This window comes from Heteronotia binoei, chromosome 3, assembly GCF_032191835.1.
Source record: "Heteronotia binoei isolate CCM8104 ecotype False Entrance Well chromosome 3, APGP_CSIRO_Hbin_v1, whole genome shotgun sequence".
In the NCBI taxonomy this organism is placed as follows: domain Eukaryota; kingdom Metazoa; phylum Chordata; class Lepidosauria; order Squamata; family Gekkonidae; genus Heteronotia; species Heteronotia binoei.
The window spans coordinates 141,059,668-141,184,509 of NC_083225.1; the positions used below are offsets into that span (position 1 = coordinate 141,059,668).

Sequence of the window (124,842 nt, forward strand, 5' to 3'; positions counted from 1 at the left end):
GTTCCTCAAATTTGCGAAAGGCAGTCAATTCCAGGAGGCACTACAAGGAAATCACAGAAGGGGGGCAGGAAATGGCATGCTGTGAGGGGCTGGGGGTGCAAGGGAGCAGGGAGCAAACCTCATCTTCTCAACAACAAGTAGGAAAAATATACAGATCTCCATGGTATGTTAGGTACCAATTAAAGGAGAAAAATGTGTAAAACAATTATATAAAAATTGTACCAGAATTTCATATCACATATGTTATGTACAGGTGGTAGTTCAACAGGTAAAGTCCAGATCTGATTCTGAGCCCAGCTACTTTCTTTAGAGACTCTTCACCCTATTCAGGACAGTTGCTTTGCTGACATTGTTGCTGCTGATGGATTTGGACTTTACTTGTTGAACTACCTACCAGTATTCAACAACAGTCAGAGTCAGAGTTGTACAACAATGCAGACTTTATTGAACAGCAGCAGAGGAACATCCAGTATGGCCTCTATCCCTTTGCAAGGTGCTTTAGGAAGTCATGGAGAGACAGGAAAATCCTCTCTCACAGCACACCTGTGAATGACACAGGGATTAATTGGCATTTCTGGCACTGGGATTCATGGGTTTACTACCTCTGAATGTGGAAATTCCCTTTAGTCATCATGGCTAATAACCACTGATAGATCTATCCTCCATGAATCTGTCTAATACCCTTTTAAAGCCATCTATGCCTGTGGCTATCCCAATATTCTCTGGTAGTGAATTCTACATTTTAGTCATTTTCTGTATAAATAAGTATTTCCTTTTGTCCTTCCTGAATCTACTACCCATCAGTTTAATTAAATGTCCTCACTTTATTATTATTATTATTATTATTATTATTATTATTATTATTATTATTATTATTATTATTATTATTACTTGTTTATTTATATTCTGCCCATTCCCCCATTTGGGGGCTCAGAGGGGAGTATATCAAATAGAAATAAAATCACAATAAAATCATAATAAAACCAATTACAACATTCAGTAAAGTACAACAAGATGATTCAGCAAGATGATATGACAGCAAGGTGGTATAACACAAAAATAGTACCACAATACAGTAGTGCAGTAGAGCAGTAGGGCAGTAGGGGGGAGGCCAACCGATTGAATAAATAAATGCCTGCTGCCTCATCCAAAAACCAGAAAGAACAGCTCCATTTTTCAGGCCCTATGAAAGGCCAGCAAGGAAGGTAGGGCCCGGATCTCCATAAGATGCTGATTCCACCAGGTTGAGGCCAGGAGTGAAAAAGTTCTGGCTCTGGTAGAGGCAAGGTGGACATCTCTTGGGCTGGGGACTATCAGAAGATCTTGGGAGGCCGAGCAAAGCAACCTCTGGGGCATATATGGGACGAGATGGTCCCGTAGGTATGTTGGTCCCAGGCTGTGCAAGGCTTTGAAAGTAAAAACTAACACCTTGAAACAGATCTGGTACTCTATAGGCAGCCAGTGCAGGCCACGGAGCGCTGGCTGTATGCTCACCCGTACAGGTGATGCAGTCAGCAGGTGAGCTGCCACATTCTGTTCCCGCTGCAGTTTCCAGATCAGTTTCAGGGGCAAGCCAGGGTAGAGTGAGTTACAGTAGTCCAGCCTGGAAGTAACCATTGCATGGGTCATTATAGCCAGGTCTTGGGGGGATAGATATGGTGCTAGCTGCCTGATCTGCTTTGATGGAAAAAGGCAGACCCAGCAGCCGCTGTGACCTGGGCCTCCATGGAGAGGAAAGCATCCAGATTCATCCCCAGACTCTTTACCTGTTGGACCGGTACCAGAACGGCACTGCCAGGGCTGGGAGCTGGATGCATGAACCCCTCTTCTCGACTCAGGTACAGGACCTACGTCTTCGTTGGATTTAACTTCAGACGACTCTGCTGCAACCATCCAGCCATGGCTCCTAATGCCTTGGACAGCTGTTCCGGGGCAGAAGATGGTCTGCTGTCCGTCAACAGATAGAGCTGAGTGTCATCAGCCTACTGGTGACAGCCCAGTCCAAAACCGCGGGCAATCTGGGCAAGGGGGCGCATATAGATGTTGTAATGTACTGAGAACCGAGACGGTTTGAAGGCAACATAGTTTATTCAGTAGCACATTACAAGAGAGAGAACACGCGGGCCGGGTCCTGCTTATATACATTACCCGGGACAGCCCCCTCATTCGACCAGGCCAATCCTGGTCGGTCAAAATTCCCACCACAGGTCTGGATGGGCGGGGCGAATGGCGAGCTCCATCCAGGGACCCAGGGGGTTGCCTTCAGTAGCGATCGCCAAGCGGCCAGGTAACTTATGTTCAATACATAACACTCCTCCCCCCTAGCTCAGGACATAGTTCCGCAAGTGTGCGGGGGTCGTGCGCTCCCGGGTAGACCGCCTTGGGACAGCTGGTGGAGTCGGAGCGGTCACCGGAGCTGCCAGGGCCACGGTCACTGCTGCTGATGGGGCGACTGTTTCCCCTCGTGGGAGAGTCGTCGGTCTGGGGTTGTCTGTCCCTTGCAACTCGTCTGGTGTCCCTGATTCCTGGGAGTCGCCCTCGCTACAGTTGGGCCCTACCTCCCGATTGGGTGGAGCGGTCGGCAATGTTGGGGTAGATCTCTGTGGGGCTGCGGCTGTGAGCTCCCCTTCTCTCTGTATTGCAGCCGGTTCTTCCGGCAGTGTGTGACGATGTAGTTGGTCAATATGCCTCCGCAATACACTGCCTCCCACTGTGGACACATCGTAATGGTGGACCCTGTTATTCGCAGCACCCGGCCCTCTACCCACTTGGGGCCGCACCCATAGTTCCTAGCGTATACTGGATCCCCTGGGAAAAATCCTCTGGTGGCTTCTCTGATTTCCCGGGAATTGCGGATGTCGGTGGCCCGGTCGGGGTGCAGCCTATCTAATCTAGTGATAAGCTTCCGTCCCATTAAAAGCTCGGCTGGGCTGACCCCCGTGACTGGGTTGGGAGTTATCCTATTATCGAATAGGAAAGCAGCTAGGTGGTGGTCCCAGTCCCCCTGCACAATGCGGCTCAGTGCTTCCTTCGTGGTGCGCACCATCCGCTCAGCTTGGCCGTTAGCGGCCGGATGGAAGGGGGCAGACCTGATATGTTGTATCAGGTATCTCTGCATGAACTCCTGGAATTCCCGAGAGGTGAAGGCGGTTCCGTTGTCCGAGACTATAGTGTCCGGAATGCCATGTGTGCTCAGGGCCCTTCGCAACACCCGGAAGGCCGCCGCCGTCGAGGTTGAAGTGACCGGGATGACTTCTAGCCACCTGGTGTATGCGTCCACCAAGATGAAGAATATTTGGCCCTGGAAGGGCCCTGCAAAGTCTATGTGAAGTCTCGACCACGGCTTCATGTGTGCTTCCCAGTGTTGCGCAGGGGCGCTGGGCGGTTTGGGTTGGGACTCCTGGCAAGTTTTGCACCTCTGGACCCACCCCTCTATTTCCTCGTCCATCCCCGGCCACCATACATAGCTGCGGGCTAAGGCCTTCATTCGTACAATTCCTGGATGTGTTTCATGAAGAGCCCCCACCACCCTGCTCCCCCATAACAGACATCCCTTGTGGGCTGATAGTTCTTCCTTCCTTCACCCTGTTTTCCCTCTGGCCAGCCTCTCACCACCCAGTCGAGGACCTGCGCAAGTACTTTGTCTCACCCCGTGGCTTTCGCTACCTCTGCTGCGTGTAGGGGTCTCTCCGGTAGCGTTTCGATGAGCATCACATGGTAAGCTGGAGCCGGGTCGGGGTCTGTGGAGGGCAGCAGTAGGCGACTGAGAGCGTCTGCGTGTCCCATCGCCTTGCCCGGCCGGTGGACCAGGGCATATGTGTAGGAATTGAGGAACTGGTTCCACCGCAAAACACGTTGGGAAAGGATCTGGGGCGTTTGGTGGTCCGGGGCTAGGAGGCCCAGGAGTGGTTTGTGGTCAGTGGCTATGGTGAAACGTCTCCTGTACAGGTAATCATTAAACTTATGCACCCCTGCCACGATTGCTAAGGCCTCCTTGTCTATTTGGGCATAATTCCACTCCGCTGGGGTCAGGGTCCTCGAGTAGTAGGCTACCGGGACCTCCCTCCCGTCTGGAAGTTGGTGACCCAGGACCGCGCCCACCCTGTATGGTGACACATCACATGCTAAGATCACCGGTAGGCTCTCATCAAAATGATGGAGCACATTGTTGGATACGAAATTTAATAACCCCAAGAAACTCTGTAGCTCCGCCTTGCTCTTGGGGGTGGGGGCTTCCACTATGGCCCTGGTTTTGTCTGGCATTGGGTGGATCCCCACAGCATCCACCACGAACCCCAAAAACTCCACCCTCGGTACCCCAAGGGAACATTTTTCCCGCTTGACTTTCAGACCGGCCTCTTGGAAACAGCAGAGGACTTCTCGCAGCCGGCTGCTGAATTCCTCCGCATCTGGTGCGGCGATCAAAACGTCGTCGAAAAACGGTTGCACCCCAGGAATCCCTTTGAGGAGAGAATCCATCAGGCTCTGAAACACCCCCGGGGCCAAGCTCACCCCGAACTGCAACCACCGCACCTTAAACGCCCCCCTGTGGGTTACTATGGTTTGCGCTTCTGCCGTGGCAGCGTCCACCGGCAGCTGCTGGTACGCCTGGGCCAAGTCAAGTTTCCCAAAGATTTTGGACCCCCCCTAGCGCTGCCAGAACGTGGCTGATTACTGGAACGAGGTAGGGGTTGTCCTGTAGCGCCTTGTTAATGGTGCACTTGTAATCGGCACATATGCGCACCTCCCCGCTCGGCTTCACCGGGGTTACTATTGGGGTCTCCCATGTGGCGTAGGCCACGGGCTTCAGCACTCCCTGGGCTGTGAGGCAGTCCAGCTCTGCTTCGATTTTCGGTTTCAGAGCGAATGGAACCCGCCTGGCCTTCAGCCTTATGGGTCGCACGTGGGGATCCAGGGGTAAGGAAATGGGAGGGCCCTTGTAGCACCCCAGGGCCCCGTCAAACACCTCTGGGAACTCCCGGCACACATTTTTGAATCCCCGCGTCCCCAGCTGTTGCACCCCCACGATCTTTATTCCCAGCGGCTGGAACCAGGCCAGGCCCAACAAGGTGGTGAGCTGCCTCTTTTTAACCACCAATATGTCGAGTTTATCCCTAAACCCGTTGTACTCCACCCCCACCGTTGCCCAGCCCAGGATTTCGACGGGATTTTTTTTGAAAGTCCCGAAGCATGAAGCATGCCGGTCACAGTCTGGGCAGGCCATGTGGGCACAGTTCCCTTAAGGATTCCTCCGAAATTATGGAGTTGGAGGAACCCGAGTCCAGTTCCATCAGGCAGGGTTTGCCCTCGATCCTGACCGAAACCTTGACCTTTTGGGGGTATCGTTGGGCAAGTTCATTACCTGCACGGAGGTTGAGGCAATCGAGTGTTCCTAGGTCGATTCCTGGTGGGTGGACTGGCAGCGGCGGTTGCCCTTGGCCCAGCAGGCCCTCGTGATGTGACCCATCTTGCCGCAGCTTCTGCAGACCACGTTGCGGTAGGGGCAGTCCCGTCACTCGTGTTGGTCACTGCAGCTGGCGCACTTGGTGGCGGCTGGTCGGTCGGTCGCTTGGGGTCGCTGGGACGCACGTGGGCCCGCTCCCGTCTGGCAGCGCAGCTGGAGTGCCTCTTCCTCATCTGGTTGGCTGGGGCCCGTCTCTTCCTGGTGGACGACTTCAGACCTCGACTTGGGGAAGGTCTTCATAGTCCGCTCAAACGCAACGGCCCCGTTGAATGCGCTCTGGAGGGTGAGCTCTTCTCTCGTGAAGAGCTTCTGCTGCAGTCTTTCGTCCCTCAGGCCCCAGGCAAAACGGTCTTTCAGGGTCTCTTCCAGCTTTTTGTAGCTGCATTTGCCCGCGATTTGGCGGAGAGTGGCCAGGTAGTTCGCTGCCGATTCTCCCACCCCCTGATCTCTCTTGTGGAAGAGGAACCAGCAGGCTACGAGTGAGGGTTGGGGCAAGAAGTGCCCGGTGAGGAGTCTGATTATCTCCTCATACGTCTTCTCCGTGATTCTCACGGGGGCCGAGAGACCCTTGGCGATCTCGAACGTAGCCTCTCCGCAGACGCTCAGGAGGATGTCTCGCTTCAGACTGTCCTCCGTGATCCTGTTCACTCGCAGGTAGCGAACTGCTCCGTGTAGGTCTCCCACCTCTCTGGGGTAGCGGGGTTAAATTCTTCGAGTTGGCCCGTGGTTCCGCTCTGGTTAGCCATGGTGGCTGCGGTGGCCATGTCGGTCTACAACCGATTGCCTTCGATGTCTCCGTCCGGATCCGCGAAGCCCCTCAGGACTGGGCTTGCTAGGATCCCATCCTCGTCGCCACTGTAATGTACTGAGAACCGAGATGGTTTGAAGGCAACATAGTTTATTCAGTAGCACATTACAAGAGAGAGAACACGCGGGCCGGGTCCCGCTTATATACATTACCCGGGACAGCCTCCTCATTCGACCAGGCCAATCCTGGTCGGTCAAACTTCCCACCACAGGTCTGGATGGGCGGGGCGAATGGCAAGCTCCATCCAGGGACCCAGGGGGTCACCTTCAGTAGCGATCGCCACGCGGCCAGGTAACTTATGTTCAATACATAACAGATGTTAAATAATATAGGCGAGAGAATAGCTCCCTGTGGCACTCCACATATATGTGGATACCACAGAGAGGCCTGCTCGCCAAGCATCACCCTTTGTCCTCATCCCTGGAGGAAGGAGGAAAACCATTGCAAGGCTACCCCTCACACCTCAGGGAGTGGTAAAAAAAGTTATCTTTGTCAACAGTCTTCACCTCAGTCTTATAAACCACTATGTGCCTTCTTAGATGGCTCTTTTCTAAACTAAAAAGTCCCAGACTCTTCAGCCTTTCCTGATAGGAAAGGTACTCCAACCTCCTAATCCAGGGCCTGATCCACATATTTTTTGAGTGGGGGCAAGAGTAAAAAAAATGTGCCCCCACTCAAAAAAATGGTGTGGGAGGGGCAGCACCAACACTGGAGTGCTGCCTTTAACCCAGGGGAGGGGGAAACTTGGGGCTGCTTTTCCACCTCTCTGCCTTGCAGAGAGGGGGTGAAAGCAGCTGATCTGCCTCCCTCGCCACTTAAAAGGGAGGGGAGGCAGATCGAGGCATGGGGCTGTTTTCACCAACTCTCTGCCTTGCAGAGAGGGGGTGAAAGCAGCTGATCTGCCTCCCTTCCCATTTAAATGGGAGGGAAGGCAGATCAAGACACCCGGCTGTTTTTACCTGTCCTACCTCCGAGTAAAACAAATTAATATTTCCATTTCAGTATGTTATCTCCTATACAAGAACACACCTTACTCCTTATTTAGGTATGGATTGTCTATGCATTTCAGTTATCTTTCTTGTCTTATTTTTAAATTCCTTTGATATATACAGGTGTGCTTATTAATATGCATGCTAGCCATGGCCAATAATAATAGTGATTGGCTAGTCATGGCCAATAATAATATTTAATATGTTAACCCTTCCCCTAGCAAACTTAAAAACTAGCTATGAAATTTTCCACTAGTTATCCCCTTTATTGCTTTCTTATTGGTAATCAATTTCTCCTCAAAACTCTCTTTCTATATATACATTGAAATCAATTTTCAACCATAACATCCCTAGTTCCAGATCATTTATGAAAAAATTAAATAGTACTGGCTTGAATACCTATTCATGTGGGATCCCACTGCTTCCTTCCCTTCTATTGTGAGAACTGTCTGTTTATTTATAATCTTTGCTTTTTGGTATCTGAAGAAGTGAGCAGTGATTCATGAAAGCATCTACACATGCTAAGTCTCCCAGTTTTTGCTTATACCCAGACAGAACTGAACTTTGCTGGTCTTTGAGTGCCACTGGACTGAAACTCAGTTCTCACATCTGTTTGTTAACTCTTATATTTGTCTGCTAATTTACTGCTATTCACAGATTTTACCAACAACTTTAATCCAATCTCAGCTATAATCAGCCGTTTACTTATGCAACTTGACGCTAACTAGCCCTTCCTTACAACTACCCCCTCATATGTAATTAATTAATTAATTAATGTATGACATTGTGTGTGGTGTAGCCAGGAAATCCAAAGACTGTCTGGTAGCCTTAAGTTCTCTTTTTATCACTGCTGAACTAGACTTTTTTTTACACTGAGAAAGCTCTGAGAACTGTGACTGACACAAGGTCACCCAGCTGGTTTCATGTAGATGAGTGCAGAATTGAACCTGGTTCTCCAAATTAGAGTCCACCACTCTTAACCACTACATATTTGTAATGGTTAAGGACATCTTGTTTCACTGAATCTGAAGAAGTGTGCATGCACACAAAAGTGAATACCTTGAATAAAACATTGTTGGTCCAAAAGGTGTCACTGGACTCATGTTAGCCTAACTGGCCTTTAATTTTCTGGTTACCTATGGACAACTTTTTAAAAATCAGTGTAACATTTGTTACTCTTCAATATTCTGATACTGAATTTAGTGAATTTAGTGATAAGTTAAATATACGGTTTAGTAGATCAACAATTTCACATTTGAATTCCCTGAGAACTTTCAGGTGTATGCTCTCAGAACCTGGAAACTTAACCATTTTTAATTTCACCAAGAGCTTTAGAACTTCATCTCTCATCACCTCATTTGGAATCAGTTCTTCAGACTCCCTTTTCCCTTCCTCCCATCTTGTGAGGGTTTCCCCCTCCCCCCCCCCCCATCTTCTGTGCATGGAGAAGGTGTCACTGGATTGGGGAGGGAATTTGTGAATTTCCTGCAATGTGCAGGGTGTTGGACTAGATGACCCTGGGGATCTCTTCCAACACTATAATTCTATTCCTGAATATAGTTGCTGTGACACAGGTATGTGCCCTACACTTTCCACAGTGAACACAGAAGCAAAAATTTTATTGAACTTCTCTGCCATCGCCCCATCTTCCTTTAGCTATCCTTTTATTCCTTTGTCATCTAAAGGTTCAGCTGCTTCTCTGTCTGGTTTCCTGCTCTGCCTGGTTTCCTGCTCATGTAATTATTAATTTACACTTATTTTGCCAGAGTCTGTGGTTCCTTGTGTTCAGTTCATTGGGGCAGATCTTCCACTTTTTGAAATAATTGTTTTAGCTTTATATAGTTTCCTTGACTTGTATTGTTAACCATGCAAGCATTTTTTTAGACTCCATAGTACTTTTCCTAACCAAGGCAATGCATTCTATTTGGGCTTATATTAGGGTATTTTAAATAGCTTCCAAGCATCCTCTAGGGATCTGATTCTGCTGTGTTCCCCTCATTTTTGTAAAGTTCCTTCTTTTGACATGAATGCTGAACTTGTGGTCACCATTCTTAACTGGTGTAACAACATCTACATCTCTTACCAGGTATTGAACCTTGTTGTAACCAATTGTTCCAACACGCAGTCATTTATGATGTCTAGGAATCACATCTACAGCATGACTCAAGCACATGTTTACCCATGGATGAGAGCTAGAGTCCTTGAAAACTTCATAGCTGTTGAGGATTTAAAAAAAAAAAACACTATAGTGCTAGAAATGTTTATCATTGAAAACAATAGAAATGAATAAATAATAGTAAAAATTAACTAAAAGAAAATAAATGCAATGAATAAAGAAAAAATAACTCAATGTAAATATAATTGAAATTTTGGTGCACACCCACATCTAGTATGATTACAGAGCAAAATTAGATTTAAAAGTCGGGAGCTTGAGTGAAAGGGAGCAGAAGGTATAGCAGGGGAGGCAGATGTTCAGCATAGTGAATGTGGTGGATGCGGACTCTCTCATTAGATACAAGTTTTGTTTAGGAGACAGCCATTTACTCTAAGCAGAGGAACATCTAACCAGAGTGTTCAAAATAAATCTGACATTGGATAATGGAAGAAAAAGAAGATTTTAAGGCAGCACTAAGCTTTTCTTGGAGGAGCTGCAGCTTTGATTTATTTTCTCCTCACTAATGAGGTACAGAAATTAATCCCTTCAACCCAATGATAAAATGTTTCTGCTGAACAAAAGTTTTTTTAAAAACTATCACTTAGAAATGAAGTCACTTTCTTTGCTCTTGTAGAACTCTGTTTTATTAAAAGCCTTTCAACTTAATTTAACATAGTAAAATCAAGACAATAGACTCAGATCAAAAGATGGTCGGCTTTGATCAGGAGCTTCTAATAAAATTTGCTGAAACAACTGTAGCACTTTCCCGAGTACAAAGGCTTTGCCATTTTTATCATTTTCTCACAACAACACTGTGAGGTAGCTTAGAATAAAAGGCAAGAGTTCATGCACTTCATGACAAACTTCATGACAAACACCTGTAACCGTGGCTCAGCTGCCCTTCTTTTGAAGAAGACAGGCTATTTTCAAATCCAGAGAGGGGTGCACACAGCAAAGTACTTGTCCTTCCCCACCATTTCTCCCTCCAGGTCACACTCACACAGGCACCTCAGCAAGTTTCCTAAACAGTATTGTGAAGGTATGTTGATCATAAATATGTCTTTGAAAACCTGTAGAAGGGCATCCACCAGAGGAGGCAACATGAAACAGATCACTGAACACACTGGGAGTCACTTCTGAGTAAACAAGTTGCTGCGCTATTAGACTGAGTTTACATAATCATTTGTTACAGGGAAATCTTATCATAAAGTAACACATTCTTGAAATTTTGTCAGGCATGTTTGCTTTCATAAATGTGCCCCTTCCCTACAATATGGATTTTAAGAAATAAGAAACACTTTTCATACATGGTTTGCCAAACCAGGATTTTTTCCCCATGAAATAATTTTCAGCTTCCATTGTGATGAATAAGTTAATTTTTCAGCTTCCATTGTGATTAAGAACAATTTTTAGTGCATTTAGTTCATTTTTATCCCACTCTTCCTCTGAAGAGCTCAGGCATGGCGTGTGGTTCTCACATCTTCCATTCTATACTTACAACAACTTTATGTGGTAGGTTAGGCTGAAAGAAGATGATTGGCCCAAGGTTATCCACTCAGCATCATGGTAGAGCAACCTTTTGAATCCCAAACGTAGTTTGACACTTAAACCTTTGGCCCACCAGTTTTGCTTTATCACAGTGAAATCAGGATAGTGAGGCACAAGCAATCCTTTCTCTTTATCTAGGACTTCTGCCACTCAGTAATGAGGTGCTGGCATCTAAAGGTATTTACCTCTTCTACACAACCCTAAGTCCTCTGGGGATAAAAGAACCTGAACTAAAATATCTCCCTCCCTCCAATCCTGAGGGCCTAACAACAGAAGATAGTGAGAGATTTGTGATTGTCCCAACAATTTCAAAAGCAAATAGTATTGTCAAACAATTCCAATTTGTCACATGGAGGTCAATGGTTTTAACCCTTCTACGCCCACATTTTTGCTAATCAAAGCTAACTCCAACAGCTGTCCCACATGCTATTAACTGGGGTGGTGAAGGGACAGAGCAAGAGGCAATTATATCTGTCTTCATTTCCTTTTCTTTCAAGGGCTGTGGTCTCCAAGGGTTTCAATTATTAAAATGTAGCTTAAAATCCTTAGGGTTGAATTATACATGATCCTACAGCAAGTGGTGCTAAGAATGTAGGTAATTTCTCCTCTGTGTCATTTCCCTGGTCCAAGCCATACCCCTCTTCATGCTGCTTTAAGTCCCTATGTGGAAAAAAGACAGGCACAGCATAGGTACCTGTCCTTTTATCCAACTGTGGCTTTGGGTATTGTGTAGCTGGAGGGAAGAATTTGGGATCTTTCGGATAACATAAGAGTTCTTCCTCTGTTTCCTGGCACCATGGACTTGATCCCAGGCATCTGCTTTTTGTGGCTAAATTACATGTTGTGAAAGCAATGTCACCCCAGAGTCGAAAATGATTGGTGCTTGCACAGGGGACTACCTTTACCTTTTGTACATGTTACAGGACAATCTGGTCCCAAATCCCCAGCATCATGTTTTGGCCCATTAAGAATATCCCAGTATTAGTCTGTGTATTCCATATAAGTTTTCTCCTATAGCCAACAGTGGCTGCTTAAGTAAGGACACTAGGAAGTTTGTTTGTTTTTTGGTGCAAAGCCCAATTGCAAGTAGTAATTGGCCCTGTGCAAGAGAAATAGACCCCATTTATTTCAGAGCAGGTTGGATCTCCTCAGCTAGGTTGTGTCCAGAGAAAGTCCTCCAGCTGTCCTCCAGGAAGAATGCCAGCTGTAGTGTAGTGGTTAAGATAGCAGACTCTAATCTGGAGAACCGGGTTTGATTCCCCATTCCTCCTCCACATGCAGCCTGCTGGGTGACCTTGGGTCAGTCACAGCTCTCTCAGAGCTTCCCACCTACCTCACAGGGTGTGGGGAGAGGAAGAGAAGGTGATTATTAGCCTCTCCAAGCCTCCTTCAGGTAGTGAAGGGCAGGGTATAAAACCAACTCTTCTTTCGTAATCCAGGACTACTGAAGATGTTTCAAGCAGCTCTGTGAATGCTGAACAGCTGTTAAAGAGAACAGTGAGTCTCAGATTCTGAAACTTCAGTACAAGTCAAGTTGACGTAAGCAATGGACTTCAAGCTCTGACCAGAGGGGCATCCCTTACTGTACAGTATGGGTCTGTTGTCAGCTGCCTGTTTAGTTGTGTTGGGTCATCTGCTGCTGGAAATGAGTCCCAGACTGCTGTAACATTTCCATGTAAGACTGAATCTGGTCCCTGTAAAAATAAGTGCTTCATGAAAACTCTGTTGAAATACCACATCAAAACATTTTTTTTTGGGGGGGGGGGGTTCCCCCTGACATTGGGAATGACTAAAATGACATCTATTTTGCATAATTATGTTTCTGCAGGTCATGCGAGTTACCAATGAGCTTTATATTTACTATATATTTTGAGGAATTCCACCTTTCTTGCCTGTGGCTGGCCTGGTGCAGAACTGGCAAGCCTTGTTGGCAAATTCACTTTTGTCTAAGCATTTATTGGGCATTTCCTATTCCAAAGCCTCTACTGAAGACAGCACCATAGAATGGTTTTAGAATGTTTTAATTGTAATAGTATTTTATTGGTTTTTAAACTGTAAATGTAGATATCTGAATTGACTGTTAGCCACCCTGAGTCCACTTGCGGAGAGGGCAGGATAGAAATTTAATGGAAATAAATAATAAATAAAAGCACTTCCTCTGTCTTCATGACCGTAATAGCAGCTCTTGGAAGCCTTCTTAGCCATCTCCCAGGCCTCCTGCAACCACAGCACCAGCATTCAATGGCGATTTTTTTAGACAGTCATGCTAACTGTAATTATACACGCTTAAATGCACCCCATATTCCTGCTCTAATGATGAACATTCCTCTACCTGACACACAGAAGCAAACAAAGAAAACAGCCAGAGTGTCTCACAAAGTCACTGTTGCACAAGCATGATGCCCACATTGAGAAGGCCTTGTCCCTTGTCACTAAGGCTATATAACAAGAAACCAAAGCTTATATCAGACAGAAAATTCAAAGTCAATGGAGATATCAAGACAAATGCCCCATCACTGCCTTCGATTCAATTCTGAGTAGTTATGCAGTGTAAACTCCTTTAAACAGTACCATTGGGTTGTCATTCTGAATAGAGATGGGCATGAACCAGCTAACACACTAATGTTTGTGATTAATTTTGGCCAGTTTGTGATTTGTGAACTGAAGTACATGGCAGGTATACCAGCACAAACTTTCTACAAACTTTCAAGCAGTCCATGGTGGTTTGTGAATCGATACAGTTCCAGACAGACAATAAGTTCCCTGTGGCTTGTGTAATGTGTAGCTTAAAAGTTTAAACATGCACCTCACGTTTTTCCCAAAAGCACTTTCCTGGGGGCATCTTCTTTGAGGGGCCATAGCTTGGACTCCCTAAATTCAATCCACACATAACTTGGAGAGCATGTAGAAGAGCATCAGGGTGAAGTCCCTGTTTATTTTATTTATTTACTTTCCATTTATATCCTGCCCATTCCAAATGGACTCAGGTGTCTCTAACTTGCACAGGGTCTGTTCTGTATACTCCTGAACGTCTTGAACCTGCGTCTGTCATTTCCCTAGAAAACACTTTCCTGGGAGTACCTCCTTTGGGGGGGGGGGGCATAACTTTAACCCCATAAACCCAATCCTCCCCAGATATGGGGAGTAGGTAGATGAGAGTCAGCTGGAGATTCCCTGTGAGTTTGGTGTCTATAGCACATTGGGGAGATATTCTATTGAGCAAGTTCATTGGGCAGCTAAAAGTTTGTGACGGTTTGTGGTTCATGAACTGGGCACACCACAAACCACATTTTCCCAGTTCGTGCCCATCCCTAATGATTACTACAACATTCTGCACTTGAATGGAATCATGGAATGCACAGGTCCAGTCTGAACCTTTATATAAGCCCACTTGTAAAACCCTAATGCGGTTAGTACATGATGTGTCCCTTCTAATGCCATAACTTCTGAAATGTCTTTGAATTGGCTGTTTTTACATAAGTTACCTTGCTGTCTCTGGATAATACGCAAATGATCCCAAGTCCATGTAATACTGCGCAGTTGTCCTCAGGGCAGTCCAGGTTTCACTAGCCTGATTAGAACAGAAGATGCAGCTTCTATTATTTTATTATTCTGGTATATTTTTAATCCTTTCATGGCCAACTCAAGGGCTTTTGCCTGCCTAGGCCTGTCAGCCTGCCACACACCCATGCTTCCTGGCCAAATGGAGAGCACAACTGTCATCCCTGCATGATGATGCAACTTCTGGCACAACCCAGAAGCAATGGTGTCATGCTGAGGGCAATGTTCTAGCACTTGGCCAGCAGGGGTGTCAACATGCGGCCCAGGGGGTGAATCAGGTCCCCCCCAGAGGGTTCCTATCAGGCCCCTGAGCAACTGGCTGTCATCTGCTTCCTTCTCCCTATCTCTTGCTTCCTTCTACATAACAGCTTGCTTTGCAAGGCTTGCTCAATTGCACAGGAGCTACAGAGCAAAACCTCTATTTTCTCCATTGGGTGAGGCTCCTCCCTTGGAGAAGAAGAGGGGACAGCAAGTCTTGTTTTACCAGTCTCTCTCAATTGCACAACAGAGCTACTGAGCCAAACCTCTCTTCCTTCCCCCTCCTCGTCCCCGAAGGAAGGAAGGAAGGAAGGAAGGAAGGAAGGAAGGAAGGAAGGAAGGAAGGAAGGAAGGAAGGAAGGAAGGGCTTCCTTTGCTCAGTTCCCTGAATCCCATGGGAGAGATACAAAGAAAGCACCTTTAATTACCAACAAGTGCTAATGTTTTAAGCATGTTTTAAGGAGTTTGTTTTTTTAAAAAAAATTGTCTGTGTCCTTTATAAAGGTTATATCTTTGCACCTAATTTTAAATGGCCTGGCCCAACCTGACATGGCCTGGCCCAACAAAGTCTCATTTATATCAGATCCAGCCCTCATAACGAATTAGTTTGACACCCCTGCTCTATTGAGTTCCAGGTAGCAGTGGAAGTCCTATCATCATGTGGGGACAATGATCATACCACCCCTCAATAAGTTCCCACCTCTTTCCGTCTCCCAACACTCGTCAGGTTATGCCTGGCAACACTGACTACCTGCTATGGTTGCCAGGTCTGGTTAGGCTATACCTGGAGATTTGGAGGGTGGAGCCTGGGGAGGGGAGAGACCACTCACTGTACATTGCCAGAGTTCACTCTTCAAAGCAGGTATTTTATCCAAGGGAACTGATCTTTATCATCTGGAGATCAATCAAAATACTGGGAGATCTGCTAGCCCCACCTGGTGGTGGCAACTCTATTGCATGCTATTCCCTTTGTTTTTGTAGGTTTGTTTACATTATAAAGTTGTTCATTTCTTTGGTCCAATGATTAGATTTTTTTAAAGTATATATTTTAAATGAATTGGTTTTAGCTACCTCAAGTGGGACTGGAATATTTAATTAATTACTTAAGAGATGAAAATATCTAATCCAAGAATTCCCTCACACTTCCTCTGACATCTTAGGTGTTCGAGGCCAAGTAACAATGTGCTTTTTGCCTGTTTTGGGTCCATCATAAATGCTCTGGTTCCAAGCAGTGTCATCCAGTGATGAGTGAGCTGAATTTAGACTTAGGAAAATTAGGAATAAGGCCCACTAAAAAAAAAAAAAGATAGTCCCCTGTGCAAGCAGTAGTCATTTCCGACTCTGGAGTGACATCACATCACGACGTTTTCACGGCAGACTTTTGGGGGGGGGGTTTGCCATTGCCTTCCCAAGTCATCTACACTTTCCCCCAGCAAGCTAGGTATTCATTTTACTGACCTCAGAAGGATGGAAGGCTGAGTCAACCTTGAGCCAGCTACCTGAACCCAGCTTCCACTGGGATCGAACTCAGGTCGTGAGCAGAGAGTTTGACTGCAGTACTGCAGCTTTACCACTCTGTGCCATGGGGTTTCTTGCTATTCATCTTATCCCATTCTATGACCTTCAGCATATCTCAGTCTTGCTTTCCCACAAGCAAAATAGGCACAAGAGTGACTTCTCTATAGGGAAATTGTTAATATGAGCGGGTTTTTTAGAAATCTTGCAAATTAAAGATCTATATGAGTAATAAATCATCATGTAAACAAAGAATCAATACCATCATTACTTGAGCTTGCAGTTTTACAAATGGAATTATCCTGAAAAGAAAGGAAACTGGGAATATCTTTACAAATTTACTTAATCTGTTTACTTAATGAGTTTACTTAATCTACTGTTATGAAAGGTTTTGTTCTGCAATGCAAAATATAGGTCATGAAATTAAATTGCTAATTATTATTATTTACTAGCTTAGCCATAGTCTTTTATTTATGTGAAGTACTTTAAAATTTGGATTTCATTAATCTTCACAACATCCTTGTGTGCTGATTGGAAAATTACAACTGAGAGGCATCAGATTGCCCAAGATTCTCCAATGACTCCATGACAGAGCAAACATTTAAATGCCCATTCCAGAGAAACTACTGCCTTCTCAACCAATCTGGCTCTCTTGGAGCCTGACTATCCAGTCTTAGAAGAAGGTGGATACCTGTTCAGCCACAGTGAAGTGCCAGGCATTCTGGCTGCTACTTGGGTCCCAATAGCTCTGAGAATAGGGTGTTTGTCTCTTAAGTCGTAAAAACTGATTGGCTTCTTCTTCGGAGGCAAATGGTGCTCCCCAAACTCCTGAAACTGCAAAAGTGCCACAATCACAGTCATGGTTTAGCAGAACATGCGTGTTTTAACATATTAAGCAAGCTGGTCTTCCCATCTTCACAAAAGCTTATACCCAGAATCAGGGCTTTTTTTGTAGCAGGAACTCCTTTGCATATTAGGCCACACACCCTTGATGTAACCAATCCTCCAAGAGCTTACAGGGCTCTTGGTACAGGGCCTACTGTAAGCTCCAGGACGATTGGCTATCAAGGGTGTGTGCCCTAATATGCAAAGGAGTTCCTGCTACAAAAAAAGCCCTGCCCAGAATTAAACTTTGTAGTCTTAAAGGTGCCACTGGACTCATACACCAATTTCCCACTAGCCTTATGCCGGTCTCACACTCCTCTTCTCCGTGGGGCTTCCGTTGGATTTCATACTATCTGCCCCAGGGCTGCAGCTAGCCTTGCTTTTTTCACATGGCAAACAGAAACTGGTTTTTAGAGGATCTTGTTTGCTGCGTGAAATAGGCGGAGTGAGTTGCAATCTTGGGGCAGCTTGTGTGAAATCCAATGGAAGCCCCGTTGAAAAGAGGAGAGTGAGAGCGAGGTAAGGCTAATGGGAAATAGGTCAAACTTTATTCTCTTGTTTCTGGTCAACACAGCTACCCACCTGAATCTATCTTTTGAAAACTTAAGGAGTATTTTTTATATAAAGTACTATATGAAGATGCCTTTTAAATATTTAGTTCAAAGGCAGATACCACACAAAGGACAAATCACTGAGTCTAAATAACTTTGATTGTTATATATATTTCTCTGCAGCACTGAATAAACAAAAGCAAAGAGTGCCTTCTGGTTAGGGTTACTAACTTCTGAACTCCAGCTGCTCCTTCAATATCAGTTTGATCTGCAGCAGTTATCAGGTGATGTTGTTTAGCTCTGTGCCATGAAAAGCTTCTGCATATTAAACTTCTATTGAAGAAACAGGATTTTTTTTCCACTCCAGGCTTGCTAACAGCTTTACTTCTGATACCAGAATGTGCAGACTAATGTGCTCCTCCTAAACTTTTCCACTGCCTCACATAAGAATAAGCAAAAGGTGAGAAAAATGACTACTGCTTTGTGGGATTTGTTCCATAGGTTCCTAAATATCCTTCACTCTAAGAAATTTCCTGTAAGCTATGGAAATGTCATTTCCATCTTTAAATATCCATCCTGGAAACCTCAAAAACAGCAGATGTCTTGACTGTGCTACTTTATCAGTAGATGAAATCTGATTGTTTTTCTATATATTTAAAAAATCCCTCCCCCCACCCAAAGAAAAGTAGTGTTTGGGGGAAGTGTTCTTGCCCATCATTGTCCCTGACATGCTAGTTTTCTCCATGCAGAAATTTTGCGTGTGTTAGGGCTACCAGGTCCTAACAGGGATTCTCCTGCTTTGGGGGCTTTGGTCCCCTCATCAGCCAGGTGGCTGGTGGACGAAACCCCACCCTCAAATAGGAACATCGTCATGTGACATCCCTGATGGGTGCCATCAAAGGGCCAGGGATGTTCTGCAGCAACACTCTGGTTTTGGGGTGAACACTATGGTTTTGAAGGCAAAAACACATAAAGTTTTGCCCAAAAACCAGAGCATCACATGTGATGTAACAGATGCGGTAACATCACTTCTGCCTATTCTGGTACGCCCCCCAAATCCCACCCCCCCCCCAAAAAAAAATGGCAAGGGGACCTGGCAACCCTAGTGTGTGTACAGAAGCATTATGTTATGAGTTTTCACCTCCAATTTGAAGACCAATTAGGCCATATCTGTTTATTTACATGTACAATAGAAGTTGGGATCTCTATTTTGGGCAGAAAACAGCACACAAACTAAAGGAACTAAGTTTCTCCCTCAATATGCTCCATCATTTGAAACATTTTTTCTCTCCTCCTGGTCCTGATACCAAGAAGACAGTCTGTAAGAAAGAGTCATTAAATCATGAAGCACGGTGAGTTACATGAGGGAAGGGCACAGACACTTGTTTGTGAGAGAAAAGGAACTCTCTTTCCCGCCAAGCGTTACACAAACTGGCAGTCCTATGAATAAATACATGAATGTGCTTCTCCTTCCACCACAAGTAGTTTGGGGAGGCATGGAATACATTGATACAGCACATGCACAATTCCCCTACCAAACCTGATGTCAGAGACCTGGGACTAAAACTCACATTTATTCCCTTGCCTAAAGCTGTATTTTTGACATCGTTTCATAGAGCTAGCCTTTCTAGAAAATAAAATCAAGTCAAAACTACTACAAACTCAGACCATTCCACCATTGCTGTTTTCCAGCAAATCCACACAATCAAGATTGTGCCAAAAGCAAGTTTCCCAGAGGGGGCAGAAAAACACTTTGAGAGAAACTTGCTGTAACTGACTGTGTTTCCATTAGGTAAAATCTTACCCCATATAAGTACTGTATTATCCATTGACAGAGTGAGATATGAAGTACAGCTGTGCAAAGCTCAGCAGTTTGTTCATTCTTACCCAGAAATGTAATTTCAGTAAAAGGTAATACCTTGCACATCATGTTTGACGCCACACAGAATCTCAACTGTGTCCAAGTTCTTCCTCTTATTTATTTGAGCCCATAAGTAAATGCACTTACAAGACATAAACTGGTATCACTTAAATTCTTTAATCACTTCGTTTTGTTCCATTCAAACTTTTTTACATATTGTGTTTATTTGTTAATAAGGATTGACTGGTCAAATATCTATTTGCCCTCTAAAAGCTTACCTGTGAGCAACACTGCACACGTGGCCACTTGAAGCGCTGGAGCAGACATGATGTATTCTCTGGGAGATCTTGTTTCATAATGAAGCATGATAAAAGGTGCCTGTTTTGTACTTGAAACCCCTTTGCTCTATCAATCATTTACTGCATACCTCTGTGCAGGCAGAGGGCAGGGTACAGTGTTGCATCTCAATGCCTCGTCATAACTCTCTGCATGCCCCTTGGACTTTTTAAATGCCAGTTTTAATACGCTCCAAACATGTTTTCCCCTCTTGAATGGATTTTTAACCTACTGAACTTCGATTACCCAAAGGTGCTTCCCTTTTCAGCATGATGTGATAATATCTCCTTGGACCCACAGTCTGGGGCTCGGGAGAACGGAATAAGGAAACAAGGCTGATGAGATTCCTAGCCACCTCTTTATACCACACACACAGGCCACAAATCATGGTTAATCAAGCTCCTGGAGAACTTTTGTCAATGGTGTTTTTGCAAGACAAAAGGAAGCTTCATATAATCTCAGGATGCTCTATTAAAAACCAAACAATGTTTATATTCATTTTATGTTGCCATTCTATATGACAAGCAAATTAAGCCTTTGAAAATTAACCTCACATGTTAACTTTCTTATCATTTGTTTTTTTGTTTTTTATGTCCACAAGAGCACAAACACGTTAAAAGAACTAGTATACCGTAATGGTTTGAGTGGTGGACTAGTATCTGGGGCATCCAGGTTCAAATCCCTACTTTGTCATATAAGCTTGCTGAGTTACCTTGGGCCAGTCATTCTCTAAGTACAACCTAGAGTTGCCAGGTCTGTGTCAGAAAATACCTGGAGACTTTGAGGGTGGATCCAGGAGAGGGCAGGGTTTGGGGCGGGGAGGGGCCTCAGCATGGTACAATGCCATAGAGTCCACCCTTCAAAGCAGCCATTTTCTCCAGGGGAGCTGATCTTTGCCAGCTGGAGATCAGTTGTAAAAGAGGGAGATCTCCAGGCCCCACCTGGAGGCTGGCAACTCTAGTACACAGGGTTGATGTGAGGGTAAAAATGGAGGAGATGAGAATGATGTAAGCCACTTTGTGCCTCTAGTGCCTTTTCCCTCTAGGGGAAAAGATAGTGCATGCATGAAATAAATGAAAAATAATATTGTATAGTATAATGTTCTTTTGGCACACTGAAGGCTAATTTTAAAGGAATTTATTTTAAGTTTCATTTCTTACATCTATCTTTTCAATTGAATCTCTGTATATCTTTAATAGATCTACTATATTGCTTTTCTCTTTACGCTTTAATTGCAAGTATGCTGCATTTCTCCACACGTTAACTCTTTCCTGTGCAGTCTTGTGCAGAGTTAGACATAGGTGGACTTAGACCATTAGGCTGAGTAACTCTGCCTAAGATTCAGAGTGTTGGACTCATATCTGGAGTCCCAGGTTTGAATTCCTACACACTTCGTGGAAGCTTGTCAGGTAACCTTGGATGAAGGGCTGGAGGAAATGGAGGAAAGGAGAGTGATGTGAGCCACTTTGAACATAAGAACATAAGAGAAGCCATATTGGATTAAGCCAATAGTCCATCCAGTCCAACACTCTGTGTCACACAATGGCCAAAAAAACCAAGTGCCATCAGGAGGTCCATCAGTGGGCTAGGACACTAGAAGCCCTCCCACTGTGCCCTCCCAAGCATCAAGAATACAGAGCATTATTGCCACTTTGGGTCTCCACTGGCGAGAAAGGAAGGGTACAAATAAATCAATTAAATAGGTAGGATTCATCCAATACAGAGCCTGTGTGATGCAGTATTCAGAGCGTCAAAATAGGGTTGGTGGGGGGGAGAGTAGGGTTAAAATCCTCACGCAGCCATGAAACTCACTGGCTAACTTCAAGTTTGCCACTCTCTCTCTTTGCTTAACCTACATCATGGGATTATTCTGAGGATCAGATGAAGTTGGGGAGACTGAGGCAAGTATTCCACCCTAAACTTCCTAGGGGAAAGGCGCAATGGAACAGAATGAGCTTAATCTCATTAATTTGGATAAGCATATCTTTGTCTTCCAAATGTTTTAGGGTCAAAGGTCATTCTTTATTTGCAGGTCCAGCCTTATCATGAACTAACATGAAGTAGGTGATGTGGTGTGTGTGTTTTCTTGCCTTTCTTATCAAGATCTGTCTTTTATCAGGCTCTGCCTTGTTTCTAATAGGGTCAGGGAGGCATCTTTAAGATGTGTTACTTCAGGTGTAAAAATATATGAGCTTACATGCCAGATACAGTATTCTTTCACCTCCTATCCCCCATTCTAGGCAGCATCAAGTTGAGAATAAATACATGTTCATTCACTGAAAAAAAATTTTTTTTGCTTATATTTTTCTTACATTCCTATTTGGATAGAAACATCATTACAATGTCACTCTTTAATGGGGGGAAAATGTTAACAGGATAGTCATTATCTTCTGCTTCATGAGACTGACATTTGAGAACAGCGAGACACAACTATTGTCATTTTGGGAAGCATTTATCATACAGATGGTGTGTGAATTAAGCCCACCATCTTCAGTTTTATTGCTTTTTAGAACTTCTTTTTTCAGATATGGTTCAGCTTTGAAATTCAGTACTACTAAAAGTTACATTTGTCTGACCTAAATAGCCCAGCTAGCCTGATCTTGTCAAATCTTGGAAGCTAAGCAGGTTTGGTCTTGGCTAATATTTGGATGGGAGACCTACAAGGAATATCAGAGCCAGAAAATGGCAAACCAACTCTGAACATCTTTTGCCTTGAAAACCCTACAGGGTTGCCGTGAGTCAGCTGTGACTTGATGGCACTTTCCACCATCACCAAAAGTTATATATATTTACTGTCTTTCCAGCTCCACTGATAAGGCTTTAAAAGATGTGCTTCTGAGAACATTTTAAATAAATTAGGATCCTTCATTCGCTTATGAAACCCTCCAGTATCACCACACATTACTGGCCATCACCAATATAATGTATTGTTAGATCAAATAGCACCTACCATTGTTGTATGATATTGTTTTATATGTTTTTTATCTATGATGTACTTTATATTTCTATGTTATGGCTTATTAATACTGGTTTTTATGACCTTCCAACTTGAGCAGCCCTGAGCCTGCTTCAGCAGGGAGGGCGGGATATTAGTAAAATAAACAAACAAACTGCCCAACAAAGTCAAACAATTTTTTACACAACTGTGTGCAATTTTTCAAGTTCTCCAGAATCCTTCATCAAATGAACCAGGACCTTGTGAGCTTCTGAAGCTACTGAAGCGGAAAACAGAACAAAGATTTACTCCAGTGGTAGAGGCACTCTTCAGGCCAACAAAGTTTTATTCAAGGTGTAAGCTTTGTTGTGCATGCACGCTTCTTCCCGACTCAAACTTTGTTCTGCTGCCATCTCTGGATTTATGTCTACAGGTGTAGTTTTAAAATGGAATCTATCTTTATGGAAGGTGAAAACAGATGCAGTACTAAAGCAGGCTGGAATCGAAATCGAAACTGTTGCTCTCCACTTAAAATATACTTGACATTTTCATCCAGGGAAAGCAAAGTTAAACATATGGGTTTTAATTATTTTTAAATGTTCATAAATTTGCAGTGAAGAAGTATAATAATAATAAGAATATTTCATTTGTATCTCGCCCTCCCCAGCAGTCTCAGGCGACTCACAGCATAAAAACTTCAACAATCGCAATACATAGAATAGATCATTAATACATATTATAAATCATACATTAAAATGATATCATATATTACAAATTACACATTAAAACCATTTAAATTGGTTCGGATCTAAAATCTTGATGTTACACATTTTACAGTTTTTCTGTGGCGAGGGCATTCTTCTACAGTATAAAATCCCCCTGAGTTGGAGTTCAACAGGGAAGGGGGGCTGACCTTGAAAATCAAATTTTGCATTTCCAATCCATTATGGCTGAACATTAGACCTATTATTATTACTACCACTACATTCAGAGTCTCTCTTGTCACAACTAATTACAGTCGACGTGTAGGAATAGACACCCAGGACAGTTCCCAGGCAAATTGAAAGCCCAGAACTTCTTGTTTGTTATAATAATAAGGGGGCGGGGGATCGCGCTAGAAAGCAATACTCCTCCCGGCTGCAACAGCATCGCAAATTCTCCACGCTAGAGGGCGCGCATCGCCCACTCACCCTTTTGGATTCAGTAACCTTGCTGAGGTCACCGCCCTTCACGTGCTCGTAGTGTAATTGGGCACGACAGGGCGCCTTTTGGCTATTTGGGCGTGGTGCGCTTTAGGCGGCGGTGATGTCGGGCGCGTCCTCTTATCGGGTTCTCTGCAGGGCGCAGCTGAAGCTCGAGTATCTGCATGCAAACTCGTGAGTGGAAGAGGAGAGCCCTGCGAGCTTTTTTGTGCAGGGCATCTGCCTTAGGTGCTGGCTGCAACCACGCCCGTTGCGGGACAGCTGCCGGCGGCGAGGGAGGGAGGCCTCTGTTCCTCTTGGCCGGAAAATAACCCGGAGACGCGGGCAGAAAAGACAGAATTTTTATGTCAGAGCCGGGGTGGGGGGAGTATAGTGCAGAATAAAGTTTTTACAAGGACATCGTCGGTGGAGTTTGGGTCGAGTAAGCACGATAAAACAAAACATGCACGCACACACTTGCATTTAAAAGGAAAGAATACTTTGAGGGCCTCGTGCACGTCTAATTTTCGTAAACCTTATTTGACATTTGATGCATCTGGGAAAACGGAGACGGTGAGATGCCCCGCGAATGCCTTTCTGCAAGCGTGACTATCCCAAAATAACTACGATAGTTAAATTAGTTGCTTTGACGCATGGTATATTAGAACTCCTATATACTTGGATAAAATGACATTTTCTTAACAATTATTTAAGAGGAGTCTGGTTAGGCTATATAAAAGTTAAATCATTCCAGTTGTCTTTAGCCTTAAACTAGATTTCCTTAATATTTCTCTGAAGGCTCACACATTTACACTTAAATTATTTTATGAGTATTTATTTTCCTTATTATTTTACTTAGTGAGTATTGCAGGCTGTTATCCCTTTTGTCAAATGCTAGCAGCTCTGTGGGTTGTAGGGAAGAAGAATCTGTGGATCAGATTTTATGCTAGAACTCTTAAAGAGACACTCATCAATCAGAATTGAACATGGGGAAGTCACATAAGCACATAAACTGCCTTAGCCGTGCTCACAAGCATCTGTGGAGTCTGTGTTCCACTTGTATTTTTTTGTTTATGTGTGTATGGGATAATTTACATATACATTCAGTGCATGTACAGCCAAATGCATGATTTAATACCCCACATTCACCCAGGTACTCTCTTGACATGGTTAAAAGAGATGCCAGTGGGAACTGACTTTTCAAACACTTCCAGTGGGTGAGGTCTCTTGGTTGGGGTAGTTCTGGAGTGCAAAATTAATGTCTACAGAAGCAAGCCCTTCAGAAGAAAATTGGATAATTTCCTTTTTAAAGCTTGAAACTAAGAACACTCCAGCATATTAATTCCAGAGGGGTAGTTGTGTTAGTTTGCAGCAGCAAAAACAGCAGAGTTTTATGGTACCTTAAAGACGTATTAGCATATAATTTAATAGATTAGAACACATCTGCTGCCATCTGTCAAAATGGACTCTTGTCTACAAAAGTTTCATTTCACAATAAATCTGCTGCAAGACTCCTTGTTAAATCAGATTACAGCAGAATGCTAGAGGTGTTTGTGGGGAAAGGAAGATGTCACCTATTCTGGATGGGGTTGTGCTCTCCTTAAAGGAACAGGTCCATAGTCTGGGAGGTGCTCTGGGACCTGGTCCTGCTGCTGAATGGCAGCTGTGGCCAAGAGTGTCTTTTACCATCTTTGACTGATTAGCTAACTGCAACCTTTCCTGGGCATAAAAGAACTGGCCACTGTGGTACATGCCTGGGTTACAGCTAGGTTAGATGACTGCAGTGTCATCTATGTTGGTTTGCCTTTGAAGAAAATACGCTTTTAATGTACTGCAGATCATACTGAAGTACTCAATTTATTGCAGTTTCAGGATTCTGTTTCTCTTCTTTTTTTGTCATGATTCCTTGTAGCACGACACATGACTTTCTGTTTGGAGCAGTTGCTGAACTTATAGACAACTCCCGGTAAATATTTTTTTCCCTTTCAACAGCTAAATTTTATGTTTGTAACAATATATGTAGCAAGAGGGTATTGCATGACTAGATAACTCTGAAAATCAAGTGGGGGGGAGCTTCTCTGTTCTACACTGTATACATAACTAAGCTGTTTGCGTTTTCTAAGGCAAAAATTCTGCGTTGCTTCTGAGTTTTTCAAAGCAAAAGTCACATAATACCTTTTGTTAGGACCAACCAAAATGTCAGAAAAGACACATCACAAAACTCTATGCAAGCTTTTGGATCCTCTAGAATTTTTCATCCAGGCTTATAGGTTGAGTACAAAAAGATACAAAATGATGGTTGTGGGGAAATGTCATCTCTGGGCTTATGTCTACAGGTGTAGCTTTAAAATGGAGTGCAGGTTATGGTGCAGACAAGCAGTGTAGACCTAAATTACACCTGATTAAGCTTGTTGACTTCTATAGATTTAGAAGGGCACAGCTCTGCTTAGGATTGCTCTGAAACTGGATTAGTAGGTTCAGAAGTGGTTTTCAAGTAACACCCTTCGCTTATTTACACCTGTTTTCCCATGTTCTCTGCAGCCACACAACAACTCTGGGATTTTTTTTTTTAAAGAAGAAAATGGCAACGATCCCAAATGGGCTTGAAATAGCACTATGGGGGGAGGAATTTCTCCTCACCTGAAAATTGCATGGGAGGGGGGAGTTATTTCATCAATTTTGCTGCTCCAGCACAGTTCAGCTGTTAACACCAAAAACTCTTTTCCTGCAGTCAACAACTTCAGCCTGAGCAGTGGACTGAGAAGCAGTACAGTGACTCCACATTCCAAGTGAAGCCAAGGAGGATGGGGGTGGGATGTGTCCAACTTGACATCATTGCTTTCTTCCCAAACCACTGAGGGTTATTTGCCTCCCCTAGAAGTAACTGGCAGGAAAGGTGTTTCTCACACCATAGATTGTTAATCATGCTATCAGGAAATAAGTGATCATCCCTCCCAGAAGCAGGCCAGTGCATCATTCAAGCAACCCAACCAGTGTCTTGGGATGCCATATTGGCAGGAGAGCCATAAGGGATGAGGGAGCAGGCATGGCTTTCATCTACCATTTGTCTCATCTTGTTGTACAGCTCTTTGGAGCCAAGGCTGCATGAGTGGGGAGAGAAAGTGCACACTCCTTCACTTGCGTTTCTGCTGCCCGTATCCAGGAGCACTTGTGCTTCTAGGGAAAAGACACCTCCTCCCATGCTGGGCTCTTGCCACTTGAGATGGTAAAACTGAGCAGATAACTTGTCTTCCCCTGATCCTGCCTCCCAATACTAGTATTCAATGGATTACTGCCTCTGAATGTGGAAATTTCCGCTAATCACCACAGCTAGTAGTCACCAGTGGAACTCTCCTTCTTGAATATGTCTAACCCCCTTTTAAAGTTATCCATTATCCTGTGGCAGTGAAGTCTACAGTTTAGTTACCACTTGAGTAAAGTATTTCCTTTTGTCTGTCCTGAACCCATTGCCTATCAGTTCTATTCCATGTTTTCTAATATTATGGAAGAGGGAGAAGAGGCTGTATTTATTTACTTACTCTACCCCATTCTTAATCATATAAACTTTTATCATGTTCTCTTTCAGCTGTATTTTGTCAGGATGAAGTTCCATATTGACCAGTCTTTCCTCATAAGAAAGGTGTTTCAACGTTTTTATCATCTAGGTTGCACTAATCCATATTTTATCTAGCCCTTCATTATCTTTTTAAAGATACAGTGACCAGAACTGTACTCACCATTCCAAGTGAGGCCACACCCTGGCATTGCAGTATTTGTGGCTTTATTCTCAATCCCTTTACTAATAATCCACAGCACTGAGAGAACCCTACTCAGGGCACATTAAGCAGTATTTAGTTCATATCACTGCTGTAGTGGCAAATGCTGGCCTATGTTGGGCATATAAGGCAATGATGTAGGCAAAGCAAGTCAAATGTCTTCTATTTCTACCTAACACAGATTCTTCTCAGTAACTGTTTTGGTTTTAAATGTATCTATTTGTAATAGTAACTTTTCACATTTTAAAAAATATTTTAACAATATTTTCAGAGACGCTGGTGCCACCCGTCTTGACATCTTTACTGGTAAGTTCCATCTGAATTTTGTTTATAGGGACCTGCTAGTCAGATCTCAGAAGCTAAGCAGGGTCAACCCTGACTAGTATTTGGTTGTGAGACCTTCAAGGAATTACAAGGGTCATGACATGGAGGCAGGCAATGACAAACCGCCTCTGAATACCTCTTGCCTTGAAAATTCTACATAATCACCATGTCAGCTGTGACTTTATGGCACTTTCCACCACCACCACCAATTTGGCTTACATTCTGTTTGGCAGTAGTGATCAGGAAGCTGTTCACTTCTGTTTGCAGGAACAGGAGTCAGGTGACAGTCAGCTTCTGTCCTCCTGCTTAAACATTTTTTATTCTGCAAAGTTTTGGGGGGGGGGGGCGGGGAGGAAGCTATTCCCAGCTGATTATGGGGAATTATCTGGAAGTTAAGAATCATCAGATCTTCCACCCAAGAAATTTAGCTGTATCGCAGCCACAGTTGCCTCTAAACTGTGCAAGGGAGTGCTGGCGCACTCAGGGATTTCTGCTTTCAGCCCTCAGGGCATTTTTCCTTCATTGGAGGATGAGGCTCATAGAATTGGACCTCCTGGTCCAATATTTTTGAAGCTGGGGGAGGTTTTTGAGGAGAGGCACCAGCAGCTATGCAGCAAATTTGGTGCCTGTACCTCAAAAAACAGCCCCCCCGCACAACTGCATGTCAGTTCTCCATTATAGCCTATGGGGCCCATTGGCTATAATGGTCCCCATAGGCTACAGTGGAGCTGGGAAAAACCAAAAATGTTTACACACCCCCGTTATGCTTTTCAGTATGAGTTTTCAGCTGCCTTGAGTCACAGGGAAAAGTGGGATATAAATATTTGAATAAATAAATAGTTTGGTCAGGTCGATAATGTTTAAGCAACTTCTTATTCGTTAAGTTATACAGGTTTCTGACAGTGATTATTCCTCTTCTACCTGACCTGTAATGCTAGTTGTCATATTTTTTTTTGGGGGGGGGGGGAATTGTGGTAGTCGACACTGTAAGTTTGGCAGCGTGGGAAGATGTTTGAAAGCCTGGCTGATTCCCCTTTTCTCAATTTCTAGCTTGGGCTGCATAAAAGAAAGAAATCACCCCTAGCAGTTACCCGATAGTGTATCATTGCAGTCTCAGTCTAAGCCACTATTTCTGATATACAGAGTCAGGGTCAAAGATGGAGACTGTAACTGGGCCAAGCCAGGGCTAAAAATATACCAGGCAACATCTTCTGCAGAGAGAGATGACTGAGTAAAAGTCACTATATTGAATGGCACTCCACATATCATGAGACTAGTGGCACAAGTAATTTTGTAGATTTGCATTCTCTAAAGAAGAACTTAGCTATGGATGTGGCACACAAATCTTCTAATGCCCATTAATTTCACCAGTTAATTGATAATATTTTACATAATCAGCTGTGAGTTCAAAAATACAGGTATGCCATAAAGGAGGGGGGGGATCAATTTCCTTATGTGCCTAAGATTACATTTCCTATAGCAATTACGCTGCCTAGGACCTAGACCATACTTGTAAATCTTAGGTACGCTTAATAGGGGAGTAAGAGAGTTCTCCTAAGTAGATCTACTCAGAAGTATGTCACATTTTAACATTTATTTTTTATTTAATAATAGGGACTGTAGAGAAATACCTTGCCTCCTGGAGAGCTGGCAAGCAGGCTTTAAAAATTGCTTTCTCTGAGCTAGGAACAAGCAAAACAGGGGGAAGGAAATTAGCCCATGGCATTCCAGAAGCATCTGGGCTACCTCTTAAGAAATGCTAATAGATCTGGCAGAAGAGACAGTGTGATGAACCAGCTCCAGATACAGTCTCCAGAGGACTTCTGGAGATTTCCAAGCATGCCTTCCAGGAGGGTTCCCAAGATGCACTTATATGCCCCCAGGATGGACCAGATCAAAAGTGGGTGGAGACAGTGGTGTAAAATGGGTTGAGATGCAGGTTTAATAGAAGTACTTGCATAGAGGAGGAACTCTGTCTTAATGCTGGTCCTTGGAAGAGACCAGACTATTGAATTCTGATCTACAGGCCAGCAGCCATCTTTAACCAGCAGCTTGGCCTGCTGACTGCAGGGAGCCTGAGATAATGGGACATCTTTAGAATATTGTGCAACTTTCTAAAGTTTGTGAGTCCCTACCCTGGCTGTGTCAACTAGTTTTTAGAACCAGGGAAAGAGGATGCGTTTCTAACCAATGTTTCTTTGTTCTTCTGGTTGCTGATCTGATGCTGCGCTAAAAGTATGCTTGTAATCTTTTTTCTTTTTTTAAATGAGTATTTCACTCTTTCATGCTGGTAGTGTTCTCTGGACCACAGTTTCCCCAACCGCCATAAACCATGCTATTTTAAAAGGAGAATCCCAACCGTCATAAACCATGCTATTTTAAAAGGAGAGTTCCAGGAGGGAGAAGGCAAGCAGTTGGCAACTGGCTATTCCCCCAGGGGCACCCAAAGCTGTAAAAGTGACCCTGTGGTGACCCAGTGCAAGGCAACAGGAGACAAAGAGGCACAAGGCCTCAGACTGGGAAGGGTCCTTGGGCTTGCAGCATTAAATTAACTTGAGGATGTTCTGAGTAAACATTCTTAAGAGCAATCTGTTAAAACTTGTCCTGTTAGAGATCTTAAATTAATCTAGCAAACTCAGTACTAATAACATATCTCAGGTGGGGGAAAACATGTCTATCTTCAAAATGTTTTTTAAAAGAAGTAAAAATACTTTGGAGTTCTGACTACAGTACTGAAACAGCCAAGGAGAACAGACTCATGAGGTATACACTGCTAGACTGTGTTACTTCAGACCACGAGTTATGTTTGAAAGCTTTGCCATTATATTTAAAAGTCTTCTTTCCATGCAGAAGACTAGAACTTCAGGGTCTTTTGTCTAAAAACTCCAGGGATCGGTGTTTTCCCTGAATTGATAATTGAATTTTATACATGCAAGGCTTTTTCTGTGTATGGAAGCATCCAAACATGAACACCGCACGACCTCAGTTTGCAGTGGTACAACCCAGCAATAGTTGAATTGTGTTTCTGCTCATTGTTTGTAAAGTCTCATTGAAGCAAAAGTATTCTGACTATAATGTATGACCTTAAATGATTTTCTTTCTTTTGCAGTGAATAAGGAGAACCTCCAAGGAGGATTTATGTTATGCTTTTTGGATGATGGATGTGGCATGACACTTCGTAAGTTAGTACTTGTATTCATTTTCAGCACTTGCCCAATGGCAAATTCCTAAGGGATGCAGCCCTGCAATAAAACCTTGTGTCATTTCTGGTCCATTGGCTGTTTGGCCTGGTAAACTACACTTAAGAATCAGTATTTTGCCTACTGTCATAGATACCACTGCTAGACAGAAATTCTCTTGTGCTTATTTTCTTGAATGGGGCAGGAACTGCATTTGAACAGCTCAAGAGCAGTTTGGCAGCCTACGGCCAATCTCCCTTTGGCCTACTTTTGCACTCAGTGTTAAATTGTAAACAGTAACTATAAAAAAAACTATTGATATCTCATGGGTAGGAGATTAAATCTGGACCAGGTGGACCTGAGTTCAAAGCCCTGCTGTCCATGGACAGGTCTTTTGCTGGCCATTGCCTCTGAGCTTCTTGGAGAATACCAATGTGGTTAAAAACAAAAAACCTTTTCCCTAAACCTTTTGCATCTATTGCTCTGATACAATGGTGATGATCAGTAAGATCATGGGTTGATATGCTGGAGTTGGATAGGCAGCATCTTGAGTGGTAAGAGTGGTGGACTAGGAGACATTGGTTTGGTCTGCTATGGAAGCTTGCTAAGTAAAAATCCTATATAGCATGCGATCAGTCAAGTCTGAGGCCCTTTTCACATTACCATTCTAAACTGGATGCTATTCATTGTTGGCCCAAATTCAAGTAAAGTGATACGATGGAGGTTTCATACTGCAGTTTTCCTTCCATTAGTGAGCTGTCTCTGAAGCACTAGGGTAATTTCAAATAGTGCCACCTTTTTTTGCTGAAAAAGAAAGCACAAGGCTCACGACATTTTGGTGACTTTGTGTACGGCTTCCTCTTTGGTTTAACCTTTTTTTGCTGGACTTTTTTTTTTGTAATCGTTATAAGGTGAGTGCTATATTAATTGAAGATTGGGGCACCTTCTTTGTAGGCTCATAGAAATGGGGCCCCAGATCCAATTGTTTTAAAACTTGGGGGGTGTTTTGAGGAGAGGCGCCAGCAATTATGCTGCAAATTTGGTGCCTCTGCCTCAAAAAACAGTTCCCCCAGAGTAGTCCCCATAGGGTATAACGGAGCTACGAAAAATCGGGTTTCCTATTTCCCGAATCCGAATGCCATACCAGTATTGGGATTCAGGAATATCGGGAAATACCAATATTTTTCAGGGAGTTTTTTACACCTCTATTTATATCTACTGAAACTCGCTGCCATGTAGGCAGTCTAATTGGTTAAGCACAACAGGTTCTTTTTTTGTCTTGTGGCTTCCTTTGCCTAGAGTGAACTTTTCCCACCCTTTCAGGGTGAAGTACAAACAGCTTAGTAAGATGGGATCACAGCTTCTTCTTATAGGTGCCAAGACTATAACAGGGCATCTGTGTCTAACAGCTTAGGATAACCCAAGCTGAAAATAAACTGTTCCCAGAATGAGCATATCAGGTGTTCTTAGAATCCCCACTGTGCAAAATTAGTTCTTTGAAGCATGGCATGGCAAACTTTTACTGAGAAAGGAGCAGGTGACTTTGTACTTGCTGCAGCTATCAGCAGGTGGGTCCAGTTGTTTTGTAAAACACCACTGAAAAGCAGCTGCAAATGTTGGGGGGGGGGCTGATATCTTTAGCAGTGAAAGACACAGGATGAGGAGTTGGTGGCTAGGGGTGTGCATTCTGTTCGGCCGAACCAAATGGACCCCCGACTCACCCCTGATTCGGAAGTATACGGCGCCGTATATGTCCGAATCCATTTTCAGCTCATTAAACGGAAGTATACGGAAGTCAATGGAAAAGGTGGGAAAGGAGCTTCTGCAGCCTCAGGGGAGCTGCTTGCCTCCTTTCCCGCCTTTGGAAGCCTTTTCCCGGCTCTCCCATAGCCTCCCTGGGATCAGGGAGGGAGGGAGAGGGGGAGAGGAGCCCCAGCAACCAGTCCAAAGCATGCATTTGCAAAATGCATTGCAAATGCATGCTGTGCAGGGCTGTTGTGTAGCTGATGGCTGGGCTAATTCCCCAGCCATCAGCAACATTGTTGTTCTTTTGTTTACTTGGGTATCCAAGTAAACAGTGTTCTCTGGCCAATCACAGAGCAGTGCTATTTTTTTAAACTGCTCTGTGTAGGGCCAGAGAACCTTTTTAAGGAGTCTGCCTGGCTGGACTCCATTCCATTGCTGCTGTGTTGGTGTGAGAGAGAGATTGTGCTGTGCTGGCCCTTGGCCTCAGCTGCTGCTGCTCTCTCCCAGCCTTGCCTGACTTGCCTGAATTAGAGAAGACGTCTAAGGTAAGACAGTCTTGGGGTTCTTGTTTTTATTTTAGTTAGTAAAAGGACTTTTTAAGACTCAGTCCCTTTACTATTCCAGATTTGGGTGGGTGAGTACTAGGTAGCTTATTTGGGGTTAGGGTTAGGGGGTTCTGCTGGGGGTGGGGGCCTGGGGTGGGGGCGGGTTGCCAATTTGCCCATATCTTACTTTAGTGAGAGGACTTTTAAAAGTGCAGTGTCCTTTTACTTTTCCTGATTTGGGTGGCTTGGATTTCTTGGGGTTAGGGTGAAGGGTTTTTGGGGGGGTGGAGGAGTTGGTAAAGTTCCTGTATTGTTAAAAGTTAAGTTTTTTACAGTTTTAAAAGGATTCTGTGTTTAATTTGTTGCTGTTGTGTTGTGCTGCTGTTGTTCCTTTTCTCTTCTGGTTCTGGTTCTTGGGGGGGGGCGGTGTTTGGCCTAATTTTCATTGTTTAAAAGGTCACTTTTTAACAGTTGAGTTTGTTGGCCTTTTTTTCCTGTTGTCCCTTTTCCTTGTTCTAGTTTTGGAGCGGCGGGGGGGGGGGGTGTTGTTGACTGATTTGACCTGAGGTTTCTTATTGTTGAAAAGGCCACTTTTTTAACAGTTGAGTTTGTTGGCCTTCTGTTTGGCTCTATTCTCTGTTGCTGCAAGTTTTGCATCCTCCTGTCCTGTTGTCCTTTTCCTGGTTCTGGTTTTTTTTTGGGGGGGGGGGTGTTAAAAGTTAAGTTTCTTTCTGTCACATTTTGGTTTTTTTAAATTACCTCTGGTTGGTGTGAGAGGGTTGGTGTGTGGGGTTTTTATAGAGTTGTTTTTGGAGTCTGAGACTGCTTTCTGTTTGCCTAGGGCCACTAAATAGGCTGCCCACTAATAAGGATGTTTTTAGGGATTGTGTTTTTTTGAAATTTAAAAAAAAATCCAGTTTAGGGCTTTATCTTCTTTCAAAATTCAACTAGGCCAGATAGGGCGATTTAAAAAGCTTTTCGGTTTCTCATAAAAGGCAGCATGACTACTAGGCCACATCAGGCTCCCTTTTAAAGAGACTAGGGTTGCAGTGCATCTTGCTTTCAGCCACTGAAAATTGGTGCATCCTTAGATTTTCATAGGGTAAACCACAGCTTCTCTCAAGTCATAGGGGACACCTGATTTCTAGTTTGCAAGAAAATCCGGTTTGTCCCAGGATCTAGTTAGGAGAAATTTCACTAGGAGGATATAATGAGGATTGCCTTCATCTCAAGGTAGCCTTTTAAAAACTGTAGCCAGGTAGAGGCAGGATCACCTAGTCTCCTAAACTTTACTAGATCCCTATTACCCCAACCCAGAGCTTCCGGGATTTGGAGAATGCTGAGCTGACCTGCCTCTCTAAGGGGGGGCAGACGAGCTTTAGTTCGGGGTAGTAAAGGGCAAATTTTTGCCTTCTGCCTACTTTTCTCAGCGTGAGATTAGTCCAAGATATGCACAGGAAACTTTGAGGTGATTTACCTTGGCTAAAAGGGAGTCCTGGGGGGGGGGGCTCCTTTGAGGGATCCCCAGAGAAGAGTTGCATATTTATCATCTGCAGAAGCTTACAGAGTCATTTATTTGACATAAGCTTGACAAGATCCTAATCTTCTTTGAGACTGCTAAACATCTGATGCTGTACAAGACCAGCGTTGATCTGGTTAACCTTAGAAAAAGGTACTGATTGCTATCTACCATTCCGGGACTATTTTAAAGCAAATAAAATAATATTAAAAGGTGGGAAAGAGAAAGTTTGAAAGCTTGGAAGAAGAAGAGGAAAAGGGGTGAATTTTGGACTTTGTTAAATTAAGGACAGTGTTAAAAATTGGAAAGGAATTTATTGTTTTGTCTACCTGCGGTCATGGAGTGAAAGCACCATCGTCAGAGATCTGCAGTTTCTAGTCAACACAGGAAATACGTCAAGTATCGTGAGACTTTGTTACCAGTGAGAACGTGACTTGGGACAAGCAAAGTAGGAAGTAACTATTGAAAAAGTGGACCTACTCTAGGATTGTATTACCATAGAAAAACATCAGCAGCCATTACTGGGAGGCTAAATTTAAAAAAAATTAATATCTGAGCCTGGGAAGGTCGGAGGACGGCGAAATTAAGCTCATTTGAAAGGGCAAGTTCTAATCTATCAAACCTGATACTTGAAATTTAATTTGGTGATTTCAAATTTTTCACTGTTTCTTTAATGTCAGAGTCAAAGGTAACCCGTGCAAGGGCTGCCTCATTGGAGAAGATGCAAGATCAGTTGGAAGCAATGGAAGCTAGGATGATGAAAGGGGTGGAAAAGATGATAAATGCTTGCAAAAAAAAACTTTAAAAAGATATTGAGGACTTTAAAAAAGAAATGGAAGAGCTTAGAAATGAAACGGTGGTGTCAAAAAAAAGTGCAGGAGGTAGAAGGGAAAGTTAAACCCAGGATTCCACCTTATTAAAAACGCAAGAAAAAATAACAATCCATGACTGTAAATTGATGGAGACACAAATACGTCTGAGAGGAGTACTTGAAAAAGAAGGGACAGACTTAAAAGAACATGTAATAAAAATAATTACTGATTTCTTGGAGGAAGATCCTGAAGGGACTAGAAATATGTATGATTATATGTATAGAGTGAATTCATCATATGCCAAGAAAAATAACTTACCAAGAGATGTGGTTATAAGATATATGACAAAAAAAATGGTGGGGAAAATCTTGAATAAAAATTTTGAAAAGACATTGATAGTGGGAGGAAGCAGAGTAAGAATAATGAAAGAATTGCCAAGACAAGTGATAAATGACAGGAGAACATATAAGAAATTAACAGAAAAACTACGTGGCAATGGAATGAGGTATAGATGGATAATACCTGAAGGTTTGAGCTTTGAGCTACAAGGAAGAAGAATTACAAATACAAATACACAGGAGCTGCGTAAATTTTATGAAGAGAATAAAGAATTTGCACCATGATGGATTATAAATTATTATCTTAGAATGTAAATGGACTAAATTCACCACAAAAAAGAAAGGCAATATTTCATTGGATTAAAAAACAAAACTGTGATATAATTTGCGTACAAGAAGTTCATATTAAACAAAAGGATTATAAATTTTTATGGAATAAACAATTGGGACTGGAATTTTTTTCATTGGATGAACAGAAGAAAAGGGGTGTGATTTTTTATATTAAACAAGAATTGGACCCAAAAATAATTTTTAAAGATAAAGATGGAAGATTTTTGGCAGTAGAAGTAATAATAAATGCGAAAAAACCTTATTATTGGGACTGTATGCACCAAATGGTGCAAAAGATGCTTTTTTAAAAGACATTATAAAACAACTTGATGAAGTGACATATGTCCAGGTCATGATTATGGGAGACTTTAACAGAACAATTCAGAATACAATGGACAGATCTGGGGGAAAAATAACAATAAAGAAGGAAAATTGCCAAAATCCTTCTTTGAACTAGCTAAACAAGAAAACCTGGAAGATATATGGAGAAAATTTAATCCTGAAGTACGAGATTATGCATTTTTTTCAGCAAGACATAATACTTTTTCCAGAATTTACATGTTATGGGGTACAAAGGACTTAGGCCTTATAACTAAGAAAATAGAGATCTTACCGAAGATAGGTGCAGATCATAATCCAATATTATGGATTACAAAATTGTCTTAAAAAGTGAGAAGATGAAGATTAAATGAAGATTTACTACAAAATAAAGAATTAGTGACATCTCTAGAAAATGAAACTAAAGCTTTCTTCCAAATAAATGATAAAGATGATATAGAATTTCAGATGGTGTGGGATGCTTGTAAAGCCATAATGAGAGAAGAAGAAGAAGATATTGGATTTATATCCCGCCCTCCACTCCAAAGAGTCTCAGAGCGGCTCACAATCTCCTTTACCTTCCTCCCCCACAACAGTCACCCAGTGAGGTGGGTGGGGCTGGAGAGGGCTCTCACAGCAGCTGCCCTTTCAAGGACAACCTCTGCCAGAGCTATGGCTGACCCAAGGCCATGCTGGCAGGTGCAAGTGGAGGAGTGGGGAAACAAACCCGGTTCTCCCAGATAAGAGTCCGCACACTTAACCACTACACCAAACCGGCTCTCCTTGATTACATTAAACAATAAGGAATATTGATTACATTAAACAATAAGGACAAAAGGGCAAAAGAAAAACAGATGTTGGACATTCAAAATGAAATTTTAAAAAAAGAAGGGGAACTGAGGAAAAGGCCAGGGAAAAAGAAAATCATAAGGGAGATTACAGTACTACAAGCACAAATGAGACATTTATTAAATAAGGAATTGGAATGGAATTTGAAAAAATTACAACAGAAGTCCTTTGAGGGAGTGAATAAACCTGGGAAGTATTTGTCCTAGCAACTGAAGAAAAAGAGAGGAAGTAAAATTATTAATAAAATTGTGGTTGATGGAAGAGATATGGTAGATCAAGAAGGAATAAAGAGAGAATTTTTCAAGTACTATGCTAAATTATTTAAAGGTGTTAAAGTAAAAAAGGAAAGGATGGAAGCGTATTTGCAAAAGATTAAAATAGCACCCTTAACTGAATATATGGAAAAAAAAATGAATGATCCAATTGAAAAAATAGAAATTGAAGCAATGCAATTAATGCAATGAAAATTGGAAAATCACCTGGGCCAGATGGATAATCAGCAAAGGTACAAGACAAGGTTGTCCGCTTTCACCTTTGTTGTTTATAATGACTCTTGAAATTTGATTGATGCAAATACAAGATGATAAAGAAATAGAAGGGTTGAGAGTTAAAGGATTTATTTACAAATATAGAGCATGTGCAGATGATATAATGTTTATAAATGAAAATCCTACACAAGTAACACCCTTGTTGTTAGCTAAAATACCAAGAATATGGAGAACTAGCAGGATTTTATGTTAATAAAGAAAAATCAAATTTTTTATGTAAAAATATGCAAGTAAATAAACAAAAGGAGTTGCAGAGACTAACAGGATGTGAAGTTACCTCTAAAGTAAAATATTTGGGTGTGGAAATAACAATGAAGAATATTGACCTGTTCAAAAATAACTATGAAAAGCTATGGCGTAAAATGGATGAAGATATGATAAAATGGAATAAGCTTAACTTTTCATTGCTTGAAAGAATAGCTGCAATTAAGATGGATATTTTGCCGAGAATAATGTATATTTTCACAATCGGAATAGTTTGAAAGACAGTAAACAATTTAACAAATGGCAAAGGAAGATTTCAGAATTTGTATGGGCTGGGAAGAAACCAAGGATTAAAATGAAAATTTTAATAGATGCTAAAGAAAGAGAAGGATTCCAGTTACCAGATTTGAGATTATATCATGATGCAGTTTGTTTGGTGTGGATAAAAGGTTGTTGAATAAAAAACTTTTAGCTTGGGAGGTCATGGAAATAAATTCGACTGGCACGCTTATATGTATTATGGGAAGAAAAAGATGGATAGTTTTTTCTCTCACCATTATATAAGAAATAATTTGTTGAATACCTGGATAAAGTATAAGAAATATGGTAATGAAAGAAAACCATTATGGATAGTGCCAGCAGAAGTGATAAAAATAACAGCTGAGACAGGTAAGGAAAAATGGCTGTCATACAATCAACTATTAAAAATACAAAGTGGCAAAATAGAATTGAAAACCGCTGTGGAGTTGAATAACAAATACGATTGGTTTCAAATGCAACAAATAAAGAGTTTGGTAGAAAACGATATTCAAACTGAAGGAATAAGACGAGAGCAAACAGAAATGGAAAAAGTTCTGCTTGGAGATAATGAAAAATTAATTTCAAAAACTTATGTTACTTTTAAAATGGTCTACAGAAGATGAAGTAGTGAAATCTCAAATGATTAAATGGGCAATAAATGTAAATAAAGAAATACAGATGGATACATGGGAATATTTATGGAAGAACTCTATGAAACTTTCAACATGTCAGAATATTAAAGAGAACTGTTTTAAAATGATGTATAGATGGTATATGATTCCTAAAAAAATTGGCAAAGATGAATAACAAGATGCCAGATAGATGTTGGAAATATAAAAAACATGAAGGTTTTTTCTACCATACGTGGTGGACTTGTGAAAGAGCGAAAAAGTATTGTCAGATGATCCAACAAGAAATTTCTAGGATCTTGGGATATGAATTCAAGAAAGCTGCAGAGACTTTTCTGTTGGGATTACAAATGGAAAAATTTCCAAAAGAAGATAGAACTATAATTTGGTACTTGCTTTCAGCTGCTAGGACACTATATGCGCAGTTATGGAAGCAAGAAAAAAATACCAGAAAAATAGGGTTGGATTGTAAAAGTTATGACATGGAGTGAGATGGACAAATTAACAAGAACTTTAAGAGATTATGATTTAGAAGATTTTAAAAGAGAGTGGAAAAAATTTAGAAGTTATGTAGAAGACGAGTGGAAAGTAGAAGGAATTAGACAATTTTTTATAATGATTAAACTTTAAAAGAGAGAAGAATATTAATTTTAGTTCTTAGGAATTAAAGGTACCTTTTAATGTTAGTATTTTGAGTAAATAACACTGACAGGGGTCAAGTAACGGGGGGAGGGGTGATTAGAAAGAAGCATATGGGATAGATGAAAAGAAGTTATTAATGGAAATTGTTACCATATGTTATAAATAAAATGGTTTAAAACACTATACCCCAACCCAAAGAAGAACAGGTTAGGGACCAAAGAAACAAACAAACAAGTTTTGGTTGGAGGGTTTTTAAAAAGAAGTCAGGGCACCTGTTGGTTCAGGGTACAGTGCAGTGAGTTAGGTTTGTAGAAAAATTGGTCGTCCCCATGGCCCGTGAGGATCTGGCCTCGTTTCTAGTGCCAGCTCAAGGCCGTGCAGACATTCTTCCAGTGGTGCGCGCCCTGGTTGTTAGGCTGCAGGAAGGACTTGAGGCCCACTTTCAGACTTTCACCCATGATAAGATCTACATGATGGCGACCATGTTAGACCCGCGCCTTAAGGGCACAGTTGCCGAGGGGGCCAATGAGCTCGATCGCTGGCGAGACGTGTGCTCCCAGAAGGTTGAGCGTTGCACAGTCAGGGCGGGCCCAGTGCCAGTAACTGAGGAGGAGGGGGGTGGAAGTAGCTCATCTGTCACTTCCACTGCTGTTCATCCCCAACCTCCCCGGCTAGCCATTGTTTCCCACCCAACTCACGCCACGAAGAGTCCTGAGATTACACTCATCGGGCAGCTCGTTGGCCCCTCTGGGAGTGGTAGGCCCCTGAGAGCGGAGACGGGTGCTGCGATGGTGAGGGATTATCTTTCGGACCCCACCAAGTCACAGGAAACGTCTCCTTTGGACTACTGGGTCACGAAGGAGGGGCTCTTCACTTGATGTGCCAAATCACTCTAAAGGTGGGAAGGGAATTTAAAGTGGAACATCGCCGGAAGGGATGGCCCATTGTTCTTCTCACAGACTACTTCCAAGGAAAAAGTACTCAAAAGCAGTTTTGGGGAAAATATGAGTAGGGTAAAGGTTCAGCTGCACCTCTGGCCGTCCATAAATTCATTTACATTTCCAAAATATCCCCACATTGAAGAGACTGGCTGGTAATCCATTCCTTTATACACAGGTCACTTTTAATTCTATATTGCTTTCTTATCTGAAAGTATGGAATTGGAACAATATGTCAGCCATCAACCACCAAGAATGACACACAGAAGTGCAATTTAGTATAGATTATTCCTTATGTCCTGCAAGCCGCCCTGAGCTTGCCTCGGCGGGGAGGGTGGGGTATAAATAAAAATTATTATTATTATTATTATTATTATTACTACTACTACTACTACTACTACTACTACAATTATTTAAGAAGCTTGCTGTGGAGAAGTTACTCTGGAGAAAATTCATAAACTTCAGCAATATTAATCCATAATAAAGAGTACTGAATCCCTTAAATGGTGGTAAGACAAAAATGATTAAGATTTGCCTGAATTTGAAGCAACACAAGTCCCTTCTCATAGGACATACTTATGTTGCATTATGGGTTTCTCATGCTTCTACTCTACCATTATTCCTAAATCATTCATATTTAAATGTTAGCATTAAGCATATTATCAGCAGCAGTTTTTCTTGTAAGGAAGCTCACAGGGAAGGAGACAATGGATTATATGTGGCCATTATGAGACAGAGAATGTGTGTTTTTAAAACCCAATCCTTGATCAGCATAAGAGAAGCCACTTTCATCCGGATTATATATCTACATTATAAACAGTTGTTCTTGTCCACTGAGCAAAGCTCGGAGATTGCCTCTTCAGTTGGAAGAAGGATCCACCCCAGAATATGGCATATTAACTCCTTGTACAAGTTCAGATAAACCTTTGTTAATAAAAATGTGTTTTGTTCACACTACTTGAAAAATATTTCAGTGGTGTTAGTGATTGGTGTGTAGCTAATACCAAAATTTGGCTATTATTGCACTATAATTGCTATTCTTGCCCTTTCAACTTAAGATTGGTACAGCTTTTGAATGCAGCTTAGCAGAGTTATATTTGGCCCTGACAAATGTTTGGCAGCATCCCCACCCAAATAAAAAAAGGAAGTCTTTTGGGCCCCAGGGGGCTGCCATTACTGGCTGGTAGGCTGTACTTGGTTTAGCAGGTTTGGAGTTGTTCATGCCCACTGGCATGTTTTCTTTCACCTTCGGCCATCATCATACATTGTTGGGGGGTTAGGAAATGATTTACTTAACTCTACAGCCGATTACACACACATCTCTTACTGCAGATTTTAAGAACACTAAGCCTTTAAGCTTTACTTTAGATTCTTTGTCCCCCTTATCCATCATGCAAAAGAAAAAAAAAACCCTATTGTTGAAACTGACCAGACTTTTCCTGAAATTGACAAGGTGCTGCAAAGTTCCATTTTCCATATTCAAGCACTAGGGCAGGGTGGCCAATAGTAGCTCTCCAGATGTTTTTTGCCTACAACTCCCATCAGCCCCAGCCAGCATGGCCAATGGCTGGGAATGATGGGAATTGTAGGCAAAAAAACATCTGGAGAGCTACCATTGGCCACCCCTGCACTTAGGGGATTCTCTGCTGTGTTATTAGCCACTGTGAAAAAATGGAGTCACACAATCACATAATATAGGGGGAACATGTTGAGTGTACAGAATGCACTGTAGAACCCACTGAAACTGGCATTGCAAGCTGTGATTGAAGACAATGTGTGTGTTGAGGTGCACCTGTGCAAAGTTGGCAGCAACTCCACCATACTTTGCGGAGGCCTGCAGTTTGTATGGGAGAGGAGTCCTCTCGCAGAATCTCTGGAGCACTTTTTAAAGTCTTGTGCTAGAAGCTCTTGGTGTCTTGCAAGCGGCAGGTGAAGGAGATCTTCCCAATCACCATAGAGCCTCAGCTTCCCCTTTCTGTAGGGCTGCATCTCTGACATCTTCGCCTGCTCTCTAGTCACGTGCAACAGAGCCTAGAGGCTGCAGCCCAGGGCAGGCAAGGGGGGAGAAGACCCCAAACAGAGCTCCCCAAGCACTGCAAGCTGGGCGGTCCAAAGTAGAGGAGGTTGCAGCCTGCTGGAGTCAGCAATAGTAGACTAGGCTGAAAGGGGGCTGGCTGAGCTGAATCAACCCCTCTCTCTTCCTTGCCTTTCCCTTCCATATAGTTTTGGTTGCTCCAGTGAGGAAGGTGCAGGGGAAATACTTGGCAGACTGGGATGCAAACTGGAGAGGGAGGAAGGGGAAAGGAAGAGAAGCAGAGATCTCTGAAACAACCAGAGCCTCATGGGGGGTGGAAAGGCAGAAGAGCTGGCTCAGGTCTAAAAAATGGGAAGGGTGTTTTCCTGATGCCCTAGCACAGCTGCATAGTAATTAATTTCCTGTCCTTCTTTGCAAAGTTGCATAATTTTCTCTCTGTGATTCTCTCATTTGATTCTGCATAATGGTTGTGATCTTCCTATCCCAGTTTCTTTCTCTTTATATCTCATGCCAATTTCATTCCATGCTGACTATTCCTCCCTTTATTTTGTTTGCCTGCAGAACTGAAATCCTTTTTTTTTTGCACTGAAGATGCTCCCATTTGCCTTCTCTGATCCCCCTTTCAAGTCAATACAGAGAACTAAACCTTGCAGAGCTCCTTTTAAACTTCCGCCATAATTTACTACTACTATTATTATCAGGACTCTTTTTGTAGCAGGAGATCCTCTGCATATTAGGCCATGCTCCCCCGATGTAGCCAATCCTCCAAGAGTTTAGAGGCTTTTAGTACAAGGTCTAATGTAAGCCCCAGGAGGATTGGCTACATTGGGGTGTGTGGCCTAATATGCAGAGGAGCTCCTGCTACAAAAAGAACCCTGATTATTATTATTATGCAGTCTGAGACTAGTGATAGTCTCATACAGCTTGTAAAAACAATTAAAAATTTTAAAATGAGAGGGAAAGAAGGGGGGAGGATGGTGGAAGGAATTACCTAATGGAGGGTAATGGAGTGTCCTTTGAAGGGATGGGGAAGGGGGGTGGGAATCTGTATGCTTTTGAACTATCTTTGTCTTGGAAGTGAAGAAAGGGGAAAACTGGCACAAAAGCACTCTCAGAACACCCAGGGAAACCACGATGGATAGCAAACTGAATACTGAAAGGAGGCAAATCAGTGCAGAACAAAAAAGGAAACCCAGCAGATACGCATGGTGAAAGCAAGGCAAAATACTTGTACGTAATGGGTCTACATCCTTTCTATGATTTAAAGGGGAGTTACTTAGAAATGGAAACAACCACAAAAACTCATTCAGTATTAATTACAGTTGCTTACTTCTTGACACATCCACTTAGACGCGTATAGAGCTCAGGTAACATTTCATTTACAGTTTCTGTAGGTTTTATGCAATAACAGCTCTAACAACTACCCCAAAGGGAATGGGGGGAAAATAACATAATTACAAATCTGTTGCAGGTGAGGCTACAGATCTTGTGTATTTTGGAAGATCTTCTAAGCGGACCATGTCTGGGATGATTGGACATTATGGCAACGGCCTTAAGTCGTGAGAGTTATTTCTTTGTTTATTCAGCTTGTAATGTTCTGGAGGTCCAAGATCCAAATAGGTGGGAAAAAACCCATATTTCTGACTTTAAGAACACAAGAAGAGCCTTGCTGTATCAGACCAATAGGCCATCTAGCCAAGCACCCAGTATGTCTCACATGGTGGCCAATCAGTTTGTAGTTCTATAAATAGGTCATAGAGGCCAAGGTCTTCCCCTGATGTTGCCCCCTGGCATGGGTATTCAGAGATTTACTGCCTCTGAACATGGAGGTTCTACTTTGTAGTTAACTGTCCCTATTTTTGTACATAAGAATGTTTTTGAGTTTTTGCCTATCTTAAAATGAGTATGTCTAAATGGAGTACTATAACATACGCTATCAGCCTCCCTTGCCGACGTATTCTATTTTAGGAGACCCAGTTGAGCTTGATTACATCTTACTGGCCCATTGGCTCCAGTTTTGAGACTGTGAGAATTTAGTTAATTGTGTTACCTGCTCTTACATTAGATGGTTTTAATTGTTTTAATTATTGAACTATTGGATTTTTAACTATTATGGATTTTGTTGTATTTTGCCCTGAGTCCACTCAAAGGGAGGGCAGAATAAAAATCTACAAAAATAAATAAATGAATAAATAAATATGTGGGGCTGACCTTGAAGATGATTTAGAAATTTCAATCTGTTTCAGCAAGGATCCATGTAGGAGTGATCTGGAGTGTCCATATTAAGCCAGTGATATATCATCTGTAATGGCTTCCAGTTTGTTTTCAGACTCAACACAAGGTGTTTCAGGCTTAGAGTACCTGAAGGACCACTTTTAACCAAGACTACAAACTGTGATCAGTCTACAGGACCCATCTTCTGCAGAGGTTCAACTAGTAGGTGACAGGAAGAGGATTTGTTCAGCTACTGCACCCTGATCTTGGCATTCTCTCAGGAGCTGAGTTTCCCTAAGAGCCTTCCAGATAGATTTTAACACCTCCTTTTCCTGGAGAGACTAAGTTGGTGGTCTATTGTGCTCATGGGGGAACTTTTAGATCAAGTCTAGACACTACTGAGATTTTGAAGTATTTTTGAGTATTTTTATTGAGTATTAGTTTTGATTTTATTTTTTCATTGTGGCAAACTCACATTGCGAATTTTAAAAAGTGGAAGGTGATCTGTAAGTAGGGTTGCCACGTCCAACTCAGAAAATACCAAGGAACTTTGGGGGTGGAACCAGGATACTTTTCCATTCCCTAAAACAAATAAATAAAAATACAGCAGTGCAGTTCCCCTGAATACAGTCTTCATTTCCTTGTTCCCCAGCAGCTGCACTTCCAGTAAATGAAAGTGAACACAAATACACACACTCTCACAAAGAGGCCAAAATAAACACAGCGCACGTGCACTTTTGTGATCTCACTGGGACAATTTACTCATGGGAGTTGCTGAATGTAACCATCTTCTGTATTTCAGCCAACGTCTTCAGACTAACAGAAAAATGAAAGCAGAGGAGCCTAGGGGGTGGAGTTTTCCTCCAAACTCTGCTCACTTCTCTTCCTTTCTCACATGCTTCACACACTCACCAGAAAGACCCACATGGCTCTGCCTACTCACCCCACCCATTCAGCTTTCCTCTTGCTCAGATTTAAAGGCACACATAGAGTCTAAAACGAAGGCAATTTGCAGGCTTCTTTAAAGCCTGCATAGATATAATGGCACATGTGGCTGTTGGAATGTGGCTTCTCCCCATCGGTCAGCTGGGTGGCAGTGGGGAGGAGCCTGCAAAACTGGAGGATCCTTTGTTGGAACCTGGGGGTTGGCAGGCCTATCTGTAAGGAAATTAGATAACAATATATTTTGAGTGTATTTCCCAATTCTACATGGTGCATGAGGAAGACAGGAAAACAGCATTGATAGCTGGAGGTAAAATTCCTTCCTGTCAAATGACATTCATGCCCACTTTCTGTACATATTATGTTAGTTTCACATTAAACATACTAATATACAAAAATTATTACTGTTATAAAATCTGTCTTTCCTCATGTCCTGACTATAGAGGAGCCATGCGAATAGGAAAAGACTTCATATTATTCACGAAGAAAGAGAGTACTATGACATGCCTTCTTTTCTCTCAGACATTTTGTGAGACAGAAGGTCTCACTGAGGTGATTATATTTTTCTTCAGTTTTCTTTAGTTGAATTGATAATAATGCAGCCAACAGTACTTTATTTACTATTTTTCCTCTACAGAGTCATATATTGATCTCACCGTATCATGAACACACAAAAATCCTGTTACCATGTGACTGAATGTCACTGTGAATACTGAGTGACTTTAAAATATGTATTTTGAATCTCTTGCTGTCCTATTACTATTTGGCAGTGACTAGTTTAAAACAAAACAGATTAGGGTCTGTTCAGGTCACATGAAATCAGGCATTCAGCAGAAACAGCACTGGCTGTTCGTCTAAAATTAATTAATTATTGTATGGCAGTGTCTGTAGTAGAGCCAGGGGATCCTAAGATTATCTGGCACTAGACATTTTAGTTCCTTTAGGGTTATGCACCACTAGATGGCAAGCTAGACTAGTTTTTAAGGCAATAGATGTTTTAGAGGTGATTTGCCATTACCTACCTCTGTGTCACATTCCTGATATTCCTTGGAGTATATTCCATCCAAATACTAGTCAAGAAGACCTTGCTCAGCTGAGATCTGACAAGATCAGGCTAGCTTGGGCTATCCAGGTCATGGCAGATAAAATGATAATGTATGACTGCAGTATTTTTTGTCGTAAATGCCACAAAATCCACTGCAAGCAGTCTAGTTCTACAACTGATTTGGAGTAAGTCCAGATTTAAAGAAGATTTTGAAAAAGGCTGTTTCTATGCTTTCTCTTGCTACTTTTGTGTCAATGCCACACATTTGTGTAGGGCTTTTTTCATGTTCCAGGTTCATATGGATTTTCTACATAAAAATTCAGAATGTGATTTCATTGGATGCCAGAAAGCAAAATACATGTTGGGCTCCTTAATTCCTTTTTCAAAAGCTATTGGGAGAAAAAGGTCATGTCGGTCAGTTTACCGTTAATAATTCTGACTTCATTTCTTTGCTCTGGCTGCACTGAAGTTTAGGCTGTTCCTGAAGGAGACTTTTCAGAATAAGTTTCTTTCTGGAGTCATCCTTCGAAGTTATTTTATTGAAGAATCTCTCAGGTTAGAAACAGTGCTAAAGTCTATAAGTAGAAATGACTCATCACCCCAAGGCCTGTGAGAGATACTATTTATTTTGAATGAGCTTCACTGATAATACATTGTATTGGTATGAGCCAGAGTTGGCTTTCAATGGTTTGTTTTTTTTAATTGCCATTGGGGCAATAGTGTGATATCACTCCCAAGAGGAAACCCAGAAATTTATGGTAACCCTAAATTTAAGATGGGAGCTGTAGGTGACAATTCCAGCATGAATTGGGACACTATCTTCCTTATTCCTTCAACTGAGATTTAGGATTTTTTACCTCACTATAAATGAATGGGATGTGGAACAGTATAACTAATCTTGATATATTGTGGAAGCTAAACAGGTTGGTACTTGGATAGAAAAGCATGAAGGCTCTGCAGAGGAAGACTCTGCAATTCCATTCAGTTGTCTATCATTTGTAAATATTCTCCTTTTCAGAGTGAAGCTGAACTGCAGAGGAAGGCAATGGCAAACCACCTCTGATTTTCACTAGCCTTGAAAGCCCCTTTCCCATAAGTCAGTTGTGTGCACTTTGTTTCCTCATATTTTTTTCCAGTTTGGATATATTGTATGAAAAAAAAATTGGGTTTCCCCCTCAAAAAAATAGGTCTGTGGTGTAGCAAAATGGGTCCAGAAGCAGAAAGAGATTTCTGTTCATAGACTTGCCCTTCTACCCATATTAAAGGCTGCAGAAGCAAGATAACCCAGAAGGCATATACATCACACATGCACTACAGAACAGATGATAATCAGTGCCACTTTTAAATGTGTTTCTCACCTCTTAGGTACAAAGGAAAAAGCAAACTGCGTCATTTAAGAGATGATGAGAGAATAAAGCAGTAGACCCCCAGCTTTCTGCTGTGTTTGAATATTCCTAGATTAAGCCACTCTTCTTCATTTTGTTTTTCTTTATAGGTTATAATTCCAATACTTTCATGGTCAAGTAGTATAAGAAAGCCATTAATAGATGATCCTGAGAAATTTGCCATCCAGTTGTCTATCATTTGTAAATATTCTCCTTTTAAGAGTGAAGCGGAACTGATGAAGCAGTTTGATGCTATCTATAGAGAAAAGGGTGAGTTTCTTATCCCTCCAAAGTCGTATCACTCAAGGCCACACCAAACTAGGTGTGATGATGTATTCCCTTAGTAACTGCCATGCCTGCTGACCACTATGCATCTTTACTGGGTCCAAATTTAGCCCATCCCACTGTTAGGCCACCATGTCACACAGCAGGGGACCATTAAGGACCTTTTACTGGCTGTCACCACTCTGGTAAGGTCTGCTTGGGAGAACCAAGAGCACTCTCCCATCCCCTGTATTTTCCTTATTAGCAAGTGCCTTTTAACCATGATGGAAGAGACATCAAAACACAGGCAGATTAACCACAAGAAGTTTATTATAAGTGGCCTAGAACAACAAGTAGGTAGTAAAATGTTTAGTGCACAGTGAATATAGAAAATAGTAAAGGTTGGTATAATGAAATAAAAGCTCTGATGCGTCTAGACATCCCCTTCCTAATTCCAAATGGACTTGCCTCTCCTTGATGAGGGAAGTCTCTGACCACCTTCTTTGTCTGCGGCCTTTCCAAAGAGAACAGCCCTGTCTCTAGTTTGGCCTTTTTATACTTTCTTCCCAGATCCCACCCCTCTGGGCAAGTTTTTCCTCCAAAATCTCTACCACCCAATCAGAGGGATCCTGGGAGATGTAGACCCTGTAGCTACACCTACACAGGCTTCTTTAGGCCTCATGGCCTAGGTCTAGGGCATGACAGTAACAAAAAAGCGGGGAGGGAGACTTAACCCAAATGAAATTGAATTAAGAACCTAAAGGCTCAGAAGGGCCCAATGATTCTATTAGATTTATAATTAATGAATATAAACATACACAAAAATATGCATGTGTTTATTTCAAAGTAAATTAAAAACAGATATTGGTGTTTGTGGTAGCCTCAATTAAGATTCCTAATGTACAATGACAACCAGAAATGGCCATTATTGACCCTGGCCAGACACATTTTGGCCCACTGGCATTCCTCAGTGGTCAAACAAATGACATGAAAGGAATGGCTCCTGATATACAATACAACCATCATTTCTTATAAATTGATCAGAATAAAAAAAAATTAATGATTATTCTCTGTGACCAAAGCCAAAGATACTAATCAGAAGCCTCATTCTTAAGAGTTTACTGCCATAGTCAGGTATACATTCCAATAGCAGTGGTTCAGTTGTGTACCTTCCTTGCTTGGTCAGAAACATTCAGTGAAGCCAGGAACCAATACTAATGGAATGGGAGGACAGGATATAAATCAAATAAAGTATAATGTAAACCCTTGGTTCAGTTTTGTGTTCTCTGACTTGAGTCAGACATACACCCATACTTGCACATATCCTTCAGTAGTTTGTGTGTTGCCTGTCTACAGGTTCCCCACTCATTTGATTTTGATTCATGAGCACTGCCCCAGACAAGAGAGACTGAATTCTAGAGCATGCCAAATAGACTCTCACTGATTTCTCACTAGCGTTGCTGTGCCCAGACTTTTGTTTCCCCTGGTGCAAGCAATCAATTTCCCATCAGTTGCTCCACAGGCACATTTTGATACAGGGCTCTCACCAGTTCCCCATGTAGTTTTGTGATGCTGTCTTTTAAGGATTATGATGCCATGTGGGGAATTGGAAGAAGCCCTGTGTCAAAACGCACCTGCAGAGCAACTGGTGGAAAATCAATCATTTGCGCTGGGGGAAAACAGAAACCGGGGGGGGGGGGGGGGGCAGGGTGGAGCAACACTAGTGAGAAATCGGTCACAGTGTTTTGATTTTTTTGTAATCCCCTTCAGGGGTTGTTTTGTAGAAAAATAGGTGGTGGAGGTCATCCAGGGATTATTATGCAGCTGCACCTACTATTCAGTGGACAAGGTGGGAAGGAGGAGGTGGAACTCTCAGAAAGGGTCAGGAGCTGTGCTCCTGTGAGCTCCCGCTGAATCTGAGGCCTGGTCCCCTTACAGTTTATGTCCACTGGTTGGTGACACAGTTCTTCCTCAACACTTTATTGAATGTGCAGATTTCCATTGCAAGAAAGATAATATGGTACAGTGATCTCCTTGCTGATGCAGAATTCTTATGTCCTCTTTTTAAAGAAACTCTTAACAATTTCTCACTAGTGTTGCTCCACCCCCAGGCTTCTGTTTTCCCTGGCTCAAGTGATTAATTTCCCACCAGTTGCTCCGTGGGTGCATTTTGACACATAGCTCCCTCCAGCTCCAAACTGTGAGGGAAACTGGAGGGAGTTGCACATCAAAATGCGCCTGTGGAGCAGCTGGTAGAAAATCTATCACTTGCAGCCAGAGGAAAGCAGACACCTGAGAGCAGAACCACACTACTGAGAAATCAATATCTGACTTCAGGGGTAATTTTCTCTCTTGCTAACCTCCTCTGTTAGAAGCCCCTATTTAAAACCACTAGATGCAAACCCCATGGAAACTTGTGTGCCTTCATACAGAGTCTGACCTCTAATGGACTCAGTCATCAGGTGACTATATAGATAGTTTTCTTAAAAGAGTGTAATTATGTGAATAGACCCTGATAGTGGTAACAATTTGCTACATTGTCACTCCCAGTTTAATTGATAGCTTTAAAAATGGATAGATGATTATTAATATTAAACTTCACATCTAGGAACACTAATAGTGATATACAATTTGAAACTCATGCTCAATGATGAGCCAGAACTTGACATTCAGACAGATGAAGTGGATATTTTGATTGCTGGAGAACATGAAAAGTAAGTTTGATATAAAAAGAGCATAAATAAAAATATTCCTTACAATCAATTTGATCAGTGCATTTGGGACCCCCATGTTGTAGTCTCAAATAAGAATCCCCTCAGGACATTTATAAAACAGGAGAATTGATGGGTTGGAAAACACTAAAAGAAGAAGTTCTAACAGTAGAATTCAGAGAACACTTTTTGGAATAAGCCCCATTAATAAAATGGGACTTGCTTGGAGTAAACTTACTTAAGGTTGCACTCTGTGCAGAGGAGGATGTCATACGTTGTACTCTGCAGCACATAAACAAGCATGTTCCAGTATTCTCACAATGTCTGGACCTGTGGTGACCAGAGTGCCAGCCCATCATTCTTCCCAGTGCCCCTAAATATGGAAGATGCCTTTCTTTGTGGCTGTCCTCTTGCAGGCCTAGATGGGATGGGGTGGGATGTCAACAGTGCAGAGGTGATGAGGTCCATGCTTATGAAATCCATTACCAATTAACTTCCAACAGTGTCACAGTATTAGGTACTCCCCATGTGACCTCTAACACAAGGGTCATGCTCAAGCATTTTAAATACATGGGCACAAACACTGCCACGAACTGGGAGGCTTAACTTTGTAACCTTGATGAACTGCCGCAGAACAGCCTGTGAATCTCAGTGGCTGAAGTGTGTGAGGGAGACAGGAGAGAGAACCAGGCAGCCTTCTTGGGAGAGGACTGCCACCTACTGCTGAACGATAGCATTTATAAGGAATTACGATTACTGTAGGATCACTATCAGAAAGTTATGATCCCGCCTATTGAAGTTGTGAACAGCGCCATGAAATATATTTTATGTATTTTAATGGTTGTTTCATTGTTTTTAAATTGTATTCTTGAATTGTTCTGAATTGACTGCTAGCCTCCCTGAGTTCACTTGTGGAGAGGGTGGATAGAAAATTAAAGTAGTAGTAGTAGTAGTAGTAATAGTCTGCAGCAAAATCTGCCTTCTGTTCTCAGCCTTTCCAGTAGTGTGAGCTGAGCAGCTAGCAAGAAGCCTAAAGAAAAACTGAAGGCTAGGTTCCACTTCTTTAGACTGTATTCTAACCATACACACAAATAGATGAGGGAGGATTGATAAGAGAAATAATGGCATTTAGTAAACAAAATAAAAGCACAGTTGCTAGCTGCTTCTGAAACATCAATTCAATGATGTTTACACTTGCCTTACTAGGTGGGCCAAGCATTTCAGGGTTCATAGATGACAAATTCCCTTGTTTAGAGTCTGCTTGTTGCTGTGATTCCTGCAACGAGTACTTGATCTCGTGTAGTAAGATACATCTTTGTGTTTCGGTTGTATTAAGTGGCCCCTTTTTGTGTACAAAACACTGCATGTAGATTTTCTCCCTTTGGGTTTTAAGTTATTCTTCCTTAAACAATTTTCTATGCCAGCATTCCAGAGCAATGGTCTCTGAGGGCTTATACAGCTCTGCTGTACTTCGAACCACGAATGAGGATATTCATTCAAGCCAAGAAAGTAGAAACCAAATGCTTACCATACTGCTTTTATAGACCCAGGTGAGTCAGCTCCTCTCACTATTACATAGCTAGATGTTTAAATTTTCAAAGCAATGTGTTTGGAAGCATTTAACTACTGTTTTTGGCCATGACAAGAAATTGACTTTGATGGCAGAGCAATTTATAATCTCAGCCAAGCTCCAGTCACCCTGACAGGTGGGACTGTTAAAAGGTAATCAGCTGTGACCAAACACTTTTGACCCCTGGGCACGAAACACTCTGCATAAGATAATCACCTCACAGCACATTTTTTCTATGTGTTTTTCCTCCTGAGTGAAAGTTGCTGAGACTGTTCAGTAAAGATGGCACAAAATATCCCAATTTTAGGCTGCTTAAGAGTTCATTTCCATAATGGAGTACAGATCTTGGAACCTGAAGCACGCAAAGAGCAAGGCTAAGCAAAGTAAACAAGCGTGCTTATCTGTTACAAGAAAGTTGTGGTCTGATCAATGGTGAGGTGCCCATAAAAGGTGGAAGGCTGCTCATCTCTTGTGGGCTTTACTGTACTGAGGATGTAGATAAGTGAAGAGATTCAGCTCAGTCAAGTGACTGCAACTTTGGTTGTTTGAAGAAACTTTCAAATCATTTATATACTCCTGAGACTTCCAAAATTCTGCATCTTTCTGTGTGGAACAAGGATCATGCATGTCCTGCTCCACCTTGCCATTATCATTTGGAACACTGTCTAAATGGTACATAAGAACATAAGAGAAGCCATGTTGGATCAGGCCAATGGCCCATCCATTCCAACACTCTGTGTCACCCAGTGGCAAAAGATGTTATATATACACACACACTGTGGCTAATAGCCACTGATGGACCTCTGCTCCATATTTTTATCTAAACCCCTCTTGAAGGTGGCTATGCTTGTGGCTGCCACCACCTCCTGTGGCAGTGAATTCCACATGTTAATCACCCTTTGGGTGTAGAAGTACTTCCTTTTATCCGTTTTAACCTGGCTGCTCAGCAATTTCATCGAATGCCCACGAGTTCTTGTATTGTGAGAAAGGGAGAAAAGTACTTCTTTCTCTACTTTCTCCATCCCATACATTATCTTGTAAACCTCTATCATGTCACCCCACAGTCGATGTTTCTCCAAACTAAAGAGTCCCAAGCATTTCAACCTTTCTTCATAGGGAAAATGTTCCAGCCCTTTAATCATTCTAGTTGCCCTTTTCTGGACTTTCTCCAATGCTATAATATCCTTTTTGAGGTATAATATCCTTTTTGAGGTACAATCGCAGAAGGGTGTGCATAAATCTACACGTCCCCCCTTTTTAGGAGTAAGGATAATGCATGTTTAGTCTTTTGGTTTGTATTTGGAAATTGAACTACAAATCCTCCAACATGATGATTTTCATTTTGTCTGAAAGGGGCAACAGGACATGTTTGTTCAGCCTCAAATGTATGTGTTTCCCCTTTCAGACAAAATGGTGATAGTATGGGGAAGATTGCATATAATGTATTTGCATATGTGTGGTAAACGGTAACTTCTGAAACAGGCTGTTGTTCAGCATATGCATATTAGCTGCCATTTAGAAGTTACATCAAATACACAGGGTAGGCAGGGAATTATTTACCCAGTGTTCTGAATGTCTATCATCCCCTTCTGCCAATAGGAATAATAGAGCTATTATGAATAAGGGTTAAGACTAGCCCTATTTAGAACTGAGTGATAAGCAATTCAGTTTTATATTTTGTATCTTAATAGGAAATATCCATATATCTCATGGTTGAAACAAGCTGCTACAAATGAAGCAAAAGCAGCAGAAATGGAACTGAATTCTGGTAGGCGGTCTCCTGTAATCTTTATAACAACCCAATATTTTCATTTTCATGTTCACAAAGGTTCTCTGTGTGGCTGCTAACTTTACTTGTAAACAGAAATAGTACTTGCATTGTTGGTTTTACTTCTCAGCTATCCCTCTTGGAACCTATAGAGAGAAATGACCTGGTTTGTTTCCTTCATATATGAGGTATTTCGCAGTACTGCTAGGGGGGTAAGAATGCTCAAACATCTGCCAGTTCAGCTCACTTCCTGTTCACCAGTGCTTATCAGGCAGCCAATTAAACGGTAGGCTGTTTGCAACCTGTTTGTGTCTGTTTGCACGAACAGGCTACTTGCAGCCATCAGAAGCTGACTCCCAGCTAATGAAGCTATACCCTATAAACATTTTTTAGGGGAGGGAACACAAACAGACATTTGGGGTGAGGGGGGAGTGATCAGAAGCCTGGGTAATTTATCTTCAAAATAGTTTGACAGATGCTTTTGCTTATGCTTGTAGCCAGACATGCTGAGAAGGAAGCAAAGGACAGACAAAAACATTTGCAAGAATCTCTTTTGCATGAAGACAGTGAGGTATAATATAGAAATAAAAATTTGTAAAGTATTTATAGTTCGTTCTTTAAACATTGTCTACTGTGCAAGAGCTACTGAAATAAAGGTGAGCTGTGAAACAACATAGGACTCTCTGTTAGGGTTGAACTGAGGTCGTAGATCGGCTACCTGTCCACATTTGGATTTGGGTATGTTTTCTAGTTCAAGGTCAGTCCCTGAGTCCAGTGGCTTGGTCTGAAAGCTGAAAGAATCCAGGTCTGATTCCAGGTTTGATTTATGTCAGGCTTAACCAATCCAGAGATTTCATATTACTGCGGAGGTGAATCTTGCACACTCTTATTGCAGTCCTTTCTGAATCTGAAAATGTGACTAAGGGCCAAACCACATGATACATTTTTAGATCTAACTTGCTTTTCTTAAAGCCTCACTACAGTTAGTGAGGAACGGTGTTTTTGAAGCATGTGGGAGCCTGATTCAGCTCAAGACCACAGTGTAGTAGAGTGAGGCAGAAACCTTTCCCCTGCCCATAGTGTTCTCAAGCTGAATTGCGCCACAACAGGCTTTAAAAATTATGTTCCCTGCAGCTGCCCTGTGGCTGTAAGGAAAGTGATTTGGGATCAGACAACCTGGCCCTGACTTGTTAAATTCAGGTCATGTAGCTTGACCCTAAGGCTTGAAAATGCACAGCCCCTAGGCACTTGCCACTGGGTTGTCCCTGAATTGTCTGGTACTGTCCTCCATTAATTTCAGTGGCCTTGGGCAAGATAATTTTCTAGTTCCGTATAATAGTCCCACTCTTTATAGTAGTCCACCCCTGTTGACCCAGTGCTTCCATTTATAGCATCAGCGTTTGTCATATTTAGGCTTGCTACTTCATTAACCTTATAAGTTAATTGCCTGAAAATATAGGCTTTGGCATTTTTGCCTAGCATGACCTTTAAACAGTAGGAAAGATTTTCAAACAATGTTAATTGCATATTTACCATTGTTGAGGCTTTTAAAAGTCATTATTAAACTGCCTTGGCTTCAGCTTTATTTTTTAAAGAATGTTTAAGAAGCACTTTCCGCTTCAGAAGACTTCTAGTGTGATAATCATAGCCTAATTGTACCGTCACAATTGATCATTTATATCCATAGGTATGTTCACTAGTGTTAATTCCCACGATAATTATTTGCTAGACTCCAGACCACAACTACATAGTTATAAATGCCAGCAATGTGCCATGTGTTGCACAGAAATATAAATGTATTGTATATAAATATAAATGACACAGCTTCAGTCAAGATAATGTATAGAACTCAAGGGCAAATAGTGAATCAGGTGCAACTGGTTGACCTGAATGCCTTTAAGTTTTTCTGGCATGTTGCTAAAAATCAAATAGACACGATGGTGTGATGTGGACCAACCAAAGTGTTCCAGTTCCCTGTAAAGTGGCAGTGCAGGATGGTTCACATTGCAATCCTTAACAGAGTTACATCCATCTAAATACACTGATTTCAGTGGACTAAGGGTATAACTCTGCTTAGGTTTGCACTGTAAAAACAGAATATGGACTGTTGAAGGAGGCTTTTCCCACCCATTGTTAGCCAAATTGCCCTCGAATGAGGTATTTGTTGTTGTTCAGTCGCACAGTCGAGTCCGACTCTTTGTGACCCCATGGACAAAGTCATGCCAGGCCCTTCTGTCTTCTACCATCCTCCGAAGTCTGCTTGAATCCGTGTTAGTTACATCAGTAACACTGTCCAGCCATCTCATCTTTTGCTGTCCCCTTCTTCTTTTGCCTTCTGTCTTTCCCAGCATCAGGGTCTTCTTCAGTGAGTGCTCCCTTCTCATTTGGTGGCCAAAATATAGGTGGGCAAAGATGGCAAATGCATGGGGTCAATAACCTGTATATACAGGAGTCAGTCTACCCAGGAGCTCTCTTGAAATAACCAAGGAGATTTTGTAGTCTTAAAGAGGTTTTTATTAAGAAAAATTAGGAAGCATACAAGAAAAATAAATCACACAGCAATCGCATAATCTTAGGAAAAGAAAGGGGGGAAATGGATAGAAAAACATATGGGATAAAACACAGACAGAGCCATACTTTACCAGTCTCGAAGAATCCAGAAGAATGGTCCGATAGCAAAGACAATAAGGGAAGGGGGATCAAGAATCTCGCTATAATGGACCCAATAATGATCAGGTATTTGGGAATGGCTCAAATAGCAAGGGTAGGGGTACCATAAGAGACACAGTGGACTGGCCAAAAACTAACATAGCCAAATTTGTGTCCCGAGGCCTGAAATCACCCTGGAGATGGCTCTCAGGGGTTTGACAAAAGGATTATGGGCGATGATGGTTTTACCTAGTGCAAACCATCGTAAAAATAAAGAAAACTACATGGGCAGTCTAGCACCAAATTGTTTACTACTGTGACACCATAACTAACACACTGGAAGAGGTCTACATGACAGGATTAAGTTGTTGACAGCAGTCACCTCCCAAGATGTTCTATTGCGTAAGACACTTGCCTGGATGGTCAGCAGGAAGAGTCTTTTGTTAGGTGGGAAGACGTTGCAGCAGTTCTTTTAACCATGGCCTTCTTCATTAACATTTCCAAAGCACAACTAGTCTCTGGGATGTGATTCAAGTTCTGGACATCTCCCTGGTATGGAAGTCTGCAGGAAAGACTGTTGTTGTTTGGGTCATCTCAGAAACATGGTTTGTATCAGGGGCTGCTTCTAACACTGTCAACTGGATGACAGGAGTGCAATTGCTGTCTGCAGGGTTGGGCAGCTCATCTGGGAAGCATGAACTGGAGTCCTCTTGGCTGGGCAGGCATAACAGTCACAGGCATAAGCAGGATGCTGACTGGAGCTTGGCTGATAACACTGCTGTATGATCCATTCAGGGCAAATGTCCATACTGAGGCTGGCATGAAGGCCAAATGTTTGTAGTCCAACACGACAATCTCCATAAGGCAGTAGGCATGTGAGTTTTTAAAGACAATTCATACTGGCTAAGAGTCCATGAGGGTCTGCCATCAAGGCCAGGAGTATCGTAGTCCTTAATGGTGGGAGAGGGGGGCCAGGGCTAACACCATGTTTTCCATTTCAGACCTGCTTTTTATAGTAGCCATTTTTTCAATTAGATGGTGTCTTGAAGTCCCACAACAGTTTAAAACAGCTTTTTAAAAGTGGTTTCACAGAAAACAAGGGAGGGTTCAGCTTCTCCCTCTCAGCTGCTGATTCTATACTTTACACGTTTGTACACCTCTTTATAGGGATTAAATTCCAGACAGAATCCATTATATTTATTGTCATGTGGATGACTCCAAATTTGGTAAGAATGTGATGTGAATACCAACTCTTCATGGGATTACTCTGCAGCATTTTAATACTGCAGCTTTCTGAGTTAAGATGTAAACACTATTCAAAAGTGGATGACCTTAAACAAAGAGCAAAAATTAAATCGGAAGGAAGAGAAATGTCTAGCTATGAAAATGTGGAAACAATATAATGGCTCCCTGTGGAATGATATCTCACAATTTCAATCACCAGTTTTAATGGCATTTATTTATGTCTTCTGAAGCCCCAAGGACACCATCCTGTGTGTACAATAGCACCTTGTTCTGTTACATTAGCGCCAAGCCACTTCCATCCATTGTGTTGAAGGTACTAAGGAAGGAAGAAGTGACAGCAGAGTCTTAAGTTTTCAGCTAAATTGCTAAAGCCATAGATTTTTTACCATAGGGTTGCCAGATCCAGGTTAGAAGCTCCTGGAGATTTGGAGATGGCACCTGAAGAGGACAGGTCCTCAGTGGGGTACAGTGCCTTAGAGTTCAGCATCCAAATCATCCAGTTTCTCCAGAGGAACTGACCTCTGTAGTCTGGAGATGAGATGTATTTCCAGGGGGTCCCCTATTCTCACCTGGAAGCTGCATCCTGCATGAACATCCACCTCAGCTGAACATCAAGAAGGAACAAATAATGACTACTAAGAAATTACACAACTTTAATGTTTATGATGAAACTGAAACGGTTCAATTTTTGCTATTCCTTGACTCACTTATCAACCAAAAGGGAGATTGCAACCAAGAACATTGAGAGTGGGAAGGGCAGCTATGAAGCAACTGGAAAAGATTCTTAAGTGTAAGAATGTGTCACTGGTGGGACAATAAAGAAAGCTGATAGGAAGAAACTTGATTCATTTGAAATGTAGTGTTGGAGAAGAGATTTATGTATACCATAGACCAGGGTTTCCCAAACTTTTCTTTCCTGTGGCCCAGTTATTTTTATACTTCTCCTTCATGGCCCACAAAAATTCGAGGGTGGAACCAGGAGACTTTGGGGGCGGAGCTGGGAGACAGGAATTATGTCATTTCCTGTGGTGTCACTTCCAGGTCAAGGGCCAAGTGATGTCACTTCCAGGGCACACTGAACCAAAACTCCACCAAACCCAAAACTCCTCCTTTTCCTGTGATGTCACTCTCCCAAACCTGCCTCTTCTTCTGAAGTAACTTTGTTTTCAGAAAAATCTCTCTGAAACTCATGCTGAGCCAAAATGGAAATGGAAAGTGGGTGGTCTGCAACTTTTTCATACATTCCCTCTCTTTCCATCCTCACACCTGCATGCACCTATCTGTTTGTGTGTTCTTCTCCAGCTTGCAAGCACTCCTAATGCCCATGTTCAATTGCCTGCACCACCTACACACCCCTTCCTCAACAGCACTGGCCAGTGTATGGAGTTGGAAGTGCTGTTGCCATCAGGAATGCCAGTGCTGTGTACCACCCACACTGAGCCCTGGCAGCTGCTGTACCTCAAAATATGGTGACACATTTAGTAGGCCCTTCCTTCAGCTGCTACTACTGGAACCCTTCCTCAAGCTACAACCAAGCTTGATTGGTTTCAAGAAAATCTTTTGACAGCTATTTTTCATACTTTTTCTTGACTGAAGCACTGGGAAATTGCTGTGAAAGGTAGCAGAGAATTGTACTGCAATTAATGAATTAATTTCAAGTTATATAAAGTTCATACAAGCTTTTCTGCAGTTATCCCAAAAAAGGATATTTATGAGGGGCTTGCAGCTTTTTACTGGTTGTGTTTCCCATGCCTTTAAAAGCAACCTGTTGTGCAGACATTTAGCCAGTGAACTTCTTTCGTCCTTTTTAATATCTACAGGAGAAGTTTGGTGTCAGACAGCTGTTAAAAGCAGGACCAGTAAAATGGTGCCAAATCCATAGTACCATCACTTCAAGTGCTGTTGAGATATACAGCAGTAATCTCCAATAATCTCTTTCTGCCTCACACCTCTAACTCTCACTCACTCACACAGAAATCTCATAGAAAGGCCAGCTCGCTACAACTGGGGGTGCCAGGTTTTCATTGACAGAGACCCCATGTCTGCAACAACAGTATGATGAACAGAAAAGTTTCATCCAATAAAAATGGAAGGAAAGGAAAGGAAAAGAAAGACATGGAAAGAAAGAACATAAGAGAAGCCATGTTGAATCAGACCAGTGGACCATCCAGTCTAAAATTCTTTCATACAATGCTGAAAAAGCACCAGAATGTCCACCAATGGGGCCAGGGCACTTGAAGCCCTCCCACCATTGCTTTCCCCCTCCCCCAGCACCAAGTATACAGACAGAGTATCCCTTGCAGAGGGAAAAAGAAAGAAGGGGGGACAAAGGAGAAAAAAGCCTTCCTCACCATCAGATTACCCCAGCCAGCAACAATTCTGCCCAGGGGTCGTTTGGTAAAAAAAATCACTACTGGAATGCCCACTGCCCACCCCTCCTGGCTGAAAAAAACATATACCACTTCTTTGCCACCCAGGCTTCCCGGGGAAATCTCCCCAAAAGAAATCTCTCAAAAAGTACTGCAAGGCACATGAAAGCTCATACCTTGAAGAACACTTCATGGATCTAAAGTGCCAGTGGATGCCAACTTTTCTCTCAAACACTGGGAGAGGGTGTGATGGAACCGGCCCGATTCTGCCTTCAGACCCAGTCCCATCAACTCTCTTTTGAGTTGCCAACTCCTGGAGGGAGCTTATCTTCTTCCCAGCACTAGGGCACGCTGCCACCACCTTTTCAGTTTAGGAGTTCCTGACTGAGAGGAACAGGCCTCCCAATCCCTCTCGCCAGTTCTGAGGCCTGGCCTCAAGGTCTGGTTACAACAGAGACTAAAGTCCTTCTTTGGGAGACCCCTGGAGGATTAGAACCCTACCAACTGTATGCCTTTCCCCTTCCCTGGACTCCCCTCTAACAGTAGCGTGGTCTAAAGCAGTTAGGGAACCTATGTGGTACAGAGGGACTACCTTTTTAAACAGACAAAATATTTATTTAAAATTTATAACTATATACAGGCATTTTTAAATACAGGATGAACAGAAGAAATAAATGAAAGTAGGGATAAACGCTCCTCTCCCTAATATACAACTGGCCCTGACCATACCATCCAGAACCAACTCACCAGCCTCCAAGACTCAAATCAAACTCTCGACTGTCAGTTTCCCCTGACAACTTTTAACTGCCCTTTTCAGCCCTGTAGCCAGGATTCGAAGAATTGGGGGGCCCTGATTTTTTTCAGGGGGCACATAGTGGCCTCAACCTCCATGGCCTTCTTTCCTATCACCACTGAGGAGGAAAGCTGCCAGCTCGCTGCCATACAGCCTCCCCCCTTCCCACAGCTGCCCCAAGGTGATCCCTTTCCACCCCTCTTCCAGCAGCTGTGGTGGGGAGCCACTCAGAGTTTTAGATACATGCCGCACGGTCTTGTGCCGTTACCTGTAGCATGATCCAGCTAGGCACAAGGGGGGGTGGAAGGCGCCACCAAGTCGCAACTGACTTCTGGGGCTACAAGACCTCCAATTCGGATTTCTTCCTATCGGAGGATGAGCCGAGGCTGCCCAAGCGCAGCTCCCACCCTCACTCAGGTGGCAAGCGAGACCAGGCCAGAAAACCCCTGCAGGTGAACATCACTTCTCCACTGATCCCCAGCCCCGGACTGCAGCCAGGACCTCCACTTGTATGCGCCAGCCTACCTTACCCTGCCCTGTCTGCAGTGGAGCCATCTGCCCCCTACCTCTGCCACCCCACTTGAGGGCCAGAACGGCCTCTTCTTGCAGGTGCCCTCTAGCCCAATGTCAGCCCAACATGGAGCTTAACTTTCAGTCCTGGGCACTAAAAGTGCCCAGTTGTTTCTGCTTGCTGAGGGGTCAGAGATTTCTTCCAGTCCCTAAGGAAGCAGAAGCAACAGGGAGCTTAACTTTCAGTTCTGGGCTCCAAAAGTGCCCTGTTGTTTCTGTTTGCTGAGGGGTCAGAGATTTCTTCCAGCCCCTAAGTAAGCAAAAGCAACAGGAAGCTTAACTTTCAGTTCTGGGCACTGAAAGTGCTCCGTTGTTTCTGCTTGCTGAGGGGTCAGAGAATTCTTCCGGCCCCTAAGCAAGCAGAAGGAACTGTGTATTATCACGTCCCCTAAGCAAGCAGAAGCAACCGTGTATGATGACGGCAGAATGGAGAAGAATGCAGCTGAGGCACTGGAGGCTGATTAGGGGCCCCAAGTTAGGGGGCCCTGCCTAGCAGTCAGGGGGCTGTGCCCCCACAGGCCCCCTTGTAGCTATGGGCCTGGCCCATTGCCCTCCAAAAACCTCTAATATAAAACCCAGTTCCCGCCCAGGAACTGGTTTTCCCTCCTGCAGCCTTCTGGGAGACCAGCCTGAAAAACTTCGTGTCTCTTTAGGAGGCCTCCTCAGGAGTGCTGCTTCCTCAGATTCTGAGCCGGAGGGGTTTCCTCCTGCAGAGGTGACCCCATAGCAGAACCCAAAATAACCAGGAAGAAACCCATTAACCAAAACAGAACATATACCAAGATTAGGAATTTCCCCAACATATTACAAAGTCCGACACCCTATGTGTTCAGGTTCTTTCTGGACAAAAAGTCCCATTGCTGCATTCGGAAGGAATATCCAGTCATTAGGATGTACTCCTCCATCTCCCAGGACCACCTCTGGAGTTTGGTGCTCTTCCTCAGTTGCAGTTGTTGCTGGGATGAGTGGTCCATCAATGGAGGAAATTCCTGGTCCCATATTAGGTTGGAAACTGGTCAGTTCCCACACAATTGCTTCTTTATCCCTCATTGGTGGAATGTTCCCTCTATCCACTCTGTCCTCCCAGAAAACCACCTCTGGTGCTCCAAACTGGCATTTGTTCAGCTTCTCATTGTCTCCTTCCTTACTACTTATATGCAACATTATGGGCCTCGCAGAGAATGGCTGTGGTATGTTCACGTGCACCACTTCAGGTGTCTTTCCAGCCCTCTCCACAGCCACCACATAAATAGCATCGACCAGATTATCCACTGTCACATGGGGTCTCCCATTCAGCTTTCATTTCACCAGTATGAAGGAGCAGGCAAACCATCACCCGTTCCCCTGTCTCAGCTTCTGAGAACTCCTCTTCCTGGTCCCTTGCCACCTTACACAGTGGTTCCAGACTAGGGTCACTTTGAACCTCTGACAGGAACGTTTCTGGCTCCCCCAGACTTTCTGCCATCTGTTCCTCCAAGCCACTCCTAGTCCCACTGTTTCCAGGACATTCAGTCAAGGTTTGGTTTGGGTTCTCAGTCTCCTCAGTTGGTTTTTCTGCACTACCCAACTGACCCCCTTCCTGCTTGGAAGGTTCCACAGCTTCCCAGGACTCCTGTCTGCCCTGCTTCAAGACCCCCTGCTCTGAGAGGGTCTCTGAAGATCCCACTTTCTGATCCACAGCTACTTGGTGAACTGGTTCCAACCTAAGTTCACTCCGGACCTCCTCCTGGTACCGCTCCCATTCCTCCAAGCCTTCAGCTGTGTGCTCCTCTGAGCCTTGCTGCTCTCAGAACCTTTGGTGAAATCTCCACTCTCCACCTCTGTCTCTTTAGCATGCACCTCCTTTATGCTAGACAGGTTCCCTTCCTCGCTAGGAACATCCACAGCTTCTTGCTGCACTTGGGGAAAGCTACATTCCTCTTCCCCTTAGGAACACCCTCCCCCAGGGCTTGAGATGGGCTGATTCTCCCCCTCATGGGTGACTTTGCTTGTTCTTGTGTTTGGCTGCTTTCAGACGCTGCACCTCAAGCTCATGCTTCCATTGCTCTCTATCAGCCTGGAGACACCTTCGTTCCAGTTCCAGTTGCTGCTGGAGGCTCTCCACGAATGAGTCTGGTCGCACTTCTACAGGAGCCTCTGCATGCTGGTTATAGTAAATGAAGAGGACTTGCAAATTTAGCATAGTCATATCTTCACACTCTAGTTTACGCTTTGCACACTCTTCCTGGAGCTGCAGTTTCGTCATATTCAGGATGTCCCGCGTCTTGATACGCTCCATCCTAACTAAATTAAACTTTCCCTACTCCAGTCGACCTGAAAAAATAAAATAACACTTCTGTCACTGCCTGGTGGGTACACCAGCTTAAAATGCCTGTTCAGACCCTTGGCTTGGTCTTCTGTCCCCTCTGTCCAATCCCACCTCTGCCACCAAATGGGACGGAACCAGCCCGATTCTGCCTTCAGACCCGGTCCCATCAACTCCCTTTTGAGTTGTCCTGAAGGGAGCTTATCTTCCTACCACTAGGACACGCTGCCACCACCTGTTCAAATTAGGGGTTCCTGACCAAGAGGAACAGGACTCCCAGTCACCCTCGCCAGTTCTGTGGCCTCAAGGTCCTCTGCCAACCCAGCACCTGGTTAACACAGAGACCACAGTCCTTTGGGAGACCCCTGTAGGATTGGCACCCTTGCCAACTGTATGCCTTCCCTGGACTGCCCTCTAACAGTAGTGTGGTCTAAGGCGGTTGGGGAACCTTGGTGGTACAGAGGGACTACCTTTTAAACAAATAAAACATTTATTTAAAACAAGCAACTATTTACTGGCATTTTTAAATACAGGGTGAACAGAAGTAACAAATGAAAGTAGGGATAAACGCTCCTTCTCTCCCTAATATACAACTGGCCCTGACCATACCATCCAGAACCGACTCACCAGCCTCCAATACTCAAACTCTTGACTGTCAGCTTCCCCTGACAACTTTTAACTGCCTGTTTCCCTCCAAAAACCTCTAATATAAAACCCAGTTCCCGCCCAGGAACTGGTTTTCCCTCCTGCAGCCTTTTGGGAGACCAACCTGAAAAACTTCCTGTCTCTTTAGGAGGTCTCCTCAGAAGTGCTGCTTCCTAGGGTTTCCAAGTCCAATTGAAGAAATATCTGGGGACTTTGGGGGTCCCCAGGAGACATTGGAGGTGAAGCCAAGAACAAGGGTGTGACAAGCATAATTGAATTCCAAGGGAGTTCTGGCCATCACATTTAAAGGGACAGCAGACCTTTTAAAATGTCTTCCTTTCATAGGAAATAATGAAGGATAGGGGCACCTTCTTTTGGGGCTCATAGAACTGGACCCCCTGGTCCAATCATTTTGAAACTTGGGGGTACTTTGGGGAGAGGCACTAGATACTATACTGAAAATTTGGTGCCTCTACCTCAAAAAACAGCTCCCCCACAGCCCCCGAAACCTCCAGATCAATTCCCCGTTATACCCTATGAGAATCGATCTCCAAATAGGGAATAATAAAGTGCTCAGCAGATGTCCCCCCCCTCGGTTTCTGGCGACTCTGAAGTGAGGGATTAGCCTCTCTACTCACAAATTGCAGCCAACTTCTTCCAAGTAACACAGATCCCCCCATCCCAAGAGGAAGCTTTTCCAATCGAAGACTGGAGCCTCCTGAGGGGGAAAGTCACATGGTGGCTTTGGGGGCGGTTCTTCCCCCCGCCAGCCAGCTGACTGGGGGCGGGAAGGAGCCTGGGAAAGCAGAAGAACCCCTGCTGGGACCTGGGGATTGGCAAGCCTACTGCTTCCAGACAGGAGGGGAGGGGGAAGGAGGAATAGACTAGGCCAAAGCCTTGCCTAGAGTTTAAGACTCCTCTAGCCAACTCCCAGACATGCACAGGCCTAAAATGGTGTTCTCCACAGAGGGGGAGAAGGAAGGAGAGGCAATCCAGCTCCTCTCTGCACAACACAGAGATGGGGGAAGGAAGGAAGCCAAACAGATCTCAGGCTTTGCTGCCTGTGTCAGTCTTCAAGGCTAGCTTTTCTCTGCACTACAGAGAGACGGTGGAAGGAAGGAAGCAGAGCAGAGGTCATGCTTTGCTGGGGGCGGGGCTAGCTTTGGCTTTTCTTGTGAGGTAGTGAGGCTTCCGTGGCCCGGTACCGGGTCCCGACCCTGCAAATGAGAAACAGTATCATAGACCATCAAAAACATGATGAACCATCAAAAAGACAAAAGATCAGATCTAGCCTGAATTCTCCCTAAAAACTAAAATTACTACTGAGGCTATTGTACTTGATCACATTATGAGAAGACAGTCACTGGAAGGACAGTAATGCCAGAAAAAGTTGAAGACAGCAGGAAAAGAGAGAGCAACATAAGATGGATTGATTCAGTCAAGGAAGCCACAGCCCTCAGTTTGCAAGACCTAAGCAAAGCTGTTAACAACAGGAAAATTTGGATGTCATTAATCCATACACATTGACATGTCACAATAAAATGAGTTCCAGTTGCTTTGTGACGTAGCTGGTCCTAATTGGCTGTCCTCAGAGCCCTCCTTTGATACAGGAACAATGGAGCGGATCATGTGAGTAATACGCAAAAAGTGCTTGTAGACTCAGATCTTTTCTACCTCTCCCTTCCACCAGCATTTTTTCTAAGACTTCCAAAAAACTGATGCTAAGGTTCACAAGAGCCCCAAAAGTAACTTAGATGACATCACTCTTCCTTGCTTTTCTGCTAGTGAAGTTTCTGCTGATGCAAGAAGTTAAAACAAGAGGGAAATGAAGACAACAATTTGCAGTTCCCATCATCCGCAGCAGTTCCCTGTGCCCTGTGTCATGTAGTCCACAAAGTTCTTGTGGCTCCAAGGGCAGCTTTTCTGTAGTCTCATGGTGCTGGTAGGGAAAATGGAAATTAGAAATAGCCATAATAAGAAATAGCTCCATAAAAGAGCTTTCAAACACAATAAGCAACTGTCAGATGATTCTCATGGTTTATGAGGACTGTTTTTTTACATTAGGAAGCAAAGGAAGCCCGTTTGAAAACTACAAGGGATAGGGCCTTCTCAGTAATGGCCCCTTCCTGGTGGAACCAGCTGCCGGAAGAGGTAAGGGCCCTGCGGGACCTTGTTCAATTCCACAGGGCCTGTAAGACAGTCCTCTTCCGGCTGGCTTACAACTAACCAGCACTGAAACATTGAAACTTGAAACTGAGTGTAGTTGCAAGACCGCCGTATGTCTTGAATGTTTTAAGTACATAACTATGTGAATGTTTAGATTTTAATTATGTAAATTATGGAATGTCTAATTTTTATGCATAATTTTATATTTTTATGTCAGTTTTTATATGTTGTAAGCCGCCCTGAGCCACCTGGTGGGAAGGGCGAGATATAAATCTCAAATAAATAAATAAACTTTGTATTTCTTTAGCTTCTTACAGTTTTAGTCTACCCTACATTATGAGCCACTGGTGGCTCATAGACCTCACCTAGATGTGTTATCAAGGAACTGGTATGTCACAGGATATGACAGGTAGACTAGGCTTGGCTCCAAGGATTAGATAGTTGTTCAGGTTTGCTCTATCTACAGAATCTCCGTGGAGTGATAATCCAGCTTCAGCTGCAGGCTTCCAGTAAATAGTTCCTTGTATTTCAGAGCATATTGATAAAAGCCAATATATGATAAAATAACATGTTCTACTGCCCTTCCTTTCCAAAGATGGAAACAAAGGTTGCCCAGGTTGCAGAATGGAATGCTGCGGAGACTGACAAGACAATGTGGAGGAAACTAAAAGACAAACAAAGGCAAGTGAAGACATGGAGTGAATTTGTTATGTGAAATTGCTGTTGCAACAGGAAAAAATGAGCTGCATGTGAAAATGGATACTATCTACCGTTAATGACCAAGGTTGGCCTGAAACATAAACCAGATCTGAGACAGATGTATGTGTTGATATTTCTAGCATTATGTTTTTGTAGTTCTGCCACTAGCTTACATATTGCTGTGATGAGAATTTGGAATGGCCAGTGTTTTATATTGTTTTTTTACAACAGCAACAGTGAAATTGTTCAAATGTTAATGAGTGACTGAGTTTGGGGATGAAGTTAGAATTGTATTTTTTCTAAAAGAGCATTAGAAAAAAACACAAAAACAAAGTTTTTGCCAGTTGGCTTGAAAGAAGCCCAACTGTAATAAAATACAGAATAATAGTTATCAATTAGAAAATAAACATGAAAGCTTTACACCCAAGTTATATTTTCACAAATCAGTATCAGAAAAATAAATTCAGTTTTTCAAACTGTGCTTCTTTTTCTGATACTGATTTGTGAATTATCTGTACTTGTATACCTAAACTAGCGGTGGCAGGTAGGAGCTTTCAGACACAATAGGCATCCTCTTTTGAAAATGCTCATTTTCTCTGTTCAGAAACCTTAGAAAATCAAAAACTCTGTTCATAATATTTGGAATCAACATTCAAGATAGAAGTCGAGATGGAATGCTTATCTATAGCAACAATCGTTTGATTCGGATGTTTGAGAAGATGGGACCACAGAAGAAACTAGGATCTTAGTAAGTTCTACTCCCTTTCTAACACTTGAAGTATTGGCATGCTTGAAGGGTTGCCAACTCTGGATTGGGAAATTCATGGAGACTTGCCGGGGGGGGAGCCTCAGGATTCCAGCGTATGATGCCATAGAGAGTGTAATGCCATAGAATCCACACTCCAAAGCTATTTTCTCCAGGGAACTTATCTCTATAGTTGGATATCAGATGGAATTCCAGTAGACCACCAGGCCCACTTGGAAGTTGACAACTCTACTTGAAGGCCAATTTTAGGCCTGAAGGCTGCTTATTTTCATTGCTAGAAGGTTTCAAGTTCATAATCACATGAATGTTTTTGCAACTTTATTTAAATATATTCTTTCTTAAAACTGGTTATGGATATTTAGGGGGGAAATAGACCAACATTTCTGCACCTCTTTTTCTGCTTGCATCGTGCAAATGGCCATTGTTATAACTTATTATCTAGCAATTCACGTTCTGTTATGTTATATTTATTCATTCATTCCATATCTGTCCTGCTCTTCCCATGAGTGGGCTCAGGGCAGGTTACAGCATTGGTTTAAAACAGCAAGTCAAACATTAAAAACTGTAACCTCTAACAAGATGGCATGTGTGAGAATAAAGGTATTCCATTCCTGGAGTGGTGGTGTATCTACAGAAAGATCCAAAGGCTGCTCTTAGATATATTCAAAATCAAGACTAGGGGAAGCATGGTGTCATTGTTATAATATAGGAGTAGGAGACTCAGGTTCAAATCATCAGTCTGTCATGAAAGCTTTGCTGGGTGACCATGGACTTATCATACACACTCATGGCACCAAAACTTTGGAACTCCGTGCCGAGGGAGATTCGTCTGTCTCCCTCTATTGATTTCTTTTGCCAGTAGGTGAAGCCTTTTTTTTGTTTTATTTCATCTGGCATACCCCTAATAATGGATACTGGCCCTCCTTCTAGTGTTGCTTCTGTATTTTCAGTTTAATAATTTTGTATGTTAGTTGCATGAATGTTTAATTCTTTTTATGTTCACCCCCTTGTGGATCCTGAGTGGGTGGAAAGGTAGTATAAAAATGTTTTAAATAACTTGTTCAAGTGGAGGAGTTGGGGGGGGGGAGACTCACACTAACTAGTCTCTTGCACTGAGTGAAGTACAACAAGTTGTGAACTATTTTTCCACTTGTATAAGCAGTTGTGCAAGCAGTTTTGGGGCATTAACTTAGAAGATACAGGGAAGAAAGTGCTAACTGTGTAAGATCGTGCACAAGCGGAGCTGCTCTATGCCTGTTTACATTTTTTGCTTGTGCATTGTTGAACACAAGACAAATATAGTATGATTTTGTATGTTAAGAGTGCTTGTTGTGATTCCTTTTTCATTCTTACTAATAACCAGATATGTGTATTCTCCAAGCAACTCTACATACAGTCTAAAACACATAGTGAGGAAGGGATCCTTTCTGCTCTCCCTAAATAGCGCCCTTGTATGATTGCTGTAAGAATGTCTTCTAGGAAGTGGATAGTTTAACCTGCCTTGAATGTTTGGATGTTGTAAATTTGGATTATTTATTATAAATCCAAATGGTGACTCATATTAATAAACTGAGCTCAAAACACATTAAAAAGACAGTTTATCATAAGTCCACAAATACCTGTTTGTGATGGAAATGAAAATATTTATGACTAAAATGTTTCTCCTTATGCTAATATTTTTTTTAAAAAAAATCTCTGCAGTTTGGGTGCTGGAGCTGTAGGGATGGTCAACCTACCCTTAGAAGACCTGGAACCAACACATAATAAACAATCCTTTAATAATGTCAAGAAATACAACCATTTGATGAAATCAATGGACAGCTATCTTGTCCAATACTGGAAAGACATAGGAATCAGTAAGTAAGAATTTCTGGAAGTTGATTCATACAATCTAACAGCCCTAAACCCTTCCATATAGATGTAGGTGTTTGGAATTTTCGATTTTTAATGATGTTGCTACAGTCCCTTCTGAAAGGTATGTGATTAAGTACAGAAAATCAGGTTCTTTAAGAATTGAAGAACTGCAGATTTATACCCCGCCCTTCTCAGACTCAGAGCAGCTTACAATCTCCTATATCTTCTTCCCCCACAACAGACACCCTGTGAGGTGGGTGGAGCTGAGAGGGCTCTCACAGCAGCTGCCCTTTCAAGGACAACCTCTGCCAGAGCTGTGGCTAACCCAAGGCCATTCCAGCAGGTGCAAGTGGAGGAGTCCACACGCTTAACCACTACACCAAATTGACTCTCTTTACCCTGGGATCTGTAGAATATCCCATCCATATGCCATTAAAGGGTCTCTACGCAGATGATTAGTCATACCACCTCCATGCTGGATTGTTTTTAATAATTCTTAATTGATACTGTCTGATTTTGGCTCTAGGTCATTATGAAAAACATGTTGATAAACATCTAATTTTTAATGTGTGGATAGTGGTTCTGGAAAGCCATAGAATAACTGGTTATTTATTTACTTTAAACACTTTTATGCTCTCTTTCCAGATGATCAGGGTCTGCAAGGTGACAAACAAAAAAAATTAACACATTTGAGCAATTAAAACACAGTTAAAATTATAAAAGAATTCAATTAAAAACACATAAACAACACTACAAGAGAGTGCACTGCAGTCGTCTAATCTAAATGTAACCAGGGCATGTAGTACAGTGGCCAGTCTTTTCTGCTCATGAAGGGCCTCAGCTTGCTGACCAGATCTGCAACCGGTTTGTCCAACAGGAGGCCTGGGAAGCGCCCCCAAGCTGCAAACCTGCACCTTTAGGGTAATGTAACTCGATGTAGAACAGGGGATATAACCTGTTTCCTGAGTCAGACCTTTTCCCCAGGAGTAGCACCTTGGTTTTTGCAGGATTTACGTTTCAGTTTGTTAGCCCTCATTGATTGCATCTAGGTGCCTATTCACAATTACTACAGTGTACCTGGAATCTGCTGGTAGCATGAGATAGAACTGAATGTCATCTGTGTATTCGTGCCCACTTAGCCCAAATTCCCAGATTATTTCTCCAGCAGCTCCACATAGATGTTGAAAAGTATGGGGGACAAGATTGGGGAACCTCATAGGCCAAGGAGCAGAGCAGCAATCCCTCAGCACCACACTCTTAAATCTAGCCATGAGGTAGGACTGAAACTACTACAGAACAATGCCTCCCTATCCCGCAAGTCAGTCTAGAAGGATATTATGATCGATGGTATTAAAGAGAATAGGATCTCATTCCTCTGCCTATCTCTTAGCTCATGTCATCCACCAGGTCAATCAAGGCCATTTCAGTCCCCTAAATAGATTGAAACAAGATTCCAGCACATGAAAACTCAAGCATCCGATGGATGGCAATGAAGTGTCTAAAACTTTGGGATCAGTAGTATGCTTCTAGGATTGAAAGGATTTTGTCTGAAGCACCCTTGAATTAACACAGTGGTTACCACACATACTCATTCTCACCATCTTTATAGTTATTTAACTGTGTTATTGTTTGAACAGACATGCAAGACAAAAAACATAAACACACAGTAAAAAAAACCTTCACTGCACCAAGATGTGTCCGACTCATCACAGGAGATAGGGGCACCATAATTGCTGTTTGTAATTATTCATCTAGCTCATAGGTAGCCAAACTCACTTAATGTAAGAGCCACATAGATGTTAGAGAGCTGCAAGACTTGAACAAATATTACACACATGTCTTTATTAAAACAGAAAGATAAAATACAAATGTATGTACTTTACAACACGACCATGCTAGAAAGCATTAAAAAACAGAATCTGGGAATAACAGTCCCCATAAGACTAGCATATGGAAAGGCTAGGGAATTATTTTTTGGCACCAGTGGGAGAAAGAAACACACATACCATATAAATTACTGACTGCTATTTGCATCATTATGCATCTCTCTTTGCCTTGACACCAAAGTTAGTAAATACAGCTCCTACAAGAACTAAGAAACTAAGGGGAACCCTGCAATGCCCTCTTTAATTCTGTCCCTCCTTCCAGTGACTCCCTTGGCTCTTGTGCTCTCTTTCCCTGCTCAAAGTCTCTGTGGTGGAGGACAAGAACTTGCAAGCCTGCCAATTTCCTCCTCCTTCCCCACATCACACACAGCAGAAATAGTCACCTATCTATGGGTCACTGCTCACAGACTGACTGTGGTCCCGATGCTAAGCACACTTACTTGAGAGTGAGCCTGCATTAAGTTCCTCCTTGACCCCCAGGAGCCACACGATATGTGCGAAAGGGCCACATGTGGCTCCCAAGCCACAGTTTGGCCACTCCTGAGCTAGCTGATCCCAGTAAAAAAAGAAAATAGAAACCATATGGAAACTATGGGAGGGGCTATGGCTCAGGCTTAGAGCATCTGCTTGACATGCAGAAGGTCCCACATTCTATCCCCAGACTCTCTTGTTAAGGGGAGTAGTGGGTGATATGAATGACCTCTGCCTTAGAAGAGATGCTGCTATTCAAAACAGATTGTACTAACTTTCATGGACCTGACTTAGTATAAGTTAGCTTCATGTGTGGATACAGACAGAGGTGACCATATTTATTGAAATGGCAGTCCATTTCAAAGAAGTAAGGCTGCCACAACAAAGACTTTAAGATAGGCTATAGGTATTGTCACTTTCCTCAAAGAGGGAATAGGCAGCAGCCATTGCTCAGAGGAGGGAAGTTCTTAACCATGCCTATGCAGGATTTAGGGGAGAGGATGCATCCATTTTAGGCCTAAAGGAAAAGTGGTGACAATGCTAATTTACCCTGGGCCACCAGAATGTGATAAGGCCATCCCTGGTTGAGTGAGCATTAACAATAAGATTCTTAAAGTATAAGAAATAAATATTATATTATATGAACAAGGGGAGAACAAAAAAAAACTGCAAGATATTTCTTGCTAATAAAATCTGATAAGCAATTACTATTCACCCAGTAGACAAGCTGAAAGAATGAGCAAATATGTTTGTGTATTCTTTTCATTAAACCAAACCTGCAAGCATATGCAAATTTAGATGAACCTTTGCATATTTTTAAACTGGTTTCATCATTAATATTTATATGTATTTTAAAATGTTTTAAATAATGTACTAAGCCTTTTTACATCTTTGTCTTCAAACTTTTTCAACTACAGTTGTTTGGTTTAATGTTGAAAGTCAAAATGCCAGTTGTTCATTTGCTAAATGCCAGAATTAAAGCGTCTGGATGTCCTTGCTATATATGCAAGCAAAAATAGTTCTCTTACTGTGTTTGAGAACAGGAAACGTCCTCATCCATGATTGGTGGCTGTTGCAAGAATGGGGAGACAACATCATAGAGAAGCTTGCCTTTAAAAAGCTGCCTCCATGATAGCCAATTGGTAGCATCTCAGAGTGGCTCAACCAGAGACAGGAGAGAGCTGAGGCAATGGATATAATTGCTCCCAGCCTCTTATAACTAAAATTTAGCTCCAGGCTGCAAAATAACTAGAGACTTGAGGGGTGGGACCTGAGGAGGGGGGTGTTGGGGCATAATGCCATAGAGTCCAACTTAAAAAGCGTCCATTTTTTCCAGGTGAACTGATCTCTGTTGCCTGGAGATCAGTTTTAATAGTGGGAGATGTCCAGCCACTAACTGGAGGCTGGCAACACTGTTTATAAGAGAAGACTAAGAGTAGCGAGAGAACATGTACAGTTTGCGTGCTTTCGTCAGAAAGGCCAGAGCAAGGACTCTGGGTTATTTTGTTTGTGTGTTCTTTTATTTGTTCAGAGCATTTCTTATAGAACTTTTCTCCTTGTTGGAGACCCTCCTCTCTGATTTATTTTAAATGCTGCTTTAATGCCTCTAATGTTTCCATGTTAAAATAGTTTGATGTTACACATATCATCAGGGTTTGGGGGTTTTGAGATTTCAGAATAACTACTGGTCTGTGGACCACAAAGATCAGTTCCTGTGGAGAAAATGGCAGCTTTGGAGGGTGAATGTTATTATGCGTCACTGAGGTCCCTTCCCAGGCTCCACCCCCAAATCATCAGTAACTTCCTCATCTAGAACAAAGCAGGAGTCGAGTGGCACCTTTAAGACCAACCAAGTTTTATTGAGAACTTAAGCTTTCATGTGCTCTCTGAGCACACTTCATCAGATGAGGGGATCAGGTGGTTTGATGAAGTGTGCTTAGAGAGCACACAAAAGTTTACATTCTCATTAAAACATGGTTGGTCTTAAAGATGCAATTTGATTCCTGCTTTGTTCAACTGCTTCAGACCAACATGGCTGCCCTCTTGGATCTTTCCTCATCTAGAGTTGGCAACCCTATTTGCGCCCCTGGCTATGCCCAGACCTGCAATTGAAGGGAGAAAATAGTTTAGCAAGTTTTCTTTTTGTGTACTTCTCTGAATGCAGCAAAACTAGCAGATTTATTAAGCCCCTGGAAGTTTACCACACATGGCAGGTAGTCAACATTCAGTTAGTAGGTCATTCACAATTATGATGAACAAAAATCAGCCACCCTTCGCCCCTTCCTCAGTGACCTTCTGGTATGTGCTATAGGGTTGCCAATCCCCAGGTGGGAGCAGCAGGAACAAAGCCCAAAGGCATCCATGAAAAACCAGTCTCAAATGTGAAAAAATAATCAAATTTATCAAAATATAAGTGCAATCAAAATTTCACCTGAACCATTTTCACCATTGAAGCAGACTTGGTACGAATTTGCTTCGGGTCTGACATGTAAAAAAGATCGAAAATTTTTATCTCACCAAATTAAATGTGGACCATCAGATTTAATAAAGTGAAGCTTACCCTTTCAAATGAACCCAATTTCGCCATCCTCTGGGGCCCCCAGGCTCAGATATTAATATTTAAAGTTTTTATTTTCCCCAAAATGGCGGTTGCGACTTTTGCTTCCCTTTAAAAAAATTTCCTTTTTTTCCCTTTATCCAATTCAGATCTTCTTCACCACTGTCCAATAGTCCTTATTTTAAAGTTACTAACTCAATTAACTCCACCAATTTTTATTGTCCCAGTCACTTTAAAAACGTTGTTAAAACTTTGGCCTCCCAGCAATGGCCGCCGATGTTTCTCTCTGATATTATAATCTCTTACTTCCTTCTTCTTCCTCTAGTACTTCCTACTTTTCCTGCCACGAAGTCTCATTTCATTGGTAGAGAAATCTTGCGATGTCTGATGTACTTCCTGTGTTGGCTGTGAGTGCTGCAAATCTATGACGATGGGGCTACTTCCTCAACCACAGATAGACTAAACAATAAATTCTTTTTTCCTTTTAGCACTGTCTTTTAGATTTACAAAGTTCAAATTTAGCCCCTTTTCTTCTCCTCCTTTCAGGTTTCCATTATATCCAACTCCCACCTTTTAATTTTGTTTTGTTTAGCTTTAGTTAGTCCCGGAGTGAAAAGATAGCGATCGATACCTTTTTTTTTTGTAGTTTATGCAAATCGACACCAGTCTTTGGTAGATTAGATGTTTAAAGTTGTAAAAGAAGACTCGGATCCTGTCGAGCTTGAGTCACACTTTGGAAACTTCTGTAGATGATGAATATGCAACTTCTCTCAGGAGATCCCTCAAAGCCTCAAAGGAGCCCCCTCCGGGACACCCTTTCAGCCAAGGTAAGTCTCCTCAAAGAATCTGTGCATATCTTGGACAATTCTCTAGCTGAGAAAAGCAGGCAGAAGGCATTAGTTTGCCTTTTACTATCCCGAACAGAAGTGCCAGCCTGCCCCCGCTAAGGAAAGCAGCTCAGCTCGCCATATTCCGATCCCAGAAGTCCAGGATAATGAAGGGAGTGAAAGAAATGATAACTGCCTCTAAAAAAAGAAATAAGAAAGGACATTGAGGACTCAAAAAAAGAATTAAAAAAGAGATAGAGAATCTCAGAAATTAGACTGTAGTAATAACAAAAAAAAGTACAAGAAGTGGAAGAGAGAGTGAAAACACATGATTCCACCTTGTTAAAATTACAAGAAAAGGTGTTAATGCATGACTGCAAGTTGATGGACACACAGATTCGTTTGAGAGGTGTACCAGAAGATGAAGAATCTGATTTGAAAGAATACATAATAAAAATAATTGCAGAATTTTTGGAGGAAGATCCTGAAGGGATAGAAATATGTATGATTATATGTATGGAGTGAACTAGCTCTATGCAAAAAAGAACAATCTGCCAAGAGATGTGGTTATAAAATTTATGACAAAAGAAATGGTGGGGAAAATCATGAATAAAAATTTTGAAAAGACATTGATAGTGGGAGGTAGCAGAATAAGAATTATGAAAGAGTTGCCAAGACAAGTGTAAACTGACAGGAATGCATATAAAAAAATGACAGAAAAACTATGTGACAGTGGAATGAGATACAGATGGATAATACCTGAAGGTTTGAGCTTTGAATTTCAAGGGAAAAGGATTACAATTACAAACACACAGGAACTGCATAGATTTTACGGAGAAAATAAAGAATTTGCACCATGATGGATTACAAATGGATATCTTGGAATGTAAATGGACTAAATTCACCACAAATAAAGAAGGGCAACATTTCATTGGATAAAAAAAAAAATTGTAATATAGTTTGTTTACAAAAAGTGCATATTAGACAAAAGGATTATAAATTTTTATGGACTAAGCAGTTGGGACTTGAATTTTATACATTGGCTGAACAGAAGAAGAGAGGAGTAATTTTTTATATTAAAAAAGAATTAGACCTGAAATGGTTTTTTAAAGATAAAGATGGAAGATATATAGCAGTGGAAATTTTATTGAATGCTAAAAAGACTTTATTGTTGGGACTTTATGCTCCAAATGGTGCAAAGGACATTTTTTAAAAAAATATTACGCAATACCTTGATGAAGTGACTTATGAGCAAATTTTGTTGATGGGGGACTTTAATGGAACAATTCAGAACACAATAGAGAGATCTGGGAAGAAAAAATTGATAAAGAAGGGAAATTGCCAAAATCATTTTTTGAGCTGGTTAAACAAGAGAATTTGGAGGATATATGGAGGAAGTTTAACCCTGAAGTACGGGACTATACCTTTGTCTCAGCCAGACATAACTTCTTTTCTAGAATTGACATGTTGTGGGGTACTAAAGATTTGGGTCTTAAAACAAGGAAGATAGAGATTTTACCCAAAGTAGGAGCTGATCACAACCCAATAATGTGGAATATAAAATTGTCTAAAAAGCCAAGAAGATGGAAGATAAATGAAGATTTACTACAAAATAAATAAATAGTGACATCTTTAGAAAATGAAACTAAAGCTTATTTCCAAGTTAATGAAAGAGAAGATATAGTATTTCAGACAGTATGGGATGCTTACGCCTATAAGGCAGTAATGAGAGAAATACTAATAACACTGAATAATAAAGACAAGAGTGCAAAAGACAAACAGATTTTGGACATTCAAAATGAAATTAAGAAAAAGGAAGGTGAATTAACAAAAAGGCCAGGAAAAAAGAAAATTATAAGGGAGATTACAATATTGCAAACACAAATGAGACATTTGTTAAATAAGGAAATGGAATGGAATTTGAAAAAATTACAACAGAAATCTTTTGAAGGTGCAAATAAACCTGGAAAGTACTTGGCATGGCAATTGAAGAAAAAGAGAGAAAATAAAATTATTAACAAAATTGTGGTTGATGGGAAAGAGTTGATGGACCAAGAAGGAATAAAGAGAGAATTTTTAATTATTATGCTAATTTATTTAAGGGTGTTAAAGTAAAGAAAGAGGATCGAAACATTTGCAAAAGATCAAAATAGCACCCTTAACTGGGTATATGGAAAAAAATTTGAATGATCCAATTGAAAAAATAGAAATCGAAGCTGCGATTAATGTAATGAAAATTGGAAAGGCACCTGGACCAGATGGATATACGGCAAAATTTTTTAAAATGCTTAAAGAACAATTAGTACCGAAACTTCAAAAATTGATGAATGGGATAAGATTAAATGGAAAAATACCTAATACATGGAAAGAAGCTGTAATCTCGTTGATCCCAAAGGAAGATAGAGATGTCACGAATGTAAAGAATTATAGATCAATTTCATTATTAAATAATGATTATAAGGTGTACACAAGAATCCTGGCAGAACGGCTTCAACAATATTTAATAAATTTTATAAAGGAAGATTAAGCGGGTTTTCTCCCAAAGAGACAAATAAGAGACAATATTAGAACTGTTGTAAATATTGTAGAATATTATAAAAGACATCCAGAGAAGGAAATTGCATTATTTTTTGTGGATACAGAGAAAGCTTTTGATAATCTGAACTGGGACTTTATGTTTGTAGTTATGGAAAAAATAAAGTTGGGGGAAAACTTTGTAAGAATGATAAAGGCAATATATACTGAACAACGTGCAAGGTTATATATAAATGCAGATCTCACAGATGAAATGAAAATTAGCAAAGGCACAAGACAAGGCTGTCCGCTTTCGCCATTGTTGTTTATAATGATTCTTGAAATTTTATTGATGCAAATTCAAGATGATGAAGAAATAGAAGGAATGAGAATTAAACGATTTACCTGTAAATATAGAGCATTTGCAGATGATATAATGTTTATAAATGAAAATCCTATACAAGTAACACCTTTGTTGTTAGCTAAAATACAAAATTTTGGAGAATTGGCGGGACTTTATGTTAATAAAGAAAAATCAAAACTTTTATGTAAAAATATGCAAGTAAATAAACAAAAGGAACTGCAGAAGTTAACTGGATGTGAGGTTACCTCTAAAGTAAAATATTTGGGTGTGGAAATAACAATGAAGAACATTGATTTGTTTAAAAATAATTATGAAAAGTTATGGCATAAAATGGATGAAGACATGATAAAATGGAACAAGCTTAATTTGTCATTGCTTGGGAGAATAGCTGCAATTAAGATGAACATTTTGCCGAGAATAATGTATTTATTCCAAACTATCCCAATTGTGAAAGACAGCAAACAATTTAATAAATGGCAAAAGAAGATTTCAGAATTTGTATGGGCTGGAAAGAAACCAAGGATTAAAATGAAAGTTTTAACAGATGCTAAAGAAAGAGGAGGATTTCAATTACCAGATTTAAGACTATATCATGATGCAGTTTGTTTGGTGTGGATAAAAGATTGGGTGACGTTATTGAATAAAAAACTTTTAACACTGGAAGGTCATGGAAATAAATTCGGCTGGCACACTTATATGTACTATGGGAAGAAAAAGATGGATGGTTTTTTCTCTCACCATTATATAAGAAATAACTTGCTAAATATCTGGATGAAGTATAAGAAATATGGTGATGAGAGAAAACCATTATGGATTGTGCCTGCAGAAGTAATAAAATAACAGCTGAGTTGGGAGAGGGAAAATGAATGTCATACAGTCAACTATTAAAAATACAAAGGAGTAAAATAGAGTTGAAAACTGCTGAGGAGCTGAATTATAAGTATGATTGGTTTCAAATTCAACAAATAAAGAGTTTGGTGGAAAGTGATCTTAAAACTGAAGGAATAAGACGAGAACAAACGGAAATGGAAAAAGTTCTGCTTGGAGATAATGAAAAATTAATTTCGAAAATTTATAAGTTACTTTTAAAATGGTCTACGGAAGATGAAGTAGTGAAATCTCAAATGATTAAGTGGGCAATTAATGTAAATAAAGAAATACAGATGGATACATAGGAATATTTGTGGAAGAATTCTATGAAACTCTCAACATGTCAGAGTATCAAAGAAAACTGTTTTAAGATGATGTATAGATGGTACATGACTCCTAACAAGTTGGCAAAGATGAATAATAAGATGCCAGACAGATGTTGGAAATGTAAAAAACATGAAAGTTCTTTCTACCATATGTGGTGGACTTGTGAAAGAGCGAAAAAGTATTGGCAGATGATTCAACAAGAGATTTCTAAGATTTTGGGATATGAATTTAACAAGATTGCAGAGAATTTTCTGTTGGGATTACAAATGGAAAAATTTCCAAAAGAAGATAGGACTTTAATCTGGTACTTGCTCTCAGCTGCTAGAACAATGTATGCGCAGTTGTGGAAGCAAGAAAAAATACCAGAGAAATGGGATTGGATTGTAAAAGTTATGACATGGAGTGAAATGGACAAGTTAACAAGAACCTTAAGAGACTGTGATTTAGAAGTATTTAAGATGGAGTGGGAAAAGTTCAGAAGATACGTAGAAAAAGAGTAGAAAATAAAAGGACATTGGACAATTTTTGATAATAATTAAGTATAAGAGGGAGGAGGATATGAATTTTGGTTCTTATTAATTAAGGGTACCTTTAATACTAATATTTTAAGTATAGTACACCGGCAGGGGTCAAGTAATGGGAGGAGGGGTGGTTAGAAAGTGGAAAGGGGTGGGATAGAGGAAAAAAGTAGTTATTAATGATGTAAGAAATTGAACATACTACCATATGTTACTAATAAAATTTGTTTGAAACTCAAAATTTCACCTGAACCAAAATCCTCTCTTTTATCACAGAAGTTCATATTCTTTGAAGAAGAGGTCCGGGAGAGAAATAGGCCGAGCTATGAATAAAGAGTCCAACGCTCCAAAACTTCTTTCGGCAAATGCTGGTGTAGGGACAATTAACAGCACAGCACTAGATCGCAACAGGGAGGCGCATATTGCCCTGTTTCACACAAGGCTTTTACAAGCTTCAACTATCCATTAAATCATTCATACATGGCACAAAGCTCAACAATTCTGCAGATTACAACAGCTGTTCATAATCTGCAGAATTGTTGAGCTTTGTGCCATATATGAATGATTTAATGGATAGTTGAAGCTTGTAAAAGCCTTGTGTGAAACAGGGCAATATGCGCCTCCCTGTTGCGATCTAGTGTTGTGCTGCTAATTGTCCCTACACCGGCGTTTGCTGAAAGAAGTTTTGGAGCATTGGACTCTTTATTCACGGCTCGGCCTATTTCTCTCCCGGACCTCTTCTTCAAAGAATATGAACTCCTGTGATAACAGAAAGAGCTTTGGTTCGGGTGAAATTTTGATTGCACTTACATTTTGATAAATTTGATTATTTTTTCACATTTGAGGATAGTTTTTCATGGATGCTTTTGGGCTTTGTTCCATCTTCTCCTTTCCACGTTACTCTTTTGGTTGCTGAATCCCCAAGTGGGGGCAGGGGACCCCCCCCCCCCCGGTTTGAAGGCCTTCCCCCTGCTTTAGGGTTATCAGAAAGCAGGGTGGGGGGAGGAAAATGTCCACTGGGCACTCCATTATACTCTGTGGTATAATGGAGAATTGATCTATCGATATCCAAGACTCTGGAGGGGCTGTTTTTTTGAGATAGAGGCACCAAACTTTCAGCATAGCATCCGGTGCTTCCCCTCAAAACACCCCCCAAGTTTCAAAAAGATTGGACCAGGGGTCCAGTTCTGTGAACCCCAAAAGAAGGGGTTCATTATTTCCATATGGGGGGAAAGCATTTAAAAAGTGTGTGGTCTCTTTAACTGCGATTGCTAGAACTCCCTTAGGAGTTCTGTCATGCTTGTCACACCCTTGTGCCTGGCTCTATCCCAAAGTCTCCTGGCTGCAGCCCCAAAGTCCTCTGATACTTCTTGAGTTGGACCTGGCAACCGTAATGCTAGCATTGTTTCTAAAGATCCCATCTTTTGTTGGTTTTTTTCTTCCACCTTAGGAAAACAGGACTTTCTCACTGTTGACTTGCCATCCTCATAGGCTACACCCCTATCCTTTCAAGAATAATAGAACCTCTGATATTTCACTGGGGGGGGGGGATGTGGACACACTCATATAAAACCCCAGTTCATTTACCAGAGGTGCATAAATCCTCTCCCCATTATCGTATATTGCTAAAGGCTCCAGTGTGGTTGCCTGATGTTCCATCTATACTCTAGTACATTTGTTATCCAGTTCTTATGTTAAAATGACCAGAGTAGTGTACAAGATTCACAGCTTCCCGTTCTGTTCTCACAACAAGCTTGTGAACTACGTCAGACTGAGAAGGTGTTACATAGCCTGCGGAGTAGCCAACAATGTGTTGGGAAATTCCTGGAGACTTGGGGCTGAGCCTTAAAAAGGATGGATGGAGAGGAGAGGAAGCTCAGCAGGGATGTGGTGCCATATTCTGCACTCAGAAGTTGCCATTTTCTCAAGGGGAACTGATCTCTGTAGTCTGAAGATCATTGTAATTCCTGGAGAACTCTAGCTCCAACCTGGAAGTTGGCAAACCTATTAGCCAGTAAGATTTATGGCAATGAGGGAATTTGAGCCCTGGTCTTCTAAATCCTAATCTTTAGTCACTCTTCTAAGTCTTCGTTTGAAAGTCAAGAGTAGGGATGGATATGAACTGGGAAAATGGAGGTTTGTGGTGGTCTGTGAGAACCCATGAGCCCCAACAAACGTTTCAGTTGTCCAAACTAGTTCATGGTTTGTTGGTTCATGAGTTGGAGGGAGCTTCTGTGAAAGGGGGTGGCATTTCCAAATGCCTTCCCTTCACTCACTGAGACATGCTGCCACCATGGTGTGATTCAGCGAATGAAGGGAAGGGATTTTAAGAGACCTGTGAACTGAACAAACTGCTGCAAAAAACATGGTGGTTCATGGGTAGGTTGTAAACACAGTTGCCTAAATCACAGTTTGCAAACCAATGAACCAGCCCAATTCATTACAAACTTTGGTTTGTAAATTGGTTCATGCCCATTCCTAGTCAGGATGGTTTGAATTTTTTGATAATGGCCAGAATAATCTACTTCCTGTTCATGTCGTTAATTTTTTAATTTTTTTTTAATAATTTAAGGAAAGGATTGGAATCCTAGTGAATGGCAATAATAAATATAACAAGGCAAAAATTGAAACAAAATAGGATAGTGATTTACTAGAGCCAGGTACTGGTAAATAGGGACTGTTCTTGATCAATAAGGGACCACTGAAACACAGAAAAAACTGCCCAAGTATGGGTCACTCTTTCCTTCTGGATTAAGATACAGACTCTAAACTATGAGAAATTTGCTAGCCCTACCCAGTTTGTGGTCAAACATCCATGTATACTAGGGCAGCCCTGCAATATCCACTGATGCTGAATAAATATTGTTTTGCCTTAACTACTGTCAATACCTTCCAAAGAATTGCTGTTGTCATTCAAGGTCAAAAAGGAGAAATGTTTTTCTGGAATGACTTTGGCTATCAGGGTGCCAAGTGGAATGAGAAACCTTCAGATACAATTCAATACAAAAGAAGAAGGGCAGTGGAGATTCCGGATATTGTTCAGTGTGGTGAGTTTATAAAATGGGATGGCTAAAAAGAAGAAGGGAGAAATAGAGGATTCAGCAGGATACAAATGAAGGTTTCTTTTTTCTTTGACTTCAAACAAGTCAGTTCCAGTTTTCCCCATCACAGATGCTGTACACTGCTGTGTTTTTCACTTCCTTCTTCTTTGAAGGAATCCTCTTACAAGCAACTCTTTTGTTTCACTTTTTACTACGTTAAAAGCACACAATGGGGTTGCTAATGTAACTGGTGTTCTTCGTGTTTTATTATAAAGTCTGCCAGCTTATAACTTAAGTGGCTTTGTTGGCTGCTCGAGGTGGTGTAAAGAAGATTATAGGCAAACTGCCAGCTTTGAGGGTCAGTTTCAAAGGCCTAGGACAGAATACAGTTTAAAAACACACTTGCTTCTCAGATTTTCTCTCTGTGCATGAGGGCTCATTTTGAGGGGGGAGAAGGAAGAGATGTGTGCAAACAGGTCTAGAAGGTTGGAATGAACTTTCAGAGACCTGGATTATGTCTAGGGTTCCCATTTGCCTTCTTAAGGTGGAAGACCTTCCCCCAGTTATAGCCCTTGCCCAATAATACTCAGCTGATCAGCAGATGGAAACTGAAGCTAAAGGGGGACACATGATCTTCCTGGGGAGAAAAATTAAAATAAGGCCTTGGTTACTTACCACTGAAATTCTGACTATAACATTCCTGGTGTTTCTTAATGTTCCCTGGAAATGATAAGGGTAGCTCTAACAATTGCTTGGGTCCACCAGCATAAATGTAACCATGACCTTTTCTATTTTTTTTTCTTGGGACTCTGCCCCCCACCCCAGCCCTGCTGCCACTTGTCAGGCAGTCTTGTCTGGCAACCCTAATTATGTCCTCTGGGACATGTGGATAGGTCTTGGTCTTAGCCAACCATTTACCAAATTTCGGTATTGTTGGAGGCATCTTTGAAGCACTTTTTCATGCGCACAATGGCGTTAAAAAACTATCTTCAAAATCTTAACAATTATCTCCTGCCCTTCTCCCTAAAACATCAGGCTTGCATATCTTCCAATGCATCCTTGCAACAACCTTGCAAGCTAATTTAGGCTGAAAGATAAGAAAGGAAAAAAACAGACCCCAAGGAGCAAATCCAGTGTGCTGAATGAACTCCAGTTATAAATGTCTCTTAAGTAGCTATTTATTCAGAAAAGCATTTCAACTCGATAGGGTTTACCCAGATTTGTTAAAATATATCCTTTTTCCATACCTGCCTCCATTGTACAAATAATTTTCTTACATTTTATACTAGATATTTTTGCAAAATTCATGTTTTTGTATGTGTCTAGGTTATTTTCCATTTGTAGAATTTTTATTTGTGAGGTAGAGTTAAAAGTACATCAACCTGATGTTTATTTTGAAATGTATTTAATTAAAAACTTCCTGCTAAATACCCTACTAAAGCCATGAAAGACAATCAGCCGCCCTGAGCCTGCCTTGGCAGGGAGGGCGGGGTATAAATAAAAATTTATTATTAGTAGTAGTATTTTAGTATTGCATTGTAAGTGGTGAGTACTCAAGGGAGGTCTGTGAATGGGTAAATAATCTCTCCTTAGAAAGTACTCCACATTGCTTATTTGAAAATTGCAGGGGAATAATTTTTTTAAGGGAAAATTATTTTATCTGATTAGTCACTACAGCTATTAGTGGGGTGATAACTAAAAAAAAATGCTGTATGCCATCACAGTACCCTGTAAAATGGCATTATGATAAACATTAACTTTGATTTTATAATTTCATAGATATTTGCCTCAAGTGGAGGCTTCTGTCGCTTGACACAGATATAAATAATGAAGGACATCATGACATCTGGAGTTGTACAGAAAATAAGTAAGCTTTCAAATTTTAATAAAAATCTCATGTTTAATCACAGCAGTTTCCCTTTTGCTCACTGTCCCTTAAAGTTGGAACTGTAAAATGCACAGAGTGCAAAAACATCAACCATGATTTTATGTTAACACTGACTTCAGCATGTGACTTAGTAATAATGTTCTCCAGGTTGCCTGTCTACCTGTCTTTCCATTAATTTACATCAAAATACAGTACTGGAAATGTAATATGTGGTCTGATTGCCAGAGGTGATATCCAGTGTCCAGATTAATATACAGATAAGACTACACTAGGGATGTGCAAAAAAAAAAATTCAGAAGTACACGGATTCGGAAGTATATGGGGGAAAGATACGGAATCCCGTATATTTCTAAATTCCGTAGTCGGAATAACCGCATATACGGTAAATGCGCGGCTATTTCCGAATATACGGCCCCATTATACCCTATGGGCCATTGAAATCAATGGCAAGTAGGGTATATTTGAAGCTGCCTGGAGGGGAGGGGGTTTGAGGGAGAGCCCCCAAATTTGCAGGGGACTCTCCCCTACAAACCCCCCCAAGTCCCAAAAAGATTAGGCCAGGGGGTCCCATTCCAGGGGCACTCAAAGAGGGTGCCCCTATTCCACCATTATACCCTATGGGCCATTGAAATCAATGGCAACATAGGGCATAATTAGAGGCTACTGGGGGCAGGAGGTTTGAGGGAGAGCCCCTAAAACTGCAGGGAACCCACAGGGGACTCTCCCCTACAAAACCCCCAAGTCCCAAAAAGATTGGGCCAGGGGGTCCTTGTCTTTGGGCTCCCCAAAAGGCCCATTGCCAACAATGATGGGGAAAGCCCAATTAGCCACTTCCTCCACTATAATTGCTGTGGGAAAAGGGCAGGGCAGCTTCAGGGGACTCCCCAGCATGAAACCCCCCTGGCCCAAAAAGACTGCACCCATCTGTGGGCACACCAAAAGGAACACTGCTCCCAATGGTGAGAAAAAACCAATTAGAGCCACTTCCTCACTGTAATTGTTGTAGGAAAAGTGGCTCTGGGGAGCAGGAGGTTTTGAGGAGAGCCCCCCAAATTGCTGTGCAGCTTCAAGTCCCATACAAAACCCACAAGGCCAAAAAAAAATTGGACCAGGGGGTCCAATTCCTGGGGCACCCAAAGCCAAACCTAACTTCACACCAGAGAATCTCTATAGGACCCAAATGCACTACATCCCTCTATCTACTCTATGAACCCTGCAGGCCTGGAACCAATATAAACCCGGTTGCCAACGTCACTGCCACACAAAACACAATCTGCTCAAGGAGCAGACCTGGCTGCAGCAAACCCAGATGCCAGTTCTCCAGCCCTGCCCCAAACAGCATGGGGAGAGCTGGCCAAGCACAACAAGCCTGCTGGTTCTGGGTCTCTCACCCAGGTGCCAGCTTCCCTGCCAAAGAGCACACAATCTACAGATGCCAGCTCTCCAGTCCTGCCCCAAACAACATGGGGAGAGCTGGCCAAGCACAACAAGCCTGCTGGTTCTGGGTCTCTCACCCAGGTGCCAGTTCCCCCTCCTCCACAAAACCAGAACCAGGAAAAGGGACAACAGGAGAAGGCCAAGAAACTCAACTGTTAAAAAAGTGGCCTTTTAAACAATGAAAATTAGGCCAAACAGCACCCCCCAGGAACCAGAGCCAGAAGAGAAAAGGAACAATAGCAGCACAACACAGCAGCAACAAATCAAACACAGAATCCTTTTAAAACAGTAAAAAACTTAACTTTTAACAATATAGGAACTTTAGCAACCCCTCCCCCCCAAAAAAAACCTTCACCTTAACCCCAAGAAATCCAAGCCACCCAAATCAGGAAAAGTAAAAGGATACTGCACTTTTAAAAGTCCTCTCACTAAAGTGAGATATGGGCAAATTGGCAAAAAAGCCCCACCCCAGAACCCCCTAACCCCCCCCAAATAAGCTAGTACCCACCACCCAAATCTGGACAAGTAAAGGGACTCTGAGTCTTAAAAAGTCCTTTTACCAACTAAAATAAAAACAAGAACCCCAAGACTGTCTTACCTTTTAGACGTCTTCTCTACTCCAGGCAAGTCTGGTAAGGCTGAGCAGCAGCAGCTGCCTGAGGCCAAGGGCCAGCACAGCACAATCTCTCTCACACACCAACACAGCAGCAATGGAGGAATCCAGCCAGGCAGACTCCCTAAAAAGGTTCTCTGGCCCTACAGAGAGCAGTTTCAAAAAATAGCACTGCTCTGTGATTGGCCAGGCAAAAGAACAACATTGTTGCTGATGGCTGGAGGATCAGCTACACAAAAGCCCTTCAAAGCATGTATTTTGCAAATGCATGCTTTGGATTGGCTGCTGGGGCTCCTCTTCCCCCTCCCCCCCTTCCTGATCTCAGGGAGGCTATGGGAGAGGTAGGAAAAGGCTACCAAAGGCGGGAAAGGAGGCAAGCAGCTCCCCTGAGGCTGCAGAAGCCCCTTTCCTGCCTTTTGCATTGACTTCCGTATACTTCCGAATATTTATAGGGAAGTATACGGGGAGCTATACTCGGCTCCCGCATAATGGGCCCCAATTGGAATTGGCTGTATGTGATTCCGTATACAGCTGAATCAGGGGTGATTTGGCAGTTGATTCGGTTCAGCCGAACTGAATGCACACCCCTAGACTACACACGGAATAGAAAATTTGAGCAAAGTGGCACCAGGTCTTGTGGCAGAAATGAAATAAATGGCAGATGGTGCTTCTAAGATGTCACTTGGCAGATTCCTAATGTAAATGCATTGCCCTATAGAAGACAGTGCTACCCCTGTGCAGTCAATGTAGGACTTGTATATAGTGCTAATACCTGTAGATATTCTCATCTATCTTTCTTTCTTTCTTTCTTTCTTTCTTTCTTTCTTTCTTTCTTTCTTTCTTTCTTTCTTTCTTTCTTTCTTTCTTTCTTTCTTCTCTCTCTCTCTCTCTCTCTCTCTCTCTCTCCCCCCTCCCTCCCTCCCCCCCCCTCAAATATGGCCAACGAACATGCACAAGAGGAGACCATGCACTTACCTTTCCTGGTGGGCAGTTTAATGCTATTGCACGCATGAAAAAAATCTTGTCATATGAATGAAAAGTAAATTCCTGTTCCCACAGGGCCTTGGATCATGCCCAGTGTAAAAAGACCCTTGTCAATGTCAGATAATTCAAGAAACAAGAAGAAACATTTCTTCACAGTAATTTGCTTTTCTTTGTGTTGATCTGTATCACTTCATAGTTGTCATCTTCCAGAAAATTTACCCTCTATTCCTTTGGGCACTTTCCCCCCATCATCACGGTCACTGAATGACAAAGAAAAACTACTTGTAGATTCCATCCAGCGATGTCAAAGCAAGCTGAAAAACCTACCATTTCAGGTAAGCTATTTGCTGAGCATAAGTAAAATTCAATAAAGATTAATATGTTTTTGACCTCAGATTAAAAGAATTACAGACAAGTTCTAGTCTCATATGAAATAATAATAAGTTTTATTTAGATCCCGCTCTCACCGCCGAAGCAGGCTCAGGGCGGCTAACAAGACATGGTGTGTACCATGGTTATAATACAATTGATATGATAAAATACAATTAATAAATACAGTTAAAACAGTTACATAAAATTTTTTAAAACTACGATAAATTAGGGGTGCTACATTTCAGTGAGATACTGTCTATTGAGTAGACCTGAGTATGATTTTGAGTAGACCAGCCTGGGATTGCTGTCTTTAAACTGAATAGTTTCTACTTTTCTTTGGAATAACTTAATCAATACTTTATGAAAGCTTTGAGAGTGTCCTGAACTGGTAATGTGAGGCCAGAGCACATAAAAACAGATGCATGTTGAAGTAGTTTTAAATGGCATAAGATGCAATTTAAGCTGTTGATAGCTGTTCTGTGATTTTATTGGGATTAAACTTCTGTATACCCCTCTGCATAGAACTATGCAGTAAGTAAACTTCCATTATCATATTTAATAATAATAATAATAAGTTTTTATTTATACCCCGCCCTCCCCACCGAGGCAGGCTCAGGGCAGGGTATAAATAAAAAAAAATTATTATTATTATTATTATTATTAAGCACAGTTGAGAGAAATAATATATTAGTCTTTTGGAAAATACATAATTCAAGGTCTGATTCTGTGGATTGCCTGGATCTCACAACACGTGGTATTGTTTCAACAAACTAGGTCAAGGGTCAGTCCAGTGCTGCACTAATGGTTGTTGCCATTGGGCACAGCATGAGAGGGCACAAACCTAATGCTGAATAACTCCCTATCTGTGCTCCACATGTCAGCCCATTCCTTCTCCTTCTGTACATGTGCCACCTCTTCCCTTGCTAAAGGCAGAGAATAAACCTCTTGTAATTTTAAAACTACTAATAGTGGAAAGCCCTATTTAATTCAAATATAACATGAAGAGGAAAGGATTAGCAAATTATGTCATGCTCTTCCCCCCATCTTCAACTGAATGTTGTTCCTGAAATATTTTAAACAAAGGGAGAAAATTATCATCTTCAGTTTGATGCAATTTTTTTTGTATTTTTGCATTTTATGTGTGCGTGCATGTGTGTGTGTGTTTGTGCCCCCATGTGTGGAAGTCATGGTGACCTTTGGTGACTCCTGCTGGGACATGGAGGACATGCAGAGAAGTGGCTTGATAGCCTCCCAACTCTGGTATTCTTTTGAGGTCTCCCTTCCAAATACTTCCCAGGGTTGGACCTGCTTAGCTTCCAAGATATGATGAGATCAGGAATGCCTGGGCTATCCAGGTAAGGGCTGACATGGTACATTCTGAACAAAGATACTTGATCTCTAGGACAACTGTTGCCCTGGTATGAAAACATCGTAAGTTTATCAAAATTTATGAGAGCACTTCTCATCAGTACTAAAACTTTAAAGATAATGAGGCAACTGATCCTGAGTCTAAGGTAGAGGCCATCTAGTCGTGTGTTGTGAACTGCAGAGGGGTTGGCAAAAAGGCTTTCCAAGCTCCTGCTGCATGATATCATTTAACAGGACATGATGGTGATAGGGAATATACCTCCAAAGCACCTGCTATTCCATTGGGCTAGGTTTTGGTCTCCATAGATCTACACCTAATGAAAATGAATACAAATCTTTTTACTATGCATTTGTATCATTTCACTGATAAAATTAGTGGAATAGTTAGACTGGTAGAGTTAGACATTATGGTACTTTGACTAGAAAAATACATTTATGTATTTTATTATTTGCTTCAAATATACCCTGCCTTTTTCCCCAGTGGGAATCCAGATCTGCTTTTACTGTTCTCTTTTCCTACATGTTATCTTCTGGGTAGCTCTTTGAGGTAGGTTAGGCTGAGACTGTGTGACAAACCTTAGCTGAACATAGTTCCAAAGAGTCCAGTCTCCAAGGCAGTTCTTTCTCCAGAGACAGATCTCTGTTGTCTGGAATTCAGTTATAATTCTGGAAGATCTCCAGGTACCAGCTGGAGGTTGGCAACCCTAGACCTGGCAGCAACCTGGGTGACAATACCACCTGACTTGCAAGACTGAACTAGACCTGGCTGTAAGGTTGCCAAATCCCTCCTGGCAGCTGGTGGGGGACCAAGGGAACACACCGGGAGCAGGAGGGAGGCTCAGTCAACCTGAAGTGATGTGCCCACATCACTGACCATGCAATCCAGAAGTTGTGTCATCACATTAGGGTGATGCTCTGGTATTTGGGCAAAATCTCTATGGTAAATTTGGCTTCTACCACAGCAATTTGCCCAAATACCAACTCCCCTGATGTTATGATATCGTTTCCAGGTTATGTGGACAGTGAAATAGAGACATAGCTGAAGGGGGGACACTTTCTCTCACCAACCAACTGCATCCCTACCTGGTTGCTTCCTACTCTTCAACAAAACACAGGAAGCCACAGTTGGTTTTGAATCCTTATCTTGCTGTGGAAACTCACTGGGTGATTATGGACCAGTCACATAACTTTCAGCCTAACTTATCTCAAAGGGTTATTGTGTAGATTAAAAAAAAATGAGAGGAGAATAATATTACCTGCTTTGGTCCCCATTGTGGAGAAAGGTGAGGTATAAATTATGAAAATAAATAATAAATGTAGCTGGGGATGGGAGGCAGATAAAGGTATGTTGATGAATGACCGAAAAGGTGAGAATGAGGCATGAGGGTTGCTAGGAGGACAGAAATAGGAAATAGTGTGAGGTGGGGGATACAGGGGAAGTGAAGTGCCACCTCCCCCCTCCCAAATCCTTGAAGGTTTCCTATCTTCCTTGAAGGTGGTCCCAGTGGCCAGAGCCACAAATTTGGGTACAGTGCTTTCCACAGCTGCTTTCCAAATGACATAGATCAGTTCCCCTGGAGAAAATGTCTGCTTTGCAGGGTGGACACTGTGGCATTGTATCCTGCTAAGGCCACTTTCCTTCCCTTTTCTCACCCTCCCAAGGCTCCACTCCTAAATCTCCAGGATTTTCCCAACCTGGTGCCAACAGTCCTACTGGAGTAACTGATCTCTGTATTCAGAAGATGTTGTGATTTCAAGAAATCTTCAGGGCCCACCTGGAGGTTGTGCAGTCAAATAGAGAATAACGGCAGAGAGTGACTAGAAGAAAGGCCTAAGGTTCTGTGACAACCAGTCTCCAAAGAAGCACAGAAAATTAATAAACGAATACCTGCAATATTTAAGCACTCTCATACAAAACACACTATAAGCATATCCTTCCTCTGTATCTGTTATGGGTGTTCTATACATCGGTATGCTTACAGTGTGTTTTGTATGAGAGTGCTTAAATATTACTAATATTGTTTATTAATTTTCTGTGCTTCTTTGGAGGCTGGTTGACACGGAACCTTAGGGTTTTTTTTCCCATCACACACCTGGAGGATAGCAACCCTGGAAGGAGAGAAGCAGGAAAAGGGGAGAGGCTCTGAGGGTTTTCAGGAAAGGGGAAAGAATAGTGGGGGAGAGGGAAATGAGATGCCTCCTGCAAGTCCTTGTGGACTCCTCCTTGTAAATAAATAAAATACCAAAATCCTGGTCCATGTACATAGATGAGGTATTCTTTTTCTTGAGCCAATGAGTGCACATTTGGCTGTCCCAGTTGTTTCATTAAAAAGTATATATGTATTCTGCTAAAAAACAATGATGCCACATTTTTTTAGAAACAAGCTTGCAGCCCTGCTGATAAATCCTTTTTCCATTTTGAAAAGAATGCTGGGGGATCCATTCTTAAGATAGCTTTCTGTCCAAGATGCCCTTTTATTTCCGGATTCACATGCTTTCAAGTCCAGTATTTATTCTTAATGAATTGTATGCTTTGCAGTCTATATCTGTATTTTGGCATCAATAAATGATCTACTGGCACATTTTAAAAATAAGTGTGTCTTCTCCTATTTGAATTCACGTTGCATGTCTCTGACTGTGCAGATGCCCTGTACACATTGTGGTAAAATCATTTGCTGCAGCCTTTTCAAAGAAAGGATTGCAAGGAGAAAATTGAGATGTGTCTTTCTTTCATCCTGTTCCCAAAGTTCTGAATGGTGAATAGACTCAGCATGACCTTGCGCACAAGGAAGAAAGACAGGACATTTATTCTTTGTTTCTCATACACACTACCATGTGTACTATTCAGGCCAAAAATGTATTTTCATTTGACAAGTAAAAGCAAAAGGATATTTAGGTTTAAACTTTAGTTGTCAAAACAGTATTGAAAAATTTGCACAAAACACAAATTTCTCTGTACTGAGAAGTGCCCTGTTTAGTCATATGAGTAACAATAATTGTTTGTTTTTAAATAGGGTTTTACCTTTCTGCTCTTAACCCTTCCCCTCCAAAAAAAAGATAGCATTCAGATCTTTTGAAGGCATTGGAAAGGGATACCAGTTGAACAAAGGTGTTGCCCTGCATTCATGAACTAGAGGTGTGCACAAAAAATGACATTTTTGAGGTTTGGAAATAATGAACCTGAAAAATATCAGTATTTTCCAATATACCTGATATGTTCATATTGATATGAACATAAGAGAAGCCATGTTAGATCAGGCCAGTGGCCCATCCAATTCAACACTGTGTGTCACACAGTGGCCAGAAAAGCCAGGTGCCACCAGGAGGTCCATCAGTAGGGCCAGGACACTAGAAGCCCTCCCCTCCAAGCACCAAGAATACAGAGCCTCACTGCCCCAGACAGAGAGTTCCAATAATATGCTGTGGATTAGCCACTGATGGACCTCTGCTCCATATGTTTATCCAATCCCCTGTCTGTCTATGCTTGCAGCCTCCATCACTTCCTGTGGCAGTGAATTCCAGTGAATCACTCCCAATGTTGGGATATTGGGAGTTGGGAAATATTTGGGATTGCTGAATTTTTTTGGCTCCAAAGCTGGCTGCAGGATTTGTGTATGGTGAGGAGGTCTCTCACAGTTGCACACAGACCTGGCTGGGAGGCTTCTCCTGCCCCAGTCAGAAGAAGCTAGCCCTAGAATCTATGCACAGCAGGGAGGTGTCTTGCCACCACATGCAGATTTGGCTGGGAGGCTTCTCCTGCCCCACAGGCTAGGGCCCAGGATCTTTTTGCGGTGGGGAGATCTTTCCCCACTAAATGCACAGCAGGCTTGGGGAGCCCACCAGCTCTCAATTCCTGCCAGCCTGGCTGATCCTCTTCTTGGGACAGCTAACCTAAATAAAAGATTTTAAAGGCTTTTATTTGGACTCAGCTGTATTGGTAGCCAAATCAGATTGATCTGTATTTGGCTGAATTAATACCCCCCAAATACTCATAAGGTATGGTATTTTTCAGTTATTTGACTTGGTTTATGTCAAACCACAAACTCTGACTACTGAACTTTCCCAAATACATTCATATTTCAGTTGGCTCCATTTGTTTTCATTACAATAACTATAGGTTTCAGGTTTTCACGACTGGTAACATCATTAGGGTTTGTAGAATCTTTCGGGATCAAGTGCCGTGTTCTACTGGAGAAAGTTTTCCTTCCAGACGTTTCGTTCTCAGCTGCGGAGAACATCCTCAGTGGCGTTGCAGCCGGAGCAAGCGCTCAGACCTTCTTGGCTGCTGTGCATTGAGTGGGGCCAGGGCTGCTGGAGAGCTGCTATTTGTAGGCTGGAGGGGGTGAGATGAAAGGGCAATTGGTTTGTGGATGTGCCCATTGTTTGGTGGGGCTTCCTGGAAGGGTAGTGTTAAGGAAACTGGCTGTTGAATGTGACCATTGTTCTGTGTTAATTGCTGGGAAGGTTGGAAGGGGTTTGAAGATAAGGAAGATGGTTGTTGACTGTGCTGATTGTTCTGTGGAACTTGCTGGTTGTTCTGAGACTTTCTGCAATTTATAGTCTGTAGGGTGTTTTGCAGAGCTGGGTACCAAGATTGGTGGATGAAAATGCCTTCTTCCTTTCTGTTAAAATTCTGCTGGTGTTTGTAAATCTCAATAGCTTCTCTGTTCAGGCGGGTATGATAATGTGAGACCGTAGAAAGGACTTCAGTTCTTTCAAAGTGGATGACGTGGTCTCCTTCTTGAAGTGCATGTTCAGCTACAGCTGATTTTTCTGGCTGAAACAAGCGACTGTGTCTCTTGTGTTCGGTGAGATGTGTGTTGATACTGCGTTGGGTAGTGCCAATGTAGACTGCACCACAGGAGCAGGGTATTTTGTCTCTGCAAAACACCCTACAGACTATAAATTGCAGAAAGTCTCAGAACAACCAGCAAAATCCACAGAACAATCAGCACAGTCAACAACCATCTTCCTTATCTTCAAACCCCTTCCAACCTTCCCAGCAATTAACACAGAACAATGGTCACATTCAACAGCCAGTTTCCTTATCACTACCCTTCCAGGAAGCCCCACCAAACAATGGGCACATCCACAAGCCAATTGCCCTTTCATCTCACCCCCTCCAGCCTACAAATAGCAGCTCTCCAGCAGCCCTGGCCCCACTCAATGCACAGCAGCCAAGAAGGTCTGAGCGCCTGCTCCGGCTGCAACGCCACTGAGGATGTTCTCCGCAGCTGAGAACGAAACGTCTGGAAGGAAAACTTTCTCCAGTAGAACATGGCACTTGATCCCGAAAGATTCTACAAACCCTAATAACTATAGGATTATTCTTCAGCTAATAAAACTGATTAACCAGTGCTTAAATGTTGAACCTACTTTTTCTTGCAGAAATTTTACATGGTACAACCACATACTGTTGTCCAGCATAGCAAAGACAACAGAAATGTTAAGAATGTGAGTATATTGACTGAAGTTTCATTCACACTTACTTGGGAATAAGTTCCAAGGAAACAAGAAAAATGATGGATAGGATTGCTGTTGTAGTTATGGTTATTATTTATATGATATTCCTAGGGTTGGATCCAAAGGTGTCCAGCATAGGATTGTCAGCTTCCAGGTGGAGCCAGGAAATCTTCCTGGATCTCCAGACTTCAGACTGTAAAGATCTGTTCCCTTGGAAAAAATGGCAGCTTTGGAGGGTGGACTCTATGGCATTATGTTTCATTGAGGTCCTTCCTTTCCCCAAAGTCCACACCCCCAAATCACCAAGAATTTTCCATCCCAGAGTTGACAACCCATATGTTGAAAGTGTCTCCATTCAAGAAAGGGCTCTTTCCCACTTAATCAGTAGAGTTCTATGCAAGAAAAAAATGAAATGCATGAATGTTTTAAGAACTTACAGAAGCTCATGTGTAAGTAGAAGTTTGACAAAGTGTGGTTCAGTGGTCATAATCTTTGCACAAAGTCTAAGCAGACATATCCAAATCCTTTTGCATTTCTGAAACTCACCATTTGACTGACATAATATCACCATCCCTCAGCCTGATCTAATCCACAGGCTTATTCTAAGAATAAAATTAGGAGTGAACTGTGGGTACAGGCACTGCAAGGGCATACATTGGGATAGCCAGTTTGGAGTACTGGTTAAGTGTGCATACTCTTATCTAGGAGAACCGGGCTTGATTCCCCACTCCTCCACATGCACCTGCTAATATGCCCTTGAGTCAGTCACAAGTTCTCTCAGAGCTGTTCCTCTCAAGAGCAGTTTCTGTCAGAGCTCTCTCAGCTCTGCCTACCTCACAGGGTGTCTGTTGAGGGGAGGGGAAGGGAAAGGAGATTGTAAGCTGCTCTGAGACTCCTTCGGGTAGTGAAGGGTGGGGTATAAACCCAATCTCCTCCTCTTCTTCTAAAAATGTAGTAAATAGATGGGAATAGAACCTTGCTTTTTAATCACCAGCACTTCCACAAGAGTGTCTGGAGTTCTAACAGCATATTTTTCTGGTTTGGATCTAATTAATAAACAAAGAACTATAGAGTCATTACTTGTAAGCTAGACTTCTATCTCGCTCTTGCAGAGAATCCAAAGTTGTTTGGCAAGCCGGCTGTCACTGGATAGAGATTTAGATCTCTGAGGACTAGTTTTGTCATTGACAGTGAAGTCTTCAGTAGACTTAGAAAGATGTAAATCTGCTTAGACTTGAGCAAGGCTGTTAACAACAGAACATTTGGGAGGACATTCATTCATAGGATAGCCATAAGTTGGAAGCAACTTGACAGAACGTCACACACACACACACACACAACTCTGCTTAGGATGAGACTGTCACTAACCTCATAGACGTGGGCAATACTTGATAGGTGAATGGACAAGAGAACCAAAAAGTTCTCAAGTTAATATTTTTGGCTTCAGAGTCAATATTTTTGTTGGCTTCAAGTTAATATTTTTGTTGTTTAATCAGACAAACAAGAACCAATTGTTAAATTGGTTCTTGTTTGTCTGATTAAATAGCATGCAGTTTGGACAAGTCTGCACATTTGTTTCTTAAAGTATTTTTAGTGATACAGTGATCCTGCTTTCTGGCATTTTACATGATCCTTAGTACTAATAGAGGGTTGGGGGAAAGTGTGAAAAGGAAATGACATGTGAATTAGAGGGACAGTGAATAGTTTGCTGTCCTCATATACTATATCAAGAACAGAATGTAATAGCTCTGATCTGATCTTCCACCCTTGCCAAGTGTTGAGTGCTCACCAAACCTGAACTGGCCTGAATGGCTACTCAGCACAATAAATAATTTGACGACGTCTGGCTGCTGAGATTATTTCTAGAAACCTCAGTGGCTTGACTTTGTCCTTGAGCAAATCACCAGTTATATCTCTCATGAATCAAACTACTAGGCAGGTACAGGTATAGAAATATCTCACAGGAACAATTCTATCAAAGCTCCCCAAGTGATGCTGATTTCTCTTTCAAGAAAAATGAAACCATCGAGAAGACAGTATGCCAGAGGAAAGTTTTTCGCAAAGATCCATCTCCAGCCTGCAGTTGTTTGATTAAGAACAGTGCAAATAAAAGACTAGTACAAAAATCGAGCCTTCAAAAGCAGCCACCTGTAAAGCAAAAGATTCACTCTCAGAGGAAATGGCACCCTCATCAGGAAGAAAAACATTGCCTTTCAAAGCCAGAGGATAGGAAGGATCACAATATTTCAATGGTATAGTATAGCTGTATTGCAGTATATGCAAAAAATATTGTGTAAACCTCACAATACTTGGTGAATTTAATAATTCTTGCCTTAATTTATAGCATACATTTTGAGCACTTTACTGAACTGTTTAAAATGTTGCTTGAATTGATATACATACATGCAGTGACAGTTGATATTTACTGTGGCAGAGCGATCTCTAGCCTTCACTTTTCTGTAAGGTAGAGTGATAACCTTTAGGATGGGAAATGTAATTGGACTTCAAGATGGAATAAAAACTGAATTTATGAATAGAATAATCCTTATAATGGGTTCAGATTTTTAAAAGGATGCTAGTAACTAAGAGTGCTGTTAGGTGTGTTTCTTATCAGGTTCATAAATGTAAAGTCATTTGAGAGCCAGTTTGGTGTAGTGGTTAAGTGCGCGGACTCTTATCTGGGAGAACCGGGTTTGATTCCCCACTCCTCACTTGCACCTGCTAGCATGGCCTTGGGTCAGCCATAGCTCTCGTAAGAGTTGTCCTTGAAAGGGCAGTTGCTAGAAGAGCTCTCTCAGCCCCACCTACCTCACAGAGTATCTTGGTGGGAGGGGGGGAGTAAAGAAGTTTGTGACCGCTCTGAGATTCAGAGTGTAGGGCGGGATATAAATCCAATTTCTTCTTCTTTTTCTACTTCTTCTTCTTCTTGATTGCAATAAGTCAGGAATGACTTGCATGTGTGAATGGAAATAATCTAATAGCTAGATCTTTTCTAGCTAGATCTTTCAGTTATACAATGGTTTTCATTGGGGTCACCAATTTAGTTACCATTTATTGCAGTCTAGAGGCCTCATACTTATCAGACAAATTCTTTTTTGTACTTGGAATAAGGGCCATTGTGAATAAAAATACAATGGGCTCTAGAAGGAGGCTCTGGGCAAGTCCCCCCACCCTTGCTGTCTTCCCACCCACTCAAGTAAAGGCATTGCCTCCTCTCCCACCCCACACTTCAGGGGGAGCTGATCGCTGCCATCTGGAGTGCAGTTGTAATTCTGAGTGATCTCCAGCCCTCACCTGGAGAAAAATCAAGTGTAGTATTAAATATAGAGTATAGTGGTACCATCGTAAGCAGATTTATATCCTTCTATGGGTTTAGAATGGTATTAAAAATTATGAAATCCATGTGGTACCTTTTCTTGGGCGAACCAACTTAGTACAAAACTAAGAAGAAATGGTCTTTCAACCCCTATTCACTTTGGTCCCAGAAGCTTAGAAAATCCCTGCGGCTGTCCCAACCCTCTGCACAGCACTGATACACCTTTTCCTTACTGCCAGGTGTACCAGTTTCTTTCTGGGTAGTACTCGCTGCCAGCAACAAATCTGAAAAAGCATCACCCTCTAGATGGATTTGTATCTAGCACTCTGTGCTGCTGTTAAAGACTTTGTCCATTTGGCTTGTACCAGCTAGCACTTCCATGTTTTAGGCATGGTGAGCTCAGCTGCCTCCCTTGTCCTTTATCATTGTTTTGAAAGTGATATTAAATAATGGGTGTATCTCTGATTAGGATGACTCTATAAGGTAGAAGCATGCACAGAGCCCCAATTTTTTGGCTCTAGTACTTGGAGCCAGGGCTGCAGCCAGGATTTCATGTTTAGTGGGGCCCACAGCAGGATTTGTTGTTGGGGGAGGGGTACGCAGTTTGGAAATTAGAAAAGGGATATACAAATCGAGGGCTTGAGGCCTGAAGAGGTTTGGGGAGGTCACACAGCAGAGGTCCAAGAAGCAGAGCATTAAGGAAGAAAAGGGAGCCTGCAAAGCAGTTGCAGAGGTATCTAGATAGTGGGAAACCCTGGCATACTTTCCATTGACTTGGAATGGTCTATTTATGAGGTAGGATCCCATAGCTATACATGGGAACCCACTTTCCAGGAACATGATTGGTCCAGAAAATGGAGTTTGAATTTGGCTGGGTGGTTTATAGATAACTGCTGTCAAAATCTGGAGGGAAGATGACTAGGGAAATACTGGACATTCCAAGGTGGATTGATTTTTGGATGGTTTTAGCATATTGACAAAGAACCAAGCATGAGTGATGATTATAAGTGTCCTCTTGATGGTGCAGATGTTTGGCTGCCTTTATAAATGACTGGGCTGGATTAACAATACTTAATGGTTGCCCAACTGCCTATAGTTGGAAATGGTTCACATTGCCTTGATGAAGTATACCTTGGAGCAACGGATATAGTTGTGTATTAGGCATGCCTTAGAGCTAGGCAGACACCTCCAGGGTTTTGAACAAAGTAGGAGTCAAGTATCACCTTTAAGACCAACAAAGTTTTATTCAGAATGTAAGCTTTCGTACGCATACATACTTCTTCAGACGAAGGAATGGGGTACAGTAAGCAGAAATATATATAGCTGGTGGGCTAAGAGTGTAAACTGATACAAAGTTAGGATCAAATGGCAAAACAGTGTAATAAATTGGAAGACCGTTTGGTCTGGATAGCATTTGCATGGGAAACCATGCCTGTTAATTTCTCTTGCTACATGTCTAGGTAAAACAAAAGGAAATGTATTTCCTAGTAATGTTCTTGTCCACCTAATTTACCTCCAGGGTTTGTCAGGATATTAGATGATGTCCTGAGCATTGAATTTTTTTTTGTTCTTGAACAAGATATTCCATAGAGCTCGTGTGTGATTTTATTTAATCAGTTTTGAATTCCACCACACCCTTCCTCTTCTTTCCTTGGGTTTTCTTATATCATAGGTGAACCCAGTTGCCTGGGTTATGAGACTCCCCAAGTTTCAGAACTCTTGGTATTTAGGCTCTTAAAAGGGTGCCTAGTGCAACTACTAAGTCAAAAATAAAAGGGGGTCTTGGCTGGACGAGGCAGTGGGTTCCTCACAATTGCTTCTATTATAACGCAGTCTGTTGTTAATAATTCAGTAGTTATACTGTTCAACTTAAGAAACCTTGAAGAAGACCATTCCTTCTTTTATGTGCTATTATCAAATAGATCTGCCATTGTTGCTGAGAATTAATTAATTACTGTAATTGTTCTAATTCAGGTGCTACAAGTACAAGGTGAACAACCAGTGAATAAAGAGGCTGAGGTCATCAAAATTGAAACAGATAGTGAACCAGAAGTAACATGTGTAAGAGACAATTTGTTATTTCTTTATGTAAACACTGCCTGTTGGTTGTGTTTTCTGAGCCACAAACTGACATCAGCAGATCCATGTGTTTAAACCCAGATCTGCTTTGATTACAAATTAAGTAAGGAATAGATGTCCAGTAGCTTACTTCCTTGAAGCTTCTCCAGTGATATACTTTTCTCTCTTCTGAGCTCCAAAACTGAAAATAAGCCTGGCTGGGAGACTAGGACAGGGACTATAACTGGGAAAGACTGTTAACTACTTTTGCAGTTAAAATTGTGCTCACTGTTTCCTCTGTTTTATGAATGACTTGGCCATATCCAGATTGAAGCAAATCTGCGGCTTCCACAGTTGGAGTTGCAGTGTGTACTGAAATCCACATGAAATCCCACTGGAGGCAATTTTTTTAAAAAAAGAAAAGGCACTTGCCTGTTTTTAATACATTGTTATAAAAAAGAATTATAAAAATGTAGCTTAGATGGGGATTAAATGAGCTCAGGTCCCTAATACTCTGCTAGCTTCTTTTAGAGCCCTGCTTTGAAATACTGCTTTCCTTAATTACCTGCGGCTCATCTACCGGTACTCTGCCATGTTGGTTTATCCAAATATACTGTGCTGCTAACAGTGTACAAAAAAAGCAGTCTGCAAACAGTATATATTCAGGTATAATTAGCACATGTCTAAAATGGTTCACTGTTCAAACTAAGTTAATTATGTTCCTTCCACTTACTGTAAATAGCAGGTGGGTGATCTAAGACAAAAAGGAATGCCAGCAAGCGAGATTTCACTAACATATGTCAGATGTTACATTTTACGATTACTCTGGGAGGGGGCTGTGGTGATAACAAGTAACATAATGAGAAAAATCAGTGAGGAAGCAAAGAAAAAGGCTCCCAGAAAGTAATTCAAACAAACACCTGAGACTCATATGAGATTAGTTAGGCCATCAAGGGCAATAACAGGAGATTAAAATCAATATTGCTGAGGCTTCAAAGAGACTATTTGAAATGAAAACATGACAGAAAACCTTTTGTTGTTTTCTGTTACATAACCCAGCCCAGGAAATTATCATATTATTTGAGCAAAGAGCTCCCCCTACAAGTTTTTGATTGGTTACAGATTAGAAGAATGGGATTGAGAATTTTGCCTGATTTACCCTCAAAACACAAATGCATTTGGCTTGATTTACTAAGAAGACATATTCTAGTATACTATTAACTCTAATATCTCTGAATTTTAGTGAGTTTCAGTTGAAGCCAGGTTTTCAGTTATCAGCAAGATACCTTTCCCCCTATGCTCCACCAGGCCACTTAGCTGACCTGAGCAGGGCCTTCTATGATGCTGCCATGCAAATAGGCAAGATCAACAACTCCCTGTACATACTGTCCCACATTCTGTACATATCGTGGCTCCTACTTTATGCCTGATGAGACTAAGAAGACTTCCACTCTCCTGGTGTTCTGCAAACTATGCAACACTGAATTATTTAGAAGGACATTGTTATGTAGGTAATAGGGCTGCAATGTAAGAGAACAGGAAGATGCTTTAATGAAGGAATAGGGATTGTAGCCTATGCTATATTGCTTATATCTGTTGCTGTATGTATGATCCTATTATGTAATTTCTCAATCATATAACATGTTATTCAGGCCTCAGATTTAGTGGAAGGTCACAGGAGCACAGCTCCTGAACGTTTCTGAGAGTTCCACCTCCTTGTCCATTGAATAGTATGTGCAGCTGCATAACAATCCCTGGATGAGCTCCACCACCTATTTTTCTGCAAAACAACCCCTGATGTTGTGTTATATTTCACTTTGTTCCAGCCCTGTTTCAGATTTTTGCAATCCTATACAATTGCATTTGTCTATTAGATGTACCATTCTATGTATTGTATTTGTTTACTATACATAATCTGCTTTAAATCTCAGTGAGAAAGCCAGACTATAAATGATATAAATAACATAAAGATGTACTGTAAAAGGTACACGGCACTAGTGAAAAAGGATGAAGAGATTCTCTGAGGGCAGCCATGCAAGCTCAAACAAGGCCAAGAATATGGGGATATCCAATTTTTTAAAAAGGAAAATACCCTTTTTAAAATACAATTTTTTATATTGTAGATCATAATATCTGACAGTGAGAGTGAAGATTTGCCAAAGTATGAAGAGTGTAAAGACTTTGCTTTCATACACAAAGGTAAAATAAAACAGGTGCTCTTTCAGTGGCCCCATCTTTAAATTAGATAAAGCTGCTTGCATTTAGGTATCAGAACCAGGTTCTTCACTTGGTTATTGCTCTAAGTTGGAACTGGAGGTTTCTCAGAGTCCTTAATATATGTAACCTAATACATGATAAATGAAAAGTGTCTGTCACTTTTGTTGTTTTGTTTGTTCATGCGGCAAATAACAAGTGTTATACCTCCAAGTAAGATAATCAGCAGTGGCGATTAGAGGCAGTCTCCTTTTTGAGAGGAAGAGAGGGGCAACTGTATAGATCGAGGTGTCAAACGTGTGGCCTGGGGGCTGAATCAGGCCCTTGGAGGGTTCCTGTCAGGCCCCCAAGTAACAGGCTGTCATATGCTTCCTTCCCCCTCCCTCTTGCTTCCTTCTGCATCACAGCTTGCTTTGCCAGGCTTGCTCAATTGCACAGGCGCTACAGAACAAAGCCTCTATTTTCTCCATTGGCTGAGGCTCCTCCCTTGGAGAGGAAGGGGAGAGGCAGAGCTTGCTTTCCTAGGCTTGCTCAGTTGCACAGCCAAGCCTCTCTTCCTTCTGTTGGCTGAGGCTCCTCCCCCTTTTGGTCCCCTGGGGAGGAAGGGAAAGCGCAAGAAACTCTGCTACCTGGCATTACATTTTATGATATACATGGTTGGCCTGACAAGTTCTCACTTATGTTGGATCCAGCCCTCATGAGTTTGATACCCCTAGTATAGATAGCATTGCCCAGTAGTGTTTTTTTTTAATGTGTTACCAATGAGATTTAACAATCATTGGTTTGATAACGTCATGTTTCATATATGTCTATACACTGCATTAAAGACCACTCCCCCAAAGTGGTGCTAAAGGAGGGGGCCCTTATTCATCAGTTACCAACATGTATGCCCAACACTGGCACAAATTGCCTTTAGTAGATTGCCACAAAATTTGTCCTTGCATAGGCTACTAGAGACCTTGCACAAGGGCAGCACTGAAACAAATATTCTTCTCAGTTACTGCTCATCAGTGAGAGTCTGATTATTCATTGTGTATCTGAAACAGCTACAGCTGACAGTCTAAAATTGGCAATCCCAAACAAGTCTACTCTTGAAGTGAAGTCTATTAAATTCAATAGGACATTCCCAGGTTAGCATACATTGAATTGTAGCCTTTGTCACGTAGAGATTTGTTCCAGAGAGTGTGATATGTTTTTGGCAATGTTTCAGTGCCGTGTAGCTAGAAATTCAAGCCATGAATAAGCGTGAAGTCTAACAGGACCTAATCCACATATCCATATTTGCCATCTCTTCCTTCAAGAAACATTACCACAAATTAAGGGGAGTTCCCAGATGCATCTGCAGTCTATACCAGCTCATCCAGTTAAATATGTGCTAGATAACTTTGCATATTTTTTTCTTACATATTTAAATCAGATGAAAAAACACAGGGACAGTGTGATGAAAAAACAGACATTCAGCTTGACCTAATGGCATATGTAACTCCTGAGAAGAAGGATTTGTGTCAAACAAATTCCGTAAGGTAAGTGTACTGGAATTCTCAACAGGCTGCCTTTTGAGTTCTACAGCATTTCCAGTGGATAAAATACCACAGTAGGTTTTTAAGGCAAGGAAATGGGGTTGAAACTAGCAGTCAGAGAAATTGATATATTTAATTGACTCAGTCAAATATATTGAAATTAGTTTGCTTAGCCCTGAACACAAAGTAATGGAAATTACCGTATTTTTCGGGCCATAAGACGCACTTCCCCCCCCCCAAAAAAAAGTGGGGGGGAAAGTGTGTGCGTCTTATGGAGCGAAGGTACCTTCCTCCGGGGGGGGCGATCCGCTGCCTCCGCCTCCGATCCCGGCGCTTCCCCCGCGCCTGCCTGCCTGGCTCCAGCTTCTTCCAGCAAGCGCTGGGATCACTCCATGCTGCCCCCACCGCAAACCCAGTGATGAAAACTGGAACTCAGTTCAAGGGAGTTGGGAGTGTCTTGAATATTAGTTCAATTCATTTGTTAAAGTGCTTTCTTTATGGGCATACTGGGAAGATGTGAACACATATGAATCTGCCTTATACAAAATCAGAGCATTGGTCCATCAGAGTCAGTATTGTCTACTTAGAGTGACAGCATTTCTGCAGGGTTTCAGATGGAGGTCTTTCACATTACCTAGTGCCTGGAACTTTCACCTGGAGGTGCCAGGGATTGAACTTGCAATCTTTTGTGTGCCAAACAGATTGAACATGCACTAAGTCACAGACCATCCCTGGACCCTTGAATCCTTTTGCTATTCCTACAAAAAAATTTCATATGCGCTGATGACTTCTAGAATTCTTCCCCATTAAAAAAAACAAACAAACCATGAAGCAAGGAATTTGCATTTAACTATATCGTATAGTGAGATATGAAGTGGCTGCAGTTGCTGAAAGATCACCAAGTAGAATACAGTGACATTGATGAGTACTGAAGCTTTGAGCTGCCTGTAACTGAATATAGATTCATCAAGGTATAGTCAATACAAAGGCTTAGCTCTGTGAAGCAGTGACAGAGTACCAAGGTGTGTGGCTTTGTTTCCCCATGAGATACCAACAGTTGTCTTGCACAACTGACCATGGGGCATATAAGACCATTTGGTTATAAGTTGATCCTTGTTTGCTTTAGGTGTAATTTTGAAACTTCATCTTTGTGGTATCTTATTTGAGTAGTTCAACAGAGGAACCTAAAAAAGGTGACATGGAACAAGCACTTGTTGGTATGCAAGACTCTGCTGTTGCAGTGCCACACAGACAGGAGCCTTCCCAGAGAAGCCTTGAAAACAAAGTGATTGAAACATTAACAGATAATATAAAGTAAGTATTCCTAAAGATGCATCTAGACAAGGAAAGTTTTTATGTCCTTGTTTCCTATCAAAGAATTCCTGAGATCTCATTTCAAGATAAATATGAATCACGAAGGTATCAGGGTAATCTCTTTTTCTGGACTGGGAAACTATTACTGAAACTATTATACACTGTGAGCAATCAATATTTAACTAGCTCAGTGTTGAATCTTCCTTGTGGGATTTTTCCAAAGTTTATAGGAATTGTTTCAAATGCTTTCTCACTACCTCTGTCAGTGTTTAGTGAATTTTGAAAGACTTCACTTTTGAAATTAAAAGCACATTTGAGCTTCTCGCATTCCATTTGTTGTCATAAACCTTCTCCGTCTTGCACAAGAGATATCTGCAAACCTTCAAAAAATGCTCACTTGTCAAGAGTTGTACACTGTACATGCATTGTGCACTGGCTTGCATTCTTGTGCTGCCCATTGGTGAATTGTAGGGTGGAAACCAAGCAAGAAAGAGAGCCTTGCCAGCTGTGCGGTGTTCCTTTCCTCCTGCTTTGCTTTCATCTACATAAATGTTCATAGGATTGTGATTTAAACTTGCTCTTACTTTAGGATTGTCTGATGTGTTTAATTGCTGACTTGGGCAGCCCAATCCTGAGATCCACAGTGTAGTCCCGCCCAAGTGTGGAACTAACATAGGCGGCTATAGTTGGCTTCCAAAGGGAAGAAGTTACATCAGGCAGGGAGGGGGATGGAGTGCAGCTGGACGAGTGGGCACAAGAGAGAAGCTGTTGCCATGGTGATTTTAACCGTGCGCTATTGGCTCGCTGCTGAGGTGGAGTGGGGGGAGGGACAGGGTCGCACAGGACCACAGGATTGGCCAGTCCATTGCACTGAGAGGGGAAGTGGAAAACCTGCACCTGAGAGGCTGTCAACCCCCTTGCAGACACCCACTGTCAGAGACTCGTGCCAATGGCAGGCAGACGGGCAGAGGCATGCACCTTCTGCCTTGCTGCAGACAAACAGGAAGCACAAAGTGCAGGAGTCTACTGCCAAAGACAGCCGCTGGAATGTGTGTGTGGGAACGAGCAGACAGTGTCCCAGCATGCCACCAAGTCCAACAGACAATCTCCTCTGTGTTGCTGCGATGCTTCCTGCTGTGTGCATGGAACTCCTCCCCCGAGAGCCACAGACCTCAGAGTGTGAGATATTGGCCATGCATCTACTCGATTAGACCCCCACCCAGGTTGTGTGATGAGCACAACAGCCCTGTGGGGTTGTGCAGGCTGTTGGGCCGGCCAGGCTGAGGTGCTGCACCCGGTACAAGCCCAGCATGAGTGACAACAGAGTTGCACATCTAAGCTTTTATTGTGCTGCAACCGAGCAGAGTAGCATCCCGGGTGGAAGTTGGAAAGTCTTGCGGAGCAGGCTCCAATCAGAGGGGAGGGAGGAACAGCTGGCTGAGTGGAGGGGGGGCAGGTTTGAAATGCCACACACTGAAGCCTCTCTGTTGAATTCGCACCTGCAAAACATAGAAAGAGACCCATTGCACTCAGGAAGGGGTGCCATGCCGCTTGCAGTTGGGGAGGTGCCCGACTGCAGAAGTGGAGGGGGGGAGAAATAACCCCGCAGCACATGATGGAACCAACCAATGCATGCCCACCTGTCCTGGGTTAAAGCATTCCTGGCTCTCTTGTACTTCGACAGCCACGGCAGTTGCAGCATGGGGCTGTGTCAAAGCCAGGGACTCTCTTAAAGGGATGGCCACTGACCAGCCTCCCTGCAGGCAACAGAGCAGCTGCCTGACCCCTCCCCATTGCCACACCAGGGGTGGGAATGGGGCAAAGGACAGACGGGTGGCCTCCAGCAGCATGTAGGGGCTAGGGCAAACACCACATGCCTGAGCGCGCTACCAGGTTCCTATGCCGGAGATGCTGGCAATCTGCCCAGCCTCGAACGAGGGGAGGGGGGCCACACGAGGGTGCATAACCGCACTTACCCGTCCATGTGTGAACATTCCGGAGGCTGGAAAACTTTTGGGACTTGGACAAAGGAAAGGTTAGCCACAGAGCAGAGACTTTGCTCTACCCCTTGCAAGTCATATAGCTCACACTGTACTGCCTACGTGCCTTCTTGGTACAGCTCCCTCCACCAAGTGCTCCCACCCTCACACTAAGTCCACACAGCAGGGAACTCCGTGGCAGAACCCCATGCCATGCACCCTACCCTACCTAAAGAGTTGTGCGGAGTCGGAGCGGAAGCTTTTCTAGGAGACAGGGAGCAGCCATTTGGTGTTGGAGAGGAGGCTCAGCCAGCCTGGGGCATGAGGGAATTGGTGAGCAATTACACAGCTCCCTAAGGAGTTTGCAGGCTGGTGCAGTAGCATAGTTTGTTTTCTGTTTCAGCGAGTGTCTATGGGGCATGCCACCATTTTCCGTGGTGCAACTTTACGCCTCTTGGAGGGGCATGTCAGGGCCTGAAGTTCTTAGGAAACCGACTAAGCTGGGGCACGCCCCTGACTCCACCCCCCTTGAACTGGTGTACGCCTCTCCGCGGCACTTCCGCCCGCCCTCGGGTGCAGGAGCCCACTCAAGTAGCCCCCCACTGGTGTAAGTTGCCTCCGCTCGAGCCTAAGTGGGCTTGCACCATCGTAACTCTGACGTAGCTTCCGTCTACGTAGCAGTTAGTTTGCTCCCAAAGCATTTTCAGCCTCCACCCCTTAGGATTGTATTGTAAATGGTATTTTTAATTATTTTATTGGCATTATTTATTGTTATTTATCGAAAACTGCCTTGGCTGTATTTTTATAGAGAGGTGGTATAAAAATATTTTCAATATGTGAATGTTTAAATAGGATTCATTATTTTGAAACTATAATAGACATACCTGTTTGAATTGTTATGTTTTTGTTGTTTTCTAGAGAGTTCCTGCTGTATTTTTTACCTAAATGTTCTTTTTCAAGAGACTACCTTACTTCTAGGTCCACTGAAGATATTTTATCTATGTTCAAGGTAAGTGGGCTTTTAAATCAAATGTAAGTGAATTTAAATTCATGATTATATGCCATGGTATTTCTAATAAGGCAATGCAGAACAGCAGCATTTAATCACACACATGCAGTTATCCTAATCATCCTTCATTTAAATATGTACCTTTTCACCATTTGGAATGACTGGATTTATTTATTGGTAAAGTTAAACTGCTTGGTTAAAGTAAATTTCTATGCACTATGCAGATGTATAAATAGTATTAATAAATAATTGGTTCTGCTTATTGCAGAATAGGGCAAGAGTTGCCAGCCTCCCCAGATTCCCTGCTGATATGGGAGCCTAAGTAGGGACTATTTCCATTGCTTTTCGACTCCCAAGAAACAAGAGGGGGGTGGAATTGTCACTCAAAAACAACTCCTCCAGGGGCTCCCAATCCTGACAGAGTGTTGGATGAAGAAATGCACAAGCAACAATTGACGACCATGCACTTATGCACACATCAGTACCTGATTGAAAGGGAGGGGGCAAAAACAGATCGGAAGGTTCACACTTCCCAATCAGCTTGAGTTTGCAACAAGAAAGTTCACACATCCAGAAATGCGAGGAGAAAGCACTTACTTCCATAAAGACCAAACTTTTGCCAGTGTCTAATAACTTCAATTCAAAGGCAAGTCAGAATGGGGTGCCAGTGACTGGGAAGCGGGAGGCAGATGTTGCTGTATGATTGTGCACTTTAAATCTGGAAGGGAACAGCAACAACACCAGACCAAAGTGCTCATCTGTCTGCAACCGCCATCAGGACTTCTGATTCCAGAACCAAGTTCTTTATTCATGTATATTTGCAGAATATACACAGGCTCTTTATATTATTTACCAGTGTTTGCTAGAGATCTTATGAGTCTATTGAACATTTAGTTAAAAATAAGTACTTGGGTTAAAGTCAGTGGCAATCCTAAATATATGTTTTAGTTAGTGCAAATGTTTGCAGTTGCAGAGTAATGGATATATATTCCTTGTACAAAGCAGGTATTTGTTGGTGTAGTAAGTCTTAGGCCAAAGTTGTTAGCCTTTTGAAGTTAGTTTGACTAAACATTTAACTCCACATCCTTCAGTAAATTGTGGGAAATAATGTTTAAAAACATGCATTTTTTGTGTGGCATTTTATTTGCTATTTGAGTTTGATCATATTTCATATTTTCTGTTTGGTATTTTCTTACTGAACAAGAATCATTTGATTGAATTTTTTAAATCTCTGCATTTTGTTTTATTTTTTACAAAGCTGAAAAGACATTCTGGGCCGAGTGAGAATATACCACTAGAAATTCATCAGGTAAAAGATATTTGATATGGCTAATTAATATGCTGAACCAGTTTCTCATCAGATTTCTAGTCATCATTGTAATGGGGAAAAAGATGTACAATCCATAAGGAGTTGACTCCTTAACTTACACATAATGACTAAACCGAACAGCGATCAATAGATAGTGTTCTGTTTATTCATTATGTGAAAGTTAAGGATTGCACATATCTTCTTTTCCATTACAGTTATTCCATTACATTATTTTTATATATAAATTTCCTTTGTGTGGGCAGCATCTCCTGAGGTACTGTTGGATTAATTTCCCACCCATTCTTTTACCTGTGGTCTCTTACTATAGAGGGCAGTTCTGAGCATGTACAAAATGCTTTTCTGCTGCCACTAAACAACTGCAGCCCTTCCTCAAACATTTTGAATTAAGGAGCAGAGTATCCTTCCATGGCACATGATAGGGTTCCTATTCAGGAAATTACTTTCCCCACCATCTCCATTACTATATTTCTTAAGAACTCTTTGGGTAGGAGGAGGATTTTGAATATTGTTTTTCCTCCCCTCCCACCACTTACCCTTATGCCATTATTTAGTATCTTACTCACTTTTACTGCTGGCAATGGAATTGAGCTCAGTTATACCTGTGAGTGCCACTAGACACAATCTGGAGTATAATTACGTGCCCCAAATTCAACTGAAATCTATGGTACTTACGGTGCAATCTTAAACAGGTCTACTCAGAATCCTGCTGGAGTTTTTAGGACTGTACTTACCCAGAGCAATGAGCAGGTTTCCGCAATTCTGCATTGTCACTGTTGTTATTACTACAGCTTTTATTTTCCGGCACAACAAGAGAATTTGGGATAGCTGATAATGGGTTCCTCACAATGCAGATGCTTAAAAATGAAAAATTCTTGGTTTTGGTTTTTTCTCAGAAGCACAAAAACATAGTAGTGTGACACATTTTTCACACCTACAAACTACCCAGTGGAGCTTCTAATAGCTCAATTGTGAAAATTACTTATAGCCATGTAAGCAACATGATTTTTGAGGTTGCAAAAATGGGCAAGTATGCAAAAGCTGACTGAAACTGTTTCTTCCCATGTGCTGTGGTCATGAGCAGAAGAAAGTCAGTATGGATATAGGGGGCACAGAACTCCCATCATATCTGATTAAAAGCATCATCTCCGAACAAATGTGAGGATTTTGTAATGTGTAATTTGGCCCCCAGATTCTGACAGTATGAGTCCAGTCCAGTAAATAATTCTTATAACAGAGCACTGTATGAACAAATAACAAATATGACACAGAAGGCTTTCACAGATACATACTATTGATTTGAATGGAACATAGCCAGGTATGCCTTACTTTGTTGCTTCTGCTCCTTCATAGTTCAGAGGTCATCCAATAAGACTGACTTCCTTTAAAACTGGTAATTATGACAAGATTCAGGACTTAACAAGGGAAAAGTGTTTCTTCTCAGTATATTTCATTAATTTAGTTCCTGGCAGCACAACTTGTGGCTCAGCAAATCAAATGCTACTCACCAGCCATCATGCATGGTGTTCTACCAGGAGCTCAGCAGTCTTCTAGGACTGCAAAAGGAGGGGCTATGATATATGGCTGGTGAGCTGCATTTGGCTTGGTAGATCAGAATTTGTGCAGACCCAGTTTAGAGACTACTTTGCTCTGGAAGCTGTGAATGAAGATGGTTAAAAGCTTAGATTCCTTTTTAAAAAGACAGGTTTATGGTAGATCTGTCAGTAGTTGTTACACAAGAGCTAATAACAGGACTTCCATATTCAAAAGATTTATTTTCCACATTCCTTCTGATTATTGGAAGATAGGAACTTAACAGCTGAACACAACAGTAACAAAAGGAGGGGCTATGATATATGGCTGGTGAGCTGCATTTGGCTTGGTAGATCAGAATTTGTGCAGGCCCAGTTTAGAGACGCTGTACAACATCATCATCAAAATTTATAAGCTGCCCTCCCCCAAATGGCATACATAAGATTTAACTTCCTCCTTCCTCCTTAAGGTCGATTGTAGACCAGGGCATGGCAAAGGCCATGGTACATGTAAAGCATATTCTTTAGTGCTCCAGTATCCTGTTTTTACCCCATGCAAGAGGGTCTCATTGGTCCCAAGTTAAAACAGATTTTTAAAAAATAATTCATAAGCTCTATAGTTTAAATCAGATACTATTCATCTTTCTGTAAATGTATATTATTTCCAAAATAGGGTCTGTTCCAAAGAAGTCTTGAAGAAAAATACCTAATAGTAGAGTATAAAATGCCAAGGGGGAAAAATACCTAATAGTAGAGTATAAACGTGGCAGATGCGGTTCAATGTGGTCAAGTGCAAAGTAATGCACATTGGGGCCAAGAATCCCAGCTACAAATACAAGTTGATGGGGTGTGAACTGGCAGAGACTGACCAAGAGAGAGATCTTGGGGTCATGGTAGATAATTCACTGAAACTGTCAAGACAGTGTGCGTTTGCAATAAAAAAGGCCAACGCTATGCTGGGAATTATTAGGAAGGGAATTGAAAACAAATCAGCCAGTATCATAATGCCCCTGTATAAATCGATGGTGCGGTCTCATTTGGAGTACTGTGTGCAGTTCTGGTCGCCGCACCTCAAAAAGGATATTATAGCATTGGAGAAAGTTCAGAAAAGGGCAACTAGAATGATTAAAGGGCTGGAACACCTTCCCTATGAAGAAAGGTTGAAACGCTTAGGGCTCTTTAGCTTGGAGAAACGTCGACTGAGGGGTGACATGATAGAGGTTTACAAGATAATGCATGGGATGGAGAAAGTAGAGAAAGAAGTATTTTTCTCCCTTTCTCACAATACAAGAACTCGTGGGCATTCGATGAAATTGCTGAGCAGACAGGTTAAAACAGATAAAAGGAAGTACTTCTTCACCCAAAGGGTGATTAACATGTGGAATTCACTGCCACAGGAGGTGGTGGCGTCCACAAGCATGGCCACCTTCAAGAGGGGGTTAGATAAAAATATGGAGCAGAGGTCCATCTGTGGCTATTAGCCACATTGTGCGTGTGTGTGTGTATATATATATATATATATATATATATATATATATATATATATATATATATTTGGCCGCTGTGTGACACAGAATGTTGGACTGGATGGGCCATTGGCCTGATCTAACATGGCTTCTCTTATGTTCTTATGTTCTTAAAATGCCAAGGGGGTTTCTGTATGTGTTTCAGTATTTTTTGCAGTATAAAAGACAACGGTCAGAAGAAATCCAGTGTATAAACCAACATGGCCTTGAAGTTACACGTACCATTGAAACTAAGATTGGTCTGTGTGAGGCTCAAATAAAGACTGCTCAAGAAAGACTTAATCATCTTCAGAAAAAGGTGACACAACTATTGAAAATTCATCCAGTAAGTGCTGTTGTTTTATTCAAATTTTAAATGTGCCAATGAAACTAGCGTTCCTAGTAGGGATGTGCAAAAAAAAAAAATCGGAATTACACGGATTCGGAAGTATACGGGGAAAAAAAATTCGGATTCCCCATATACTACTGAATACCGTATTCGGAATAGCCACATATACGGTAATGCGCAGCTATTTCCGAATATACGGCCCTATTATACCCTATGGGCCATTGAAATCAATGGCAAATAGGGTATAATTGAAGCCGCCTGGAGGGGAGGGGGTTTGAGGGAGAGCCCCCAAATTTGCAGGGGACCTGAAGGGGACTCTCCCCTCCAACCCCCCCAAGTCCCAAAAAGATTGGGCCAGGGGATCCCATTCCAGGGGCACCCAAAGAGGGTGCCCCTATTCCATCATTATACCCTATGGGCCATTGAAATCAATGGCAACATAGGGCATAATTAGAGACTACTGGGGGGCAGGGGGTTTGAGGGAGAGCCCCCAAATTTTCAGGGGACCTGCAGGGAACTCTCCCCTCCAAGCCCCCAAGTCCCAAAAAGATTGGGCCAGGGGGTCCCTGTCTTTGGGCTCCCCAAAAGGCCCATTGCTAACAATGATGGGGAAAGCCCAATTAGCCACTTCCTCACTGTAATTGTCGTGGGAAAAGTGGCTCTGGGGAGCAGGAGGTTTTGAGGAGAGCCCCCCAAACTGCTGTGCAGCTTCAGGGCACTGTCCCATACAAAACCCACAAGGCCAAAAAGAATTGGACCAAGGGGTCCAATTCCTGGGGCACCCAAAGCCAAACCTAACCACATCAGAGAATCTCTATAGGACCCAAATGCACTATATCCCTCTATCTACTCTATGAACCCTGCAGGCCTGGAAGCAATATAAACCCAGTTGCCGTCACTGCCACACAAAACACAATCTGCTCAAGGTCTGCTCTGCAGACCTGGCTGCAGCAAACCCAGATGCCAGCTCTCCAGCCCTGCCCCAAACAACATGGGGAGAGCTGGCCAACCACAACAAACCTGCTGGTTCTGGGTCTCTCACCCAGGTGCCAGCTTCCCTGCCACAGAACACACAATCTACAGATGCCAGCTCTCCAGCCCTGCCCCAAACAACATGGGGAGAGCTGGCCAACCACAACAAACCTGCTGGTTCTGGGTCTCTCACCCAGGTGCCAGCTTCCCTGCCACAGAACACACAGTGTACTCTATAAAAACAAGAAAGTGACCCAGCCCACACACACCCTCGCCAACCCCCACACCAACCAGAGGTAATTTAAAAAAACCAAAACAAAACCAGCAGAATCACAAAAGGCCAAGTGTTAAAAAAGTGGCCTTTTCACCAACAAGAAAGCTCAGGCCAAATCAGTCAACAACACCCCCCCCCCCCCAATAACCTGAAGAGAAAAGTAACACAGCAGCAACACAACACAGCAGCAACAAATCAAACACTGAAACAGTAAAAAACTCAACTTTTAACAATACAGGAACTTTTCCCGCCCCCCCCCCCCCCAAAAAAACCCCTTCACCCTAACCCCAAGAAATCCAAGCCACCCAAATCAGGAGAAGTAAAAGGACACTGCACTTTTAAAAGTCCTCTCACTAAATTAAGATATGGGCAAATTAGCAAAAAAAACCCACCCCAGGCCCCCACCCCCAGCAGAACCTAACCCCAACCCCAAATAGGCTACCCTACCCACCCAGTACTCACCCACCCAAATCTGGACAAGTAAAGGGACTCTAGTCCTTTTACCAACAAAAACTAAAACAAAAACCCCAAAACTGTCTTACCTTGTCTTCTCTGAGTCCAGGGAAGTAAGGCTGAGTGAGAGAGCAGCAGGCAGCAGCAGACTGAAGCCAAGGGCCAGCCACCAGCAGCAGCACAATCTCTCTCACACACACCAAGCCACACACCAACACAACAATGGAGGAGTCCAGCAGGAAGACTCCTTAAGCAAGAGATCAAAATAACAACAATGTAGCTGATGGCTGGGCTGGGCTGGGCCATCAGCTACACAAAAGCCTTGCAAAGCATGCATTTGCAATGCATTTTGCAAATGCATGCTTTGGATTGGCTGCTGGGGCTCCTCTTCCCCCTCCCCCCCTCCCTAATCCCAGGGAGGCTATGGAAGAGGCGGGAAGAGGCCACTAAAGGCGGGAAAGCAGCTCCTTTGAGGCTGCAGAAGCCATTCCCGCCTTTTGCTTTGACAGCTTTGACAGCTGTATACTTCCGAATAGCTATTCGGAAGCATACGGCGAGCCGTATTCGGCTGCCGCATAATAGGCGGCAATGGGAATCGGCTACAGCCGATTCCGAATACAGCCGAATCAGTGTTGATTCGGCTGTATATTCGGTTCGGCCGAACCGAATGCACATCCCTAGTTCCTAGTGCTTTGCCTATGAACTTTGGCAATGCATAATGCTCACTTTCAATACGTTGTTGAGCATTTAAGCCCCATTGATCCATGGTGGTTGCTAAGTCTCTCTGTCTCTCTCCCTTTGTCCATTCCAGCCTTCCCTTCATTCTGCTGCTCCTCCTCAGACTTTTGGGTGCTGACATGCAATAAAAGGGTTTCCAATTGGAGATTTTGGGAGTGGAGCCTAAGGGCAAAGCAGGGTTTGGGGAGGGAAGGGACTGCAATTGGGTATAATGCCATAGAGTTCTCCACCCAACTTGGCCATTTTCTCCAGGTGAACTGGACTCTGCCTCCTGGAAATTGGTTGGAGTAGTGAGAGATCTCCAGCCACCACCTGGAGGTTAACAACACAAATGACATACATGGATAAAGTTAGGAAAAAATAGGAAAAACCTCGGTGCCAAAAAACCTCAGTACAAATTACAGAAGCATTTATCTATGTTATGAAATATTCAAACAAACGCTTTACAAAAGCTAAATATACAATATAAACACCTCATATAACACCTCAGACTTTCATGATATGTGATATATTCCCTTATGTATATATATCACATATAAAAGTCAGAACAGAGTACATACACAAAGTCAACCACTCTGTTGATTCAAGTTGGATCTTTCTTAGATGGGTATCTTCCATTCATGACTTCACAGTATTAATGTTCATCAAATGTAATAAGTCTTAGTTCCAGCACAGTGGGCCAACAGGTATTAAGTACTACATTTCACTGACACTTTGTCAAGTCAAAACTAAAGGACCATCCTACATCTGACATGTTCAGTGATTGCGCAAAAGATGCATTCTTCCAGATGGTTACAAACTTCCAAGCTTACAAGCTTGAGCGTTAGTGAAATGTGGTATTTAACAGTTGACTTCATTGCACTGGAACTAAGATATCTGATGAACATTAATATTGTACATTCGTGAACGGATTATACCCTTCTGAGAAAGAACCAATTTGAAACAACAGTGTGGTTGCCTTTGTATATGGACATTTATTTTGGGTTCTGTGTTCTGACCCTTTATGAGATCTGATACATTTCCTTATGTACATATCACATGAGGTGTTTATCACTAAACTTTTGGTAAAGTGGTTGTTTGTATATTTCATAACATAGATCATTGCTTCTGTAATTTGTATTGAGGCTTTTTGGCATGGAGGTTTTTCCTGTTTTTTTCTAACCACCAGGAGGGTGGCAACCCTATGCATCAGGTGTGTGGTTGCTGCTTGTCATACACTGCTGCCAACTGCAGTTGCCATAGCATGAGGGGAAATGTTTATTTCTTTAGGTATTTATACCCTGCTGTTCTACCCAATGGAAACCCAAAGTGACTTACAACAAAAAACCCTGTAAAGTAGATTAAAGTGAGAGAGAGACTGGCCAAAGTTACCCAGTGAGGATTTGAATCTGTTCAGCACTTTAACCGCTACACCAGGGGTGGCCAATGGTAGCTCTCCAGATGTTTTTTGCCTACAACTCCCATCAGCCCCAGCCATTGGGCATGCTGGCTGGGACTTATGGGAGTTGTAAGCAAAAAACATCTGGAGAGCTACTGTTGGCCATCCCTGCGCTACACTGTAGAGAGTTTAAAAGGAAAGGAGGAGTGGGAAATGACATTTCCAAGCTATTTGCCATATTTTTGCTCAGAAGGCAAATATGTACTGCTAAATCACAGTCCTTACTGTTACTCTTACTGATGATTCTCTTGGCTATTTAAAAAAATACCTTCATTGATGCATTTTATATAGGATTGCAACCTCTAATCCATTGAACCAGGAATTTTAATCAATTCTCATTTTAGTTTATTATTAGGTGGGGCTCAAACAAAGGAAGCTGAGAGTTAAAGGCAAATTTATTTAAAGTTATTCGAGCTCCATGTGTATTATACTTAAATCTCTACAGATTTCTCAAGCTGGAGCCATCCTGATATTCCTCATCAATCTTACTGCAGTGGGATGATGCCACCAAATATCTAAGTTCTCAAAGATCTTGGATTTCAGCTCTAATAAAATGAATGTTTTGACAATACAAAATTAAATTCAGCTTTGTCTGAAATGGAATTGAAGCAAGCAGGGGAGAATTACCAATTTCTTGTAGTAACCCTCTACTCAGACTTGCTTCCCTTTATAGGAAAGCATTATAGACAAAGCTCAGTAGTGAAACCATCCACTTTCATCCCATGCAAGCGTCAGCATGAGGAACTTTTGTGCTAGCAAGTCTGTGTGCTTGAAACAGGATAGAAAACACTTTTATGAACAAAATATGTCAGTGTCAAATTTGTTACACCTTTCATTTTCCATACTTAAACTGATGCTACTACCCATTTGTTCTTGAGATGAATAATATCCTTTCAGATACTGAAAAGAGATTCTCATCTGTGTCTTGTGCTCTACCTGATGAAAGGAACCAACATTTCTCAATTCTTTGTTTTCTCTCTGTTATCTTCCATATAGCTGTCAGTAATTCTTGCTGAAAAGCTACAGTTCAGCTGTAGTCTTTAAACTGCTTATTTTGGTGTATGGCTGCTGAAATCAGTATCACTGTTCCAGAAATTACCAGTTTGAGGATTACAATTTATCTACCATTACAGTCTTTTCAAAGTTAAAAATTGCTATAGAGTTGCTTGAATCCAACTGAAACCATGGTACCTTACTTTTTTGCTTGTGCTATTTCCCTAATTTAACCCCGCCCCCCTGCTGTTTTTCTTGCAGAGGAAATCACAGCGGTACCTATCCAGTGACCATTCCTTCTGAGCACACACTGATAATTATTTTAATACCTTATTCTGTTTCAGCATCTTTTAAATAACCTGGAAGACATTGATGGCTACCTAGAAAAAAATTTGGAATGAAGAACGTCTTAAGATTTGTGTGATTACTGACAATGCCACTGAATCAAGCAACATGTTTTGTTTTGGTTTTTTGTGGGCTTTGAGCAAAAAACTGCAGCCAGGCCCCCTTTCCCCTTTGTTACAGTCACTTTCTCCTCTCACCATACCTGTTGCAAATGGTCAATGACCTGCAGTGCCTTGGGTTTTTTCCCCCCAATAAAAGTTTTTCCTTTCCTTTCTGGCTCTTGGGCTTGTATTTTTGGAGATGCTAATCTATGGTGAGGATGGGGCTTAGAATTCTTTGTGTTGCTGAAAGCAAACAATACGCTTTCATATTTTTTGATAAAAGTGGAAGCAAGGAGAACAATGTAAGCCACTTTAAGTCCACTTTGGGAAGAAAGGTGGTATGTAAATAATGGACTGACATGATCTGTGACAGGGGTGTCAAACATGATGCACATGATGCACATGGGATGGAACTGGCCCACATAGGGCTGAAATCAGACCCCTGAGCAAGTTTCTTCTCCTGCTTGCTTTTCCAGGGCTGCTACTGCAGCCACATGATAATTTGCTTTCCCCCAGCTCCTTAGTGTCCCTTTGCTTCCTACATCCTGCCTTTTGCCTGCCTCCCTCCCCCCTCCCCCTCTCTCTGACACTCACAGATATGTCCATGGCTGCTTCCTGCATTGTTTGGGAGGGATACAAAGACAAGCCCCACCCCCCTCCCTCACACACAGCTGCTTCTTCCTTGTCTGGTTCTGCTCTTTTGGAGAGGAATGGATGGGGAGGAGAGAGAGAGAGAAAACAAAACTCGAATCCCATGATGGCAGCTTCAAGACCAACAATGTTTTATTCCAGGTATAAGCTTTTGTATACAAGCACATTTCTTCTTTGGAGGAAGGGAGGGAGAGAGGATGTGCTTCTGCTGACAAGCACATTGAGGAAATTATTTTTGCTTATTCTGAAAAGTTATTTTTTAGAAAGATTATATTTCTCTGTTCTTATCTGGATTCATTTTCTTTCAAAAAGACCCTGAATAGGAATTAGATTGGTCTTTATATCTTGCAGAGTGGAGTGATTTCAAATGCCAAATGATAATATAGCACACATTGGTAATGAAACAGAAAAACTGGCTCTCAGTTCAGTCCAGGAGGATGCACTGCATTGTGCTTCATTATCAATTGCAATACAGAAGTTTCATTCTAATTTTCCTTTGAAATTCCTGTGTAAGAGCACTGCTACTCAGGTCAGCATCTCAATGTTGTGATTTCTAATGTCAGATTTATGTCCATTTATTCTTTGCATCGTCCTGCACTGAATCCTGGATGGATCTGAGACCAATGCCTCCACGTCTGCTACCCCTATGCATATCACACATAATCCAATCAAGCCTGCTACTGTCACTCACCTGCTACTGTCATTTAACATCTGAAATCACTTTATAAAGTTTACATCTCAGGTACCTCATGCTGCATTTTATTGCATGCATGGTCCAGCCCAATGAAGTGACATTTATGGCAGATCTTGCCCTTGTAACAAATGAGCTCAACACCTCTGATCTAATTTTTCCAGGCCATTGCAGGCTAGGGTGGGATAAAAATCCCGTAAACACACAGACAAGGCTATAGAAATGTGATCAAGATTACAAATTGCACCCTAGATCAAGGCTGAATGAGGAATGTTTTAAAACCTGACCTCGAAGGTCCATTTCAAATACTATAATTGAGTGGTCCTCCTCTGATCACTCTCCCATCCCAATATAACACATGCTGTAGGTAAACCACTGGAAAGGCTGAGAATTACTGGGTGGAACAGTATTTTTCTATGACATGGAGAAGACTGGGATTGCATGTTGTTTATTTACACTAACAATGGAAAAATTAGATCTCATAGATGTTCATTCATTCATGTTAATTCATTAGAAAAAGTATGAAACAGAAGCAATAGAAAAAGGTCCAATTTATTTGAACTAACAAAGTCCCAGATAGCTTTTGAATTTTATTTTAAAACTTACTTTTGTCAGGATTTCAGCAGTGACCTGCAACGAAAAATGACCTCTGATTATAACCTGGGGCCTTGCTAATCCCAAGAAGTACAATGTCAGTCTTTTTATAGACAAATCTTTGAGCTTCACCAAGTAACACCAAATCACCTCAGGCCTGTGTCAGCTTTTCACTATCAAAGGTATAAGCAAAGGTACTTCAATTCCTGTTCTCCACTGTACAGACTGAACATGCCATAGTGGTGCCCACCATTATAGTCAGAGATGGGAACAGACCTACTGGGCTATAACTTCATCAGCTGCCCTATATTGCCACCAACTGCTGATGCTGGCAGCAATATAAGTCATGTAGGTAGTGTTTGCAAGTCCCTGATCTTTAGTGCACATTCTTGTAAAGATCCCTCATATCATCTTTCAGAGTATCTTGAAACCTATGTTCAGTGCCAGGTAATTCAGTTAAGTCTATAATGCATCCTGCATTCCATGTTCTGCAGACTGTTTCTTCATGCCCTGAAACACTCCCTCCTCCTTATATCATCTTGACTGATGAAGATCTCTTGGGAATTTAGAAACTTCCTCTGTTGATTTTTGAATTTTCTACAGATCAACGTAACTGCTTATTAATCTTCTCCATGTTTGGATATACATTTTGGATACACAGCCAGTCTGTCCTAAGGTAGAATTCACAGTATAAGCAAACATGTTTTAAATGGGAGTATGTCTAGGTTCTTCTATTATTGCAGCAATCCTTTTTGCAGGTAAATATATTAGCAGACATCTGCTGCGTGTTTCCTTAGTAGGTTGAACAGCCTCTTCTCGCATATCTATCAATGACAGATATATTAATCAGCTGTACCTGTGATCCCAGTATGTTCGTTGGCACCCACTCTGCTTCCCAAATATCTTCCACAAAGCAAATAGCCAGTCCTGACTTAATCCATTGGTACAGAAGGTGGTTAAGCACATAGCAGGCATCAATTTGGGGCCTATGTTCAGAAGAGGCACATATTCAGAAACAGATTCTTCCATCACAGAAGGGCAATTGGCTTAGTTGCTTTGTTGTGATTATTCCAAGATCAACTGGCAGCAATCTTGTGATTGACCATGCCATCCCATGTCAGCTGGTTTGTAGTGGTGCCACAGGGGTTTTTTTGTAGCTGGAACTCCTTTGCATATTAGGCCACACACCCTTGATGTAGCCAATCTTTCTGGAGCTTACAGCAGGCCCTTTACTAAGAGCCCTGTAAGCTCTTGGAGAATTGGCTACATCAGGGGTATGTGGTCTAATATACAAAGGAGTTCTTGCTATAAAAAAACCCTGCCTGCTAACTTTTCTCAACTTTCCAAAAGTGCTCACAGGCCCAAAAAGATGGTTAGCTTCTTCGCTAATAGATTGCTTATTCAGACAATTATGCCCCTACTCCATACTTCAGAAAAACCATTCATTTAATTCCAATGAAGTAAGGAGGATCTTGTGATACCACAGGAGGCCAGTAATTAACACTGTAAATAGGGAGTTTTGCTCTAAACTAAAAAATCAAATTTTCCTTTACACTGGTCTTTGAAGATACACAAAAGTCAGAAGAGTATACAGAAATAGACCAGGGGTAGCCATCCCAAGGATTTCAAGATGTCAAAACTTGGCTGCAGCCATGTTTCCAGTGGAAGGCAGTCATTCTTGAAGATAATTCACTAGTTACAAAAAGAGACAAAGTTCCCATGTCCTGCTGATGTATCATATATTGTAATGGAAAGTGTGACTCCATCTGTGGATATCTAAATCTGTGGATCAGGTTCAAAACAGAAAGAAGACATATTTTTGAGAACTTGGGAGACATCCCCCCCCCAGGTTTGCAGAAGAAACTAAAATAAATAAAATATTAACCCCTTCTCCACCCCCAAAAAAGCATTGTCTGAGCAAGCAGAGACAACACTCTTAACCTCCTCCTCCTATGTGGGTGGAGTGGGCCTAGTGGCGGGGGGGTGGGGAGAGAAGCCTTGGAGACTCTGCTCACTGCCACATCAGATGGTGAGGGCAATGCCTGGGCCGGGGGTTGAAAGAGACGGCTGCTCTTCCTATGGTGGAAGGAGAAATGGCCACCATATAGGAAACTAGACCAGAGAAGGTGTGGTAGGGAAAGAAAGAGAAGGAATAGGGTTGGGGAGGCAGAAAGAGACAGAGTGATGGAATGGGAGGCAGAAAGAAGTAGTGATAGAGCAGAAAAATTGTGATGGAGTTGGGGAGGCAGAAAGAGAAATGGTGATGGATTAGGGGCAGAAAGAAAAAGGGATGGGGTAGGGAGAGAATGAAAGAGCGTGATGAGTGATGTGTTGAAGCGAAAGAAATAAACAGTGATAGGCTGAGGGAAAGAAAGTGAAAGAAATAGAGATGGGGTGGTCGGCAAAAGAGGAAAGGGTTTAAAAAAAGACAGTGCTGGAGGCCGAAAGTGATGGATGAGGGAGCAGAAAGAAAGAGAAAGAAATAGTAGTTGGGTAGGAAAGAAAGAGAGTGATGCCTCGGGGGGGGTGGGGTGGTCAAAAGAGACAGACATGGGAGGCAAAGACTGAGAAGGAATGATGGCAGAGAGAAGTAGCAGGAGAATGGGATGGCTGCTCCTGGTAGTGTCTTACAGGTCCCCACTTGTTTTAATATATATTCTGATAAGCAGACTGCAAAGTAGTCGTACCACTTTTCGAATACTTTTAAACACAGATGGATGCCAGTGATGAGTGCTGACTGACAGTGCTGTAAGCCATGGGAAAAACTGCTCTGTTGTCAGTTTCTTTATTGTTTGGAGCAAACCCTCCTGCTCTTTTTATCAAATCTGTGCACGTTGTTTCCTCATTTGCAGAGTCATATCCTCTAAAAGAGACTAGGTTGGACTACCTCCATGTTTTAAAACAAAACAAAAAAGTCACACAAAAGATAA

General features: G+C 42.1%; 2 protein-coding genes across 3 annotated transcripts; one reads left to right on the forward strand and one right to left on the reverse strand.

Annotated features, from left to right (window-relative positions):
* Positions 1 to 10,033: 10,033 nt before the first annotated feature.
* C3H3orf85 (chromosome 3 C3orf85 homolog) lies at positions 10,034 to 19,992 on the reverse strand. 2 transcript variants are annotated; one of them, XM_060234535.1, is made up of 4 exons: positions 19,874 to 19,992; positions 16,990 to 17,132; positions 14,450 to 14,535; positions 10,034 to 12,658 (listed from the first exon to the last, which is right to left on the reverse strand). In XM_060234535.1, exons 1-4 carry the CDS (start codon positions 19,959 to 19,961, stop codon positions 12,580 to 12,582), a joined length of 396 nt encoding a protein of 131 aa, XP_060090518.1. In that variant the 5' UTR covers positions 19,962 to 19,992; the 3' UTR covers positions 10,034 to 12,579. The 2 variants fall into 2 exon arrangements, with proteins under 2 accessions (XP_060090518.1, XP_060090517.1); XM_060234534.1 differs by having other exon boundaries at positions 14,450 to 14,557; positions 16,963 to 17,132.
* Positions 19,993 to 24,057: 4,065 nt separating this feature from the next.
* On the forward strand, positions 24,058 to 120,144 carry MORC1 (MORC family CW-type zinc finger 1). Its single transcript, XM_060235294.1, has 26 exons — positions 24,058 to 24,242; positions 25,960 to 26,013; positions 28,095 to 28,129; positions 31,257 to 31,325; positions 44,551 to 44,638; positions 46,679 to 46,787; positions 48,776 to 48,935; positions 51,538 to 51,643; positions 53,065 to 53,190; positions 54,902 to 54,978; positions 55,476 to 55,549; positions 68,316 to 68,401; positions 69,024 to 69,167; positions 70,887 to 71,041; positions 84,292 to 84,420; positions 86,194 to 86,281; positions 89,533 to 89,671; positions 96,465 to 96,530; positions 98,552 to 98,791; positions 104,037 to 104,112; positions 105,545 to 105,650; positions 106,815 to 106,961; positions 109,859 to 109,949; positions 111,208 to 111,258; positions 114,480 to 114,659; positions 119,875 to 120,144. Exons 1-26 carry the CDS (start codon positions 24,172 to 24,174, stop codon positions 119,929 to 119,931), a joined length of 2,724 nt encoding a protein of 907 aa, XP_060091277.1. The 5' UTR covers positions 24,058 to 24,171; the 3' UTR covers positions 119,932 to 120,144.
* The last annotated feature ends 4,698 nt before the right edge of the window (positions 120,145 to 124,842 follow it).

Coding starts and splice junctions, on each gene's coding strand:
- C3H3orf85 (XM_060234534.1), bottom strand. CDS start 19,951: ATGAAACAAGATCTCCCAGAGAATACATCATGTCTGCTCCAGCGCTTC. Junction 17,133..19,873: donor GTGTGCAGTGTTGCTCACAG/GTAAGCTTTTAG, acceptor GCACTTTTGCAG/TTTCAGGAGTTTGGGGAGCA. Junction 14,558..16,962: donor CCTTCTTCTAAGACTGGATA/GTCAGGCTCCAA, acceptor AAATAATAGAAG/CTGCATCTTCTGTTCTAATC.
- MORC1 (XM_060235294.1), top strand. CDS start 24,172: ATGTCGGGCGCGTCCTCTTATCGGGTTCTCTGCAGGGCGCAGCTGAAG. Junction 69,168..70,886: donor CAGAAGAAACTAGGATCTTA/GTAAGTTCTACT, acceptor AAATCTCTGCAG/TTTGGGTGCTGGAGCTGTAG. Junction 114,660..119,874: donor AACTATTGAAAATTCATCCA/GTAAGTGCTGTT, acceptor ATTCTGTTTCAG/CATCTTTTAAATAACCTGGA.